Source organism: Phyllobates terribilis, unplaced genomic scaffold (assembly GCF_046119375.1).
Source record: "Phyllobates terribilis strain yellow unplaced genomic scaffold, ASM4611937v1 Scaffold_11__3_contigs__length_659146591, whole genome shotgun sequence".
Classification (NCBI taxonomy): Eukaryota; Metazoa; Chordata; class Amphibia; order Anura; family Dendrobatidae; genus Phyllobates; species Phyllobates terribilis.
In genome coordinates, this window is record NW_027362771.1 from 387,541,588 (window position 1) to 387,685,766 (window position 144,179).

Sequence of the window (144,179 nt, forward strand, 5' to 3'; positions counted from 1 at the left end):
TGCTTCACAGAAGTTTATAACGTTAAGCTGTGAAAATAAAAAAAATCACATTTTTCCCACGAAAATTTTATTTTGAGCCACAATTTTTTATTTACACAAGAGTATCAAGAGAAATTGCACCATACAATTTGTTGTGCAATTTCTCCTGAGTACGCCGATACTCAAAACGTGGGAGAAAACTACTGTTTAGGTGCATGGCAGGGCTGGAAAGGGAAGTTGCGACATTTTGGAGCGCAGACTTTGATGGAATGGTCTGCGGGTGTCATGTCACATTTGGAGAGCCCCTGATGTGCCTAAATAGTGAAAATCCCCACAAATGACCCCATTTCGGAAACTAGACCCCTCAAGGAATTTATCTAAATGTGTTGTGAGCACCTTGCAACCCCAGGTGCTTCACAGAATTTTACAACATTGGATCTGTGAAAATGAAAAAAAAAATTCCCACAAAAATGTTGTTTCAGCCCCAATTTTTTAATTTTCACAAGATTAGCATATGTGACCTCATTTTACAAACTACACCCCCCAATGAATTTAGGGGTGCAGTGATCATATTGACACCACATTTGCATCACAGAATTTTATACTATTGGGCGGTGAAGAAAGAATAATTAAATTTTTACCACTAAAATGTTGTTTTAGGTCCAAGTTTTTAATTTTTCTAAGGGCTAGTAGGAAAAAATGGACCTCAGTTTGTTGTAAAAATATCTCTTGAGTGCAGCAGTGCCCAACATGTAATCAGGAAATACTTTTCAGGCACAGTGCAAAGCTCAGAAGGGAAGGAGTTTCATATTATAGTGCAAATATTACTGTCATGGTGTGCGGGTGCGATGACCCACTGGGAGAATGCAGTGATCATATTGACACCACAGGTGTGTCACAGAATTTTACACCATTGGCAGTGAAGAAAAAATAATTACACTTTTACCACCAAAATTTTGTTTTAGCCTCAGATGTTACATTTTCACACAGGGAAATGGGTGAAAATGGCAAAATGTGTCCCACAATTTCAGCAGAATGTGCCAACACTCTGTATGTGGCTGTACAGATCTGCGGGAGAGACGGAGCGCTATTTGCCTCCTGGAGCACAGATTTTCCTAGAATAGTTTGCACACTCCATACACAGAGCCCCTAAGTTCTAGAAGAGTAGAATCCACCTCAAGCAACCCTATTTTGGAAATTATACCCCTTTGGGAATTTATCTACGATTTTGACTCCATGGGTGTTTTCCAGAAACAAACAGCAGTGGATGTTGCTGAATGAACATTTCAAACTGCTGTTGTAATCCCCAATACGTTGTAGTCCCCAGTATGTTGTAGTGTAGTGACCAGTATGTTGTAGTGCCCAACTCATGCTTCTGGAGACATGCACCAGTAAATTGGCAGGCTCTCATTGCTACAGAAATGGCAAACATGTAGATGCACACTGGGGCTCAGAAGGCAGGTGGGCATTTGGAAGTGCAGAATTTGTTGAGTTTCTTTTGGGGAGCGAGGAGCCATTTCGCTTTTCAGGAGCCTTTGTAGTACCAGTAATGTGCAAGATCCTATATTTATGTTGACAGATGACAGACCTGAGTGGGTTTTTTGTGTGGATTGATTTGAAGATTTTGTTAGGAACATTTCACATCACATTTTGAATCACATTTATCCAGCGCTCTTATGCTGAGCACTTATATCGGGGTTTCCATCTAAATCTCCAAGTGACATGATTCAGATGAAACACCTGAGGGATCCATTCATTATAATGAGGCAGCAGAGTTACTCTGGACTCCGTCTGGCCTCTGTTCAGTGTTGTCCTTTTTCAGAGGTACACAAAACTGTGGCTAATGGCACTTTAATGCACAAATAAAGAGATCACAGGCAGGACCCCATCCACAGTGACTTCATCTGCCTCATTATAGGGAATCTTCCACCAGGAATTCAGTCTGAATCATGTATTTCAGAGATTTACAAAGAAACCCCGATGTAAGAGATTAGCACAGAGGGTAGGATAACTGAGCCGAGCCATACTGCGATCTTTGGGAGGCAGAATGAATAAATCAACAGCACGTGAAGAATTGGTTTTATTTATTTTTACACATTTCCGTGTGCAGTATTAGTGGTTAGAGGACTTTATTCTTCAGGTCGGTGCGATTACAGCGATACCAGATTTCTATCGGGTTTTTATGTTTGGCAGCTGTCACACACTAAAAGACGCTTTTTTTTACAAAAACTAGTTTTTGCATTGCCATATTTGAGAGCTACAATTTTTCCATATTTTGGCCAACCGAGTCATGTGAGGGCTTGTTTTTTTGCAGGATGAGTTGACGTTTTTATTGGTACCATTTTCGTGCACATGACTTTTTTGATCGCTTTCTATTACGATTTTTGGAAGGCAGATTAAACAAAAAACAACAATTCAGAAACTGTTTGTTTTTTTATGCCATTCTGCATGTGGTAAAATTGATAATGCTGCTTTATTCTTTGGGTCAGTACAATTACATTTATATCGTTTTTTTATGTTTTGGCGCTTTTACACAATAAAAACTATTTTATAGAAAAAATAATTATTCTTGAATCGCTTTATTCTGAGAACTATAACTTTTTTTATTTTTCCATTGATTTAGCTGTATGGTGGCTTGATTTTTGGGGGACAAGATGAAATTTTCATTGATACTTACATTTGTTTTTTTTATCACGCTTTATTCCACTTTTTGTTTAGTGGCATGATTAAAAAGCAATTTTTTTAAGGTGTCCACTGAAGGGGTTAACTAGTATGACAGTTTTAGGAATTGGATGTTTCACCCCCAGCAGTTCGCCCCCAACAGTTCGCCCCCAGCAGTTCGCCCCCGGGTACATTTCGCCCACCGGGTACATTTCGCCCCCGCACATTTCGTCCCCAGAATCGAAATGATAGGGGCGAAATGTGCGGGGGCAAAATGTACCTGGGGGCGAACTGCTGGGGGCGAACTGCTGGGGGCAAATTGCTGAGGGCGAACTGCTGGTGGCGAAACATCCAATGCCCAAAACTGTCATACTAGTTAACATCTGTCAAGTCAGCAGTCTTCCCTATGTCTTCCCCATGATTGTGGAGCCTACTGAAACAGACTAAGGGGCCTTTTTTAAATGCTTAGGTAGCCTTTGCATGTGTTTTTTATTAATTGTTCAAATTTACTGAGATAATGACTTTTGTGTTTTCATTGGCTGTAAGCCATAATCATCATCATTAATAGAAATAAACACTTGAAATAGATCACTCTGTAATAACTCTATATAATATATGAGTTTCACTTTTTGTATTGAAGAACTGAAATAAATTAACTTTTTGATGATATTCTAAGTTTGTGAGAAGCACCTGTATGTATATATATACAATGGGTACGGAAAGTATTCAGACCCCTTTAAATTTTCACTCTTTGTTTCATTGCATCCATTTGGTAAATTCTAAAAAGTTCATTTTCTTTTCTCATTAAAGTACACTCTGCACCCGATCTTGACTGAAAAAATATTATTAAAAAAAGAAAAACTGAAATATCACATGGTCATAAGTATTCAGACCCTTTGCTCAGTATTGAGTAGAAGCACCCTTTTGAGCTAGTACAGCCATGAGTCTTAATGGGAATGATGCACAAGTTTTTCACACCTGGATTTGAGGATCATCTGCCATTCTTCCTTGCAGATCCTCTCCAGTTCCATCAGGTTGGATGGTGAACGTTGGTGGACAGCCATTTTCAGGTCTCTCCAGAGATGCTCAATTGGATTTAGGTCAGGGCCATTCATGAAGAGTCACTGAGTTGTTCTGAAGCCACTTCTTTGTTATTTTAGCTGTGTGCTTAGGGTCATTGTCTTGTTGGAAGGTGAACCTTCGGCCAAGTCTGAGGTCCAGAGCACTCCGGAAGAGATTTTCATCCAGGATATCTCTGTATTAGCCGCATTCATGTTTACTTCAATTGCAACCAGTCCTCCTGTCCCGTCAGCTAAAAAACACCCCCATAGAATGATGCTGCCACCACCATGTTTCACTGTTGGGATTGTATTTGGCAGGTGATGAGCAGTGCCTGGTTTTTGCCTCACATACCGCTTAGAATTATCACCAAAAAGTTCTATCTTCATCTCATCAGACCAGAGAATCTTATTTCTCATAGTCTGGGAGTCCTTCATTTGTTTTTGAGCAAACTCTATGCGGGCTTTCATATGTCTTGCACTGAGGAGAGGCTTCCGTCGGGTAACTCTGACATAAAGGCCCGACTGGTGGAGGGCTGCAGTGATAGTTGACTTTGTGGAACTTTCTCCCATCTCCCTACTGCATCTCTGGAGCTCAGCCACAGTGATCTTGGGGTTCTTCTTTACCTCTCTCACCAAGGCTCTTCTCCCACGATTGCTCAGTTTGGCTGGACGACCAGGTCTAGGAAGACTTCTGGTGGTCCAAAACTTCTTCCATTTAAGAACTATGGAGGCCACTGTGCTCTTAGGAACCTTGAGTAATGCAGAAATTCTTTTGTAACCTTGGCCAGATCTGTGCCTTGCCACAATTCTGTCTCTGAGCTCCTTGGACAGTTCCTCCAGTTTGCTTATGATTCTCATTTGGTCTGACATGCACTGTGAGCTGTGAGGTCTTATATAGACAGGTGTGTGCCTTTCCAAATCAAGTCCTATCAGTTTAATTAAACACAGCTGGACTCCAATGAAGGAATAGAACCATCTCAAGAAGGATCACAAGGAAATGGACAGCATGTGACTTAAATATGAGTGTGTGAGCAAAGAGTCTGAATACTTATGACCATGTAATATTTCAGTTTTTCTTTTTTAATAAATTTGCAAAAATTTCTACATTTCTGTTTTTTTTTCAGTCAAGATGGGGTGCAGAGTGTACTTTAATGAGAAAAAAAATAACTTTTTAGAATTTACTAAATGGCTGCAATGAAACAAAGAGTGAAAAACTTAAAGGGGTCTGAATACTTTCCGTACCCACTGTATATATATTTATATATATGTATATATATATATATATATATATATATATATATATATATATATATATATAAACCAGAGAAACCTGACCAGCACCTCCTAGTGTAAACTGGTGCCAGCTGCTGTAACTAACTCCATATGGCCAAGATATGTCTTAACAATGAAAATGTTAGATCTGAACTGTTTTGCTCAGCAACAAGTACTTACAAAAAACAAAGGTTTTTAGCGCACAAATTGGCCAATTCATGTGTGCCCATCAAGCACAGCAAGGTAACCTCCCCCTGATGGGTAACTACTCTGCCTTCCATGCCACTTTTGGGCTACAAGCCTACAACTAAACGGACAAACATGTCTTCTTCGGTGTTAAAAACACCTACATTTAAAGGGCAAGCAGAGCTGTTTATACATATATATATATTTATTTTTCATATTTTTAAATTTTTTTTTACTTTTTTAAACTTTTTTACTTAGTTCGTCCATGGGACTTTGACATTTAGCAGCCTGATCGTTGTTATAAACAATTTCAATGCAGGAGCATTGGAATAGTTTATAACTCAGTTATGCATTGACACAAGTTAGTTAGATCATGCACTGGGCATGATCTATCTAACTTGCTAGAGCCTGGTGACCCGGATGTTTTCATGATGATATCGGGTGACCATGGCACCGATCGGGCCCCGCGATGGCGTCGGGAGCCAATCGGAGGGCAGAGGGGGTCCCCTCCCTCTGCCTGCCTTCTAAATGCTGTGATTGATATTGATCGCAGCATTTAGGGGGTTAAACTGCCGGGAGCGATGTGTGCACCGCTCCTGGCAGTGAGTGATAGGTGTCAGGTGTGATATTAGCTGAACAACCGGCCGCGATCGCTCGCTCACATCTCCTGTGCGCACAAAATCGCTAGGACGTACCCAGTACGTCTAAGGTCGAGAAGGGGTTATATGTGAGCACAAAAAATTTAGCTATAATTATTAAAAGTTATAGTTTATTAACATACTATTTCTAGCTTTTCTTCCCCTAAATTACTGTTATAATTAAGCACACCATATCTGGAGACTGTAGCTCCTAATTCAGCTCTGCTGTCTCATTTTCATATAAAGGTGTTGTTCTCTGCCATATCTTAGAGATTTGTACCACAATGAGTAGAAACATTTGATTCCCAGGCTTTCGTCGTGGCTCACCAAGTGTAGCTGTATGTACTGTTGTGCGTTCTTGAAGGCAAGGATTTTATAACGTTACAGAAACTTGGCACTAAGGCAAGAACCACATAATTGGCAGTTTTCATCATTCTACACTGTAGTGTACCACGTATAGTTGTCTCCTGCAAAAAGGGATTTTTCAGGTTTACAATATTGATGATTTATTCTTTGATAACTTATTCATCAGCTTCAAGACACAGTAGTTTCTGGGGTGCGGCCATTCATGTGGTTGTGCTTGATACAGCAGTATGGCCTCATTCTCTTGAATAAACATTCTAGAGAAGGGACTTCAATATTCCCCTGAGGTCCGTTGTTCTGATGACGTCTCTCAGGGAGTTGGACAGTAACAAATTTTTGCTTTAGTAGGTATGATATCATCACATAATAAGTAAAAGGCACCAGGAACATGTCAACCAGATTTTGCGCAAACCACTGCTACATTTGACTGTTGATGATTGAGCTGTAAACTGCTCGGGTGCTCGGTACTTGAAACGAGCACGTTGGACTACTCGGGTGCTCGACTCGAGTACCGAGCATAGTGTAAGTCAATGAAGGAGTTGAGCATTTTTCCGGGAGACCTGTACTGGATGGTTGGGTAGTAGAGAGAGAGAGAGATGCCAGATGAGCTCATTTGAATCTGAGCAGCATAGCACTGAAGCTGGGTATTCCCCTGCTGGGAGCTCAGGGACTCTGTCAGCCGGACTCTCTGTGAGCTTGCTCTGTCTCATCTACATCATCTACATCAACCAATCATATGCACACAGCCCTCTTCAGAGAACCAGCCACAGCAGCACAAAGTAACTCAGGAGAGCCTGCCACAGAAGCACAGAGGATGTCAGGACAGCCTGCCACATCAGCACAGAGGTTGTCAGGAGAGCCTGCCACATCAGAACAGAGGATATCAGGAGAGCCTGCCACATCAGAACAGAGGATATCAGGAGAGCCTGCCCCATCAGAACAGAGGATATCAGGAGAGCCTGCCCCATCAGAACAGAGGATGTCAGGAGAGCCTGCCACAGCAGCACAGAGGAACTCTGGAGGGCCTGCTACAGCAGCACAGAGGAACTCTTAAGAGCTTGCCACAGCAGCACAGAGGAACTCTGAAGAGCTTGCTACAGCAGCACAGAGGAACTTAACCGCATATAAACTATGCTCCAGTGATAAAGCTACTGGCATGCGTGTATTTTCTGCTTCTTAAAAAAACTAAGTACACTTTTTAAGGTAGCACTGTTTCTTCCTTAAAGATCCAGATGATCTATTCACTTAAACTTTATGTTTTGATTCAATGATAATGATTATTTCCTAAGAATTACATTTTAGAATATCTTTTATACTGGTGTCTGTTAGTCTGATGTCCATTTGTCCATATTTATTCTTGTCCATTTATAGTAATTACATAAATTTGCCATTTTGTTCAGGTCATTAATAAATGAGAAGCAGATAGAGATGATCTCCCTTCTGGAACATTTGTGCATTATTCTCAGTTAATGAAAGGTAATGCGCATTTGTAAGACTATCAAAAAATAAGTTGTGTTTTTGAACTGTATCCCTTATGTTAGCCTATAATTATTCTCCAGATAAAGCTAAATGATCCAAATGATGTCTGTTCTGCTTCTTCAGGGACAATGAGAGAACTAGTCTGACCTTCACACAACAAAACATTTTGGCCTCCTTAATGCCGTTTCTCTTCTAATTTGCTTCTCTGGCAATAAATAACCTTCTTGCTTAAAAGAAAATCACTATAAAGATTTAAAATTATATGAGACACCCTAAATATGTGTTAGAGAAGACCACAAGATGTAGAAATCTACATTTCAGAAGGTGTTACCTATGACATGTTGTCATGGCCAAAACTACTATACTTATTGCTTCTGCTTTATATACCATATGTGTTCTCGCCTCTGACTGCATAGAAGTGAGCCTGAAAGGATGTGACCTGTAGCTTTTGCCTTAGGCAGAAGTATGAAAAGGATTTTTTGATACAATTCCTAAATTAATGATATATAACTTGTTGGCAGACCTTCCTGTTATTAAAATGTACTATTTTCCCAAACTCATGTAAAGAATAAAAAATTGTTACCTCTGGCATCTCATGGGTTATGTATCAATGTTTATTTGAAGCATGACATGAAAAATTTCTACTAACATTAAAAAATGACACAAGATTGGTTAGGTACAGGTATTCATCATATACACTAAAATGCCAGAGCAAATGAGCAAAAAAAAACAGTAGAATGACAATATTCAAGTGTATGTTCCCTACCTGCCAGAAGATGTATATACAAACTTAGCTGACAACACTTATCTGTTGGAATAATGATTGATGAATTCCAAAACTGCCTCTCGAGCCATCATTAGCACAAGAACTTTTCACTGACAGTTATAGGGATAGGATTTTCTACAGCCAAAAAAACAAACATGAACCATAGATTACCAAGTTAAAGAGATGGTTCACTACAATCTATATTGTGCATATTGATTTAAACCACTGAAACAAGTATTTTTTCAAATAAATTCTTTTTTCATACTTGCCTGTGAGCGGCGCTATCTTTGCTCTCTCAGTGCCGATCACGTGACAACCGGCTGCTGCAGCCGCCGCTGATATCCGGTGATGTCACATCAAATTCTGGACTCTAGAAGTTGAGATTGCATCACCGAGGCGTGACCCAGTCTCACGCAGACTGCCGCCACTTCCCCTGAATGACATTGGCAGAGCCCTACAAGCATGTGCCAATGAATGCAGAGAAGGAGAGATGAAAATCTTCTACAGCATGTGCTCGATACTGGGCTGTGACAAGCGGTGAAACACCGCCCACAGCCCAGTCAATTCTTTTCAAAAGAATGTATTTGAAAATATACTTATTTCAGTGGTTTAAATCGATGTGCATAATAAAGATTGTAGTGGATCACTTCTGTAAGCATTGATCGGAGTGGTGTAATCCATGTAACCTTTAGACTCTGCAAAACTATCGGCAGTTAAGAATGTGTACAGGCAACTGCAAAGGTTTTTGATTTTCTTGGTTTGTTTCATGCCTCTTAGCTCACGAAAACCTTAATAATTTAATGTTATTATTATATTATGTTTGACTTTTTATAGAATTTTTTTACATTCAATTTTGTGGTAACAATTAGAAAAAGCATTTTTCTATTTTGGCATGAGAATATTCTAAGTTCAAAGGTCCATAAGAGATATTCTTAGAGAGTAAGAACTTGACTGGCCTGTGCTGAGTGCTAACCACACCACACACCCAAGGGATGGATAAGAATAAGAAACTGTGAGCCAGCCTTATTTTCCAGTATTACTGCTTAATCCAACAATACTGATGTGGTTTAGTAGATTGTAATCCCATGACTAATGTTTTCAAAGTAATATAAAGTCTTTTCAGATAGTCATTTTTTTTTGGAGCAGGAGGGACCAATTCTATATTAATGCCGCTTTTTTTCTAAAGTGGTGTTCAATATGGAAACATAAGGAAACCATTAAAAACTCCCCAAAAAAATAAAGGAGTACACATTTTTGAAACAGGCAAACTTTAAAGGGATTGTCGCCTTTTAGGAAATCTTCATCTCCAGAAACAGTTTCGTATAGAAAAAAATCAGCATTGTACTCACTGGTTCCTGGCTCCACTGTTGAGTCTCCACCGATACTCCCAGTGTCTGGTATTGGCTGAGGCTATGATGTCATATCAACAGTGCAGGATCTTCTATCTACAATGACAGAACCATTGAGCTTAATGATTAGGTGCAGCGCTTTCGATGTAATGTCAGTGACGCTGCCAATGCCAGATACTGCGAGCAACAGACTCAGGATCCAGGGACAGTGAGTTTTTTTATTATCAAATTACACCCTACGTTTAAGATTTTCTGAAAGGGGAAAAACCCCTTTAGCCTTGGTTTATGCTCTCGCCTTGTTCTCATATTCACATGGGCACATCTGCCCACAGGAAGGCATGTAGATGCAATTAGGGACAGTAACCTTATGCCAGAATGCACTTTTGAAGCGACCTCTTGCCACTCATCATAGGGAAATCTAGTAGACTTTGTTACTGTCATATTCACTACCTAAGGACCTATTGTATACCAATAGTTTTAGTAGTCATTTCAGTGAATAGTCTAATAGAATTGCTTCAGATGCTCCTTCAGATAACCTAGCTGCCTATCCTCCCTTTAGTGATCATTTATAGAAAACATATAATTAATTACTTTACAACAAGAATTGTAGAAGTACCTTGTTTTCATTATTTTATGTCATTATCTAAATCTTTCTTTTTTATCCTGGGTAGAATTTAGATATTGATATAGAAGAGTTAATAATTTCTTCTATATTTTTTAGTATTAATTAGTCTTATAGTCTCATATTTTTATATTTTGTTTAATAATTTTCTTAATGTTTCTATTTGGTGCAATATTTTCCAATATTTTCCTATCCCATATGCAATGTTTTGAGAAAACTGTGTGTTAAGGGCAGTACGCCGGAAAAGACATAATAGCTCATAAAATCACATAACATGAGCCGCCGCCAGCTGACTCAGTAAGCTGATAACCACCACCAATGCCCCTGGTGGGAAAGTGTGTCCCACAGCCTGTAAGGGTGGTGGGAAAGTTGTATCCCCAGTCTGTCAGGATGGTGGGAAAGTGGGTCCCACACCCTGTCAGGGTGGTAGGAAAGTGGCATCTCCAGTCTGTCAAAATGATGGAAAAGCAGTACCCATAACCTGCAGGATGGTGGGAAAGTTATATCCCCAGTCTGTCAGGATGGTGGGAAATTAGTGTCCATAGACTGTCAGGGTGGTGGGAAAGTGGTATTTCTAGTCAGTCTGGATGATGGGAAAGTAGTGTCCCCAGTCTGTCAGGATGCAAAAACTCTGAAACCAGAGCTCGGAAAAATTTATGCTATCACCTCCTGGCCTACCCTAAAGACCAAGAAGCAGTTGATGTCCTTCTTAGGTACAGCAAGTTACTATAGGAATTTCAATTCCAACTATAGTGCCCTTGCTAAGCCTCTGATGGAACTCACCAAAAAAAAGCTACAATAAACAGTCAACTGGACGGCTGACTTTGAGTGGTTCTTCGCAGCGCTGAAAGCTGCCCTCGCCAGTTCAACAGTCTTACAAGCCCTAGACTTCCCCCGGTGATTTGTAGTTCAAACAGATGCCAGTTCGTTTGGCCTAGGTGCAATGCTCAGCCAGGTAAATGGGGAGGGGGAAGAGCATCTGGTGATGTTCCTCAGCTGCAAGCTCTTACCCCGGGAAGTGGCCTACGACACTATAGAGAAGGAGTGTTTTGCCCTGTAAAAGCTGCATCCCTACCTATAAGGGCGCAACTTCACCATAATGACTGACCACAACCCTCTCAGTCGGCTGCACCGGGTTGCCGGCGACAATGGTAAACTACTGCGGTGGAGCTTGGGTCCACAGCAGTATGATTTTATCATTCAGCACAAAAATGGCAGCAAACATAGCAACACTGATGGGTTGTCCCGCCAGGGGAATGCTGAGGAGATAGGCTTGGGAGATGATTTGTAAATTGGTCTCCCATGTAATCTCTAAAAGGAGGAGTTGTTATAGATATGATTTCAAATCTATAAGTCTCATAATTAGCCATCCACTGGCAGTCTAACAAGTTACCTTTACATGACCCCTTTTGCAGTTTACCCTCTTCTTTGGAAACAGGTAATTAAGGAAAATTAAGGAAAATCCTAATGGCTAGCAGATGTGAAGCCACTCTTAGCTTGACACACAAGTTTGCAGAGAAGGACAAATTTATGATTGGTAGAGATAAGAGCCTGAGCTAAAAAAGAAAGCATAAAATTCCTTTGTCTACTTTATAAAAATTATAATGTGAGGTTTTATAAACTGCGTCGATATAATAGATAGGAAAGTCATATTTTCGGAAAGCATGGTTTTGCGCTGCTGTGCGATGGCCAGGGTCCGCCAAATGGATATCAGCAGATAGATGACAATATCTATGCCATGTCTCTTATCTAGGATAAGATAAACTCATGATAGGAAAGATAACACGAATATCTCCCACCGAGGAACTTCAGGATTGAAGATATCATAAAAGTTGGGAATCTCATAATTTTATAAGACTAAGACACATTCTATAGTTCTCTGAAGACCAACCCTGTTATGAGTCACCAGAGGGGAGGTTTGTGGGTGTAACTTGTGTTAATAAAAGGCACATACCAAATTATGATCTTTGTTCAATTTTAGGAAGATACATTGCTATGCAGGCTTGATCCATGTTTCACTAGAGTTCTTCCCTCCATAAATCTGAGCCTTTTCTGTGACCCAGATTTAGTAAGTTACTTTCGTTATTCCCTTTTATTTTATGTAATTGTATACGCTGTATTGTTTTGTCCACTTGGTACAATCTTTTGTATATTTTTATAAATGCTGCTCATTTTTTAGATTAAATATATAAAAATTTAATAGCTTTGTTCCTCTTGCTCTATAAACCCCATCCTCGAATACATGTCCTATCTGTAACGGGGGGTGTCCAATCGGCCTGTAAAGCAATTGGTGGTGGCAGCTAGTAGTTTTTCATGGGTTGTTGTGGTGCTGGCAGTGACGAACTGAGGCATATATATTCCATACGTTGGAATGGGTGGTGTATTTGCTATACGGTCATTGTGACTTTCCCAATCATCCAAGTAGTGAAAGCAGCCTTCGCCTTGTCCATCAATCGTTGGTCAGTTGCATATTGTCCTGACGATTAGAGGCTGCACAGTGCTGTTCCCTTGACAAATTGGTGGCAGCAGTGGGATCTGAGTAATATATCCGGTGTCATCTGTGACAAACTGGTATCAGTGGTGGGATATGCATGACCTCCCCGGCTGTTACCTTGACAACATATTTGTGAAAAGGGTCGACTGATGGAAATTTCCCATGTAAACTATATTTGTCTGTAAATGGTATAAGAATCCTGCTCACAAGGTAATAAACAGAATTGTTTTGCTCACAACTGTTGTGCATTTCTTTTCTCCTAGCGCTCGTAACTGAGAGGGCCGAGTCCCACAATTTGGCCTCACTGGTGATTCTGTAATCTGACTTTGAGCCAGAACACACAGCTACAACAATATATCATACTAGATGGTGGCCCGATTCTAGCGCATCGGGTAATCTAGAATATGTATGCGGCCGACCGGGCGCAATCAGCAGAGCGGTGTTTTAATTTGGCGTCAAAATCGCTGATTGGTCGCGGCCGCACAATCAGGATTCTCTAATGTTGGGAATGAGAGTGGGCCTTCATTTGACCACAAGTATGCAATTTGCCTTCATGCAGTCATGAGACAATTAGATGTGCTCGGCCTCTTTCAATATGAGTGAATTGAGCAGGTCGCACATATCCAGTTGGAATGTGGCTGAGATATACAAATCGCATACTTGCGGCAACGTAACTGCACGTTCTCCCCCGCAACACCAGAGATTCCTGACAGTATGCAGTGCATACTTTGTAAGGATTCAGAAGTCTGTAGTCACAAAGTGACTGCAGACTTTCACTGTAAGACCGGACAACCCTTTTAAGACCTGCGTATAATAATGCATTTTTTCTATTCCATAGAAAAGTTTTTAGGAAAATGTCAAGCCTCATCTAAATCATGCTAAAGTTCGAAAAAAATATTAAGGACACCCAAAAAATTAGAATAAAACACAAAAACACTAAAAGTACTCAAACAAAAATAAAACAAAAACAACAACAACTGCGCTGTCTGAAACCTTCTTCAATGATAGAGTCTAATACAAGTTTACTGGTGTGAAAATTATGTAATACATGGAAAACTGCTAAAATGCAGGAACTGTACTGAATGCACAAGTGAGCATACTCTAGTGAACAGAAAACCCATATCCATCTTTATTTTATGGCTCTTTTTATGTTTGATTTTAGTTCCTTAATGTTCATATATTGAAGTACAATTTATATTTCTCAAACTGTAAAAGAATCTGCAATGTACCATTTATCACATGCACTCTTATTCTGTGCACCATATATAAGGGCAACTCATACAAAAAATATTGGAATGTTGTATCTTTATTTATGCAACCCCACAGTTATATTACATTATATCATACTTTGCCTCATACACAAAAATAAAAAACAATCTTGTCCTTGTAAGTTATCGTGCAGGCCATTATGACAAACTGAGGCATATGTCTACAGTATATAAAAACTCACATTAATATACTCACTACAAATTTGAAACATAAATACATCCAGAAGTTGCCCCGGGGTACTGTTATTATTAAAGAAGCAAAAAGAACATTTCACATAATATTTATAAGTTGCAAAATAAAATCACTTTTAACCACATCCATTATTCATTATCTTACAGCTTTCCTGCATGGTGTGCAAAAGACTGACAGCCGGACTGTGTTTGCTGGAATATGTCTGCATTCCAGGATATCATTGGAATTAAGTATAATTCACAGTGTGCCGAGTCTATTAGAAATGGACAGTTCTGATTTCTTACTTGTGATCACCTTCATTTAGTATTTTTTTGTGACAAGTGAAAAATAAGCAACTCGTTTCCATTTCTCCAAATTGTATAGTTTAATTTGGAGAAAATTTCCATAGAAAAAAAAGGGAGAGGGAAGAAGACAGCGCTAAGTGTAGTAATAGACGTTTAGATATCTAAAGGTGGAATGCAAAACTCTCACCTATTGGGATTGTACAGCATCAGGTTACAACCATAGCATGCATTAGATCAGGGATGTCAAACTCAAATACACAGAGGGTCAAAATTAAAAGCTTGGTCACGGACCAACCTTTGATATTTATTAAAGAAATGTGTACAATTGAGAACGTTTTTTCTTATCAAACATAATGATGGACTTTTTTATATGGAAAAAAAACTTAATGGGGTTGTCCCACGAACAAAGTACATTTTAATTAATATTATAATAAAATATTGGAATAATGTAATATGTTATGTAAGAGCAGCAAAAAGCATATTGCCCAATGGCCTAATTTAAATATGTAATAAGAAAGGATAAAAAACCTTAAATAATACAAATAATCAAGTATGATGCCAATAAAAGCACCCCCTCAAACATAGTAAGATACCCCCATTGTGAATTCTTCCACAGTACCCTCCACATGAACGGTATGATGACCCTACTGTACTCTCCCCTCAAACCCACTGGCAAAGTATGGTGAGCCAAACACAGTATGATCTCGCAACTGTAATCCCAACACAGCCCTCCATACAGTGTAACGGCCACAAAAAGTTCTCCATACAGTATAATGGGCCCCACATAGTGCTCCATACAGTATAATGGCTCCACATAGTGCTCCATACAATATAATGGCCCCACATAGTCCTCCATACCGTATAATGACCCCACATAGTGCTACATACAATATAATGTGACCCACATAGTCCTCCATACAGTATAATGGGCCCCACATAGTCCTCAATACAGAATAATGGCCCCACATATTCCTCCATACAGTATAATGGGCCCCATATAGTGATCCATGCAGTATAATGGCCACAAAAAGTGCTCCATATAATATAATAGCCCCACATTAAAAAAATAAAGAAATACTCACCTCTCCCCATTCCCCACTGTTTCGGCCGCTTCACAATGTCTTCTGATCCTCTGCACACCTCGGCACAGCGTTGTAATGACGTCATCGTGCCCGCAGTGATGATATGTCAAACGTAGAGGGGGAATGATGGGCGAGAGTCAGCTGATGCTACTTCCTCCATCATTGCTTTCATCGCGGGCCAAATAAATTCACCCTGCGGGCCATATTTGGCTTGCTGGTCAGAGTTTGACATATATGCATTAGAGGATTAGTATTCCAAATGGGTGCAGCCCACCTAGTCAGTTTCTGCCATCTGCTCCAAGTAGGATCCCAGGGGTAGAAATGTATCAATGGTTTCAAGGGTCACTAGGTGTTAGTGGTGCTCCCAATTTTGTATAATACACAGTAAAAGGTATAAAACCACAAATTTTCAAGAGGGGCTATATTAAAAAATGGTAAAATACATGTTTGGCTGTATCCAGCCTTCATCAGGTATCAGGAATAAAACTGAATAGATACCCTAATTACATTAAGGGGTAGAACATGCTTCATATACTAATATTATTTTAAAATGATTTTCAAAATTAGTTGCTTCTTATGTATAATTGCTTTTTTCCAAATTTAAAACTATATAATATAAAAAATATAATATAAAAACAGATATTAATTAAATATATTTTATTCTCATGTTCATTTATAAATGTTTTTCCTGGCTTGCTATACTTCTATCTCACTTAATAGACAGAAAGAACCTATAGCTTTATACCAAATCTATTCCTTTATCTCTTTGAAGGGGTTTTCCACCAACAAAATTAATTTTAATCAATACATCTTGGATTAATAATAATAATTTCCAAAATTAGATGTGCTTCAATTTTTTTCCTGTGCTGAGATAATCATATAAATGTGCCCCTTCTGTGTACTGTGTAATGTCAGTGTCTGACCATTGTGGTAAAGCGACTTGCTCGGCTCTCACAGAGGAAGACTCAGGACACACGTCTCGGGTTAACTTCCTGCTAGTTTATTAGATGGCATAAACTCCAGCAGGGATCCACAAAAATAAAAAAGTCCTCTCTGGGATAACGGGAAACAAAAGATAAATGGGTTATGAAAGGTTATGATCTTCAACATGAACTAAGGAAAGATAGGGGAAAGCTGTCCCTACAGTAAGACTAAGCTAAATCTCTACGATGTAGCGGCTTCCTGTTCCTAGCAAACAAACCGGCCTTAGTTCTCGGCTAGTCTGAACGGAGACCTATAGCATAAAGGGAGGGGTCCCTAAAAGAACTAAGGACTGGGACAAAAATGGGACACTTCCTAAACAGAAAGTTGTTGCAGAACACAAAAAGACAAACTGACAAAAAGGTACTAGAGGTCCCAGAATGACCAAGCGAACTGACAGAGAAAGGCACAGAAGCACCTGGCTAGAGAAACAGTCAAACACTGAAGTCCAGCACAGCCAAAAGGGTAGAGCTGAAATATAAAGGCAGATGGTCACGTGACCGCAAAACACAAGATGGAAAAAACAAACAGGAGGGTTCTAACAGTACCCCATCTTTTATGAGGATCCTCTGGATCCTCCAGACCCAGGCCTATCCAGAAACCTCTTGTGGAAAGCTTTAACAAGCCTAGGAGCAGAGACTTCATCCGTCCTTACCCAGGAGTTTTCTTCGGGACCGAAACCCTTCCAGGAGACAAGATACTGTAATCTCCCTCTATGCCATCTAGAATTCAAGATACGAGAAATTTCATATTTGCCGTCTTCCACCACAGGAGGAACTGTGGCAGTGGCGTCTCTATCAGATACATCAGTCTTTTTCAACAAGGAAACATGAAACACAGGATTAATCTTCCAGGAAGTAGGGTGTTAGGCCAGTATGCAGGAGAAGGGCTTTCTTGCGGCGTCCAGCAAGGTCCTTTCCTGGCGGTCAGTAATTGTCAGCATTTAGGTTCCGTTGTAGGGATTCTAAGTGTGGTTTCTGCGTTTCTGCTCATGTGCCGCTAAGCCACGCCCCATTGCGGTCATGTGCAGCCAAGCCACGCCCCTTACAACAATGTCATGCTAAGCCACACCCCCTTGTGGTCATGTGCCGCTAAGCCACGCGCCCTGCTGTCTGGTACAGCATGGTTGGTGGTCCTGGGGGGGCTGGGGCTGTCTCTAGTGTATTTAAGGGCTCCGTGGGCTCCGCCGCGGTGCCTAGTCTATCTCTTTCTAACCTGGGGTGAGGTCTCTGGCAGTAAATGCAGTGTGTGAGTCATTGTCAAGGGTTCCTGCTGAAAGCTCCCTAGTCATCCTAGCCATCAATTAGGGCTAGGGGAATGCTGTGAGCAGCACATTCTACCATGTCGGATCACCGGTTGGTGTCCACGTCACGGAGGCGTCCTTGCTATCGATTCAGTATTCCAGGATCCGCCATTGTATGTGTGGTCACACTGCCGCTTTTACACCCATGTGTTGGGTGCTGCAGAGATTCTCCACCTTTTTAGGAACTTAGGTTCCAGGCCTTTCCTGGCCTGCAGCTATCTGCAGCTCTATACGCCACCATCTAGTGCTCAGGCGTTTCATGCTGCCAAATCCTTCCTGCTCTGCACAGCGGTGTCTTGCAGTGCAGAAGTTTATTAGTTTTGTTTCTGGAGTGTTGTTAACTCCCAGCATTGTACCTTGTTTAGTTACTACTAGTGTGTGCACTTAATACACTAGTTCATCTCTTTCTCTGTGCTTAGCTGAAGATTCCTCTGGGACTCAGCTGCTGCAGCTCCTCTGCAGTCCGGTGGATCCCGACGTGTCCTTTAAGTTTTATTTTATTTTATTATAGGACACGCCAGCATAACATCGGGACATCCAACCTAACAGCAGATGGGTTAGCAACCTGAAGCACTTTAAGTGGACCCACAAACTTAGGACCCAGCTTTTTAGAGGGAATCCTCAACCACAGGTTCTTCGAGGACAACCAAACCATGTCACCCACAGTAAACAAAACCTCCTTATGTTTCCTGTCAAAATACTTCTTGGACTTCTTGTTAGCCTCTTGAAGGTTGCAACGTACATTAGTCTAAATTCTCTCCAAATCACCTGAAAGATTCTCCTCCTCCGGCACCGCCGACCCCAATTTGGAGAACGAACAAAAAGACGGATGTCTTCTGGTACAACAAAAAAAGGAGAACGCCCAGCAGAGGAGGATGTATGATTGTTAAGAGCAAATTCTGCGAGAGGCAGAAACTCAGACCACACCTCTTGATTGTCCGCCACAAAACAAAGCAAAAACTGTTCAACATCCTGGTTCTTTCTTTCAGTCTGTCCATTAGACTTAGGATCATAACCAGACGAAAATGACAAATGGACTCCCAACCTGTCACAAAAAGCACGCCAAAAGCGAGCCACAAACTGAGGTCCTCTATCAGAAACAAGCCTTTGACCTAGCACACACAGTACACTGACGCTCCCACTTGATGACCTCCCTGTGCCATCCCGGCCACCAAAAGCTGCGACTGATAAGTCTCCGAAATTCCTGGATGACCTGCCAACCGAGACTCATGACACTCCACAAACAAATCTTTCCTAAAGACTCTAGGCACGAACAACCTCCCATTGGGAGTGTTAGATGGAGCATCATCTTGAGCTTTCAGAATCCCATTCTCCAAAACGGAGTCCAATGCCGCCACCACAACTCCTTTCTGTAAAATGCTCTCATCCTCCTCGGCACCGACCGTAGGAGAGAAGCTACGAGATAAAGCATCGGCTTTAACATTCTTAGTACCATGGATATAGGTAACAGAAAAATGAAACCGAGAAAAAAAAGTGCCCACCTAGCTTGACGGGCATTCAAGTGCTTGGCAGCATCCAGATAGATCAAATTCTTATGATCTGTGAAAACCTGAATAGGAAATCTAGCGCCTTCCAAAAAATGACGCCAATGTTCAAACGCGAGTCTAATAGCCAGCAACTCCCGATTTCCAACATCATAATTCAGTTCGGTTTCCGAATTTTTTTTCGAAAAGAAGGCACAAGGATGCACTCCACTCTTGTTCTCCTGAGACAAAACTGCTTCGACCCCCACCGATGAAGCATCGACCTCGACCAAAAAAGGCTTTGTCTCATCAGACTGCATAAGGATAGGGGCAGAACTGAACCTCTCTTTGAGATACTCAATCGCTTCAATGGCCTCAGTAGTCCATTGGGCCTTATTCGCACCTTTCCTGGTGAGATAGGTTAGAGGTTTAACAATTACAGAAAAATTCTTAATGAATTTACTGTAATAATTGACAAAACCCAAAAATCTCTGTATAGATTTCAAACCTATAGGCCTAGGCCATTCCTACACAGCCTGAACCTTCACAGGGTCCATCTCAAAGCCCTCGCTGGAGACAATGTAGCCCAAAAAAACTAATTTTCTGCACAGCGAACTCACATTTCTCCAGCTTAGCAAAAAGTGAATTATCACTCAATAACTGCAAAACTTCATGTACACTCTGCCAATGGGACTCTACTGTAGATCTGGTGAATAAATCAAAATGTCATCCAAATAAACAACCACATTCTTACCAATCAAAGGTCTCAGGATGTCATTAATAAGGTTCTGAAAAAATGCAGGTGCATTGGTAAGACCAAAAGGCATCACCAGATTCTCAAAATGACCTACCGGAGTGTTAAAAGCAGTTTTCCATTCATCACCCTCCTTCACTCGTAACAAATTGTATGCCCCCCGGAGATCAATTTTAGAGAACCACTTGGCCCCCACCAACTGGTTAAACAAGTCAGGAATTAACGGCAATGGGTAGGAATTGCGTACGGTAATCTTTTTAATTTCACGAAAATCCAGACATGGACGTAAACCCCCGTCCTTTTTTTTAACAAAGAAAACTCCAGCTGCCACAGGCAACTTAGAAGGTCTAATGTGACGAGCAGCCAGGCTAGTCTGTATGTATTCCTCCAAGGCCTTTCTTTCAGGGATAGTCAGATTAAACAAGCGACTCTAGGGAAGAGTAGCTCCCGGAATAAACTCAATGGCGCAATCATAATCCCTATGAGGAGGTAAAACTTGCAACTCCTTTTACAAAAAAACACTCCAGAAATCTTGAATAGGTACAGGTAATTCCCCTTTTTCCACAGCCGTAATGCGACCATTACAACATTTATCATAGCACTTCGGACTCCATGACTTAATCACATTAGTAGACCTGTCCAGTAAAGGATTGTGCAGTTTTAACCAAGGCAATACTAGAACAACTGGAGAGGGTAAATTATCTAAAACAACCAAGTCCAAAATTTCTTGGTGTACTCCATTGATATTGAAGGGAAATGCAGCAACCTTGTGTGTAATACATTTCAAGGGAGTGTTATCAATTGCAATCACAGAAATAGGAGATGACAAAGGTTTGGATTTCAATTTAAAGTTTTCCAAAAACCCTTTATCAATCACATTAAGTGTTGAACCACAATCCACAAATACCTGAAATTCAATCAAATCTCCCTGCAAAGTAGTACTCCCAGAAAGAAATACTCCTGAAGAGCGTAAACAAGTTATACGGGCGTAACTGACCTTTTTTTTTTCTTTACTTAAATGAAGCTCACAATACTTAATCAAATGGTCAGCTTTACCACAATAAAGACCCAATTCCTCGGTGAACCTCCGGTCTCTTTCCTGAGAGCGGAGTGATATCGCCCCAACCTCCATCGGTTCTCCACCATCTGAGCAGATTTTCTGGGGACTAGGAACTGACATTACAGAAGTCTTTACCTCATTCAGCCTGCACCTCAGCCTCCTGTCCACATGAACAGCTAATTGCATGGCATCCTGCAGAGTCTCACGTGCAGGGAATGCAAATAGCAGATCCTTAAACCTTTCACTCAGACCAGCAAGAAATAAACATTTCAGCGCAGGATCATTCCATTTAACTTCTGAGGCCCATCTAATGAAGTGTGTGTAATATTTTTCAACATCACCTGACCCCTAATTCAAAAGCCTGAGTTCTGCCTCAGCAGATGAGATTCGATCAGGATCGTCATATAATAGCCCCATAGCAGAAAAAAATTCTTCTACAGACCTTAAACACGGATCATTAGGTTGGAGAGAAAAGGCCCACCCCTGTGGTTCATTGCGCAAAAGGGACATAATAAAACCAATGCGTTGTGATTCATTCCCAGTGGACCTTGGTCTCAATCGAAAATATAGAAAACAAGCATTTTTAAAGGAAAAAAAATCTTGCTGTTTAACATAAAAAACATTAGGCAGTCCTACCTTGGGTTCCACAAAATGCGCTCCAGAACAGCTACTCACGTGTTGCTGGAGCTCGGCCACCTCCAGAGACAATCCCTGCAGGCGTTGAGCCAAATCCTGGATGGAAACCATGCTGATCCCCGAATTTCTTTCCTTTTAGTTTTTTAGGCTGAACTTACTGTTATGATCTGCAACATGAACTAAGGAAAGTTAGGGGAAAGCTGTCCCTACAGTAAGACTAAGCTGAATCCCTACGATGTAGTGGGCTGCCTGTTCCTAGCGAACAGACCCACCTTAGTCCTCGGCTAGTCTGAATGAAGATCTATAGCATAAAGGGAGGGGTCCTTAAAAGAACTGAGGACTGGGACAAAAATGGAACACCTCCTAAACAGAGAAGTACTTGCAGAACACAAAAAGACAAACTGACAAAAAGGTACTAGAGGTCCCAGAATGACCAAGCAAACTGATAGAGAAAAGCACAGAAGCACCTGGCTAGAGAAACAGTCAAACACTGAAGTCCAGCACAGCCAAAAGGGCGGAGCTGGAATATAAAGGCAGATGGTCACGTGACCGCAAAACACAAGATGGAAAAAACAAACAGGAGGGTTCTAATACATAAACAAGCAAGGCTTCTCCCACTCCCGGTAGCACAGTGAAGTCACACCAAACACCAGTCCTTCGGTATTTGCTCTCTGGCTTCACCACACACAGCCTGGAGACTTCACTCTCCAGACCAGACCAGAGGAAAAAAAATAGTGACTGAGTATTTAAGCTTGCTCAGCCACACCCTGAGGGGAGGTAGGGTGAATGACCTCCCACCCTCTTTGCCATTCACATAAAACCACACCCTTTAAGTAAATTAACCTCCAACATATAACATGCTGGAAGAAAGTTTGTAGGTTTCAGTTCACACAGGCTAGCAGCTGGAGAGACACATACCTCCCCTCACACACAATACCAGTGACTCTGTCACACCATGCAGGAACATAGTCTGATCATACCACAGCTCCTGGGAGGGGAGGAAGTAAATGAGAATATACAAACATTGCAGAATGGGATAACAGCTGTTTCTTTTTTTGAGGTAAAACATTGCGTAAAACAGGCAGTGAAATGTTTTACCTCATAGAAAGAATCAGCTGTGAACCCCTGCTATATTGTTTGTATATTCTTTTGAGTCCTCCCCTTGGCAGGAGTTGTGGTATGATCAAACCATGTTCCAGCACCGTCAGACACAGCCATTACACAGTACACAGTAGGGGGACATTTATAAGATTATCTCACCACAGGAACATTTTTTAAAACAAATCAAATTGTGGAACTTATTATTATTCAAAGATTTATTGATTAAAATGTTGATTAAACTTAACTTTGTGGGAAAACCCCTTTAATTGACCTACAGTATTATATTTAGGAGTAAATGCTAACCCATTTAATAAAAATTGTCTTTGTTCTAATGTGTTTGGTTCTGCTTTTAGATATTTCTCCAAATTTAAATAATTTCCTTCTAGTTAATACATCCACGTGCTATATTAGATGTTTCTAAAATCAGGGCTTATGGCTTGTATACGTTTTTCCAGTCTATTTAATACACTGCGTGTTTTGTTTGTGCTTGTTTTTATATTTGTAGTCTGAAAATGAGTACAATCCAGAGTAGAAAATGTGTGTGCCCTTACATGTTTTACATTTACAGACTAGCTGCTTTGTTAAAAAGTTTCATTATTAATAGGAAGAGAGTATTTATACCATATTTATAATGCTATTTAAAGGATTATATTAAAAGTGTAAATTGCAAGAACTCAACACCACCAAGTAACAGACTATAAAGACTTTTGAAAAGCTCATGGCTGCCTGCAGACAGCAAAAAAGAAAGAGCTACACTGCACTAAACCCTTAGGAAAAATGTGTGCTAGCCTGATAAGATTATGGACTGGGAATAAGTCCTGACAAATACATTTCACAGTATTTGACATATCTTCTTCAGAAACAAAGAATCGGTCAGCTTCATCTGATTTTGAAATCAATCTTCCCTTCCAAAGCCTGACACAAATGTCATATCTATGAACATCATGCCTACTGTGTGCTTTGAGATGGAAGCAGAGAAGATCCACCATCATTGGCGTAGTGAATGATAGTGATTGTTGTGTAATATGCATCTTGAAAAATACCTATTATATTAAGAATATTAAGTGACCAAAAGCTTACGATACACACTCTAGCTTTACCCAATACTTGGATGCCTATAAGAAAAGTGTGACATTTTCCTATAATACCTATTTTATCTGGTATTTTGCATAACCAGCAAAACCTTGCAGAATCTAAAGGATCACATTTCTATTTGCTAGCACAGAATGGGATTTTTAGTTACCAAAATATTTTTTTATGTTAAGATCCTTATCTCAACAACAGATAAAAAAGAGCAAATAAGAAAGCAAAAAAGTGGAAGGACATTCCTGATTAATTACTTTTAAATACATTAGGAACTGTTAGTATTCTTCTATCTGCTCACCTGTGAGTAAGAACTGTCTTATAACATAAAACGTAGAGAATTCCAAACTAATCAGTGAATATTGGTTAGTGTGATGTTAAGCCAGGCAAGAGGCAAGTGTAAGGCTATGTGCCCACGATGCAGAAATGCTCCGGATTTTTTCCTGAGCGTTTCTGCATCTTCCTGGCAGAAAAAACGCATGTGGATTGTACATGCGGATTGTACATGCGTTTTTCCTGCCAGGGACATGCGGATGTGAAGCGTTCTTCACATGCATTTCCGCATGCGGGTTGTCAAGCGCTTTCCAAGCGATTTTAGCATCACTTGGAAAGTGCTTGACAACTTGGTCACACTATATAAATCCATGCAAACAGCATGGATTTATATAGTGTGACCCGAGAGAATGTCAAAAAATAAAAAATAAATCTATACTTACCTTCTGATGGCTCCCGGAGTCTTTACTCGATGCGTCTCGGCTTGCCGGCAGCTCGCGGTACACTGAAGGACCTGCCGACGTCAGCGGTCGCGTGACCCGTCACATGACTAAATGACCTCAGCGCAGGTCCTTGAGTCCACCGCGACTGCTGGCAAGCCAAGACAAGGACACCGCGGGCCATCAGAAGGTAAGTATAATATTTATTTTTTATTTTATTCTTTTTTTTACAGGTTCTATGGTACCCGGGTCCGGAGGAGAGTCTCCTCTTCTCCAGACCCGGGTACCATCCACACATTGAAACGCATGGAATCCACATGTACAGATCGAATGATGCGGATTCCATGCGTTCCAATGCAAGTCAATGGCGGCGAAAACGCAGCGCTTCCGCAAAATAATAGGTAGTGCTGCGTTTTTTTCCGCAATGATAATCCGCAGCGGAAATCTCCGCAGCATGTGCACAGCACATACGGATTATCATTGGGGAACATGGCAGGCCTTCTACCAAGTGTTTTTTAAGCGTTTCTGCAGCGAAATTGCCCCTGATGAAACGCTTAAAAAACGCATCATGGACACACAGCCTAATACAATTTTTTTTAACTACAGGTTGCAAATTTTAGGAGACAATGCAATCCTTTCATCAGACCATATGTCATAGCTTTCCTGCCAGGATGTATGCCTGAAAAATAATCTCAACTTTGCCTAACTGTACTGATCTTTATAATACAAAAAGAAGGGAACCTTGATCAAGCCTTGACTGTATAAAAAAGTATACACTTTTGTAAAAGAAGGATGTTAGTGAGAACACTATTTCATCATCTTAAAAATCTCGATAGGATGGCCTTTGGTGGAATAGAGAGTCACTTACCTTCCTGCTCTACCACCACTTACTCCATCAGGCCACAAGCTACTTCCAGCCAACGGCTTTTAAGAGGTACCACCCAGCGGACGACCAACTGTTAAATAAGATAGAAGAGGAGACGGGGGCTGCAGTGGATGGGTAGTCAGGATTAGGTATTCATTTATTTAACATTTTTCTTATATTATTAGGCCTGGGAATAGGTGGTGAAAACTATATGGACCATCATACTGTGCAGAGTGAGTTGAGAGGGCATTATTCTCTATAAAGGGAGCTGTGGAGTACATCATAGTGACCATAATACTGTGTATATGAAGCTGTGTGGGCCATTAAACTGTATATAGGAAGCTGTGGGTCCATCATATTGTATGTAGGGCTGTGGGGGCTATTATACTGCATTGGGGTCTATGGGGGAAAATCATACTATGTATTAGGGGGCTGTGTGGACATCATACTGTGTGCAGAGTTGTGGTGGGCATTAGTGATGAGCAAACGTGCTCGCCACTGCTCGGTACTCGCCCGAGCATCACTGTGCTCGACAAGCTCGGCGCTCGGAGAGTATTTCCGGGTTGCTCGGGCGGGAACTCGGGTCCCCTCCCTGCGTGTCTGGCACTCTTTAGACAGTCAATAAACATGCAGGGATTGCCTGCCATGCACTGTAATGCCGTAGCCATGTTGGTTGTGGGCATTACAGTGATTGGCTGGCCGCACAGCATCATCAGGGCTATATAAGACCAGGTGCCGCTATGCTCGTCACAGTCTACCTTGGAAACAGGAAGAGTAGGGAGAGATGCTGCTGAGTCAAGGAGAGATTTGCTTGTTTAGAATTATAGGTATTCCACAACGTGCTTCTCCGTCAGACATATCACCTACAAGACTGTTCCAAAATCAGACATTTCTTCCATTTCCATTCTGTTGCAGTGTGTCGGTGAAGCTATTCACACTAGGTCTCTGTGTAAAATAATATTAGTAAATTACAGGTCTGCTATTTAAAACCGTGGTTTTCTGTCAGACGTATCACATATAACTGGGGTTCAAATGCAGCCATTTGTAGTGAAAGTGGAAAATATTGTCCTCCATTTATAGATTGTAGCAGTGTGCACCATTTTACAGCTCCATTTGCTTGTTTGCAGAATACAGCCAGATTTTTATAGTTTTATTCATATTACTGTATTGTGTAAGCAGAGGAACTTTTTATAATAATCAGACGCACGTGATCCATATAATAATACAGAAATTATGTGGAGCTTACCAAATATTCCACTCCTTTTAACCCCTTAATGACCGGATCATTTTCCGTTTTTGCATTTTCATTTTTTGCTCTCCTTCTTCCCAGAGCCAGAACTTTTTTTTAATTTTCATTCAATATGGCCATGTAAGGGCTTATTTTTTGTGAGACGAGTTGTACTTACCATATCCTGTACTGGAAAACGGGAAAAAAATTCCAAGTGCGGTGAAATTGCAAAAAAAAATGCAATTCCACAGTTGTTTTTTGTTTGTTTTTTTTTACCACGTTCACTGAATGCTAAAACTGACCAGCCATTATTATTCTCCAGGTTATTACGAGTTAACAGCCGCGGGTTGGTCGCGATTCCACCCGCTGCTGCTGCGGGCACATGTCAGCTGTATAAATCAGCTGACATGTGCCTAGTTCAGTGCGTTCTCAGCGCCGGAGCCCCCACTGAACTGGCCTTTCCGACGTGGTGCGTACTATTACTGGCCACGTCGGAAAGGGTTAAAGTCTGCCACCTGTGTTTTGTTGAAGCAATTGACACTTGGTCGCTGACAAATACCATACTATTAGGCGACTGTCTGAAACAGTGGCCATCAGACGTTATCCCTCCCGTATGACTGCCCTAATAATCCAGCAATTATTGTGAGCATGTCAAATATTACACTCCATTTAAAGTATTGCAGTTGAGGGTTCAAACCTATTCTCAGTTGGCCGCTGACAAATAGCATACCTGTAAACAATGATGTCAGAGTATTACGCCACTTTTGCGACTGACAAAAAAAAAACATAAAAAAAACATACAAAAAACAAGCTAAAATGGAAAAAAAAGGTTAAGAAATATTCTTTCCAGGGTAATGGCTTGTATATAAGGCCAAAGAAATAAAAAAAATAAAGTTATAGTACCATAGTTTTTAAGGTTGAAGGAAGACTAAGTCCATCTAGTTCAAGAGGAGACAGAGAGACTAATTGCCAAGGAAAGTAAAACGAATCCCAAACTGTTCTTTAACTATATAAACAGTAAAAGGATTAAAACTGATGGAGTTGGCCCATTGAAAAATAACCTGGGTAAAATCATAGAGGGCGATGAGGGTAAAGCAAACCTACTCAATAGCTTCTTCTCCACTGTTTTCACGAAAGAAAACAATTTATCGGAGGAAATGCAGAGTGATAAAGTAAACCCTCCGCTAAATATCACCCACCTAACCCAGGAGGAAGTTCAGAAACGCCTAAATAATATCAAAATAGACAAGTCACCAGGCCCAGATGGCATACACCCCCGGGTACTAAAAGAATTAAGTAATGTGATAGACAGACCGCTGTATCTTATATTCAAGCACTCTTTATGGACAGGGACTGTCCCACTAGACTGGCGCCAAGCAAATGTGGTACCAATATTCAAAAAGGGGTCTAAAAGTGACCCTGGGAACTATAGACCAGTCAGCTTAACGTCTGTTGTGGGTAAATTGTTTGAAGGATTTCTTAGAGATGCTATTGTAGAATATCTTAATGATAATAACTGTCTAACTCCATATCAACATGGATTCATGAGGGATCGCTCCTGCCAAACAAACCTGATCGCCTTCTACGAGGAGGTGAGCTCACAGCTGGACCGGGGAGAGTCAGTGGATGTTGTATACCTTGACTTCTCCAAAGCGTTTGATACCGTGCCACACAAAAGGTTGGTTTATAAAATGAGAATGCTTGGTCTGGGGGATAATGTGTGCAAGTGGTAAATAGCTGGCTGAGTGATAGAAAGCAGAGGGTGGTTATCAATGGAGTAAGCTCAGGGTGTGTCAGGGTTACTAGCGGGGTGCCTCAAGGGTCTGTCTTGGGCCCTATATTATTTAATATATTTATTAATGATCTAGTGGAAGGGTTGCATAGTAAAATAGCAATATTTGCAGATGATACTAAACTTTGTAAAGTAGTTAATACAGATGAGGATAGGGCACAGCTACAGGAGGATTTAGATAAATTGGGGAGTTGGGCCAAAAAATGGCAAATGGGGTTCAATGCCGATAAATGTAAGGTCATGCACATGGGAAAGACAAACAGCAGTCACCCATACATATTAAATGGGAAACCGTTGGGGAAATCTGACATGGAGAAGGACCTGGGCGTCTTGGTTAATAGCAAATTAAATTGGAGTGCCCAGTGTCAGGCAGCAGCTGCGAAGGCAAATAGAGTCATGGCATGCATCAGAAGAGGAATAGGGGCATATGATGAGAACATTGTTCTTCCTCTGTATAAAGCGCTGGTAAAGCTGCACTTAGAATATTGTGCACAGTTCTGGGCTCCGGTGCTCAGGAAAGACATATTGGAGCTAGAGGGGGTACAAAGGAGGGCGACTAAGGTAATAAAGGGAATGGAGGGCCTAAAATACCCAGAGAGGTTGTCAAAATTAGACCTATTTACGTTGGAAAAGAGAAGGCTTAGGGGAGACCTCATAAACATGTATAAATACATCAGGGGGCAGTACAGAGATCTCTCCCATGACCTGTTTATACCAAGGATGGTGACAAAGACGAGGGGGCACACTATGCGTCTGGAGGAAAGGAGGTTCCTGCACCAGCATAGAAGGGGATTTTTTACGGTCAGAGCCGTGAAACTCTGGAACTCTCTGGGAGAGGAAGTGGTGATGTCCAACTCACTTAATGAGTTCAAGAGAGGCCTGGACGCCTTTCTTGAGAACAATAAAATTACATCTTATGCTTAGTTAATTAATCCAGGGATTTAATCTGACTGCCAGATTGGTGTCGAGAAGTGAATTTTTCCTCAATGATGTAAATTGGCCTATACCGCATGGTTTTTTGTTGCCTTCCCCTGGATCAACGCTGCGGAATAGCTGCAGTGCACAAGAAATAGGTTGAACTGGATGGACGCTTGTCTTTTTTCGGCCTTATAAACTATGTAACTATGTAACTATGTAACCCATAGCCTAACATGTTGATCCAGAGGAAGGCAAAAAAAAACCATGTGGCAAACACTAAGCTCCAAGTTGGGGAAAAAAATTCCTTCCTAACTCCACATATGGCAATTAGGCTAATTCCCTGGATCAACACCCTATCAAGGAATCTATTATAAATAACATGTAGTATTATACTTTTCAAGAAAGGCATCCATGCCCTTCTTAAATATTAGTAGTGAATCACTCATTACAACATCATGCGGCAGAGAGTTCCATAGTCTCACTGCTCTTACAGTAAAGAATCTGTGTCTGTGATTATGATTAAACCTTCTTTCCTCCAGACGTAGAAGATGCCCCCTTGTCCCCGTCTCTGGCCTCACAGTAAAAAGATCAGTAGAAAGGTCTTTGTACTGTTCCCTCATATACTTGTACATAGTAATAAGATCACCCCTAAGCCTTTGTTTTTCCAAAGTAAATAGCCCCAAGTGTAATAACCTGTCTTGGTATTGCAGACCCACCCAGTCCTCTAATAACCTTGGTCGCTCTTCTCTGCACCCACTCTAGTTCAGCTATGTCTTTCTTATACACCGGAGACAAGAACTGTACACATTATTCTAAGTGTGGTCGCACTAATAACTTGTATAGAGGTAAAATTATGTTCTCCTCATGAGCATCTATGCCTCTTTTAATGCATCCCATTATTTTATTTGCATTTGCAGCAGCTGCCTGACACTTGCCACTAAACGTGAGCTTGTCGTCCACCAATACACCCAGGTCTTTTTCAGTGACAGTTTTGCTCAGTGTTTTACAATTAAGCATATAATTACACATTTTATTTCCTCTGCCCACGTGCATTACCTTACATTTATCCCCATTAAAGCTCATTTGCCATTTATTAGCCCAAGCTTCTAGTTTACATAGATCCTCCTGTAATATAAAATTGTCCTCCTGTGTATTGATTACCCTGCAAAGTTTAATGTCGTCTGGAAATATTGAAATACTACTCTGTATGCCCCCTACAAGGTCATTAATAAATATTAAAAAGAAGCGGGCCCAATACTGACCCCTGTGGTACCCCACTGTTCACTGTGACCCAGTCTGAGTGTGTTCCATTAATTACCACCCTTTGTTTCCTATCACTGAGCCAGTTCTTAACCCACTTACATTTATTTTCCCTATCCCCATTGTTCTCATTTTATATATCAACCTTTTGTGTGGAACCGTATCAAAAGCTTTTGAAAAGTCCATATACACAACATCCACTGCTTTTCATCGGTCCAGTCTGGAACTTACCTCTTCATAAAAGCTGATCAGATTAGTTTGACAGGAATGGTCCCTGGTAAACCCATGTTGATATTGGTTCATGAGGTCATTCTTCCTCAGATACTCTAGTATAGCATCCCTTAGAAAACCCTCCATGATTTTACCCACAGTAGAGGTTAAGCTTACTGGCCTATGATTTCCAAGTTCAGTTTTTGTCCCCTTTTTGAATATTGGCACCACATTTGCTATACGCCAGTCCTGTGGCACAGACCTGTTATTATGGAATCTTTAAAGATTAAAAATAATGGTCTATCTATGACTTTACTTAATTCCTGCAGTACTCCCGGGTGTATCCCATCCGGGCACGGGGATTTGTCAACTTTAGTGATTTTTAGACGCCACATTACTTCCTGCTGTGTTACACAAGTGACATTTAATGGAGAATTTTTGTTATCACTGATCATGTTTTCTGTCATTCGATTTTCTTGTGTAAATACTGTTGAAAAAAAATAATTTAGCATATTGGCTTTTTCCTCATCCTCATCCACCATTTCACCCAGACTATTTTTAAGGGGGCCAACGCTATCATTTTTTAGTTTCTTACTATTTATGTAGTTAAAGAATATTTTGGGATTATTTTTACTTTCTCTGGCAATGAGTCTCTCTGTCTCAATCTTTTCTGCCTTGATTTGGTTTTTACAGAATTTATTTAATTTTCTGTATTTATTTAATGCCTCATTACTACCTACTTGCTTTAGTTCTCTAAATGCTTTCTTTTTGTCACTTGTTGCGCCCCTTACAGCTCTATTTAGCCATAGTGGTTTCCTCCTATTTCTAGCATGTTTATTCCCATAGGGTATATATTGTGCACAAGTCCTATTCACGTTGCTAATAAATGTCTCCCATTTGCTTTGTGTAGTTTTATGTCTCAGGATATCGTTCCAGTTTATTGCACTAAGATCATCTCTCAACCGTTGGAAATTTGCCTTCCTGAAATTTAGTGTCCCTGTAACCCCTCTGCTACACATCTTATTAAAGGATACATGACATCTTATTATTTTGTGATTACTATTACCCAAGTAACCTTCAACTCGTATATTTTATATGCAGTCTGGCCTGTTGGTTAATATTAGATCTAGCAGTGCCCCCCTTCATGTTGGGTCCTGAACCAGTTGTGAAAGGTAATTGTCTAGCATAGTTGTCAAAAACCTATTACTTTTGCTGGAACTACAGGTTTCTGTTCCCAAATGTATTTCAGGGTAGTTGAAGTCCCCCATAACAATGACTTCTCCTTGAGTCCCTGCTTCATCTATTTGCTTTATGAGGATATTCTCCGCTGCTTCCATTATTTTTGGAGATTTATAACAAACCCCTATCAGTAATTTATCATTTTTCCCCCTCCCCTTTTTTCCACTTACAGGGACTCTACATTTTCATTAAGTTCACATATATTCTCATGCAAGATGGGTTTTAAGGATGACTTTACATATGAACACACCTCCCCTCCTCGCTTGTTTGTACAGTCATTTTTGAACAGACTATAGCCCTGTAAATTAACTGCTCAGTCATGGCTCTCGTCCAGCCATGTCTCAGATATCCCCACCATGTCATAATTTTTTTCCAACAAAATTAATTCTAATTCCTCCATTTTGTTGGTGAGGCTTCTTGCATTAGTGTACATGCATCTTATGTATCTCTCTGTATCTCTATTCCTTCTTACTATATTGACTGTTCTATCCCCACCCCCAATTTCTTTATTTGTACCCAGGTCACTATCTGCACTATCTTCCCCACCTATAAAATGAATATCCTCCCCCACAATCCCTAGTTTAAACACTCCTCCAACCTACTAGACATTTTCTCCCCCAGCACAGCTGCACCCTCCCCATTGAGGTGAAGCCCGTCCCTAGTGTAGAACTTGTAGCCAACTGAGAAGTCGGCCCAGTTCTCCAGGAACCCAAAACCCCTCCTTCCTACACCAATTCTTGAGCCACTTATTTATCTCCCTAATCTCCCATTGCCTCTTTGACGTGGCACATGGTACAGGCAGCATTTCAGAGAATACCCCCTTGGAGGTCCTTGCTTTAAGCTTGCAGCCTAATTCCCTGAAATCATCTTTAAGGACCTTCCACCTACCTCTAACTTTGCCATTTGTGCCAATGTGCACCATGACCGCTGGGTCCTCGCCAGCCCCTCCGAGTAATCTGTCAACCCGATCAGCAATGTGCCGGACTCGAGTGTCAGGTAGGCAGCACACTGTTCGACGATCCCTGTCTTTGTGACAGATTTCCCTATCTGTTCCCCTAATAATTGAGTCCCCAATTACCAGCACCTGCCTGGCCAGTCCTGCTCTCCTATTTCCCCCCTTACTGTATCTGACACTCCTCCGGCTTTCAGAGGACATGCCTTGCTGCAGCAGTGGTACCCCTGTACTGACACCCCCCTCATCTGCCAACTTTGCAAACTTATTGGGGTGCACCAGATCAGGACTAGCTTCCCTGGCACTCTTCCCTCTACCTCCCTTTCTAACTGTCACCCAGCTAGCAGCCTCACTGTCCTGCAGCTCCATACAACCACCCTCCCCCACATCTACCCCAGTGAGCAGCTGCTCAGTGAGCAGCAGACTCCTTTCCATATTGTCTATGGACCTCAGTGTTGCCAGCTGCTCATTTAGATCCAGTACCTGGGCCTCCATACACACAACGTGCACACATCTCGCACAGCAGTATGCACCTACTGCCGTCTGTTCAAGGATTGCATACATGTGGCAAGATGTAAACTCGATAGCATTGTCAATAATGGAGTTCATTTCCTAATGGGGATTGCACTAGACAGAAATGTTAAGTAAAAATAAATGTAAAAAAATAATAAAACACAGACTCAATTCAGTCCAAATTCCTCCCTTCTAAACTCCCTGAATCAAAAGTCACTGAATCAGAAGTCACACACTTACTTCCATTTGCACTTACGCTCAGGTTACACTCACTAAGGAAGAAGATTTAAAGAGTTTTTTTTTTTCTCTTTAGCAGCATTCGAACCTACAGCTCAATGCACTTCCAAAGGACTGGAAGACCCAACCAGCTGCCACTTATAAACCCTTAATTATGACCCCTCACCCTTAATTATCCCCTTGTGAGTATAGCTACACCTCAGGATTTAAGTGCAATGTAGCTAACCCTTAAACACACAGGTAGTAAAATAAGAAACTGTAAAACTGTAGAGAGAAAATAGGTTTTAAAAAGCCCAATAAAATTAAACAGGTAGAAAGGCACTCAGCAGTTCACAATTCAGCAACTCACAGCAATTCACACAGGTATTTGATGCAGGATTCCCAAAAACCTCTTCACTGAATCACAAGTCACACACTTCCATTTTCACTTATGCTCCGGTCACACTCAGCTCGTTCACAGTCGGTAAGGAAGAAGATTTAAAGAGGTTTTTTTTCCTTTTAGCAGTTATGGACTGTGGAAGACATTTATGCGACCAGAATGAACACTCATCTGTAGCTGCTGCTGATACCACCTAGCAGCAGCACCTGTTCCTATTGTAAATGCATCTAACAGAGTTATCGATAGGGAATAGAATAGATTTAAAAAATTTTGGGGCAGCACGCAGTATAAGGCAATAATACCTGTCTGGATCAGTGTAATACACTATCCATACTGAGATATCTCACTGCGTAAATGAATTCTCAAATAAGACAGTTAATATTCTAGAATATAAAATCTATTTGAATTGTTCCTCCCATTATTAAGGAGTGTGTCTCCTATACTGTTATTGCATATGCAACAATTTCAAGGGCTGCCAAAAATTAGGATGAACTCCAATACACATTTGAAGAGATGTAAAAAAAAATGAATAAATAAAAACACAGTAGGATATTTCTTTAGTATAAAAACCGAACTCACCAATGAAACCTCAATGTAATCACATTGTTCAGCTCCTGCACCTCCTCCTCCAGTTCGGCCTTTATCTCCGAAATGACCACATCAGTCACAAGCTGAAAGCATTGCAGCACTGCCTTGGCTAAGTGGCAACAGGCTGAGCTGAAGATAACATGCTTAATGCTTAGGTGACAAACCGCCCACCGCTGTAGAGTTGTTGAAAGCTGTAACACAGAAGCCTGATCTGTGGCTCTCATCGCTGAACATGCAGCCAGGCATGGTCGTGTGTGACAATGGGTGGAACCTGGTGGCGGAGAAATGACATCGGGAGTAGATACGGTTTCCCTCTATGCCAGTCCTTTCACCAAGCTAAAGAATATGGCTGTGTTGAAATACAACTCTCACTGAGAAGCAGTGTGAAACTGAAAAACATTGGGCACACCAGGGATTTGATTTTGAGGGCCCACCTTTCTCCCCCACTCAAAAACCCCATAGCAGCTGCAAAGTTTGCGCTATCATGAACTCACCTAATGTAGAAGCCAGGGCCCACCTGAGAATAATCTGGTGGGACCGTCCAACCCTGAAGAGAAGCAACCCTGACTAAGAAAAGTGTGTGGGAAGGTTCCCAGACACTCTATGATATCTAACAGGCTGGAGAAACTTGCATATACTGCCACTCTGTATCTTCAGCTCCTTTGTGAGAAACTAATGTATTTGGGCAGCCACTCAGTCTATCAAATAAAATTCCTGAGAAGTAAATTGGGGATGGATTCGCTACTGGTACTGGGGCCAGTGCTAATACCATGGTATTGTACCATAGTTCACTGGAAATATTTCAGGTTCGTAGGAGGCAAGCAGATTCCCACAGAAAAGTACCAGCAGTAATGTTCTGAGTAGTGTTGAGCCACCCCCGTAGTGTTCGAGTTCGGTTCGGTTCGTCAAACACCCGTGTGTTCGCCGAACTGTTCGTCGAACTGTTCGTCGAACACCTTCGAACACCGTTAATACCAATGGCAGGCAAACAAAAACACATAGAAACACATAGAAAACACCTTCAAAGGTGTCCAAAAGCTGACAAACTGCTCAGAAGACATAACTAACACATGGAAAAGTGACAAGTACATATAGTCATGCGAAAAGAAAAGAGGTGGAGGAGTAAAAGGAGGGGGAGACACAGATATAGGCATGTCATGCCCTTCTAAAATCCAAAAAGTGAGAAGCCGACACAGCCAGTCCGCTCCTGCCCGTGCCACCTCCGTGTCGCCGGGTTTGTGCCAGAGCCGCGGTGAACCCTGATGGCCAGCCCCCCTCTCCCAATACTGGTGCCTGTCCGCTGGTGGGTCGAGCGAGTCCCCCTGTGGTGGAGGCAGCTCTAAGCTTTTTAATTTAAATTGTCTCTCTAATTTGAATGAATACACTTTAAATCCATTTACAAGGATCTATTGAAGGGCAAGTCTCATGCCAGCAGCCGCGTAATTCCAGCTCCAGTAGCGTCCACTAAAGCTGCTGCAGTTAAAAAGCTTTTATAAGGATCGAGCTCGGCTGTCCACCGCAAGGCATCCTACTGCCAGTCCCAGCCCCTATGCCTTGGGGTGCCTCCTGATGCTCTTCACTGAGTATCCCGTAGTCCCAAAGCATTTCCTTTGAAAAAATTAAGTGTCCAAACTACAGGTGGTGTAGCTTGCTTAACAGCCGGGATAATCCGCTGACTAGCAGACACTGCTACTAGGCACAAAGTATTTCCTGGGCTAGATGCAGTTAAAAATTTGTAATTAGATACTCTCGTTGGATGCTGAGAAAGAATTCCATAGAGTCTCCTGGCACGCCATATATTATTCTCTTAAAATGTTTGGGGTAGGGATCTAGGGGACCCTTTTATAGCCAAAATCACGGCCCTGTATCGCAATTCGTCACCTAGGCTGAAGATAAATGGAACTGTAGCACCCTGAGGGCTCGGTTGCTACAGAGGTATTGCACCTTACCCAGAAGTGTGATATCTCACTCTCAGGTAAGGATGGAGTGTGGATCAGGACCCGACACCTGCATGCATTACACCACATTGCCGTGAGGCAGGGCGACCAATATGCCCCTGAGATGGGCACGACAGTCCCTGTCCCTGGCTGGAGTGGGGGGAGGGAACACTGAGGAAGGGGAACCCTGTAGTGCAGGAGCAGGGAGGAAGCAGTTCCTGGGTGCATTGAGAAGGGAGTATAAAAGGTGGGCACCATCTTAGTTCAGTGAAGAGAAGTCTGAGCAGAAGTGACAGGGAGCAGGGGCTCTGCATGAGCTCTGCTCCGGAGGCGGGCCTAGTAACAGAGGCCCAGGCCTGGAAGAGGGAGAAGGAAGGAAGAGGAGCGGAGAAGGCTCCAGGAACGAGGAACGAAGGGATCCCAGGGGTGTGGACGGGCGAGTCGCCACCGCATGCCCGAATCCACCTGCGTGGAGGGGTCAGGCCAAAGGGGGAGACTGGTCTCCGAAACTAGTGGAGGCGGGAAACGACCCTCAGCTAGAAACCGGAGGCTGTGACATTTTATGTGGCGCAGCCCCTCGCTACACCCGCTAGGAAGACACCACATAGGGTCAGGGAAACTGGCGCCAAGTTTGCCAAGAGGAGGCCCGAGGCAGCCGGACAGAAGGGTTGGTAAGAAAGGCCAGACAAAGGACACACAAAGGGGGTCCTGTGAAGCGCTCCAAAGTTATCTGGGAGTTGTCTGAGCCCCTCACCTGGTGAGCACAGTACGACGTGGGCAGCCGCTAACTGCAGACGTGGTCTGGATAAGAACTGTGAGTAAAGGCCATGGACTGCATCACTGACTCCGTGTCGTTACTGCTGCTGCCCTGCACCATCACCCCCATCCTCCGCATACACTGCCCTGAGGCTATACTCCTCCCGTGGGGAGTTATGCTACGCTCTGCTGCACCCACAACACCAGCCTCAGCGGTCTGCCCTGCAGCGGCGGTTCACTCTGACCGCAATCCACGGGTGGCGTAGTCGGACATTTAAACATCAAAATCACATAAATAGTTCCGCCACTGATTTGACCGCCCTGAGCCACGGAACCGGGTCGCCGCCACGGAGACTACAACCACCAGCATCCACCAAAGAGGGTCCGGCTCCGGGTGTCCCAAGGCCCAGGGGGCGCGTCAGAACATTTTCATCACCTTTCATAATCACCAATGGGACAAGGCAGGGATGTCCTCTGTCCCCTCTCTTATACATCCTAGTGACGGAGCACCTGCTCTCATCAATTCGCCATAACCCCAATATTAGGTGGATTGAGGTGGGAGGCACCGAGTACAAGTGCTCTCTATTTGCTGATGATGTCCTAGTATATATCACTCAATCACATATATCCATCCCTGCTGTTATGGCTGAAATAGATCACTTTGTTACATGGTCAAATTTTAAAATCAATGCAGCGAAGTCTGAGGCCCTCGATGTCTCCCTCCCCAAATCCATACAGGATTCCATCCAGTCCAACTTTCCCTTTGCCTGGCCCTCACAGGGTATCAAATACTAAGGAATTCCTATTCATAGAGACCTCTCCCATCTATGTTATCTTAATTTTGGGCCCTTTATTGAACAACTCCATACAGACGACGGTTGGCAAGTTAGAACTGTAAGATTCACTACGTGAACCACTGGTGTTTTGTGGAAAAGCACATGTACACTGTGTTCCAAATAATTATGCAAAAAGTGTTTAGGAGTGATAAGGGAAGAATTTGTTTGTTTCTCAGTTAAACTCATTGATGGTGATGTGTGTCAGGGCTCTTTATATCACTGTAAGCAATTGCAGACACCTGTGCTAATTAGTTTGGCAGGTGTGTCCAATGAAAGGCAAGACTACTTAAGAAGGCTGTCCCACATTATTAAGCAGCCTACATTTTCTGGCAAAATGGGAAAGAAAAAGGATGTGTCGGCTGGTGAGAAGCAACAAATTGTGGAGTGTTTGGGTCAAGGCATGACTACAATCAACATTGTGCGATGATCAGGATGAAGTGTCTTGGCAATCAAGAAGTATGTAGCTGATTCACAGTACACACATGTGCGTGCTGATAAGGGCAAATTGAGGACTCTTTCCTACAGGCAATTACGTCAGGTTAAAAGAGCAGCTGCAAAAAAACCTTGTCATAGCAGCAGACAAGTTTTTGAATCTGCTGTTGCCTACAACGTCCCCCGAACAACAAGATGCAGGGTCCTTCAGAGGTTTGCAGCTGTGCATACGCCATCCTGTCGACCTCCTCTATCCACTTCACACAAGCAGAAACAGCTCCAGTGGGCCAAACATTACATGAAGACTGATTTCAAAACTGTTTTGTTCACGGATGAGTGCCGTGCAACGCTCGATGGTCCAGATGGATGGAGTGGAGGATGGCTGGTTGATGGACACCCCACGCAAACACGACTACGGTGCCAACAAGGAGGAGGTGGAGTAATGTTTTGGGCTGGAATCATGGGGAGAGAGATTGTCGGCCCCTTTAGGATCCCTGAAGGGGTAAAGATGAACTCCATAATGTATGTGGAGTTTCTCAAACAGCACTTCCTGCCATGGTTCAAGAAGAAGAACCGTGTATTCCACAGCAAGATCATTTTTATGCATGATAATGCACAGTCTCATGCTGCACATAACACATCTGCATCTCTGGCTGATATGGGCATAAAAGGGGACAAACTTATGATGTGACCCCCATGCTCCCCTGACCTCTACCCCATTCAGAACCTCTGGAGCATCATCAAAAGGAGTGTCTATGATGGCGGGAGGCAGTTCACATCTAAGCAACAGATCTGGGAGGGTATTCTGTCCTCATGCAAAACAATTGAAGCAGAAACCATCCAAAACCTGACAAATTCAATGGACGAGAGAGTTCAGAAGCTCCTTTCGAACAAGGGGTCCTATGTGCAAATGTAACATCACCTAGAATAAAGTTTTGAGTTGAAAACAGTTTGATTTCAGTTTCTAATAACCTGCTAATGCTTATAATTTCAAAAATGAACATTGTTTTGGTCTTTATTAAAATGAAAAGGTTGATCGAAGAGTGTGGGGGATCTAAGAGTGTGGCAACCCAGTAGTCAGGATTACTTCGAATTCTGACAATCTGAGGGTCATGTTGCAGGTAGTGCAGCAAGAAGGCACTTATGTGTCTTGCGCATCTCGGAGCCCCAAAATTATTTTCCGTGCTAGATGCAGCTAAAAATTATTATTAATTTTAAATCTGGTGGAGCTTAGTATAGATGGCCTAATAGAATCAGTACTGCACACTGCTACAAAGCCCAAATAATTTTCCAGCCAAGATACAGATAAACATGATTAGTAATTTGAAAGCTTAAAATGGTTGGTGAGGTGATTTTAACCAATCATCAAGCTTTTACTCTCCCCAGGATGACACAGGGGTAGAAAAGTCGTTTCGGATCCATGATTTGTTCATCTTTATAAACGTGAGTCTGTCTACATTATCAGTGGAGAGCCGCGTGCGCTTATCTGTCAGCACACCACCAGCAGCGCTGAACACACATTCAGACAGAACGCTGGCTGCGGGGCATGACAAGATCTCCAAGGCGTAAGTGGCTAGCTCCGGCCATTTATCCAGATTGGAAGCCCTAAAAGAGCAAGGGTCCAGTGACACAGTCATGGCTTCAATGTTTACTTGGAGATACTCCTGTACCATCGTCTCTAGGCGTTGACTATGTGTCAGACTTCTTGTCTCCTGTGGCCTTGCAAAGGATGGGCTAAAAAAGTGGTGAAATGATTCCGCAAAATTGATGTTACCAGCAGATACTGTGATTCTGTTACGGTTTGAGTGCTGAACACTCGACGGTCTCACGGTTGGCAAGTTGGAACTGTGAGATTCAGTACGTGCATCACTGGTGTTTTGTGGAAAAGCACATGTAAGATTCTGCAACAGTCTCTGCTGATACTCCTGCATGCGTGCATCCCTTTCTATGGCAGGAATAATTTCTGCAAATTTACTTTTGTACCGGGGATCTAATAGTGTGGCAACCCAGTAGTCAGGATTATTTCTAATTCTCACAATTCGAGGGTCATGTTGCAGGTAGTGCAGCAAGAAGGCACATCATGTGTGTTGCGCATCCAGGAGCACCAAGTCCCTGTTGTGTTGGTGGTGAGGTAACAATCATGCTTCCTTCCTCTGTCCTCTCCCCCCAACCTCGCACAACAGAAATGTGATCAAGGTCTCCCTCATCTGATGAGTCTTCCATCAGTTCGTCCTCCACTTCTTCCTGGGCTCCTGTACCTTCCTCACTAGTTTGGCTGCTACCATGCGCCCTGGTAAAACCATCTCCCCCACCCTCACATGCCTGCCGCCTTGGTGCTGCCGACCGTCTGGACCTTGCAGATGTTAGCCCTTCTGCATACAACTCCTCCTCCTCTACTTCCTCCACCTCCTCTTGTGCCACCACCTGACTCCGAATTCTGTTTAACATGTGCTCCAGCATGTAAATCACCGGAATAGTCATGCTGATAATGGCATCGTCAGCACTAAACATCTTCGTCGCCATTTCAAAACTGTGCAGAAGGGTGCATAGGTCCCTGATCTGAGACTACTCCTCCAGCGTGATTTGCCCCACCTCTGGATCTCGTTGGCCCAGGCTATACGTCAGAACATATTGCACCAGGGCTTGTCGGTGCTGCCACAGTCGCTGCAACATGTGCAGAGTTGAATTCCACCGGGTAGGCACATCGCATTTTAGCCGGTGAAGTGGCAGGCCCAACGACTTCTGTAGAGATGTAAGTCGCTGAGCTGCGGGATGCGAACGGCGGAAGTGAGCACACAGCGACCGTGCCCTCTGCAGAAGGCCATCTAGTCCGGGATAGTGGGCTAAAAATTGCTGGACAACCAGGTTCAACACGTGAGCCATACAAGGCACATGTGTGACATTGCCCCGGCGAAGGGCCGCACCCAGGTTTGCAGCATTGTCGCACACGGCCTTCCCTGGTTTCAGGTCCAGTGGAGACAACCATTCATGAAATTGGTTCTCCAGAGCTGACCACAACTCCTCAGCTGTGTGACTCACATTTCCCAGACATTTCAAAGTAAAAACCGCCTGATGACGTTGAGCCCTACTGCCAGCATAGTAAGGAGGTGTGCAGGATCCCTTCTGCGCAGTTAGAAAGCTTGTGGCATGACCAGACAGGCTTTGGGTGGAGGTGGAGGACCGAGAGGAGGCTGAGGAGGCAGAAGCAGTGGAGGAACTTTGAGATAAAGAGGATTGACGCACAACTCATGGGGACGGCAAGACTTGGACAGCAGCCCCTTGTCCTGCTGTCACCATAGTTACCCAGTGCCCAGTCAGCGACATGTAACGCCCCTGTCCATGCCTACTCGTCCAAGTGTCTGTGGTGAAATGCACCCTATCACACACAGAGTTTCTCAAAGAAGCGGTGATGTTGTGTGCGACATGCTGGTGGAGCGCAGGCACACCTTTCTTTGAGAAGTAGTGCCGACTGGGCATCTGGTACTGGGGCACTGCGACGGACATAAGGTCTCGAAAATCCTCTGTGTCCACCAGGCGGAAAGGCAGCATTTCTGTAGCCAAGAGCTTGCAGATGGTGAAATTCAACCTCTTAGCTTTCTCATGGCTAGGAGGAAATGGTCTTTTACTTGTCCACATCTTAGGGACCGAGGGCTGGCTATTGTGCTTAGACGGGGTTGATAAGGGTGTCCCCGGCAAACTGCCGGTCTGTGAGGAAGATGCAGGTGGACATGTTAGGTTGCCTTGATCCAAAGGTGGTGCTATCGATGTCGGACAGCGCTCAACACCAGCTGGTGTTACCACCTCCAAAGAATATTGATGACCTGCCAATCACGCTGGCTGTTGCAGGTAAAGAGGTGGCAGGTCTGCGCCCCAAAACAGGTGTGACTGCTGTCCCCCCAGTCACAGAGGATGAAGAGGCCGCGGATGCACAAGATATGGCAGACGGTGGTTGGCCCGGCCGGCTAGGCCGCATTGTAGCACAGTGAGCTTCCCACCGCAACTTATGCTTCATGTCCATGTGCCGGTTCATGCATGAAGTACTCAAACTATGTATTTTTTGGCCTCTACTTAGCGTTTGCTGACAAATGTTACAGATAACACGAGTTGGGTCATCTTTATCGATCTGAAAAAATGCCCAGGCTATGCAAGGCTTAGCACCCATGCGACCTGAAGAGCCACCACGACTTGTGGTGAGAGGCAGAGTTGTGTTTGAGGATGCAGTTGTTGACGTGCTTCCAGTACTACGTCTCTGTCCAGGAAGGCTCAACCTGACCTCGTCGTCACTAGCATTCTCCTCCACCTCCTCTGCTGACCTCATCTCTTGGCTGACTGTGGGTTGACAGTAAGTGTGATCTCCAACCTCATCATCATCACCCTGTGCGTTATCACACCCGTCGTCCTCAGAGCCATCCTGTTCCTGCCCTGACAAAAAACTAAAGTTGTCGCTCCAATCAGGTATTTGAGTCTCATCATCGTCTTCCTCATTGTCTCCACCAACAGGAGTTACAGTTTGGGAATGAGGGTCTACATTATGGTCAGAACCTTCAGCGTCAGGTCCTGGATCCGACTCATAAAGATTCTGGGCATCAGTGCAGATCATTTCCTCGTCTGGATTCACAGAAGCGCTGGAGCCGACCTCTGATTCCCAGGCTATAGTATGAGTAAACAGCTCTGCAGACTCAACCATCTGTTCTACCTCATACTCAGACGGGCAGGTGGAGATTTGGGAGCTGTGAGGAAGCAAGTGCGATTGGGGTGACACCTTTGAGGACTGGAGTATTTGTGATGTTGAAGTTGATGTGGAGGAGAGCCCACTTAAAGGAACACTTGATATCCGTTGAAGCACCTACTGTTTTTGTGCCTCATCTGGAATTTGTAGCGATTGGCGTGGCCGTAAGAAAGGGATCTTATCACTGTTATGTTCTGCTACCAGAGCTAAGGAAAGAGAGGAGATCTGTCCCTACGATAGAACTCAGCTTTATCCCTACGATGTAACAGGGGACCTGATCCTGCGATCAGACCTGCTAAAGTCCTAAGCTAGTCTGTACGGAGACCTATAGATGTGGGAAGGAATCCCTACAAGTACTAAGGACTGGGAGGAAAATGGGACACCTCCTAACAGAAATAGTAGCAGACAGACAAACAAACAAAATATATAGAACACTGAGGTCCGTAGACCAAGCAAACTAACAGAGTTAGATACAGAGCACAGGCTAGCTAGAAAGTAGTTATACAATGAAGTCCAGCAAAGCCAGAAGGGCGGAGCAGGATTAAATAGGCCAACAAGGTCATGTGACCAGCAAAGGAAAAAACCTAAGAGCAAGGTTCTAACAGTACCCCCCCTTCTAAGAGGATCCTCTGGATCCCCTAGGACCAGGCTTATCAGGAAATCTCCTGTGAAACGCTCTGATAAGTCTGGACGCGGAAACATCATCTGACCTCACCCAAGAGTTATCCTCGGGTCCGAAACCTTTCCAGGCCACAAGATACTGCAAACTACCTCTATACCGTCTAGAGTTAAGGATGCGAGAAATTTCATATTCCCCGTCCTCCACCACCGGAGGAACAGAGGCAGAGGCGTCACCATCCGACACAACAGCTTTTTTTAACAGAGAGACATGAAATACCGGATTAATTCTCCAGGAGGTAGGAACCTCCAACCTAACAGCAGATTGGTTGACAACCTGAAGCACCTTAAAGGGCCCTACAAACTTGGGACCCAATTTCTTAGAAGGAATCCTCAACCGCAGATTCCTAGAGGACAACCAAACCATGTCACCAACAGCGAACAAAACCTCCTGTCGTTTCCTATCAAAGTAGTCTTTAGATTTTCTGTTGGCCTCCTGAAGATTACCACGCACATCCGTCCAAACTCTCTCCAAATCACCGGAAAAATTCTCCTCCTCAGGCACGGCAGATCCCAACTTGGAGAACGACCCAAACGACGGATGTCTCCCAGAACAACAAAAAAAAGGCGAACAACCAGCAGAAGAAGATGTATGATTGTTCAGAGCAAATTCAGCAAGTGGCAGAAACTCAGACCACCCCTCTTGATTGTCTGCCACAAAACAACGCAAGAACTGCTCAACATCCTGGTTTTTCCTTTCTGTCTGGCCATTAGATTCAGGATGATATCCGGACGAGAACGACAAATGAACTCCCAACCTGTCACAAAAGGCACGCCAAAAACGAGCCACGAACTGAGGACCCCTATCAGAAACAATGTCAGTAGGAACGCCATGAAGTCTGACAATTTCCTTGACAAAGGCCTTAGCGAGAGTTTTAGCGCAGGGCAGTTTGACGAAGGGAACCAAGTGACACATCTTGCTAAAACGGTCCACGACCACCCAGATGACAGTAAAACCCTCAGAGGGGGGAAGGTCAGTTATAAAGTCCATAGCCAAATGTGTCCAAGGAGCACTGGGAACCTCCAAAGGACAAAGCAACCCCGCAGCAGGAGTATGTGAGGACTTAGATCTAGCACATATAGTACATTGACGCACCCACTTAATGACTTCCTTCTGCCATCCAGGCCACCAAAAACTGCGACCCACCAGTCTCTTGGTCTCAGAGATTCCGGGATGACCTGCCAACCGAGATTCGTGACACTCAACAAACAAATCTCTCCTAAAGGTCCCAGGCACAAACAACCTCCCATGAGGAGTGTTAGATGGGGCATTCTCCTGTGCTTTAAGAATCTCATCTTCCAAAACGGAGTCCAAAGCAGCTATCACAACACCTTCTTGTAAAATGTTCTCCTCTTTCTCAGCACCAACTATGGGAGAAAAACTGCGAGACAAGGCATCCACCTTAACATTCTTAGTACCAGGGATGTAAGTAACGGAGAAATTAAACCGCGAGAAAAACAGTGCCCACCTAGCCTGACGGGCATTCAGGCGCTTGGCAGCATCAAGATATATCAGATTTTTATGATCCGTAAGAACCTGAACGGGAAATTCCGCACCTTCCAAGAAGTGGCGCCAGTGTTCAAATGCGAGTTTAATAGCCAATAATTCCCGATTACCAATATCGTAATTCAGTTCAGTCTCCGAAAATTTTTTTGAAAAAAAGGCACAGGGATGTAATCCATCCCCGTTATCCTGAGACAATACTGCGCCAACCCCCACAGAGGAAGCATCAACCTCAACCAAAAACGGCTTAGTCACATCAGGCTGCATAAGGATGGGAGCAGAGGTGAACCTCTCCTTTAGAAACACAAAAGCTTCAATAGCCTCAGAAGACCACTGAACCGCATCAGCACCTTTCCTGGTGAGATCGGTCAGAGGTTTGACAATACTAGAAAAATTTTTTATGAATTTTCTGTAATAATTGGCGAAACCTAAAAACCTCTGTATCGATTTCAAACCAATAGGCCTAGGCCATTCCTGTACAGCTTGAACTTTAACCGGGTCCATCTCAAAACCTTCGCTGGAGATAATGTAACCCAAAAAACTAATTCTCTGTACAGCGAACTCACATTTCTCCAGCTTAGCAAAAAGCGAATTGTCCATTAACAACTGTAATACCTCACGTACGCTCCGCCAATGAGACTCCAGATCCGGCGAATAAATCAAAATGTCATCCAAATACACAACCACATTTTTGCCGATCAAAGGTCTAAGGATGTCATTAATAAGATTCTGAAAAAATGCAGGAGCATTAGTAAGACCAAAAGGCATAACCAGATTCTCAAAATGACCCACAGGAGTGTTAAAAGCAGTCTTCCATTCGTCACCCTCCTTCATGCGCAACAGATTGTATGCCCCCTTAAGGTCAATTTTAGAGAACCACTTGGCCCCCATTAACTGGTTAAACAGATCAGGAATCAATGGCAGTGGGTAAGGATTGCGTACAGTAATTTTGTTAATCTCACGAAAATCCAGACAAGGACGTAAACCGCCGTCCTTTTTTTTTACAAAAAAAAAATCCAACCGCCACAGGAGACTTAGAGGGCCTAATGTGACCGGCGGCCAAACTTGTCTGTATGTATTCCTCCAAAGCCTTCCTCTCAGGAATAGTAAGGTTAAATAAACGACTTTTAGGAAGAGTCGCTCCAGGGACAAATTCAATAGAACAATCATAGTCTCTATGGGGAGGCAAAACCTGCGATTCCTTCTCAGAAAAAACTCTCCAAAAATCCTGAATAGGAACAGGCAATTCTCCCCTATCCAAAGCTGCAATACGCCCATTACAACACTTGTCATAACATTTATGGCTCCAGGATTTAATTTCACTGGTAGACCAATCCAGTACAGGATTGTGAAATTTTAACCAGGGCAATCCCAATATTACTGGAGAAGGCAAGTTATTCAAAACTACCAAATCCAATTTCTCATGGTGAACACCATTAATAGTGAGAGGAAATTCACAGACCTTGAGAGTAATATTCTTCAAAGGGGAACCATCCACAGAAACCACAGCAATGGGGGATGATAAAGGTTCGGGTTTTAAATTGAGTCTTTCCAAGAATCCCCCATCAATTACATTCAGAGTAGACCCACAGTCAACAAACACCCGAAATTCCATTAATTTTTCCTGAGCAATCGTGGAAGCAGCTAAAAATACACCCTTGGAATTTAAACAGGCAATACGGGCATGACTGACCATTTTTTTTTCTTTCTTCATATGAAGCTCACAGCCTTTAATCAAATGACCAGATTTTCCGCAATAGAAACACAAGCCTTCAAAAAATCTACGGTCTTTTTCTTGAGAGCGAGGTGCCACCGATCCAATCTCCATCGGTTCACCACTGTTAGTACACACATTCTCATAACCAGAAACTGACATAGCAGAGGATTTGCTCTCATTAACCCTTGCACGCAGTCTCCTATCCACCCATATAGCTAATTGCATAGCCTGTTGCACATCTTCAGGTGTAGGATAAGCAATTAGCAGGTATTTTACCCTTTCATTGAGCCCAGCAAGAAATAGACTTTTCAGAGCAGAATCGTTCCACCCTGTTTGAGTAGACCAACGACGGAAATGAGTACAATATTTTTCCACATTACCTGATCCCTGTTTCAAACGTCTCAACTCAGTCTCAGCTGATGCGACACGGTCAGGATCATCATAGAATAGTCCCAAAGCAGAAAAAAAACTATCCACTGATCTGAAGCATGTATCACTAGGTTGCAAAGAAAAGGCCCACTCCTGAGGCTCTTTGCGCAAAAGTGACATTATGAACCCTATGCGCTGGGATTCATCCCCAGAGGACTTGGGTCTCAAACGAAAATACAATAAGCAAGCATTTTTAAATGAAAAAAATTCTCGGTGTTCACCAAAAAATAAATCCGGCAAACATACCTTAGGCTCCAAGAAATGTGCTCCAGGACAGTTACTCACGTGCTGACGGAGCTCGGCCACCTCCAGAGAGAGTCCCTGCAGGCGATGAGCCAAATCCTGAACCGACACCATGATGGAACAGAAAAATCTTTCCTTAGAGAATTTGCAGGCTGGACTTACTGTTATGTTCTGCTACCAGAGCTAAGGAAAGAGAGGAGATCTGTCCCTACGATAGAACTCAGCTTTATCCCTACAATGTAACAGGGGACCTGATCCTGCGATCAGACCTGCTAAAGTCCTAAGCTAGTCTGTACGGAGACCTATAGATGTGGGGAAGGAATCCCTACAAGTACTAAGGACTGGGAGGAAAATGGGACACCTCCTAACAGAAATAGTAGCAGACAGACAAACAAACAAAATATATAGAACACTGAGGTCCGTAGACCAAGCAAACTAACAGAGTTAGATACAGAGCACAGGCTAGCTAGAAAGTAGTTATACAATGAAGTCCAGCAAAGCCAGAAGGGCGGAGCAGGATTAAATAGGCCAACAAGGTCATGTGACCAGCAAAGGAAAAAACCTAAGAGCAAGGTTCTAACAATCACATTGTCCGCTAAAAGAAGTAGACATTTTAGTTTGGCTGGAAGATGGTCTTTCTTCTGCCGATGTTACTGTTGCTTTAACACCAACCCCACGGACACAACCTTTTTTCCCCTTCCCAACACGCCTATTCCCCTTTCCACCAGCAGCAGGCCTTTTTCCACTCATTTTGGTGGTTAACTAATTCACAACTCTGGAGTTGTTTGCACAAAAAAACAATGGATGGGAACCGAGCAGAGCTGAGTGGCCAAACTGTGGTATTAGGCCAAACTATTGGCTGGGTTAGAGGCAGAAAAAAATTATATTCAATTTGCAACCTGATGGAGGTCAGTATAGATGGACTAATAGAACAAGTCCCACACACTGCTAGAAGACCAATTATTTTTTCAGAGCTAGATGCAGATAAAAATTATTTTTAATTTGCAACCTGATGGAGGTCAGTATAGATGGACTAATAGAACAAGTCCCACACACTGCTAGAAGGCCAAATATTTTTTCAGAGCTAGATGCAGATAAAAATTATTTTTAATTTGCAACCTGATGGAGGTCAGTATAGATGGACTAATAGAACAAGTCCCACACACTGCTAGAAGGCCAAATATTTTTTCAGAGCTAGGTGCAGATAAAAATTATTTTTAAGTTGCAACCTGATGGAGGTCAGTATAGATGGACTAATAGAACAAGTCCCACACACTGCTAGAAGCCCAAATATTTTTTCAGAGCTAGATGCAGACAAAAAATTATTTTTAATTTGCAACCTGATGGAGGTCAGTATAGATGGACTAATAGAACAAGTCCCACACACTGCTAGAAGGCCAAATATTTTTTCAGAGCTAGATGCAGACAAAAAAATATTTTTAATTTGCAACCTGATGGAGGTCAGTATAGATGGACTAATAGAACAAGTCCCACACACTGCTAGAAGCCCAAATATTTTTTCAGAGCTAGATGCAGATAAAAATTATTTTTAATTTGCAACCTGATGGAGGTCAGTATAGATGGACTAATAGAACAAGTCCCACACACTGCTAGAAGGCCAAATATTTTTTCAGAGCTAGATGCAGATAAAAATTATTTTTAATTTGCAACCTGATGGAGGTCAGTATAGATGGACTAATAGAACAAGTCCCACACACTGCTATAAGCCCAAATATTTTTTCAGAGCTAGATGCAGATAAAAATTATTTTTAATTTGCAACCTAATGGAGGTCAGTATAGATGGACTAATAGAACAAGTCCCACACACTGCTAGAAGGCCAAATATTTTTTCAGAGCTAGGTGCAGATAAAAATTATTTTTAATTTGCAACCTGATGGAGGTCAGTATAGATGGACTAATAGAACAAGTCCCACACACTGCTAGAAGCCCAAATATTTTTTCAGAGCTAGATGCAGATAAAAATTATTTTTAATTTGCAACCTGATGGAGGTCAGTATAGATGGACTAATAGAACAAGTCCCACACACTGCTAGAAGGCCAAATATTTTTTCAGAGCTAGATGCAGACAAAAAAATATTTTTAATTTGCAACCTGATGGAGGTCAGTATAGATGGACTAATAGAACAAGTCCCACACACTGCTAGAAGCCCAAATATTTTTTCAGAGCTAGATGCAGACAAAAAATTATTTTGAATTGGCAACCTGATGGAGGTCAGTATAGATGGACTAATAGAGCAAGTCCCACACACTGCTAGAAGGCCAAATATTTTTTCAGAGCTAGATGCAGAAAAATATTATATTCAATTTGCAACCTTATGGAGGTCAGTATAGATGGACTAATAGAATGATGCTATGCCCAAAAGGTTTTACTTCACTAGGTGCAGTAAAAAAATTGGTATTCTATACACAGGTGGTGTAGTTTGCAACACAGATAGGCTACTCCACTGACTAACACACTCTGCAATAGGCCAAAAAGGATTAGCTTTGCTAGATTCAGCCAAATGCTGTGAAAAAAACTTGCACAGCACTGGCACAGACCTGCCTGGCAAAAACTGATAGGAACTGATGTAACTTAGTCCTGAAAAGGACTGCAATTACAATTATTCTTTACTCCCACAACCTATCTATTTAAGAGCACAGACCAGCCTGATAAAAGTAGTAGGAAATGCTGTAACTTAGTCCTTAAAAGGACTGCAATCACAACTATTCTCTACTCCCAAGCTATCTGTAGATTTGTGCGAAAACTGGCTTGAAATTAACAAGGTATAGCGCACACAGCAATAGCGGTGCCATCTAACACGCAGCTGCAGCAGTGAGAAAATGGTGGCAACGGGGAAAATGGCTTGGTCTTATAGGGCAAGGACATGTGACATACACTGCCAATGACACATGACCTTGCTTGTGTGAAAAAAAGCACTTCGCTCCGTGTGTGCGCTGCTGATAGGCTGACAGATTGCACCTCACCACTGTAAATGCGGGAAAGAGAAAAAAAAATGGAGATCTTCATTATTCCTGCAGAGATCTACCCCCTGCCCCTCCCCCCGCCCCGCTGTACACTCAAACTGCGTATTAACATTAATTTTCATCATTACTGAGAAAAAATCCAGTTATGATTTTGGTGCACGAACAGTTATCGAACATAACCTCGAACAGCCGACTTTTTCTCAAATCGTTCGTGTTCGCCGAACGGCTCGAACACCGCCCAAAACAGCTCGAATTTGAGATTGGCGAACAGTTTGAGTCGAACAACGCTCATCTCTAGTTCTGAGACCCATGCTTGTGAAAGGCGGGGACGACACCGGGAGAAATAGTGGCGGCTGGGGGCCGAATATGGACACCCGGCCGCCGCCATGAGGTTGTGGACGGCTTCCACCTCTACTAGCCTAAAAGGCCACATTTCAAGTGCAAGCAATCCAGAAATGTGGCAGTTTAGTATTATGGGTGGGTGGATGGCCGGCTGCATACTTAATAATAATAATAACAATAATAATTTTTATTTTTATAGCGCCAACATATTCCGCAGCACTTTACAATTTTTAGGGGGGACTTATACAGACAATACAGAATAAGCATATCTCATATCGAAAGGAGTGAGGGCCCCGCTCGCAAGCTTACAGTCTATGTGGAAATGGGGGAGACACAAAAGGTAGAATGTACATATTTTGTAAAAAGCAGCCTTGATATACTAAATAGGATAAATAATACATGGACTGGTCGCCTGCCAGTATGTGTGCAGTCCTGACCGAGGCTATTATGTGCATGGTTGGTATGAACCTGAAATTGAAGAAGATTTTAATATGGGGGAAAACTGGGACGGACAACTGGGATGGACAGATAGTGTGTGGGTAGTGCATTCCAAAGAATTGGCGCAGCACGCGAGAAATCTTGGAGACGGGAGTGGGAAGTTCGGATTATGGAGGATTTTAGTTTTAAGTCACTTGCAGAATGGAGGGCACGTGTAGGGTGGTATACTGAGACAAGGGAGGAGATGTAGGGGGGTACTGAAGCATGGAGCGCTTTGTGGGTAAGTGAGAAGTTTAAATTGAACTCTATATTGGATGGGTAACCAATGCAATGACTGGCACGGGGAAGAGGCATCGGTGTAGCGGTTGGCGATGAATATGATCCTGGCTGCTGCGTTAAGGATGGATTGGAGAGGGGAGAGTTTAGTAAGAGGGAGCCCGATAAGTATAGAGTTGCAGTAGTCCAGACGAGAATGAATGAGCGCTACAATAAGAGTTTTTGCCGAGTCAAAGGTGAGAAAAGTCTTGATTCTTGAGATGTTTTTGAGGTGTAGATGACATGAACGAGCGAGTGATTTGATTTGAGGAGTGAAGGAAAAATCTGAGTCAAAAACGACCCCAAGACAGCGGGCTTGTTGCTGGGGAGTAATGGTTGAGCCACAAACGGAAATGGCAATATCGGGCACAGGTGGGTTAGTGGAGGGAGGAAATACGAGTAGTTCAGTTTTTGACAGATTCAGTTTTAGACAGAGGGAGGACATAATGTTAGACACAGCAGAAAGACAATCACTGGTCTTTTGTAGTAATGCAGGGGTGATGTCCGGAGAAGAGGTGTATAATTGGGTGTCATCAGCATAGAGATGGTACTGAAAACCGAATCTGCTGATTGTTTGTCCAATGGGAGCTGTGTATAAGGAGAAAAGAAGGGGGCCTAGGACTGATCCTTGAGGAACCCCGACAGTAACGGGAAGGAGAGAGGAGGAGGAGCCGGTGAAAGACACAGAGAAGGAGCTGTGAGAGAGATAGGAGGAGAACCAGGAGAGAACAGTGTCCTTGAGGCCAATAGTGCAGAGCATAGTGAGAAGGAGCTGGTGATCCACAGTGTCAAATACTGCAGAGAGATCCAGGAGAATCAGCAGGGAGTAGTGACCATTAGATTTAGCTGTTAGTAGATCATTAGAGACTTTAGTGAGGGCAATTTCAGCAGAATATAAAGAGCGGAAGCCAGATTGTAAAGGGTCAAGAAGAGAGTTGTCTGAGAGATAGCGGATTAGACGGGAATGGACCAGGCGTTCCAGGAGCTTAGAGATAAAGGGAAGATTGGAAACAGGTCTGTAGTTGGCCGTGCAGTTCTGGTCAAGGGATGTTTTTTTAAGTAATGGATGTATGCTGGCATGTTTAAAAGAAGAGGGAGAGATACCAGATGAGAGGGAGAGGTTGAAAATTTTAGTTAGGTGAGTGGTGACAGCTGGAGCAAGGGACTGAAGGAGATGTGAGGGAATAGGGTCACTGGTGCAGGTGGTAGGGCGAGAAGATGCAAGGAGCCTGATCACTTCATCTTCCGTGACTGGTTCGAAGTCAGAAATTGAGCAAGATACAATGTGGCGGGGGAGAGCATGCATAACGTTTGGGGATTGGGAGAAAATTTCCTGTTGGATATGGTCAATTTTTTCTTTGAATTAATTGGCCAGATCGTCAGAGCTGAAGTCGGTGATCGGGGCCTGTGCTGTTTGATTGAAGAGAGAATGAAATGTGTCAAAGAGTCGTTTAGGATTATTGGAAAGTGAGATTATTAGGTTGTTAAAGTAGGTTTGTTTGGAGAGGTGAAGCGCAGAGTTATATGTTTTCAGCATAAATTTATAATGGAGGAAATCTTCGGGCAGATTAGATTTTCTCCACAGCCTTTCAGCGCACCTGGAACACCACTGGAGAAGACGTGTCTGAGGTGTGTGCCAGGGTTGTCGCCGTCTATGCCAAATTGTTCTTTGTGTAGGAGGTGCGGCTTCATCCAGGGTGCATAGCATTATTTCGTTATAATGCTTCCATGCAGAGTCGGGACATGAGAGGGAGGAGATTGATGCCAATGATGATTGCAACTTTTTCATAAATTTCTGGGTGTTAATGGCGCATATATTTCTATAAGTGTGGAAAGTGGGGGGGTCTTGAGTAGAGTCACAGTTCTTGACAGAGAATGAAAGAAGATTATGGTCAGACAGTGGAAGGGGAGAGTTAGTAAAGTCATGTACTGAGCAAAGACGGGAGAAGATCAGGTCCAATGTGTTCCCGTCCTCATGTGTAGGAGAATTAGCAAGCTGTGAAAGGCCGAAGGAGGAGGTTAGTGATAAAAGGTGAGCGGTAGATGGGGAAAGAGGATCGCCAATTGGGATGTTAAAATCTCCCATGATTATCGTGGGGATGTTGCAGGATAGAAAATTTGGAAGCCAGGCAGCAAAGTGATCCAGGAACTGACGGGAGGGACCTGGAGGGCGATAGACAACGGCCACTCGCAGGGAGAAGGGCCGGTAGAGTCTGACTGTGTGGGCCTCAAAAGAATGGAAGATAAGGGAGGGTACTGGGGGGATAACCTGAAAAGTACATTTTGTTGAAAGAAGCAGACCAACACCTCCACCTGATCTGTTGTCAGGTCTCGGAGTATGAGTGAAGTGTAGGCCACCATAGGAGAGAGTTGCAGCGGCGGTGGTGTCCGACTGCTGGATCCAGGTTTCAGTGAGAGCCAGAAGGTGGAGGGAATAAGAGAGGAAAAAGGCATGGATGTAAGAGAATTTATTACATGCTGAGCGCGCATACCAAAGGGTACATTTGAATGAAACAGAAGATATGCAGGGAATGTTAATGAGATTAGCAGGGTTACTGAATGTAACAGGGAAAGAGTAAATGTTATTACTGGAGGGTCCTGGATTAGGGGAAATATCACCTGCGACTAAGAGAAGGAAGATACAGAGAGTGAGCAGATGGTTGAGAGATTTTGTGAGAGCGTTTCCTGTGTTGTATGGTGGGAATGAATGGATCTGTGTGGTATAACATTGTGAAGAGAGCATGACAGCTGTACATAGGAGAAGAGAGGAGATAGGGGTTAATATGGATGAAGTGTACAGAATTTATGGGAGAACGGTGAATGTGGATGATTGTAGCAGCCAGAACGTAAATGGCACAAATACAAATGGTGAATACTGTTTGCAAAACAGATGACCTGGAAGCAAGTTTGTTTAATTGTCTTGCATGTCTTACCCGTCTCCTGCCCAACTGCCATATCTAACTGCCAAGACACTTTGATAAATTATGGCACTTCGATAAAGTATGCATAAATGCTATATGCATAAATGCCCCCACATAAATGCTGCCCCTTGACTATGTCTCAATATATAGGGACGTATCTGCTTAGATCTACACAGATTTAACTCATTAGCAATCAATCAACTAGCTTAAGACAACAGGAGACCATAAAACTGCAGAAAAAAAATACAGACTGGCAACTCAACATGGATCATAAACTGTTAAAGTAAGTGTGATGACCTTAACGTATCATGGATTAAACAATGTAGATGAGTGAGATAAATATACCAGTGATTAGCTGCAGAGCATTGCAAGTAACATGGAGATACAATGAAGATTTCAGAAGAGATTACACGGAGCAGAGGAGTGAGATATATATACCAGTGATTAGCTGCAGAGCATTGCAAGTAACATGGAGATACAATGTAGATTTCAGAACTTACTTGCGCTTGCATTCCAAGTAACAGAAAACTAAGCAGATGGTGGCCTCTATCATCATCATGACCTCACCTCGGCACTTTGAACTCTCCTGAAGGAGAAGCCAGGGCCCACTGGAGGATTCTCTGGTTCTCTGGTGGGCCCTTGCAACCCTGGCTAAGAAAAGTGTGTGGGAAGGTTCCCGGAAACACTCTATGGCTGTTTGTGTGGGCCACTCAGTATCTTCAGCTCCTTTTTGAGAAACTAATGTATTTGGGCAGAAGAAAAAGAAATTGTGGATGTCTTCGCTACTGGTACTGAGCGCACTGCTAATACAATGGCTTCGTGCCATAATTCATTGAAAATATTCCAGGCTGGTTGGAGCCAAGTTGGTTCCCTTAGAAAAGTACCAGCAGCAAGCTAAGGAGATGGTGGCCTCTATCATCATCACGACCTCACCTCGGCACTATGAACTCTCCTGAGGGAGAAGCCAGGGCCCACTGGAGGATTCTTCGGTACTCTGATGGGCCAGTCCAACCCTGCAGAGAAGCTGCCCGGGCTAAGAAAAGTTTGTGGGAAGGTTCCCGGACACTTTATGACTGCTTTTTTACTGTGGACTTGATTCTAGTGAGATGTACCATCCCTGGCCACATTCACATGTCCTCGTGTTTGTGGTTAGACGGTCCTTCCCACTTAAATCCACTGGAGAGGGCACGGGTAATGTTGTGGGACCCGTGCTTGTGGAAGGCGGAGACGACACCGGGAGAAATAGTGGCGGCTGCGGACCGAGTATGGACACCTGGCCACTGCTACCATGAGGTTGTGGACAGCTTCTGCCTCCACGAGCCTAAAAGACCACATTTCAAGTGCAAGCAGCTGCCCAGAAATCTGACAGTTTACAATTGTGGCCTGTGGGTGGGTGGCTGGCTGCATATTTGCGCTTGCATTCCAAGAAATTGGGTAGGGACAACTGAACGCTGTGCTGGGAGAAGGACATGGACGGTGATTGTTGCAAGTCTGCAATGACAGGTGTATGGGGGGAGGCATCTTCGCATGCGCTAAGGATCACTTCTGATGGGCACACTTTTAGGCAGTGACCAGGGAGTCAAAGATGCTTTTAGGGGTCTTCCCCATGCTGTTCCCATGTCTTTTCAGCACTGTATGCATGTGTTTGATCATGTCTCACACACCACGTGGCCAGATAAGGTTGTAAAATGTTAAAATGACATTTCCAGGTGAATGCATTTGTCTTGGTTGAAAGCAATGCAAAAGTGCAAAAACGCATGAAAAACGCTACGTGTAAACATAGCCCAAAGTGTGGAGGAGCATTTTTGTTTTTAGTTATTTATTTTGCCTTATAAACAAGTCATTATCCTGGAAAGGATGTTCCTTAACATATTTCCCAGGAAAATCTATTTTGTTTTTGTTTTTGCATGTTTTATTGTGAGTCCGTAAAAGTGGCGTAATACCTCTGACAACATTGTTGACAGCAGTGACATGGGAGTCAGAAATGCTTCCAGGGGTCTTCCCCATGCTGTTCCCATGCCATTTGAGCACTGTTCCCATCGATTTGGGAAATTTTTAGGCCCTCTGCAAACTGCCGAGGGGGGGGGGGGTGCCAGAAAAATGGTTGAGTTTCCCATAGACTTACATTGGGCTCGTTGGCATGATACTGTGTGAGGGGCTGTGGTGGACATCAAACTGTGTGAAAGTCTGAGGTGAACATCATAATGTGTGGTGGGATATGATGGCCATCATACTGTGTGTGGGGATTGTGGTGACCATACTGTGTGGTGGGCTGTGGTGACTATCATACCTCATGTGGGCTGTGGGTGCCATCATAATGTGGGGGGATGTGTGTGAGGCATCATACTTTGTGTGGAGGTTGTGGCACCATCAAACTATGTGGGTAGATGAAAGTGGGGACATCATAGGAAGGGAGGCACTATGGATCATAATACAGTGGGGGGTGCAGCATACTCTGTGGGGGCATGGAATGGGTATCATTTTGGGTGAGAACATTCAAGAGCTTCAGTTGGGGCAAAATAACTGTATGTGCTGCATTACATGTCCCTCTTCCTGTTTTTAAAAGTTGGAACACATGCCCTTCTGTGACTATGCCTATGTAGCCCTTTGATTTATATGTACACCTCTGGTAAGGGGAAGTATTATGATAAACAGGCATAGGGGGTCATTATTATAATGAGGCTCAAAGGTGGGGGGCATTATTATAAGGAGGCACAGTGGGGAACTGTTATCATTATCAAGCACAGGACACATTATTATAAGAAAGCATTGAGGGTTTGTTATAAAGAGGTATAGTGTCATTATTATAACCGGTCTCAGAGGATATTATTTCTATGTGGTGCTGTGTAACTGTAGAGAGGCACAGGGGAGCATTATTACTAGAAGGAAGTACAGAGAGAACATCATTACTCTGTAGTGGCACAGAGGCGGCACTGTTATTGTGTGGGGGCACAAAAGGACGATACTATTGCTGTGCAGGCAACAGTGGGGGCATTATTACTGTCTAAAGTACAAGATATAGCACTATATGGTTTGTGTGGAGATGGGAGAATGCGAGGAGGCAGCTGGAAAGTAAGCCAAATATATCTCTGTGTTAAATTTTGAAGGGGCGAGTTACAGATAGAGGAAGTGGCCATGGCGGTCTGGACCAAACAGAAAAAAAAGGGAAAATTAATAAATGCGATCAGAGAGAACATCACTGGGGAATAGCTGTACAGTATACATACAGCGTGATATAATCTGCGGAGCAATGGTGTAAAAGTGATATTACTATTATATAGTCACTATATGGTGATAGTATCAGTCTTAGTACAGTAGTTTTTTTATTATTATTATTATTATTATTATTTAATCTTATCAGGGGTTATTATTGGCAATGTAGGTCTTGAAGTAAATTTTGATTTCCTCCTGGCAGGGAAATATTAGTACTAGAGGCAACCATCTAGGAAAGGGGAAAGGACAGCAGTGGCCTGTGTGTAGAATTGAGCAAATAAATGTAAGAGGAATTTAACTGGAATTGAATTCTACTTGAATTTTACAAAAATTTGGTGGGTTGTACTTCATTTTGAACCACACTCCTCCGAACACGACTCCCATTCTGAGCTGAACCCTGGCTTCAGCACACCCCCTCTTCTGGACCGAACCTCTGGCGGTTGGAGCACCTTTTTGCGCCCTCTGGCACTGTCCACTCTCATGAAGGGCCAGACTTCTCCACCTCAGAACACAGCTCACTGCGATCTTGGGATCCATGATATTGGCCGCCATCTTGGTTAGTTCAATCTCAGGTGCTGTCATATATGCATCATCATTCACCATTTTGGAATTTGTATGCTGTACCATTTCACGTTGTTTGTGTTCAGGCGCTTCTTCAATCACGCCATGGGCATTCTTCACCCCACTTTCTCCATGCGAGGAATCCTTATCCTGCTGACTACGCCAGATGTAACCGGTCACAAGGTGGTAGTCATGAGCGAGGGTAGTATGTTCAGCACCCCGGCCTGCTACAGAAATCAAAGAACCTTTGGGATCCTGGGTGTGGGTAGAGTGCAGTGTTATGGTGAGGTAGATTTTCAAACTCACTTCTGATTTGTCTACCGCAGCGCCATTTCTTTTGGTCTTCAGAATAAGACAGCACACAAGCTTGAAAAATACAGTCCTCTTTACTTACTAACACGGTCAAATACAAGGATAGCACGTGACAAGTTCTCCTTGATGTTATTTCACAGGCAATGGCACTTATCCAGTGATGATGGACACAGATAGAGTTCTACACTACAGATCACTGCAAAGTGGTTCAGCTCTAAAGGTAACTCGGTCTCTTTGGAACCTTAACACAAGGGAGCTCCTGCTCAATCTTACTGTTCCTGCTACCTGACTATCCTGGATCCACCCCTCAGACAAATCTGTCCAAAGTCCCAACATATTACTACTGCTTTGCATGCTGTAAAAGGAATGAGTTCCCAGATTGGCCTGGTAATGTAACTGTTCTGGAATGTTCCCGTTGCTCCTTGTCCCTCGTGTTTGCCACACACATCCATCTTCTTCTTCTCACTAACACATCTCCTGCTCCTTTGTTCTTCGGATGCTCAACAACTCCTGGATCCCCCATTCCCCAGAGATCCTTCAAAAACTACTTCTTCCCCCTAAGGGTCAACCATAACAGTTAACCCTGTGCCAAACTAACAGGAAGCCATGAAGGGATCAACATTACATTATACATTACAATAAAACACAATGGTCTAGAGAAATGCAAGAACTTTCAACCACCCCTTCACACCTGCACAGAAACCTCCCGCTGTCATGACAACCGGAACTCCGGCACAATACGAGTCTTCATCAAAATACCTTGTGTCTGTCTTCGATATGACTTGAGGCTTAAAATATGGTGCAAGATTTTTCTCATATATATCTTGCCATACAATTCCAGCAAAAATTTGTGTTGCATGATTTCTTTTGCATCGTCTGGTCCATCGCCTAACCTTTGTTTTGGGTTTATTTTGTATAAACCTTGGAGCAGCGATTTTGTTTCAGGTAATAAAGTGCTCAGGAATCTAATTTCCTCCATTAGGATGAGTTCAAAGAGTTTTTCATGGTCCTGGTTGGGGAATGAGAAGATACAGTGAGGAATGGATGGTGGCTGTGAGCAGCATAGGGCTGGAGAAGTGAGCGGAGGGTGAGTATAATGATTTTTTTATTTTTTACACACTATGTTTATTAAGCTTTTGGCTTATCTCTACCTTTGTGCTTTCAAATGCCAAGGCTGAATTTCAGTCCCAGAATGGTGCTGATTTTAAAAGGATGCTTGACTTTGTCTCTACATTCCACATTTCTATATGTTTCTTTTTTAGAATGATTATGATGTTTTATTCTCACCTTTTACATGTGATTTGCACTTGATGTGATCTGAGTCTGCATTAAAAGCAGCTTTTAATAGACTTTTATTGCGCAGATAGAATATATTCCTTGTCACCACACTGATTAACTCAGAGAATGTGATAGCTACAATGTAACACTTGGCAATGCAGAAAATCTTTACGGTCAGTGATGACAGAGGCAGATTGTTAAATTTAGCTTGCCATTGTCACAATAAACTGGCAGAATATTGCTAGAGACATGATTAACTGCAGACAAGATTGTTTTTTCAATGAGGACTGATAAATTAAACAGAAATATTACCTGTAATGTACTTTCTGGGAGATAATTCTCACATCATTTTAAGTTTTTTTGCAAGGCTGGCATCAATACTTTACAGCTGGGCAGATGGCAGGCCCACAGTGCTTGGGGTTCAACTGCACCCCTGGGCAAACTCATATCAGTGTGTATTAGATAGAATCCAATGTGTAGCACCTGACCCCTGTCACGCAGAAATGCAACGTAGCAGATCTTGTGCCACTTCTATGTGTTAAATCTCTTACCTGCTGTTATCTGTGAGCTCCCCACCAAGCAGTGTACATAGTGCCAATATACTACCTGATTACACAGTATAAATTATAGCACAACTTTGGCAATAAATAAGTAGATGAAAGTTTGTTTTTCAGGGACCACAGTGACAAACTCTTAACCTAGAGCTAGTCCTGTTTCCATGCTTCATTATGTGAATAGTCAGAAGTTCTGCATTAACAAAAAGCTATAAATCATTGTGACTACTACTCAGTTATATTGATTTAATAGGACATCTTGCGATTCTTAAAAAAGGCCTCCGTGTATTGGTTCATCAACTATACTAGTGTAAGAAATTGGAAAAACAAATCATATACTCTTCTCAGTAATGGGTTAATGAAAAGAAAATAGGAAATTTCCTGTTTAGGGTGATGGACTTGGACTTACCTAAAACATTGGCACATCTTTTTTTTTATACATTTATAATTTTTTTTGCATTCCGGTCAAACACCAAGTTTGTAAAATGTTTGTGCAAAATAGCATCTCTACAAAATTGTCCGTACCTTAGAAAAGTGGTGGAAGACAATGATACGTTTGACCCACTATTGTCTTTACTGTACACCAGTTTCATTAACAGGACATGGAATCTGTTGATTACTGTGTTGCTTGCTGCACTGGGGGAGAAAATTATGTATTGTTTGTCTCCATTATTTTTTTTTACTTTATTAATTTTAGCTGGATCCTACCTGGCCTTAATATTTTTAGGCCTTAGTCCAGTTAAGGTAAGTCTGATAGAGTAGGCTCCTATCAATAATGGGGTCATCATGTCATGGCTTGTGGGAATGCATGAATGAGACAATTTGGAGCGCAAAATACCTCAATTTTATAAATGTATGGCAATAATGCAGTTTAAAATTCGTATATTCAATGATTACATATATGTTGCTGCACACTGTGTGCTGCTGAATTATTTTCTATGTATATATTTTAGAGGTGTGAAAATTGAAATCTTGAATTAAAAAAAAAAATCTATCCCCCAAAATGTTTTTTTTTCCACATTTTAGCAAAATGGTGGTCATCTGCATTTTGCTGAACAGCATTTTGCAAACGGTTAAGCACCTGTCCTGTCTCCCCTTTGCGCCTCTTCTTTTTTACTTTCCCATCACATGCATCCTTTTAACACCATGTTGTGGAATCCTTCAGTGACTGGGCCGTTAACATTACTGTGTCCCTTGCCCTTACTGTTGTGGTGCACATTATGACATTAGTACATTGTGACGTGCATCGCCCAAGACCTAGAACGTGCGGTGACATCAGAGGTCTAATTAGCAATTGAAATATGGAGTTAAGTTGTTGAAGGCTGTTATGCACACGCCCGGGCTAAGCGGCGTGTGCGTGTGATTGATAGTGATTCCACTGGACCGTGCCGGAGAGTGTATGCCTGGAGGGGCGTGACTAAGTATTCACCCGATCCGACCAGGGTCGCACGACGGCATACGACGCCAGTGCACCAAGGAGGAACCGAGCAGAGGGACCAGGTGCTACTCCAGGACAGACCCCGGACACGGCTGTTGACCCACACAGGGGAATACAGGAACAGGCTGGTAGGCTGGCACACAGACTGGTATGCAGGCAGGCGGGTATGCAGGCAGGGGGGTAAAGGCAAGCACAGCTAGAGTGCAGACGGGGAGGCACTAGCAGGTAGGAACACAGGCGGGATAGAACCCAGTACACACCGGGACTCAGGAACAATACAGGCAGGATAGGGCCCAGTACACACTGGGACTCAGGAACAATACAGGCAGGATAGGACCCAGTACACACTGGGACTCAGGAACAATACAGGCAGGATAGGGTACAGGCAGGGCAGGACAGGACTGCCGGAGCAGCGGGCAGAAGCAGGGCAGGACAGGACTGCAGGAGCAGCGGGCAGAAGCAGGGCAGGACAGGACTCTGTTCACACGGAACAGACAGGAAGGGAAAGAGAGCCAGACACCCACAGGGTACTTGCAGTGAAGTAGCGAGTGGACCACAAACTCACAAACGGGAGTACAGAGACAACAGGCAGGAGTTAGGTACGAGTTCAGACTCTGCAGAAAAAGGAAGGGAATGGACATAGACAAAACAGGTAAAGGATAGGAGAGAGTTCAGACTGGAACTGAGTGTACGGAGGAGACCGACACTGCAGCGGGATACAGGAGCGGGTCTGGGAATACTGCCCCCAGAGAGGCGGGACGAACAGGCAAGGAGCATGTTCAGACAGGACAGACAAGATACACAGAAAGGACTTAGTTCAGACACGGGAACTAATACCGCAAAGCAGGAGACATACAGGACTTAGTTCAGACACGGGAACTAATACCGTAAAGCAGGAGACATACAGGACACAGTTCAGACACGGGAGCTGACACCGCAAGGCAGGAGACATACAGGACTTAGTTCAGACACGGGAACTAATACCGTAAAGCAGGAGACATACAGGACACAGTTCAGACACGGGAGCTGACACCGCCAGGCAGGAGACATACAGGACTTAGTTCAGACACGGGAACTAATACCGTAAAGCAGGAGACATACAGGACACAGTTCAGACACGGGAGCTGACACCGCAAGGCAGGAGACATACAGGACTTAGTTCAGACACGGGAACTAATACCATAAAGCAGGAGACATACAGGACACAGTTCAGACACGGGAGCTGACACCGCCAGGCAGGAGACATACAGGACTTAGTTCAGACACGGGAACTAATACCGTAAAGCAGGAGACATACAGGACACAGTTCAGACACGGGAGCTGACACCGCAAGGCAGGAAACATACAGGACTTAGTTCAGACAGGCCTGGAAACAAGCCTCCAGGAAAGGCGGACAGGGAAACAAAGACGGGACCTGGCACCTTCAGAGTGCAAGCACACACTGAAAGAAACACATATGCTCAGGCAGGGATAGAAGGGAGCTGCTGAGCTATATACCAAGAGACAGACAGCGATAGGCTGAGGACGCACAAGGGGTGTGGCCCACAGCAGGTACAAAAGGCAGGAAGTGATCGGGCGCCGCCCTTAAGCAGCAGAAACAGACACAGACACAAACAAGACAGCATGGAGGGAAGCCAGAGAGACATTCTGGACAGGAGATCAAGTGCGCGCTCCTGCACAGTGGGAGATGGACCACTATGCAAGGACGCCGCCAGGTATGTTACAGTACCTCCCCCCTTACGCCCCCTCTTCTTCAGGCCTGCCAGAATCTTCCGCAGGGAATTCGAGGACCAGTCGTTCACTGGGTTGGAGGGGGACAGAGACTTGAGGGTAATCTCTGCTTCGAGGTACATAATGAGGAAAAGTCACTGTCTCTTTGTTATCTGGTGGTACCCCGGAGGATTCAGGAAACAACTGGAGGTCCTCCGCCGGGTCAGAAGAGTACTGAGGCTCAGAGAAAACATCTGCTTCAGAGTACACTAGGTCGGACTCACTGGAGGAAGCAGGCGAGGTATCAGGTACAGGAAATAGGAAAGTCTCTGTCCATTCACCACCAGGTGGCACCCCGAAGGGTTCTAAACACAACTGGAGGTCCTCCGCCTGGTCGGAGGGGTGTAGAGACTCGGGAGTAACTTCTGCTTCGGAGAACACTAGGTCGGACTCACTGGAGGAAGCAGGCGAGGTATCAGGTACAGGAAATAGGAAAGTCTCTGTCCATTCACCACCAGGTGGCACCCCGAAGGGTTCTAAACACAACTGGAGGTCCTCCGCCTGGTCGGAGGGGTGTAGAGACTCGGGAGTAACTTCTGCTTCGGAGAACACTAGGTCGGACTCACTGGAGGAAGCAGGCGAGGTATCGGGTACCGAGTATAGGAAAGTCTCTGTCCATTCACCACCAGGTGGCACCCCGAAGGGTTCTGAACACAACTGGAGGTCCTCCGCCTGGTCGGAGGGGTGTAGAGACTCGGGAGTAACCTCTGCTTCGGAGTACACTAGGTTGGACTCACTGGACGAAGCGAGTGAGGTATCAGATCCAGGATATAGGAAAGTCTCTGTCCATTCACCACCAGGTGGCACCCCGAAGGGTTCAGAACACAACTGGAGGTCCTCCGCCTGGTCGGAGGGGTGTAGAGACTCGGGAGTAACCTCTGCTTCGGAGTACACTAGGTTGGACTCACTGGACGAAGCGAGCGAGGTATCAGGTACAGAGTATAGGAGAGTCTCTGTCCTTTCGCTACCAGGTAGCACCCCGAAGGGTTCAGGAGGTCTCAGGGAGGACAGACCCTGGCGTGACTGCTTGCCTCTAAGTCTAGCACGTCTGGACTGCCTCTTGAGGTTGGGAGAAGTATTCCGGAAAGCGTAGTCACCCTGTGAGGATTCTGGGTGGGCAGTAGTCTCATTGGGCTGGAGAACTATTGCGCTACCCACACACATTACCTGACGGGGCTGCTCCGGGATATTGGGAAGTGAAGCTTCAGCAGGGGCTTCAGAGTTAGGGTCCTCGAAGACCATACGAAAGGCCACCAGGAAGGCCTGCAGGTCAAGGATGACAGGATCCCATGCTTCCCATAGGGGGGTGACCCATTTCAAGGCATCACCCGCTAGGTAGTCAATCATAAAGGCCACTTTAGCCCAATCGGAAGGAAAATAGAGAGGGTAGGCCTTAAAGTGTAGCATGCATTGCTCCACAAATGCACGACACTGTCTTGGATCCCCATAGTAACGTGGCGGATCCGCAGGAACGAGAGCTGATAGATCCATCTGGACGGGTGCGTAATTCGCCTGGAACTCAGCTAAAGGGAAAAAAAATTTATTTATTTATTTTAATGCATGTATTTGCTGGAAAAACTTCTCAGAGAGCGAAGGCCGTGGGGCTCAACGGGAACCATGGCCTGAGCATGCTGTTATGCACACGCCCGGGCTAAGCGGCGTGTGCGTGTGATTGATAGTGATTCCACTGGACCGTGCCGGAGAGTGTATGCCTGGAGGGGCGTGACTAAGTATTCACCCGATCCGACCAGGGTCGCACGACGGCATACGACGCCAGTGCACCAAGGAGGAACCGAGCAGAGGGACCAGGTGCTACTCCAGGACAGACCCCGGACACGGCTGTTGACCCACACAGGGGAATACAGGAACAGGCTGGTAGGCTGGCACACAGACTGGTATGCAGGCAGGCGGGTATGCAGGCAGGGGGGTAAAGGCAAGCACAGCTAGAGTGCAGACGGGGAGGCACTAGCAGGTAGGAACACAGGCGGGATAGAACCCAGTACACACCGGGACTCAGGAACAATACAGGCAGGATAGGGCCCAGTACACACTGGGACTCAGGAACAATACAGGCAGGATAGGACCCAGTACACACTGGGACTCAGGAACAATACAGGCAGGATAGGGTACAGGCAGGGCAGGACAGGACTGCCGGAGCAGCGGGCAGAAGCAGGGCAGGACAGGACTGCAGGAGCAGCGGGCAGAAGCAGGGCAGGACAGGACTCTGTTCACACGGAACAGACAGGAAGGGAAAGAGAGCCAGACACCCACAGGGTACTTGCAGTGAAGTAGCGAGTGGACCACAAACTCACAAACGGGAGTACAGAGACAACAGGCAGGAGTTAGGTACGAGTTCAGACTCTGCAGAAAAAGGAAGGGAATGGACATAGACAAAACAGGTAAAGGATAGGAGAGAGTTCAGACTGGAACTGAGTGTACGGAGGAGACCGACACTGCAGCGGGATACAGGAGCGGGTCTGGGAATACTGCCCCCAGAGAGGCGGGACGAACAGGCAAGGAGCATGTTCAGACAGGACAGACAAGATACACAGAAAGGACTTAGTTCAGACACGGGAACTAATACCGCAAAGCAGGAGACATACAGGACTTAGTTCAGACACGGGAACTAATACCGTAAAGCAGGAGACATACAGGACACAGTTCAGACACGGGAGCTGACACCGCAAGGCAGGAGACATACAGGACTTAGTTCAGACACGGGAACTAATACCGTAAAGCAGGAGACATACAGGACACAGTTCAGACACGGGAGCTGACACCGCCAGGCAGGAGACATACAGGACTTAGTTCAGACACGGGAACTAATACCGTAAAGCAGGAGACATACAGGACACAGTTCAGACACGGGAGCTGACACCGCAAGGCAGGAGACATACAGGACTTAGTTCAGACACGGGAACTAATACCATAAAGCAGGAGACATACAGGACACAGTTCAGACACGGGAGCTGACACCGCCAGGCAGGAGACATACAGGACTTAGTTCAGACACGGGAACTAATACCGTAAAGCAGGAGACATACAGGACACAGTTCAGACACGGGAGCTGACACCGCAAGGCAGGAAACATACAGGACTTAGTTCAGACAGGCCTGGAAACAAGCCTCCAGGAAAGGCGGACAGGGAAACAAAGACGGGACCTGGCACCTTCAGAGTGCAAGCACACACTGAAAGAAACACATATGCTCAGGCAGGGATAGAAGGGAGCTGCTGAGCTATATACCAAGAGACAGACAGCGATAGGCTGAGGACGCACAAGGGGTGTGGCCCACAGCAGGTACAAAAGGCAGGAAGTGATCGGGCGCCGCCCTTAAGCAGCAGAAACAGACACAGACACAAACAAGACAGCATGGAGGGAAGCCAGAGAGACATTCTGGACAGGAGATCAAGTGCGCGCTCCTGCACAGTGGGAGATGGACCACTATGCAAGGACGCCGCCAGGTATGTTACAAAGATGATGTATGAGATGGGAGAAGAGGAAAAGAAGAGGCTCAAAGGACTGGATGGTGGGCTGTAAGGGCAGCAAAATAGGGAGCAGTGAGGGTTGTTTTTCCTTTCAATCCTATGTTTATTATGCTGTCAGGTCTGAAGAGACCCAAGAGAATAATAAGAAACATTCAATTTACATCAAATTACTTTGCTGCGAATCGATACTCCTTGTAAAATCCTCTTTTATTTTCAATTGCAAATCTTTGAAGATAAAATAATTTCCAATAAATTCCAATCAATGCAACCAGCTTGCATTGTTCACATTTGCTTCGTTCTGTTAGGAGGAGCTGGTCAGTTTATATTTCTATATAACATGTGTGAGACACAAGTTTATAGGATTGCGATTATTTTGCACTTAAACTAGAAAATATAATTTGTAGCTTTGGCTAAGCTGTAGTGTGGATCACTTTGCAATAATGTACTTTATGCTGCAAGGATTCACGGTGAATGACCTTTGTGTCTTCTTGTTGGGCTTAGCATTGAAAAATTAAAAGATACTTCAAAGTAGGCAGATAGAAACTGAAGAAGAATGACCATATTGTTCATGAAATAGTAATATTAGTGTACATTTTCTAGCAAAGTAACTATTACATTGCACAATATTGTAAAATAAACCAGAATATACAATACCTGTATTGTGCAGTTTGAAAATGTTAATAATAGGCATTAATGATTAAGTCGGTGAAAATACCATGTGGAATCTGGTAAGTGCATAGTAATACAGTAGCTTGAGAAATTATTCACCCCCTTGGCATTTTTTGTGTTTTGCTACCACACAATTTGGAATTTCAGTTTTTTTTAGGGCTTGCATCAGTTCATGTAAAGAACATGCCTACAACTGTGAACATTTGGTTTTCTTTTTATTGTGAAGCAAACTGAACACGGACCATAGTTAGGACCAGGGGGCACTCATTACGGGTGAAAGAAAGCGATTCTGGGAGGTAAATAGTAATGTGTTTTTTACTGTTAAAACAGTCAGACTATATAATGCCCCACCACAAGAGGTAGTAATGGCAGACACTATAACAGCTTTTAAAATAGGGCTGGATGATTTCTTCAGTCCAAATAATATTGTGGGTTATAGTTAATTTAGTGAGAAACGTATATAATTGGTGGAGAAAGGTTGAACTTGATGGACTTAGGTCTCTTTTCAACCTATGTGACTATGTAACAAAATAACCTAAAATGTCAGTGTGCATAACTATGCACCCCCCTAAAGTCAGTACTTTGCAGAGCCTTGCTTTGAATGAGTCTCTATGAGATTTCCACATCTGGCCACAGGGATTTTTGCCATTCCTCAAGGCAAAACTGCTTCATCTCCTTCAAGTGAAATGGTTTCCTCTGGTGAACAGCAATTTTCAAGTCTGACCACAGATTCTCAATTGGATTAAGGTCTGGGCTTTGACTTGGCCACTCCAAAACATTTACACATTTACCCTGAAACCACTCGAGTGTTGCTTTAGCAGTATGCTTTGAGTTATTGTCTTGTTGGAAGGTGAACCTCCATCACAGTCTCAAATCACTGACAGACTGAAACAGTTTTTGGTCGTCAATAGGGATGAGCGAGTAGTGAAGTAATCGGACTCGCTATACTCGTAACGAATAGGTTCCAATACTCGGGTACTCATTACGAGTAGCAAGTCCAATGTAAGTCAATGGGAAAAGCGAGTAAGCTCCGCAGTGTCTCTGAAGGATGGCAAGCTGGATGGCAGCGTTCTGCTACCATTCAGCCTGCCATCTCAATGCCATCCCAGCGTGGGAGAATTCTCCTGCTCAAGCGTTGACGTCATTTGCCGGCACCGCATGCGCAGGAGAATTCTCCCATGCTGTCAGTGATGTGCATGAAGTGAACTGAGTTCATTGGACATGAACTCGGCTCATCTGGATGCCGTCACAGCATGACACCGAGAAGCTTCTCAGTGTCTGTGGCATGGCAAGCTGGATGGCAGCGTTCTGTTGCGATCCAGCCTGTCATGTCAATGTAGCAGAGCTGAAGCCGTCCTGGGAGTCATGGAAAGGTAAGGATGAGGTTGGTTTATTATTTTAATTTTATTGCAGAAGACATTGGCTTCAGCTGGAATGGGCGATACGATAAGTAGAGTTTAATTTAGAACATTAAAGGAATGTGTGTTTATTTCAATTAAAGGATTTTATTCAGGGTGTTGGTGTTTTTATTTTACATTTGCCTTACACTATGGGGTTAGTAATGGAGGTGGCTTATAGACGCCTCTCCATTACTAGCCTGGGCTTGATGTCAGCTGGCATTATAAGCTGACATCAACCGCAGCCCTTTTACACCACTGCCACCTGAACAGGGCAGTGGGAAGAGCGAGGCTAAGTGCCAGAATTGGCACATCCTATGGATGCGCCATTTCTGGGGCGGCTGAGGGCTGGTGTTTCTAGCCTGGGAGGGGGCAAATATTCATGGCACCCTTCCTGGGCTATTAATATCAGCCCCCGGCTGTCTGCCTAGCCTTTGCTAGCTATTAAACTAGGGGGACCCCACGTCATTTTTTTTGGGGTCCCCCATTTTAATAGCTAGTAAAGGCTAGGTATTCAGCTGGGTGCTGATATTAGTAGCCTGGGAAGCTCCGTGGGTATTAAGTGTGATGCTCTATTCTTTCTGTTCTATATTGTTGGGTACCGTTGTATACCGCTGATGAATTGCCAGACGGCTTTTTTAAAGAGACGGGTGCATGAAAATCGGAGGGCACTAGTGTGTTCCAAGTGCCCTGCTATGTTTTTCATGCACCCTCCTATATACCCTGCCTGCCTGTCTGCCTATATATTCTGCCTGACTGACGTTTAATTGAGCACTGTTCCCATCGATTTGGGCAATTTTATACACTCCCCCGCCGCCTCCCATCTCAATCCTAAGTTAGGACCGGGCGGGGAGCAAAGCACCAGGGAGCGGAAAGCGTACATTGGGGAGCGCAGCACCGAACGGGAAAGCCGGCGGTGAAGTCTTTTCACTGCCGGCTTCCCCGCCCGGGTCCTTCGCTCCTCGCTCCCTAGTGCTGCGCTCCCCGTCCAGTCCTAATTTAGGATCGGGATGGGAGGCGGCAGGGGAGTGGAGGATCGGGATGGGAGGCTGCGGGGAAGCGAGTATGGAGCTGAGTAATTGTTTAAAAGCCGGCGGCTTTTTACCGCCAGCTTTTAAACAATCATGCACCCATTTCAGCCTTTTCCTCAGCCCCCAGACTGCTTTATAGGCTCCAGCAGACACTTACTCGGCTTACTCGCATTTCCCTTTGACTTACATTGTACTCGTTACTCCTACCTAGTAATCACAAGGAAACTCGGGGAGTAACGAGTAGCCCGAGTACCGTACTATTCGTCGAGTACCTAATAGTAATGAGTATACTCGCTCATCCCTAGTCGTCAAGAATATTCTCACAGCATGATGCTGCCTCAACCATGTTTCACTGTAGCATTCTTGGGGTGAGTTGTATTGGTTTATCGCCAGACATAGCGTTTACCTTGGTGGACAAAAAGTTTAATTTTGGTCTCATCTGACCACAGCACCTTCCTCCATACATTTGGGTAGTCTTCCACATGTTTATTGGCAAAGTCGAAATGAGCCTTACAATTGTCATGTGTAAGCAATGGCATTTTTCTCTCCAGTCTTCCATAAAGGCCATCTCTATGGAGTGTACGACTTATTGTGGTCGTATGGACAGATATTCCAGTCTCTACTTGGGAACTCTGCAGCTCCTTCAGGGTTACCGTTGGTCTCTGTGTTGCCTCTCTGATTATTGCCCTCTTTGCCCGGGCTGAGAGTTTTTGTGGGTTCTTTCAGCAGAGATTGGGATATTTTTTTTATAACCCAACCCTGACTTGTACTCCTCAACAACTTTGTTCCTGACTTGTTTGGAGACCTCCTTGGTCTTCATGGTGTTGTTTGGTTAGTGGTGCCTCTTGCTTAATGGTGTTGCAGCCTCTATGGCCTTTCAGAAAAGGTGTGTATATACTGACAGATCATGTGACACTTACATTGCACATAGGTGGACTTCCTTTCACTAAGCATTTGACTTATGGAGGTAATTGCTTGCTACAGAAATTTTTAGGGGCTTCACAGCAAAAGGGGGAATACATATGCACCTGTCAATTTTTAGTTATTTGATCCCATAAATTTAATTTATGCCTATATTTTTCTCTCTTCACTTTACCAACTTGGACTATTTAGTGCTGATGAATCACACAAATTGTATTACAAACATATTTAAACACAGGTTGTAATGTAACAAAATAGGTAAAAGCCAAAGGGGGTGAATACTTTTGCAAGCCACTGTATCTAGCAGCGGTGCGATATAACTTTAATGATGTACATGACTTTAAGGGAATCTGTCACCAGGTCTTTGCTACCCGATCTGAGAAAAACCAAAAACAAGCAAAATACCCAAATAACTGGAAGTAAATGGGTAAATCGCACAGTGCAAAAATAATGCTAAATAATAAAGGGTATTTAGTTAACATAATTTAGGACTGTCCCATAAGGGTTACCGTGAAGTGGGGGGATGGCTTTTACATTATTTTGATCAAAATTCTGTTAACTAAATACCCTTTATTATTTATCATTATTTTTGCACTGTGCGATTTACCCATTTACTTCCAGTTATTTTGGTATTTTGCTTGTTTTTGTTTTTTTTCTGTCTAGTGGCCTTACGTGAACATGCATTTACATTTTGCATGCACATCAATTTACATTTCAGTTCAGACTCCCGGGTTTTTTCTTTGCAGTTTAGTGTGCTTTAGTGCATTTAAGGGTGTGGCCGCCCTTTGTCTGAGCTGAAAGGTTCATTCTGCCTCTCAGGTCTATGTCTCTACTACGGGTTCAGTCTCTCTGCCCTTGTCCATATGTATGTCACTTGACAAATGGTAAGGTTTTAATATTAGAGTTAGGACTGTCCCATAAGTGTTACCGTGAAGTGATGGGATGGCTTTTACATTATTTTGATCAAAATTATGTTAACTAAATACCCTTTTTTATTTATCATTATTTTTGCACTGTGAAATTTACCCATTTACTTCCAGTTATTTGGGTATTTTGCTTGTTTTTGGTTTGTCTCTGTCTAGTGGCCTTATGTGAACATGCATTTACATTTTGCATGCACATCAATTTACGTTTCAGTTCAGACTCCCAGGTTTTTTGTTTCCAATCTGAGAGCAGCATAATGTAGGGGCAGAGACCCTGATTCCAGCAATGTATCAATTATTGGGCTTCTTGCTGTGGTTTTGATAAAATCACTGTTTTATCTACTGTAGATCAACCAGTTTTTTGAATGCTGAGCTCTGTATAACCCCACCCACACCAGTTATTGGCGTTCTTCTGTTTACTGAACTTAGGCATAGACTGCAAATCAGTAGTGAAGGGGAGGATGAGGTTACAAAGAGCAGGAAGACTACATGGTACAAGAAATCTAGTCCTCTTGTGATAATTTACTGATAAAACAATGAATTTATTGAAACTACAGCAAAGATCAGTATGTGATACATTGCTGGAATCAGGGTCTCTGTTCCTTCATCGTGATGCTCTCACATTAAATAACAAAAATAACCTGCTGTCAGATCACCTTTAAAAGGGATGTCAGACTTTAAAATACAAAATTCAGTAGGAATGGATGTTTAAAAAAATGAAACATATTCGCCTGCTCTAACCCTCGTAAGGAAGCAATGATGTGCTGTTCTTGGTGAGCTGACCGCGGAGATCTATGTTTGGATGTGGCACTTAGGAGACTGGAACGGGACATTATTATCAGATGTGCCTCTGATGGTGTCCCATTCTACAGTCATGGCCAAAAGTATTGAGAATGAGACAAATAGTAATTTTTCCAAAGTTTACTGCTTCATTTTTTGTAATGTCAATTTGCATATACTCCTGAATGTCAAAGAGTGATCAGCTTAACAGCAATTACTGTACTTGCAAAGTCAATATTTGCCCAGAAAATGAACTTTAACCCCCAAAACATATTTCAACATCATTGCAGTCCTGCCTTAAAAGGAGCAGCTAACATCGTTTTAGTGATTGATCCATTAACACAGGTGTGGGTATTGATGAGGACAGGGCTGGCGATCAATCAGTCATGATTAAGTAAGAATGACATCACTGGACACTTTAAAAGGAGGCTGGTTCTTGGTATCATTGTTTCTCTTCAGTTAACCATGGTTATCTCTAAAGAAACACGTGCAGCCATCATTGCACTGCACAAAAATGGCCTAACAGGGAAGAGTATCGCAGCTACAAAGATTGCACCTCAGTCAACAATCTATCGCATCATCAAGAACTTCAAGGAGAGAGCTTCCATTGTTGTCAAAAAGGCTCCAGGGCGCCCAAGAAAGACCAGCAAGCGCCAGGACCGTATCTTAAAACTGTTTCAGCTGCGGGATCGGACTACCAGCAGTGCCGAGCTTGCTCAGGAATGGCAGCAGGCTGGTGTGAGTGCTTCTGCACGCACTGTGAGGCGGGGACTCTTTGAGCAAGGGCTGGTTTCAAGGAGGGCAGCAAAGAAGCAACTTCTCGCCAGAAAAAACATCAGGGACCGACTGATATTCTGCAAAAGGTACAGGGAGTGGACTGCTGAGGACTGGGGCAAAGTCATTTTCTCTGATGAATCCCCTTTTCGATTGTTTGGGACATCTGGAAAACAGCTTATTCGGAGAAGAAGAGGTGAGCGCTACCACCAGTCTTGTCTCATGCCAACTGTAAAGCATCCTGAAACCATTCATGTGTGGGGTTGCTTCTCAGCCAAGGGAATCGGCTCACTCACAGTCTTGCCTAAAAACACAGCCATGAATAAAGAATAGTACCAGAATTTCCTCCAAGAGCAACTTCTCCCAGCCGTCCAAGAGCAGTTTGGCGCCCAACAATGCCTTTTCCAGCATGATGGAGCACCTTGCCATAAAGCAAAGGTGATAACTAAATGGCTCATGGAACAAAACATAGAGATTTGGGGTCCATGGCCTGGAAACTCCCCAGATCTTAATCCCATTGAGAACTTGTGGTCAATCATCAAGAGACGGGTGGACAAACAAAAACCAACAAATTCTGGCAAAATGCAAGCATTGATTATGCAAGAATGGACTGCTATCAGTCAGGATTTGGTCCAAAAGTTGATTGAGAGCATGCCAGGGAGAATTACAGAAGTCTTGAAGAAGAAGGGGCAACACTGCAAATATTGACTTGCTGCATTAACTCATTCTAACTGTCAATATAACCTATTGGTACTCATAATATGATTGCAATTATATTTCTGTATGTGATATAAACATCAGACAAACACTAATAAAAACCAGAGGCCAGCAGATCATGTGAAAATATAATTTTGGTGTCATTCTCAAAACTTTTGGCCATGACTGTAGTCAACTCACTGCTGCAGGCAATCACTGGTATCAGCGGTGAGGTAATTGAAGAATTTAACATAATTGCTCATGTATCATTGGAGCGGTATGTCCTGGGTCCATGAATTTTAGAGAAAGTGAGTATGCCTTATATTATTCTTTTTTTTTTAACCATCCATTCCGACTGAAGTTTTTAATGTAAAGTTTTATAATTCTATATTTCCCCAAAGATTTAATTAATGAACAAATGTAATTGTATATTTACATATTGTAAGACTGACATAATATACAATGTGTTCCAAATTATTATGCAAATAATATTTTCTCAGATTTTCCCAAATTACCTATATGAATTGCAGTCATTGTAATTTTCTAGTCAAATAACTATTAGAGTACAATTGAAAGGTTTTTGTACAAACTGCCTATGATAACAGTATATTTTTAAAAAAATAAAAAACTCAAACTACACTCAAAATGCATGTTCCAAATTATTATGCACAGCAGAGTTTTCAACCTTTTCATTTTAATAAAGAACAAAAAAATGGTCATTTTTGAAATTATAAGCATTAGCAGGTTATTACAAACTGAAATCAAACAGTTTTCAACTCAAAACTTTATTCTAGGTGATGTTACATTTGCACATAGGACCGCTTGTTCAAAAGGAGCTTCTGAAATCTCTCGTCCATTGAATTTGTCAGGTTTTGGAATGGTTTCTGCTTCAATTGTTTTGCATGAGGACAGAATACCCTCCCAGAGCTGTTGCTTTGATGTGAACTGCCTCCCGCCATCATAGACACTCCTTTTGATGATGCTCCAGAGGTTCTCAATGGGGTTGAGGTCAGGGGAGCATGGGTCCCACACCATAAGTTTGTCCCCTTTTATGCCCATAGCAGCCAGAGATGCAGATGTGTTATGTGCAGCATGAGACGGGGCATTATCATGCATGAAAATGATCTTGCTGCGGAATGCACGGTTCTTCTTCTTGAACCATGGAAGGAAGTGCTGTTTGAGAAACTCAACATACACTATGGTGTTCATCATTACCCCTTCAGGGATCCTAAAAGGGCCGACAATCTCTCTCCCCATGATTCCAGCCCAAAACATTACTCCACCTCCTCCTTGTTAGCGCCGTAGCCGTGTTTGCATGGGGTGTCCATCAACCAGCCATCCTCCACTCCATCCATCTGGACCATCGAGATCATTTCATGCATGATAATGCCCCGTCTCATGCTGCACATAACACATCTGCATCTCTGGCAGCTATGGGCATAAAAGGGGACAAACTTATAGTGTGGCACCCATGCTCTCCTGACCTCAACCCCATTGAGAACCTCTGGAGCATCATCAAAAGGAGTGTCTATGATGGCGGGAGGCAGTTCACATCTAAGCAACAGCTCTGGGAGGGTATTCTGTCCTCATGCAAAACAATTAAAGCAGAAACCATCCAAAACCTGACAAATTCAATGGACGAGAGAGTTCAGAAGCTCCTTTCGAACAAGGGGTCTTATGTGCAAATGTAACATCACCTAGAATAAAGTTTTGAGTTGAAAACTGTTTGATTTCAGTTTGTAATAACCTGCTAATGCTTATAATTTCAAAAATGACCATTTTTTTGTTCTTTATTAAAATGAAAAGGTTGAAAACTCTGCTGTGCATAATAATTTGGAACATGCATTTTGAGTCCAGTTTGAGTTTTTTATTTTTTTAAAAATATACTGTTATCATAGGCAGTTTGTACAAAAACCTTTCAATTGTACTCTAATAGTTATTTGACTGGAAAATTACAATGACTGCAATTCATATAGGTAATTTGGGAAAATCTGAGAAAATATTATTTGCATAATAATTTGGAACACAGTGTACAACAGGTGAATTAATATTGACAATGGTGATCATACAAGGGAAATCATGTTCTTTATATTTGGAGCAGAATCTAGAGAATAAGCCATGAAGAACAAGTTTTCCATACACAGCAGACAACCAATATGATCATGAAATAGAATTGATGGCACATTAGGTCCCTGCAGAAAAACATGTAAAAATGTAACAGCTGTGCTCCATTTGAAGCACATGAATAGATTGCAGTCCACTGCATGACATCTACTGAAGCTTCATTTACTTGTTGTGTTTTGCATCTCCTATACAGCATGAGTCTTTTGCATCTAACATATTATGAATTGCACAGTATATTGAATTGCGCTTTTCCCCACGTGGTCTTGAAATCTTGGAACTTGATTTTACATCAGGAAGCATATTGTAAAATACCTACAGCTGTGACTGGCATTTCTGGTTGTTACGATGTATTATGATAGACTGCTTCGGAATAACTTGAGAAATGCTAGATGATGAGAAAATCACTGTCAATATTGGTTATTAAATGGCATTAAATGGGTACTCTGGGACAACATACTGCAAATATAGCTAAAATAGCAGAATATAATAGTTTCCTTATACACTTAAGTCACAATTTAATCCTTCAGCGTAGTAGTCACTGCATGCTCACCACATGGCCATCGCCTCCAGTCCTGCTAGCCCTGTCGTGAAGCTGATTTAGAGTCAGAGGCTGCTGAGACCCTACATTGAGCACTGCTATTGGGATTGTAAGCTGCATTCTAATTGTACAAAATCTTTGAGCTTATATTTCGCTGTGGATGTACTTACTGTATTTTTAGGATTATAGCACTTTTTCCCCCCCAAATTTAGGAGGAAATGTGGGGTGTGTCTTGTAGTCCAAACTAAGGCTTACCGGGGGGTTGCTGCAGTTGTGGAGCGGGATCACAGGAGGCAGGGTCCCTTCCTCAGGAAGCCAGCGGTGGTGGCAGAAATGTGGCGAAGCTGTGGGCCCGGTGTCAGCAGTGAGCAGAGCGAAGTGCATTGCGTTCCTGGTGGCCATTTTGCCTAAAGCCATTGGTCCGCCAGAGGCGGTGCATCCTCAAATTGGGATCTCGGCTCAACCAAGATCTCAATCTGTGCATGCGCCTCCGTAGGTGGCCATTTCCCTGAAGCCCATGGCTTCAGGAAAATGGCCGCCAGAGGTGGCGCATGAGCAGATCGAGATCTCAGCTGAACCGAGATCGCAATCTGTGCATGCATTGCCAGAGGCGGCCATCTTCCTCATGCCCACCTCCGGGAAAGCAATGCACTCCGTGCTGCTCACCGCCGACACTGGGCCCTCAGCATTGCCACATTTCTACCGCTGCCGGGAAAGCAATGCATTTTTCTCTGACTCATCGCCGGTAAAGCAATGCACTCCTCTCTGCTCACTGCCGACACTGGGCCCTCAGCATCGCCACACTTCTGCCACTGCCGGGAAAGCAATGTATTCTGCTCTGCCTCACCGCCAGGAAAGCAATGCACTCCGCTCTGCCTCACCTCCAAGATCGGGCCTGCAGCATCTCACCGCTGGGACACTCCCTCCTCCCATTCAGGGCAAGCAGCATTGCCCCACTTCTGCCTCCGCTGGCTTCCTAAGGAAGGGACCATGCCTCCTGTGACCCTGCTTCACCGCCACCACCACCTCCCAGGTAAGATACTTTAAATTCGGACTATAAGACGGACCCCATCTTAGAAAAATCTTTTTTATTCCTATTTTCCACCCCAAAATTTGGGATACGTCTTATGGTCCAGCGTGTTTTATAGTCCGAAAATATGGTACTTTTGTCCATGGGTGTAGTAGATCTTTCTTCGATCAATCTCAATGAACATACATATTCATCAAGGTAACTTAAAACATCAGCACTTGGGAAGCAAGTTGTAACAGAAGCTATAATACACGATATGAGTGCATCTTGGATTCCTTTATTTCAACCTTATTAATGGTGTCACATAAAACCCCTTTATTAGTAGTTTCCAGCAGTTTTAATTACTGATTTTTATCCTTCAATTTTATTTACTAGGATCACCTGCTGCCTTTGGGTTTCAGTTAAACGTTGCTGCTTTTGTAGGTTTTTAGGATAATGCACCAGCTGCTCTTTTATTCCTAGAACAGTCTCTCAATGTCATCTTATATATGCCATTCATAAAAACAGCTACAATACAAATTATTCTAAGACATTGTCTATTCTAAGCGGCCACTGAAAATCCCAATATCTCCTTGACTTTTTTATTGGAATAGGAAAAAAACCCTTTTATTAAAAAAAAGGGTTAAAAATGAGCCTGCAACTGTCTTACAAACATTGAGGAATGGTGCTGCCTGAACCCTATCGTTAATTTCTGACCTGTTAGGTTATTGTTGATTCTTTGGCTCTGATGATATCACCTAGATACACAAGTTGCTTTATTACTGTAAAGAAGGATATAGCTGACGTAGATCGGGTGCATAGAAGAGCATATTACAGGTTATGGGCACTAGATTCTGTCATGGGATGTTGATCCAAAGAACTAGTCTGATTGCTGTATGTGGCATCAGGAAGGGATATTTCCCCTAATATGGGGCAGTTAGAATCTGCCTCATGAAGTGTTTACCTTTCTCTGGATCAACATGTTGAGCTATATGATGAATATGATGGATTTGTGTTGTCTTTCAACCTTACAACTTTGAAACGGTGCAAGTATTGAAAACCATATTCATGCATGACATTAACCATTACCTAGCATATTATTTACCATACTATGGTAAGTAGTGTTGAGCGAGCACTAAAATGCTCGGGTGCTCGAAGCTCGGGCCGAGCTCGCCGTGATACTCGGGTGCTCGACCCGAGCAACGAGCCCAATGTTAGTCTATGGGAGACTCGAGCATTTTTGCGGCGGCTCCTCTGGCAGTCTTTTAAAAGCCTAACAAGTGCCCAAAACGATAGTGACAGTGCTCAAATGACATGGTGACAGCATGGGGATCGCTCCAGGAAGCATTTCTGACCCCCAGGTCACTGCTGTCAACAACGTGGTCAGAGGTATTAATACACTTTTACAGGCTCAAAATAAAACGTTCAAAAACGAAAGTGAAAGTGCTTTCCTGTGAAATATGTTAAGGATAGTGTTGAGCGATACCTTCCGATATCAGGAAATATCGTATCGGATTGGATCGGACTGATACCCAAAAAGTATCGGATATCGCCGATTCCGATACAGGAAACCAATGCAAGTCAATGGGACACAAATATCGGAATGAAAATAAACCCTTTCTTTCCTTGTAGGTTAATTCTACATGAAGTAAAACAACTAAGAATAATGTAGAATGTATTACGCGAAAAGCCGGCAATTCATCAGCGGCATACACCGGTACCCGACAATTTACAACAGAAAGACTAGAGCTTCACACATAGATTAGATAGATAGAAACAAGTCAGTCACATATATATGAAGTACAGTGACAGTGTTGCTTACTGTACTTGTCATTTAGTGTAAAGGATTTATTTAAAAAAATATTAGTGTTTTCATGCACCGTCTCTTTAAAAAAGCCGGCCGGCAATTCAGCATCTGTACCCGACAATTTATATCAGACAGAATAGAGCTTCACACATAGATTAGATAGATAGAAACATGTCAGTCACATATATATGAAGTACAGTGACAGTGTTGCTTACTGTACTTGTCATTTAGTGTAAAGGATTTCTTTAAAAATATAATAGTGTTTTCATGCACCGTCTCTTTAAAAAAGTCGGCCGGCAATTCAGCATCTGTACCCGACAATTTATATCAGACAGAATAGAGCTTCACACATAGATTAGATAGATAGAAACATGTCAGTCACATATATATGAAGTACAGTGACAGTGTTGCTTACTGTACTTGTCATTTAGTGTAAAGGATTTCTTTAAAAATATAATGGTGTTTTCATGCACTGTCTCTTTAAAAAAGCCGGCCGGCAATTCAGCATCTGTACCCGACAATTTAGAATAGAAGGAATAGAGAATCACACATAGATTATATAGATAGAAACATGTCAGTCACATATATATGAAGTACAGTGATAGTGTTGATTACTGTACTTGTCATTTAGTGTTAAAATAAAGGATTTATTTAAAAAAAAATTGGCGTGGGGTTCCCCATAATTTTAGTCTCTAGCGGAGGTTAAGCAGACGGCTGGGGCAGATGTTTGAAGCCTGGGAAGGGGGTAATACCCACGGAGCTTCCCAGGCTACTAGTATCAGCCCCCAGCTGAATACCTAGCCTTTACTAGCTATTAAAATGGGGGACCCCCTCAAAAAAATGACGTGGGGTCCCCCCTAATTTAATAGCTAGCAAAGGCTAGGCAGACAGCTGGGGGCTGATATTAATAGCCCAGGAAGGGTGCCATGAATATTGGCCCCCTCCCAGGCTAGAAACACCAGCCGTCAGCCGCCCCAGAAATGGCGCATCCATAGGATGCGCCAATTCTGGCACTTAGCCTCGCTCTTCCCACTGCCCTGTAGGGGTGGCAGTGGGGTAATAGGGTTGGGGTTGATGTCAGCTTATAATGCCAGCTGACATCAAGCCCAGGTTAGTAATGGAGAGGCGTCTATAAGACACCCCCATTACTAACCCCATAGTCAAAGTTAAAAAAAAAAACACAAACACCCAGAATAAAGTCCTTTAATTGAAATAAACACACAATTCTTTATTGTTCTAAATTAAACTCTACTTACCATCACGCCCATTCCAGCTGAAGCCAACGATCTCCTGCAATAAAAGAAAAATAATAAAGCAACCTCATCCTTACCTTTCCATGGTTCCCAGGACAGCTCCAGCTCTGCTACATCGAGATGACAGGCTGGACCGCAGCAGAACGCTGCCATCCAGCCTGTCATCCCGCAGACACTGAGAAGCGCAGGCATGCTTGCGCTCCTCAGTGTCTCTCTGTGACGGCATCCAGATGAGCCTAGTTCATGTCCAATGAACTCGGCTCACCTCATGCACGTCACTGACAGCGTGGGAAAATTCTCCTGCACTCAGCGCTTCAGCGTGAGAATTTTCCCACGCTGTCAGTGACGTGCATGACGTGAGCTGAGTTCATTGGACATGACCTCACCTCATTCACGTCACTGACAGCGTGGGAAAATTCTCACGCTGAAGCGCTGAGTGCAGGAGAATTTTCCCACGCTGTCAGTGATGTGCATGAGGTGAGCCGAGTTCATTGGACATGACCTCGGCACATCTTTATGCCGTCACAGAGAGACACTGAGGAGCGCAAGCAAGCCTGCGCTTCTCAGTGTCTGCGGGATGACAGGCTGGATGGCAGCATTGTACTGCGGTCCAGCCTGTCATCTCGATGTAGCAGAGCTGAAGCTGTCGTGGGAACCATGGAAAGGTAAGGATGAGGTTGCTTTATTATTTTTCTTTTATTGCAGGAGATCGTTGGCTTCAGCTGGAATGGACGTGATGGTAAGTATGGTTTAATTTAGAACAATAAAGAATTGTGTGTTTATTTCAATTAAAGGACTTTTTTCTGGGTGCTGTGTTTTTTTTAAATACTTTACTAGAAATTCATGGTGGTCATGTCTAATATTGGCGTGACCCCATGAATTTCGGGCTTAGGGCCAGCTGATAATGCCAAGCTGGCCTTAACCCCTTTGTTACCCAGTGAGCCACCGCACCAGGGCCCTGGATGAGTTGGGTACAGCGCCAGAAGATGGCGCTTCTATGAACGCGCCATTTTTCGGGGTGGCTGCGGACTGCAATTTGCAGCGGGTGGGGCCCAGAAAGCTTGGGTCTCCCTGCGCTGCGGATTCCAGCCCCCAGCTGCCTAGTTGTACCTGGCTGGACACAAAAATAGGGCGAAGCCCCACGTATTTTTTTTTTTAATTATTTCATAAAATTCATGAAATAATTAAGAAAAAAAGGCCTTCCCTATATTGTTTTGTCCGGCCAGGTACAAATAGGCAGCTGGTGGTTGGGGGCAGCCCGTTCCTGCCTGCTGTACCTGGCTGGACACAAATATAGTGCGAAGCCCCACGTCAATTTTTTTTAAATTATTTCATGAAATAATTTTTTAAAAAAAGGGCTTCCCTATATTGTTGTGTCCGGCCAGGTACAAATAGGCAGCTGGTGGTTGGGGGCAGCCCGTTCCTGCCTGCTGTACCTGGCTGGACACAAACATAGTGCGAAGCCCCACGTCAATTTTTTTTTAATTATTTCATGAAATAATTTTTTAAAAAAAGGGCTTCCCTATATTGTTGTGTCCGGCCAGGTACAAATAGGCAGCTGGTGGTTGGGCGCAGCCCGTTCCTGCCTGCTGTACCTAGCTGGACACAAATATAGGGCGAAACCCCACATCAATTTTTTTTTAATTATTTCATGAATTTCCTGAAATAATTAAAAAAAAATTGACTTGGGGCTTCACACTATATTTGTGTCCAGCCAGGTACAGCAGGCAGGAACGGGCTGCGCCCAACCACCAGCTGCCTATTTGTACCTGGCCGGACACAACAATATAGGGAAGCCCTTTTTTTCTTTATTATTTCATGAATTTCATGAAATAATTAAAAAAAAAAAATACGTGGGGCTTCTCCCTATTTGTGTGTCCAGCCAGGTACAACTAGGCAGCTGGGGGATGGAATCTGCAGCGCAGGGAGGCCCAAGCTTTCTGCCCCCCCCCCGGTGCAAATTGCTGTCCGCAGCCACCCCAGAAAATGGCACGTTCATAGAAGCTGGATGCTGCACCTGGCTGGCATACAAAAATATGGCGAAGCCCACGTTAAAATTTTTTGGGAAAAATTAATTAAAAAATAAATAATAATTTAGGGACTGCATCTTTATTAACTCCTCAAATGTCATTTAGTGTTAAAATAAAGGATTTATTTAAAAAAAAATTGGCGTGGGGATCCCCCATAATTTTAGGCTCTAGCGGAGGTTAAGCAGACGGCTGGGGCAGATGTTTGAAGCCTGGGAAGTGGGTAATACCCACGGAGCTTCCCAGACTACTAATATGAGCCCCCAGCTGAATACCTAGCCTTTACTAGCTATTAAAATGCGGGACCCACCCAAAAAAATGACGTGGGGTGCCCCCTATTTAATAGCTAGCAAAGGCTAGGCAGACAGCTGGGGGCTGATATTAATAGCCCAGGAAGGGTGCCATGAATATTGGCCCCCTCCCAGGCTAGAAACACCAGCCGTCAGCCGCCCCAGAAATGGCGCATCCATAGGATGCGCCAACTCTGGCGCTTAGCCTCGCTCTTCCATGCTGCCCTGGTGCGGTGACAGGGGGTAATAGGGTTGGGGTTCATGTCAGCGCCAGCTGCTATGAAGCCCAGGTTAGTAATGATGGGCGTCTATAAGACACCCCCATTACTAACCTACAAAGTGTTAAAAAGAAAAAACACACACTACACCCAGAAAAAAATAATTTATTTGAAATAAAACACACAATTTTATTTAATTCTTAGTTTACTAAAAAAAAATAGTTACCTGTCCACGTTCCTGCGCTTTTCTCCCATGCACAGCTGTCACATCTGGAGATGGTGACAGCTGTGCATGGCTGCTGTAAGCTCACACTGCCGGGAACACGTCCGCTCCCGGCAGCGGGAGCCACTGACTGAGGTCACCGGAGTGCATTCAGGCAGCGCAGCTCCGGAGACCTCCTTTACGGCACTGCTGTACCGTGGGAATTTCTCACGATACAGCAGGGCCGTAAAGGAGCTAACCGGAGCAGCACTGCCTGAACTCCGGCGAACCCTTACGGCCCCATCATTCTAGCGGCGGCGGCGGTTCAGAGCGGTCACATTCTATGTGGCTGCTCTAAACTGGAGATCATCGTGGGACACTCGTGGACTACTACGGAGGGGTAAGGATAAGGTTGTGGTTTATTATTTTATATTTTATTACAGGAGATCGATGGCTTCGGGGAATTAGGTGTCTAGGTGAGCATAGGTGTAGTGTTTTATTTTTTACTTTATTTTAGGTGGCGATCGGCGGGGACAGGTAATGTATGAACTAATTTATTGTAGGCAACCACTGGCCACCAATGACATGTATTTAACATTTATTGGGGACACAGTAGGGCAATTTATATAGCAGGATCAGGCTGATGGGAACTACTGCTCCCATCGAGCTGATCCTGCTGGCACGAGTGGACCGGGGACAGACATAGGCCGATGGGAGTAGTAGTGTCACATCGGCCTATGTCTGCCTGCACGCACACACCCGCAGACATCGCACAGACACCGCACACACTCACAGACATCGCACAGACACCGCACACACCCGCAGACATCGCACAGACACCGCACACACTCGCAGACATCGCACAGACACCGCGCACACCCGCAGACACACGCACAGACACCCACACACACCAATCATGACGGGCTGATCGTCTGGGAGGTGACGCTGTGCGGCCAGCCAATCACTGTAATGCCCACAAACAACATGGCTGCGGCATTACAGTGACTGGCTGGCAATCCCTGCATGTTCATTGGCTCTGTAAATGGCACCAAACATGCAGGGCGGAGACCCGAGCTCCTGCCCGAGTAACCCGGAAATGCTCGGTGCTCGCCGAACATACCGAGTAGCGTGATGCTCGGGCGAGTACCGAGCAGTGTCGAGCATGTTCGCTCAACACTAATGGTAAGTCATCCAGTGGTTTCCATGAGGTGTATCTGACGCGCCCCCTGGGGCCGTGGGGTACTCGGTGCCGGGCCGGTCCGGTCGGTGCTAAGGATGTCATGGTGGCAGTGACCCGGTCCGTGACCCTGGGCGGTCAATTAAAGGGAAAGTAAAAGGGGAATAAAGTTTTAGAGATAATGTTCGTGACGCCACCTGTGGTATGCGGCTATATGGGGCCGCTGCTGCGATGCATATCCACTGTAGCTGATGGTGACGCAGCAGAGTTGGTTCAGCTCTCCACAGGCAGAGCTAAGCTCCAGGGCAGTATATGATGAATTGTGCAGGTAGCTGTTGTTGGTGCAGTGTAATGCAGGGCTGAGGGCGCAGGTAATCACCAGACAACAAATTAATGGCGGTTTCCTCTATCTTTACTTGCGGTTTGTTAGAGCAGACCGGGTCACGGGTACTAGCTGGTAGTGGAGGTCCGGGCTGTCTGGAAGCAAGTTGGGGAGCCACCTCGCCAGGTAGAGTTGTAGGCCTTCCCTCTGCGCTATTCTCTTTGGCTGCGGCCCTCGTCCCTGAGTAAAACGTCTCTTCCTCACCCGTATGACAGGCAGCTCGGGCCATCCTCAAGTGTCGCTCCCTCGTGGCAGCGCTGGGCCCTATGATGCTGCTGAGCCGCTGGGCGTCTGGTGGGGCCAGTAGACATGCAGTCTCCTGCCCTCCGGATTTAGCTGCTGGGCCTTCAGTGCCCCACAACCACGGACTCCGGTGTCCGGTTCTTCTGCGCTTCCCTCTGGGGTGAGCTTGTCCACAGCTCCCTTCCCCAGGTCCTTCCTCGTCGTTCTCCTGTCTCCAACCCTTCTCTCAACTCACTCTTACTAACCCCGCCTCCAGGTTCCAGTTTTCCTTTGTGGTCTGGAGCCAGGAAAGTGTTGTATACTGGTAAACCTGATTAGGGGACCCCTCCTTGCTTCCAGGCATGGCATCACCCCTTGAGAGGGAGGCAATGCCACTGTGGCAACCGGACCCCTGGGGTGCCACATATCGCCAATGCTTACTATTCCTAAGTAGCATCATATCTTTTCTGTCAAAGTTACCGTGTATATGAGAGGCATGCCAAGTAACACATAAGCAGATTGTCACCAAGTAGTTACAATTGGATCCGAGGTGCCGCTCAATGGGAACTATGGTTTTATCCTTTGGTAACTGCGCTAAGTTGCAAGTGACATGATTGTGTCAGAGAGCAATGTGGGACTCCATAAACACTAATGGTAGAATTGCTGAAACCATAAACATTACTATTTCCCACCATCATAGACCAGACAAACACAGATAAAATAGGCAGTAAAAAGTTGGAGGAAACATTCAGCCCAGTCAAAAACACCTACCTCATAGACATAGGATAGGCACATAAGTAGAGATGAGCGTTGTTCTACTCGAACTGTTCGCCAATCTCAAATTCGAGCTGTGTTGGGCGGTGTTCGAGCCGTTCGGCGAACACGAACAATTTGAGAAAAATTCGGCTGTTCGAGGTTATGTTCGATAACTGTTCGTGCACCAAAATCATAACTGGATTTTTTCTCAGTAATGATGAAAATTAATGTTAATACGCAGTTTGAGTGTACAGCGGGGTGGGGGGAGGGGCAGGGGATGGATCTCTGCAGGAACAATGAAGATCTCCATTTTTTTTTCTCTTTCCCGCATTTGCAGTGGGGAGGTGCAATCTGTCAGCCTATCAGCAGCGCACACACGGAGCGAAGTGCTTTTTTTCACACAAGCAAGGGCATGTGTCATTGGCAGTGTATGTCACATGTCCTTGCCCTATAAGACCAAGCCATTTTCCCCGTCGCCACCATTTTCTCACTGCTGCAGCTGCGTGTTAGACGGCATCGCTGTTGCTGTGTGCGCTATACCTTGTTAATTTCAAGCCAATTTTCGCACAAATATACAGATAGCTTGGGAGTAGGGAATAGTTGTGATTGCAGTCCTTTTAAGGACTAGGTTACAGCATTTCCTACGACTTTTATCAGGGAGGTCTGTGCTCTTAAATAGATAGGTTGTGGGAGTAAAGACTAATTGTAATTGGAGTCCTTTTCAGGACTAGGTTACATGAGTTTCTATCAGTTTTTGCCAGGCAGGTCTGTGCCAGTGCTGTGCAAGTTTTTTTCACAGCATTTGGCTGAATCTAGCAAAGCTAATCCTTTTTGGCCTATTGCAGAGTGTGTTAGTCAGTGGAGTAGCCTATCTGTGTTGCAAGATATAACACCTGTGTATAGAATACCAATTTTTTTACTGCACCTAGTGAAGTAAAATCTTTTGGGCATAGCATCATTCTATTAGTCCATCTATACTGACCTCCATCAGGTTGCAAATTAAAAATAATTTTTTTCTTCATTTAGCTCTGAAAAAATATTTGGGCTTCTAGCAGTGTGTGGGACTTGTTCTATTAGTCCATCTATACTGACCTCCATCAGGTTGCAAATTAAAAATAATTTTTTTCTTCATTTAGCTCTGAAAAAATATTTGGGCTTCTAGCAGTGTGTGGGACTTGTTCTATTAGTCCTTCTATACTGACCTCCAGCAGGTTGCAAATTGAATATAATTTTTTTCTGCATCTAGCTCTGAAAAAATAGTTGGGCTTCTAGCGGTGTGCGGGACTTGGTCTATTAGTCCATCTATACTGACCTCCATCAGGTTGCAAATTAAAAATAATTTTTTTCTGCATCTAGCTCTGAAAAAATATTTGGGCTTCTAGCAGTGTGTGGGACTTGGTCTATTAGTCCATCTATACTGACCTCCATCAGGTTGCAAATTAAAAATAATTTTTTTCTTCATTTAGCTCTGAAAAAATATTTGGGCTTCTAGCAGTGTGTGGGACTTGTTCTATTAGTCCTTCTATACTGACCTCCAGCAGGTTGCAAATTGAATATAATTTTTTTCTGCATCTAGCTCTGAAAAAATAGTTGGGCTTCTAGCGGTGTGTGGGACTTGGTCTATTAGTCCATCTATACTGACCTCCATCAGGTTGCAAATTAAAAATAATTTTTTTCTGCATCTAGCTCTGAAAAAATATTTGGGCTTCTAGCAGTGTGTGGGACTTGGTCTATTAGTCCATCTATACTGACCTCCATCAGGTTGCAAATTAAAAATAATTTTTTTCTGCATCTAGCTCTGAAAAAATATTTGGGCTTCTAGCGGTGTGTGGGACTTGGTCTATTAGTCCATCTATACTGACCTCCATCAGGTTGCAAATTAAAAATAATTTTTTTCTGCATCTAGCTCTGAAAAAATATTTGGGCTTCTAGCAGTGTGTGGGACTTGGTCTATTAGTCCATCTATACTGACTTCCATCAGGTTGCAAATTAAAAATATTTTTTTTCTGCATCTAGCTCTGAAAAAATATTTGGGCTTCTAGCGGTGTGTGGGACTTGGTCTATTAGTCCATCTATATTGACCTCCATCAGGTTGCAAATTAAAAATAATTTTTTTCTGCATCTAGCTCTGAAAAAATATTTGGGCTTCTAGCAGTGTGTGGGACTTGGTCTATTAGTCCATCTATACTGACCTCCATCAGGTTGCAAATTAAAAATAATTTTTTTCTTCATTTAGCTCTGAAAAAATATTTGGGCTTCTAGCAGTGTGTGGGACTTGTTCTATTAGTCCTTCTATACTGACCTCCAGCAGGTTGCAAATTGAATATAATTTTTTTCTGCATCTAGCTCTGAAAAAATAGTTGGGCTTCTAGCGGTGTGTGGGACTTGGTCTATTAGTCCATCTATACTGACCTCCATCAGGTTGCAAATTAAAAATAATTTTTTTCTGCATCTAGCTCTGAAAAAATATTTGGGCCTCTAGCAGTGTGTGGGACTTGGTCTATTAGTCCATCTATACTGACCTCCATCAGGTTGCAAATTAAAAATAATTTTTATCTGCATCTACAGTACCTCTGAAAAAATATTTGGGCTTCTAGCAGTGTGTGGGACTATTTGTATTAGTCCATCTATACTGACCTCCATCAGGTTGCAAATTCAAAATAATTTTTTTCTGCATCTAACCCAGCCAATAGTTTTGGCCTAATACCACAGTTTGGCCACTCAGCTCTGCTCGGTTACCATCCATTGTTTTTTTGTGCAAACAACTCCAGAGTTGTGAATTAGTTAACCACCAAAATGAGTGGAAAAAGGCCTGCTGCTGGTGGAAAGGGGAATAGGCGTGTTGGGAAGGGGAAAAAAGGTTGTGTCCGTGGGGTAGGTGTTAAAGCAACAGTAACATCTGCAGAAGAAAGACCATCTTCCAGCCAAACTAAAATGTCTACTTCTTTTAGCGGACAATGTGATAAGATCCCTTTCTTACGGCCACGCCAATCGCTACAAATTCCAGATGAGGCACAAAAACAGCAGGTGCTTCAACGGATATCAAGTGCTCCTTTAAGTGGGCTCTCCTCCACATCAACTTCAACATCACAAATACTCCAGTCCTCAAAGGTGTCACCCAAATCGCACTTGCTTCCTCACAGCTCCCAAATCTCCAGCTGCCCGTCTGAGTATGAGGTAGAACAGATGGTTGAGTCTGCAGAGCTGTTTACTCATACTATAGCCTGGGAATCAGAGGTCGACTCCAGCGCTTCTGTGAATCCAGACGAGGAAATGATCTGCACTGATGCCCAGAATCTTTATGAGTCGGATCCAGGACCAGACGCAGAAGGTTCTGACCATAATGTAGACCCTCATTCCCAAACTGTAACTCCTGTTGGTGGAGACAATGAGGAAGACGATGATAAGACTCAAATACCTGATTGGAGCGACAACTTTAGTTTTTTGTCAGGGCAGGAACAGGTTGGCTCTGAGGACGACGGGTGTGATAACGCACAGGGTGATGATGATGAGGTCGGAGATCCCACTTACTGTCAACCCACAGTCAGCCAAGAGATGAGGTCAGCAGAGGAGGTGGAGGAAAATGCTAGTGACGACGAGGTCAGGTTGCGCCTTCCTGGACAGAGACGTAGTACTGGAAGCACGTCAACAACTGCATCCTCAAACACAACTCTGCCTCTCACCACAAGTCGTGGTGGCTCTTCAGGTCGCATGGGTGCTAAGCCTTGCATAGCCTGGGCATTTTTTCAGATCGATAAAGATGACCCAACTCGTGTTATCTGTAACATTTGTCAGCAAAAGCTAAGTAGAGGCCAAAAAATACATAGTTTGAGTACTTCATGCATGAACCGGCACATGGACATGAAGCATAAATTGCAGTGGGAAGCTCAGTGTGCTACAATGCGGCCTAGCCGGCCGGGCCAATCACCGTCTGCCATATCTTGTGCATCCGCGGCCTCTTCATCCTCTGTGACTGGGGGGACAGCAGTCACACCTGTTTTGGGGCGCAGACCTGCCACCTCTTTACCCGCAACAGCCAGCGTGATTGGCAGGTCATCATTTTCTTTGGAGGTGGTAACACCAGCTGGTGTTGAGCGCTGTCCGACATCGATAGCACCACCTTTGGATGAAGGCAACCTAACATGTCCGCCTGCATCTTCCTCACAGACCGGCAGTTTGCCGGGGACACCCTTATCAACCCCGTCTAAGCACAATAGCCAGCCCTCGGTCCCTCAGATGTGGACAAGTAAAAGACCATTTCCTCCTAGCCATGAGAAAGCTAAGAGGTTGAATTTCACCATCTGCAAGCTCTTGGCTACAGAAATGCTGCCTTTCCGCCTGGTGGACACAGAGGATTTTCGAGACCTTATGTCCGTCGCAGTGCCCCAGTACCAGATGCCCAGTCGGCACTACTTCTCAAAGAAAGGTGTGCCTGCGCTCCACCAGCATGTCGCACACAACATCACCGCTTCTTTGAGAAACTCTGTGTGTGACAGGGTGCATTTCACCACAGACACTTGGACGAGTAGGCATGGACAGGGGCGTTACATGTCGCTGACTGGGCACTGGGTAACTATGGTGACAGCAGGACAAGGGGCTGCTGTCCAAGTCTTGCCGTCCCCACGAGTTGTGCGTCAATCCTCTTTATGTCAAAGTTCCTCCACTGCTTCTGCCTCCTCAACCTCCTCTCGGTCTTCCACCTGCACCCAAAGCCTGTCTGGTCATGCCACAAGCTTTCTAACTGCGCAGAAGGGATCCTGCACACCTCCTTACTATGCTGGCAGTAGGGCTCAACGTCATCAGGCGGTTTTTACATTGAAATGTCTGGGAAATGTGAGTCACACAGCTGAGGAGTTGTGGTCAGCTCTGGAGAACCAATTTCATGAATGGTTGTCTCCACTGGACCTGAAACCAGGGAAGGCCGTGTGCGACAATGCTGCAAACCTGGGTGCGGCCCTTCGCCGGGGCAATGTCACACACGTGCCTTGTATGGCTCATGTGTTGAACCTGGTTGTCCATCAATTTTTAGCCCACTATCCCAGACTAGATGGCCTTCTGCAGAGGGCACGGTCGCTGTGTGCTCACTTCCGCCGTTCGCATCCCGCAGCTCAGCGACTTACATCTCTACAGAAGTCGTTGGGCCTGCCACTTCACCGGCTAAAATGCGATGTGCCTACCCGGTGGAATTCAACTCTGCACATGTTGCAGCGACTGTGGCAGCACCGACAAGCCCTGGTGCAATACGTTCTGACGTATAGCCTGGGCCAACGAGATTCAGAGGTGGGGCAAATCACGCTGGAGGAGTGGTCTCAGATCAGGGACCTATGCACCCTTCTGCACAGTTTTGAAATGGCGACGAAGATGTTTAGTGCTGACGATGCCATTATCAGCATGACTATTCCGGTGATTTACATGCTGGAGCACATGTTAAACAGAATTCGGAGTCAGGTGGTGGCACAAGAGGAGTTGGAGGAAGTAGAGGAGGAGGAGTTGTATGCGGAAGGGCTAACATCTGCAAGGTCCAGACGGTCGGCAGCACCAAGGCGGCAGGCATGTGAGGGTGGGGGAGATGGTTTTACCAGGGCGCATGGTAGCAGCCAAACTAGTGAGGAAGGTGCAGGAGCCCAGGAAGAAGTGGAGGACGAACTGATGGAAGACTCATCAGATGAGGGAGACCTTGATCACATTTCTGTTGTGCGAGGTTGGGGGGAGAGGACAGAGGAAGGAAGCATGATTGTTACCTCGCCACCAACACAACAGGGACTTGGTGCTCCTGGATGCGCAACACACATGAGTGCCTTCTTGCTGCACTACCTGCAACATGACCCTCGAATTGTGAGAATTAGAAATAATCCTGACTACTGGGTTGCCACACTGTTAGATCCCCGGTACAAAAGTAAATTTGCCGAAATTATTCCTGCCATAGAAAGGGATGCACGCATGCAGGAGTATCAGCAGAGACTGTTGCAGAATCTTACATGTGCTTTTCCACAAAATACCAGTGGTGCACGTAGTGAATCTCACAGTTCCAACTTGCCAACCGTGGGACCGTCAAGTGTTCAGCACTCAAACCGTAACAGAACCACAGTATCTGCTGGTAACATCAATTTTGCGGAATCATTTCACCACTTTTTTAGCCCATCCTTTGCAAGGCCACAGGAGACAAGAAGTCTGACACATAGTCAACGCCTAGAGACGATGGTACAGGAGTATCTCCAAGTAAACATTGAAGCCACGACTGTGTCACTGGACCCTTGCTCTTTTTGGGCTTCCAATCTGGATAAATGGCCAGAGCTAGCCACTTACGCCTTGGAGATCTTGTCATGCCCCGCAGCCAGCGTTCTGTCTGAACGTGTGTTCAGCGCTGCTGGTGGTGTGCTGACAGATAAGCGCACGCGGCTCTCCACTGATAATGTAGACAGACTCACGTTCATAAAGATGAACAAATCATGGATCCGAAACGACTTTTCTACCCCTGTGTCATCCTGGGGAGAGAAAAAGCTTGATTATTGGTTAAAATCACCCTACCAACCGTTTTAAGCTTTCAAATTACTAATCATGTTTATCTGTATCTTGACTGGAAAATAATTTGGGCTTTGTAGCAGTGTGCAGCACTGATCCTATTAGGCCATCTATACTAAAGCTTCACCAGATTTAAAATTAAAAATAATTTTTAGCTGCATCTAGCCCGGAAAATAATTTTGGGGCTCCGAGATGCGCAAGGCACATAAGTGCCTTCTTGCTGCACTACCTGCAGCATGACCCTCATATTGTCAGAATTCGAAGTAATCATGACTACTGGGTTGCCACACTCTTAGATCCCCCAAACTTTTCGATCAACCTTTTCATTTTAATAAAGACCAAAAAAATGGTCATTTTTGAAATTATAAGCATTAGCAGGTTGTTAGAAACTGAAATCAAACAGTTTTCAACTCAAAACTTTATTCTAGGTGATGCTACATTTTCACATAGGACCCCTTGTTCGAAAGGAGCTTCTGAACTCTCTCGTCCATTGAATTTGTCAGGTTTTGGATGGTTTCTGCTTCAATTGTTTTGCATGAGGACAGAATACCCTCCCAGAGCTGTTGCTTAGATGTGAACTGCCTCCCGCCATCATAGACACTCCTTTTAATGATGCTCCAAAGGTTCTGAATGGGGTAGAGGTCAGGGGAGCATGGGGGTCACACCATAAGTTTGTCCCCTTTTATGCCCATATCAGCCAGAGATGCAGATGTTTTATGTGCAGCATGAGATGGTGCATTATCATGCAGAAAAATGATCTTGCTGTGAAATACACGGTTCTTCTTCTTGAACCATGGCAGGAAGTGCTGTTTGAGAAAATCCACATACATTATGGAGTTCATCTTTAGCGCCTTCAGGGATCCTAAAGGGGCCGACAATCTCTCTCCCCATGATTCCAGCCCAAAACATTACTCCACCTCCTCCTTGTTGGCGCTGTAGCCGTGTTTGCGTGGGGTGTCCATCAACCAGCCATCCTCCACTCCATCCATCTGGACCATCGAGCGCTGCACGGCACTCATCCGTGAACAAAACAGTTTTGAAATCAGTCTTCATGTAATGTTTGGCCCACTGGAGCCGTTTCTGCTTGTGTGAAGTGGATAGAGGAGGTCGACAGGATGGCGCATGCACAGCTGCAAACCTCTGAAGGACCCTGCATCTTGTTGTTCGGGGGACGTTGGAGGCACAAGCAGCTTCAAAAACTTGTCTGCTGCTATGACAAGGCTTTTTTGCCGCTGCTCTTTCAACCTGACGTAATTGCCTGTAGGAAAGAGTCCTCAATTTGCCCTTATCAGCACGCACACGTGTGTACTGTGAATCAGCTACATACTTCTTGATTGCCAAGACACTTCATCCTGATCATCGCACAATGTTGATTGTAGTCATGCCTTGACCTAAACAATCCACAATTTGTTGCTTCTCAGCAGCCGACACATCCTTTTTCTTTCCCATTTTGGCAGAAAATGTAGGCTGCTTAATAATGTGAGAGAGCCTTCTTAAGTAGTCTTGCCTTTCATTGGACACACCTGCCAAACTAATTAGCACAGGTGTCTGCAATTGCTTACAGTGATATAAAGAGCCCTGACACACATCACCATCAATGAGTTTAACTGACAAACAAACAAATTCTTCCCTTATCACTCCTAAACACTTTTTGTATAATAATTTGGAACGCAGTGTACATGTGCTTTTCCACAAAACACCAGTGGTTCACGTAGTGAATCTTACAGTTCTAACTTGCCAACCGTGGTCTGTATGGAGTTGTTCAATAAAGGGCCCAAAATTAAGATAACATAGATGGGAGAGGTGTCTATGAATAGGAATTCCTAAGTATTTGATACCCTGTGAGGGCCAGGCAAAGGGAAAGTTGGACTGGATGGAATCCTATATGGATTTGGGGAGGGAGACATCGAGGGCCTCAGACTTCGCTGCATTGATTTTAAAATTTTACCATGTAACAAAGTGATCTATTTCAGCCATAACAGCATGGATGGATATATGTGATTGAGTGATATATACTAGGACATCATCAGCAAATAGAGAGCACTTGTACTCGGTGCCTCCCACCTCAATCCACCTAATATTGGGGTTATGGCGAATTGATGAGAGCAGGTGCTCCGTCACTAGGATGTATAAGAGAGGGGACAGAGGACATCACTGCCTTGTCCCATTGGTGATTGTGAAAGGTGATGAAAATGTTCTGACCCTTTTTGGTGGATGCTGGTGGTTGTAGTCTTCGTGGCGGCGACCCAGTTCCGTGGCTCAGGGCGGTCAAACCAGTGGCGGAACTATTTATGTGGTTTTCATGTTTAAATGTCCGACTACGCCACCCGTGGATTGCGGTCAGAGTGAACCGCCGCTACAGGGCAGACCACTGAGGCTGGTATTGTGGGTGCAGCAGAGCGTAGCATAACTCCCCACGGGAGGAGTATAGCCTCAGGGCAGTGTAGGCGGAGGATGGGGGTGATGGTGCAGGGCAGCAGCAGTAACGACACGGAGTCAGTGATGCAGTTCAGGGCCTTTACTCACAGTTCTTATTATCCAGACCACGTCTGCAGGTAACGGCTGCCCACGTCGTACTGTGCTCACCAGGTGAGGGGCTCAGACAACTCCCAGATAACTTTGGAGCACTTCACAGGACCCCCTTTGTGTGTCCTTTGTCTGGCCTTTCTTACCTACACTTCTGTCCGGCTGCCTCGGGCCTCCTCTTGGTAAACTTGGCGCCAGTTTCCCTGACCCTATGTGGTGCCTTCCTAGCGGGTGTAGCGAGGGGCTGCGCCACATAAAATGTCAGAGCCTCCGGTTTCTAGCTGAGGGTCGTTTCCTGCCTCCACTAGTTCGGGGACCGGTCTCCCCCTTTGGCCTGACCCCTCCACGCAGGTGGATTCGGGCGTGCGGTGGCGACTCGCCCGTCCGCACCCCTGGGATCCCTTCATTCCTCGTTCCTGGAGCCTTCTCCGCTCCTCTTCCTTCCTTCTCCCTCTTCCAGGCCTGGGCCTCTGTTACTAGGCCCGCCTCCGGAGCAGAGCTCATGCAGAGCCCCTGCTCCCTGCCACTTCTGCTCAGACTTCTCTGCACTGAACTAAGATGGTGCCCACCTTTTATACTCCCTTCTCAATGCACCCAGGAACTGCTTCCTCCCTGCTCCTGCACTACAGGGTTCCCCTTCCTCAGTGTTCCCTCCCCCCACTCCAGCCAGGGACAGGGACTGTCGTGCCCATCTCAGGGGCATATTGGTCGCCCTGCCCCACGGCAATGTGGTGTAATGCATGCAGGTGTCGGGTCCTGATCCACACTCCATCCTTACCTGAGAGTGAGATATCACACCTCTGGGTGAGGTGCAATACGTCTGTAGCAACCGAGCCCTCAGGGTGCTACAGTTCCATTTATCTTCAGCCTAGGTGACGTATTGCGATACAGGGCCGTGATTTTGGCTATAAAAGGGTCCCCTAGACCCCTACCCCAAGCTTTTTAAGAGAATCATATATGGCGTGCCAGGAGACTCTATGGAATGCTTTCTCAGCATCCAACGAGAGTATCTAATTACAAATTTTTAACTGCATCTAGCCCAGGAAATACTTTGTGCCTAGTAGCAGTGTCTGCTAGTGAGCGGATTATCCTGGCTGTTAAGCAAGCTGCACCACCTGTAGTTTAGACACTTAATTTTTTCAAAGGAAATGCTTCGGGACCATGGGATACTTAGTGAAGAGCATCAGGAGGCACCCCAAGGCATAGGGGCTGGGACTGGCAGTAGGATGCCTTGCGGTGGACAGCCGAGCTCGATCCTTATAAAAGCTTTTTAACTGCAGCAGCTTTAGTGGACGCTACTGGAGCTGGAATTACCGCGGCTGCTGGCATGAGACTTGCCCTCCAATAGATCCTTGTAAATGGATTTAAAGTGTATTCATTCAAATTAGAGAGACAATTTAAATTAAAAAGCTTAGAGCTGCCTCCACCACAGGGGGGCTCGCTCGACCCACCAGCGGACAGGCACCAGTATTGGGAGAGGGGGGCTGGCCGTCAGGGTTCACCGCGGCTCTGGCACAAACCCGGCGACACGGAGGTGGCACGGGCAGGAGCGGACTGGCCGTGTCGGCTTCTCACTTTTTGGATTTTAGAAGGGCATGACATGCCTATATCTGTGGCTCCCCCTCCTTTTACTCCTCCACCTCTTTTATTTTCGCATGACTATATGTACTTGTCACTTTTCCATGTGTTAGTTATGTCTTCTGAGCAGTTTGTCAGCTTTTGGACACCTTTGAAGGTGTTTTCTATGTGTTTCTATGTGTTTTTGTTTGCCTGCCATTGGTTTTAACGGTGTTCGAAGGTGTTCGACGAACCGAACCGAACTCGAACACTACGGGGGTGGCTCAACACTAATTTTGAGGTAACTATTCTTCAAAATGGTTTTGGACTTACAGTTTGTAATCATAATCCAGCTCCAGGACACTAAACAGTATGAATCCCAGTCAAAAAAAAAATTGTAAAAGAGTGACCTTTGCGTAATAGCTGTTTTTTTTTTGGCATATGTCTAGTCAGTTCTTTTTACTATGATATAACGATGTTGTATATACTTAGAATATTTAAAAATAATTTATTAATATACAGTACTGTGCAAAACTTTCAGAAATGGAAGCGTTAATAGTTTATTTTTATTAATTATCAAAATGCAAAGTGAATGAAGAAAAGAGAAATCTAAATCTAATCATTATTCGGTGTGACCACTAGAGAGAATCATTTCAAATTCACCAGCTCCGATGAATTTTACCCATAAATTTGATTTGTGTCGAACAAATTTGCCACTAATCACAATACTGCAAGGAATATGCAAAAATAATCTATATATTTTACAACACGGACACTTTGTGAGATAGATAGTTGTTAGTGATGAGCGAGCACTAAAATGCTCGGGTACTCGTTGTTTGAGTCGAGCAAATTGGAATACTCGGGTGCTCGGTCCGAGCAACGAGCCCAATGTAAGTCTATGGGAAATTTGAGCATTTTTCCGGCGGCCCCCCACGGTCGTCTGCAGAGGGCCTAAAAATTGCCCAAATCGATGGGAACAGTGCTCAAATTACATGGGAACAGCATGGGGAAGACCCCTGGAAGCATCTCTGACTCCCAGGTCACTGCTGTCAACTATGTTGTCAGATATATTAGGCCACTTTTACAGACTCACAATAAAACATACAAAAACTAAGCCAAAATGGATTTTCCTGGGAAAAATGTTAAGGAACATCCTTTCCAGGGTAATGACTTGAATATAAGGCAAAATAAATATGCAAAAACATAAAAGCTCCTCCACACCTTGGAGTTCACATGTAGCGTTTTTGATGCATAATTGCATTGCTTTCAACGGTGAAAAATACATTCACCAGTAAATGTCATTTTAACATTTTACTACCTTATCTGGCGATGTGGTGTCTGAGACATGATCAGACACATCCTGTTTCATTTATGAAGGAAGGACTCTGAGGACTCTGAAAGTCACAAAGACAGTTTTTTTATGGCCATCAGGCAGCGCTTACTATTCTTAAAGGTCCAGCAGTCGGTCCTCACTATTGTTAGAAGGCCATCAGTCGGCTATGCTTTGTTGTTCCCATTATTAAAGAGTGGGTCTCCTATACTGTTAATGCGTATGCAGTGACTGCAAGGGCTGCCAAAAATTTGGACGCACCCCAATACCCCTTTGAAGAGACATAGAGGAAGGCCTCAGCAAAAAAAATGTTTCCATTATAAAGGAGTGGGTTTACTAAAGTGGTAATGCCCTTGCAGTGACTGAGCCGCCACCAGGTTCCGGCCATTGTTACACACAACTATGCCTGGCTGTAGGTTCAGCGGTGTCAGCCACAGATCTGCCTGCTCTTTCAGAGCTGTCCACAACTCTTTAGCGTTGTGCGGTTTGTCACCTAAGCATATTAGCTTCAGCATAGTCTGTTGCCGCATGGCCGAGGCAGTGCTGCAGTGCTTCCAGCTTTTGACTGATGTGATCATTTCGGAGATGGAGGCTGAAGAGGAGGCTGAGGTGCAGGAGCTGTTGAATGTGGGGGCAACCCTGATTGACCCAGGGCGCGCAATCCTTGGAGTCGGGAGGACGTGTAAATGGAGGCCAGAAAAGGCTGAACTTGGACCGCAGTTAAATGTGATACGTCTGAGGGACAACCACGGTTTTAAATTGCGGGCCTGTAGGTTACTATTCTTCACAGCGACCATGTGTGAATAGCTTCACTGACACACTGCAACAAACTGTAAATGGAGCCAATATTTTCCACGTTCACTACAAATTTCTGGATTTTTATCGCTGTAATATAGAAAAGATCTGGCTGCATTCTGCAGTGCTAACAAGCAAATGGAGCAGAAAAATGGTGTACTCTGGATTGCTTTTTAAGCAAATAACCAGGATTAAGATAAAAAAAGATGTTTCCCTTGCCGCTGATCTCTTGGGCTGTCTACAAATATCAGGATTGGTCAGAACAAGCAATGGACCCTCTTGTGCTTTATAAGCAATCCAGAGTACACCATTTTTCTGCTCCATTTGCTTGTTGGCACTGCAGAATACAGCCAGATCCTTTCCATATTACAGCGATAAAAATCCATAAATTTGTAGTGAACGTGGAAAATATTGGCCTCCATTTAAATTTTGTTGCAGTGTGTCAGTGAAGTTATTGACACGAGGTCGCTGTGAAAAATAGTAATCTACAGGCCAGCTATTTAAAACTGTGGTTTTCCATCACGCGTATCACATATAAATGACCTCCAAATTCAGCCATTTCTGGCCTCCATTTAAATTTTGTTGCAGTGTGTCAGTGAAGTTATTGACACAAGGTCGCTGTGAAAAATAGTAACCTACAGGCCTGCTATTTAAAACTGTGGTTTTCCGTCACACATTTCACATATCACTGCGGTTCAAATACAGCCATTTGTAGTGAACGTGAAAAATATTGTTCTCCATTTAAAGTGGGCAAGGAGCGTGGCAAGGGATGGGGAAGTGGACATTATGGTGATGGTGCATGCAGAGGCCAAGGCCGTGGGCAAGCTGAAATTGTGCCACAACAAACACCCATATCTTGTCGCTCGACCTTCCTGTCCAAATTAATAGGGGATGGCAGAAAACCACTATTGAACACAGAGCAGTGTCAAAAGGTTATTGGTTGGATAGCAGATAATGCTTCCAGTTACTTAGCCACCAACAACACCGGGTAATGGAAAAGGAGAGCTTCACCAGCTCACCTGAGCAAGATCGTCTTGAAGCACGGATGTGAGGAACTGCTCACAGTGATTCCATAACATGAGAGAAAGGAAGATTTCCAGCTTCTTAAATAGTCCAAAAATCCTTTTATTGTAGAAAAAAACTTTATAAAATTAGGTTCCATAGTCATGTTATATAGCCAAGACTATGGAATCTGATTTTATAAAGTTTTTTTCTACAATAAAAAGATTTTTGGACTATTTAAGAAGCTGGAAATCTTCCTTTTTCTCACATTATGGAACCACCAACACCAGCCTGACTTCCACATGGTCAAGTCTCAGTACCTGTGGGTCTGGACTGCATATTCCTCACCCTGATCCTCTTTCCTCCCACCATGCCGAATGCCCGGAGACAACTGATCCCACACTTCGACACTCTGAAGATCTGTTCACATTTCTATTCACAGATTCGGGTCTCTCACCCGATGCACTAAAAGCGGGTCAACAGGAGATAGCATGTAGCGATGCCCACATATTTGAGCATCCACGGTCACATGAAGACGACGGTAGGAAACTGTCACAAGAGGTGGATGATGATGAGACATAATTGCCAGAAAGTCAGGAGGAGGACCAGGGTGAGGAAGTGGAAGATGAGGTGGTGGACAATGAAGTCACTGACCCAACCTCGCAAGGTGACATGCAGAGTGAGGACAGCAGCACACAGGGGGAGGGAGGCGTAGCACCAAAACAGGCAAGAACAAGCAGTGTAGTGGCCACAGACAGAAGGCGGGCAACTTTTGCCCTTAACATCAACATGACGAAAGTTGCCAGCACAACTGTTAGGTCTCCCCGAGTCTGGTTGTTTTTTAAAGACTCTGCCGATAACCCCAAAAATGCCATTTGCCCAACCTGCCAGGCCACCATCAGCAGGGGTAGCAAATCTAGCAGCCTGACCACAACCAGCATGACCAGTAGTGTTGAGCCACCCCCGTAGTGTTCGAGTTCGGTTCGGTTCGTCGAACACCCGTGTGTTCGCCGAACTGTTCGTCGAACTGTTCGTCGAACACCTTCGAACACCGTTAAAACCAATGGCAGGCAAACAAAAACACATAGAAACACATAGAAAACACCTTCAAAGGTGTCCAAAAGCTGACAAACTGCTCAGAAGACACAACTAACACATGGAAAAGTGACAAGTACATATAGTCATGCGAAAATAAAAGAGGTGGAGGAGTAAAAGGAGGGGGAGACACAGATATAGGCATGTCATGCCCTTCTAAAATCCAAAAAGTGAGAAGCCGACACGGCCAGTCCGCTCCTGCCCGTGCCACCTCCGTGTCGCCGGGTTTGTGCCAGAGCCGCGGTGAACCCTGATGGCCAGCCCCCCTCTCCCAATACTGGTGCCTGTCCGCTGGTGGGTCGAGCGAGCCCCCCTGTGGTGGAGGCAGCTCTAAGCTTTTTAATTTAAATTGTCTCTCTAATTTGAATGAATACACTTTAAATCCATTTACAAGGATCTATTGGAGGGCAAGTCTCATGCCAGCAGCCGCGTAATTCCAGCTCCAGTAGCGTCCACTAAAGCTGCTGCAGTTAAAAAGCTTTTATAAGGATCGAGCTCGGCTGTCCACCGCAAGGCATCCTACTGCCAGTCCCAGCCCCGATGCCTTGGGGTGCCTCCTGATGCTCTTCACTGAGTATCCCATGGTCCCGAAGCATTTCCTTTGAAAAAATTAAGTGTCTAAACTACAGGTGGTGTAGCTTGCTTAACAGCCGGGATAATCCGCTCACTAGCAGACACTGCTACTAGGCACAAAGTATTTCCTGGGCTAGATGCAGTTAAAAATTTGTAATTAGATACTCTCGTTGGATGCTGAGAAAGCATTCCATAGAGTCTCCTGGCACGCCATATATGATTCTCTTAAAAAGCTTGGGGTAGGGGTCTAGGGGACCCTTTTATAGCCAACATCATGGCCCTGTATCGCAATACGTCACCTAGGCTGAAGATAAATGGAACTGTAGCACCCTGAGGGCTCGGTTGCTACAGACGTATTGCACCTCACCCAGAGGTGTGATATCTCACTCTCAGGTAAGGATGGAGTGTGGATCAGGACCCGACACCTGCATGCATTACACCACATTGCCGTGGGGCAGGGCGACCAATATGCCCCTGAGATGGGCACGACAGTCCCTGTCCCTGGCTGGAGTGGGGGGAGGGAACACTGAGGAAGGGGAACCCTGTAGTGCAGGAGCAGGGAGGAAGCAGTTCCTGGGTGCATTGAGAAGGGAGTATAAAAGGTGGGCACCATCTTAGTTCAGTGCAGAGAAGTCTGAGCAGAAGTGGCAGGGAGCAGGGGCTCTGCATGAGCTCTGCTCCGGAGGCGGGCCTAGTAACAGAGGCCCAGGCCTGGAAGAGGGAGAAGGAAGGAAGAGGAGCGGAGAAGGCTCCAGGAACGAGGAATGAAGGGATCCCAGGGGTGCGGACGGGCGAGTCGCCACCGCACGCCCGAATCCACCTGCGTGGAGGGGTCAGGCCAAAGGGGGAGACCGGTCCCCGAACTAGTGGAGGCAGGAAACGACCCTCAGCTAGAAACCGGAGGCTCTGACATTTTATGTGGCGCAGCCCCTCGCTACACCCGCTAGGAAGGCACCACATAGGGTCAGGGAAACTGGCGCCAAGTTTACCAAGAGGAGGCCCGAGGCAGCCGGACAGAAGTGTTGGTAAGAAAGGCCAGACAAAGGACACACAAAGGGGGTCCTGTGAAGTGCTCCAAAGTTATCTGGGAGTTGTCTGAGCCCCTCACCTGGTGAGCACAGTACGACGTGGGCAGCCGTTACCTGCAGACGTGGTCTGGATAATAAGAACTGTGAGTAAAGGCCCTGGACTGCATCACTGACTCCGTGTCGTTACTGCTGCTGCCCTGCACCATCACCCCCATCCTCCGCATACACTGCCCTGAGGCTATACTCCTCCCGTGGGGAGTTATGCTACGCTCTGCTGCACCCACAACACCAGCCTCAGCGGTCTGCCCTGTAGCGGCGGTTCACTCTGACCGCAATCCACGGGTGGCGTAGTCGGACATTTAAACATCAAAACCACATAAATAGTTCCGCCACTGGTTTGACCGCCCTGAGCCACGGAACCGGGTCGCCGCCATGAAGACTACAACCACCAGCATCCACCAAAAAGGGTCCGGCTCCGGGTGTCCCAAGGCCCAGGGGGTGCGTCAGAACATTTTCATCACCTTTCACAATCACCAATGGGACAAGGCAGGGATGGCCTCTGTCCCCTCTCTTATACATCCTAGTGACGGAGCACCTGCTCTCATCAATTCGCCATAACCCCAATATTAGGTGGATTGAGGTGGGAGGCACCGAGTACAAGTGCTCTCTATTTGCTGATGATGTCCTAGTATATATCACTCAATCACATATATCCATCCATGCTGTTATGGCTGAAATAGATCACTTTGTTACATGGTCAAATTTTAAAATCAATGCAGCGAAGTCTGAGGCCCTCGATGTCTCCCTCCCCAAATCCATATAGGATTCCATCCAGTCCAACTTTCCCTTTGCCTGGCCCTCACAGGGTATCAAATACTTAGGAATTCCTATTCATAGAGACCTCTCCCATCTATGTTATCTTAATTTTGGGCCCTTTATTGAACAATTCCATACAGACCACGGTTGGCAAGTTAGAACTGTAAGATTCACTACGTGAACCGCTGGTGTTTTGTGGAAAAGCACATGTACACCGCGTTCCAAATTATTATGCAAAAAGTGTTTAGGAGTGATAAGGGAAGAATTTGTTTGTTTGTCAGTTAAACTCATTGATGGTGATGTGTGTCAGGGCTCTTTATATCACTGTAAGCAATTGCAGACACCTGTGCTAATTAGTTTGGCAGGTGTGTCCAATGAAAGGCAAGACTACTTAAGAAGGCTCTCTCACATTATTAAGCAGCCTACATTTTCTGCCAAAATGGGAAAGAAAAAGGATGTGTCGGCTGCTGAGAAGCAACAAATTGTGGAGTGTTTAGGTCAAGGCATGACTACAATCAACATTGTGCGATGATCAGGATGAAGTGTCTTGGCAATCAAGAAGTATGTAGCTGATTCACAGTACACACGTGTGCGTGCTGATAAGGGCAAATTGAGGACTCTTTCCTACAGGCAATTACGTCAGGTTGAAAGAGCAGCGGCAAAAAAGCCTTGTCATAGCAGCAGACAAGTTTTTGAAGCTGCTTGTGCCTCCAACGTCCCCCGAACAACAAGATGCAGGGTCCTTCAGAGGTTTGCAGCTGTGCATACGACATCCTGTCGACCTCCTCTATCCACTTCACACAAGCAGAAACGGCTCCAGTGGGCCAAACATTACATGAAGACTGATTTCAAAACTGTTTTGTTCACGGATGAGTGCCGTGCAGCGCTCGATGGTCCAGATGGATGGAGTGGAGGATGGCTGGTTGATGGACACCCAACGCAAACACGGCTACAGCGCCAACAAGGAGGAGGTGGAGTAATGTTTTGGGCTGGAATCATGGGGAGAGAGATTGTCGGCCCCTTTAGGATCCCTGAAGGCGCTAAAGATGAACTCCATAATGTATGTGGATTTTCTCAAACAGCACTTCCTGCCATGGTTCAAGAAGAAGAACCGTGTATTTCACAGCAAGATCATTTTTCTGCATGATAATGCACCATCTCATGCTGCACATAAAACATCTGCATCTCTGGCTGATATGGGCATAAAAGGGGACAAACTTATGGTGTGACCCCCATGCTCCCCTGACCTCTACCCCATTCAGAACCTTTGGAGCATCATTAAAAGGAGTGTCTATGATGGCGGGAGGCAGTTCACATCTAAGCAACAGCTCTGGGAGGGTATTCTGTCCTCATGCAAAACAATTGAAGCAGAAACCATCCAAAACCTGACAAATTCAATGGACGAGAGAGTTCAGAAGCTCCTTTCGAACAAGGGGTCCTATGTGAAAATGTAACATCACCTAGAATAAAGTTTTGAGTTGAAAACTGTTTGATTTCAGTTTCTAACAACCTGCTAATGCTTATAATTTCAAAAATGACCATTTTTTTGGTCTTTATTAAAATGAAAAGGTTGATCGAAAAGTTTGGGGGATCTAAGAGTGTGGCAACCCAGTAGTCATGATTACTTCGAATTCGGACAATATGAGGGTCATGCTGCAGGTAGTGCAGCAAGAAGGCACTTATGTGTCTTGCGCATCTCGGAGCCCCAAAATTATTTTCCGGGCTAGATGCAGCTAAAAATTATTTTTAATTTTAAATCTGGTGGAGCTTATTATAGATGGCCTAATAGGATCAGTGCTGCACACTGCTACAAAGCCCAAATTATTTTCCAGTCAAGATACAGATAAACATGATTAGTAATTTGAAAGCTTAAAACGTTTGGTAGGGTGATTTTAACCAATCATCAAGCTTTTACTCTCCCCAGGATGACACAGGGGTAGAAAAGTCGTTTCGGATCCATGATTTGTTCATCTTTATGAACGTGAGTCTGTCTACATTATCAGTGGAGAGCCGCGTGCGCTTATCTGTCAGCACACCACCAGCAGCGCTGAACACACGTTCAGACAGAACGCTGGCTGCGGGGCATGACAAGATCTCCAAGGCGTAAGTGGCTAGTTCCGGCCATTTATCCAGATTGGAAGCCCAAAAAGAGCAAGGGTCCAGTGACACAGTCGTGGCTTCAATGTTTACTTGGAGATACTCCTGTACCATCGTCTCTAGGCGTTGACTATGTGTCAGACTTCTTGTCTCCTGTGGCCTTGCAAAGGATGGGCTAAAAAAGTGGTGAAATGATTCCGCAAAATTGATGTTACCAGCAGATACTGTGGTTCTGTTACGGTTTGAGTGCTGAACACTTGACGGTCCCACGGTTGGCAAGTTGGAACTGTGAGATTCACTACGTGCACCACTGGTATTTTGTGGAAAAGCACATGTAAGATTCTGCAACAGTCTCTGCTGATACTCCTGCATGCGTGCATCCCTTTCTATGGCAGGAATAATTTCGGCAAATTTACTTTTGTACCGGGGATCTAACAGTGTGGCAACCCAGTAGTCAGGATTATTTCTAATTCTCACAATTCGAGGGTCATGTTGCAGGTAGTGAAGCAAGAAGGCACTCATGTGTGTTGCGCATCCAGGAGCACCAAGTCCCTGTTGTGTTGGTGGCGAGGTAACAATCATGCTTCCTTCCTCTGTCCTCTCCCCCCAACCTCGCACAACAGAAATGTGATCAAGGTCTCCCTCATCTGATGAGTCTTCCATCAGTTCGTCCTCCACTTCTTCCTGGGCTCCTGCACCTTCCTCACTAGTTTGGCTGCTACCATGCGCCCTGGTAAAACCATCTCCCCCACCCTCACATGCCTGCCGCCTTGGTGCTGCCGACCTTCTGGACCTTGCAGATGTTAGCCCTTCCGCATACAACTCCTCCTCCTCTACTTCCTCCACCTCCTCTTGTGCCACCACCTGACTCCGAATTCTGTTTAACATGTGCTCCAGCATGTAAATCACCGGAATAGTCATGCTGATAATGGCATCGTCAGCACTAAACATCTTCGTCGCCATTTCAAAACTGTGCAGAAGGGTGCATAGGTCCCTGATCTGAGACCACTCCTCCAGCGTGATTTGCCCCACCTCTGAATCTCGTTGGCCCAGGCTATACGTCAGGGCTTGTCGGTGCTGCCACAGTCGCTGCAACATGTGCAGAGTTGAATTCCACCGGGTAGGCACATCGCATTTTAGCCGGTGAAGTGGCAGGCCCAACGACTTCTGTAGAGATGTAAGTCGCTGAGCTGCGGGATGCGAACGGCGGAAGTGAGCACACAGCGACCGTGCCCTCTGCAGAAGGCCATCTAGTCTGGGATAGTGGGCTAAAAATTGCTGGACAACCAGGTTCAACACGTGAGCCATACAAGGCACGTGTGTGACATTGCCCCGGCGAAGGGCCGCACCCAGGTTTGCAGCATTGTCGCACACGGCCTTCCCTGGTTTCAGGTCCAGTGGAGACAACCATTCATGAAATTGGTTCTCCAGAGCTGACCACAACTCCTCAGCTGTGTGACTCACATTTCCCAGACATTTCAATGTAAAAACCGCCTGATGACGTTGAGCCCTACTGCCAGCATAGTAAGGAGGTGTGCAGGATCCCTTCTGCGCAGTTAGAAAGCTTGTGGCATGACCAGACAGGCTTTGGGTGCAGGTGGAAGACCGAGAGGAGGTTGAGGAGGCAGAAGCAGTGGAGGAACTTTGACATAAAGAGGATTGACGCACAACTCGTGGGGACGGCAAGACTTAGACAGCAGCCCCTTGTCCTGCTGTCACCATAGTTACCCAGTGCCCAGTTAGCGACATGTAACGCCCCTGTCCATGCCTACTCGTCCAAGTGTCTGTGGTGAAATGCACCCTGTCACACACAGAGTTTCTCAAAGAAGCGGTGATGTTGTGTGCAACATGCTGGTGGAGCGCAGGCACACCTTTCTTTGAGAAGTAGTGCCGACTGGGCATCTGGTACTGGGGCACTGCGACGGACATAAGGTCTCGAAAATCCTCTGTGTCCACCAGGCGGAAAGGCAGCATTTCTGTAGCCAAGAGCTTGCAGATGGTGAAATTCAACCTCTTAGCTTTCTCATGGCTAGGAGGAAATGGTCTTTTACTTGTCCACATCTGAGGGACCGAGGGCTGGCTATTGTGCTTAGACGGGGTTGATAAGGGTGTCCCCGGCAAACTGCCGGTCTGTGAGGAAGATGCAGGCGGACATGTTAGGTTGCCTTCATCCAAAGGTGGTGCTATCGATGTCGGACAGCGCTCAACACCAGCTGGTGTTACCACCTCCAAAGAAAATGATGACCTGCCAATCACGCTGGCTGTTGCGGGTAAAGAGGTGGCAGGTCTGTGCCCCAAAACAGGTGTGACTGCTGTCCCCCCAGTCACAGAGGATGAAGAGGCCGCGGATGCACAAGATATGGCAGACGGTGGTTGGCCCGGCCGGCTAGGCCGCATTGTAGCACACTGAGCTTCCCACTGCAACTTATGCTTCATGTCCATGTGCCGGTTCATGCATGAAGTACTCAAACTATGTATTTTTTGGCCTCTACTTAGCTTTTGCTGACAAATGTTACAGATAACACGAGTTGGGTCATCTTTATCGATCTGAAAAAATGCCCAGGCTATGCAAGGCTTAGCACCCATGCGACCTGAAGAGCCACCACGACTTGTGGTGAGAGGCAGAGTTGTGTTTGAGGATGCAGTTGTTGACGTGCTTCCAGTACTACGTCTCTGTCCAGGAAGGCGCAACCTGACCTCGTCGTCACTAGCATCTTCCTCCACCTCCTCTGCTGACCTCATCTCTTGGCTGACTGTGGGTTGACAGTAAGTGGGATCTCCGACCTCATCATCATCACCCTGTGCGTTATCACACCCGTCGTCCTCAGAGCCAACCTGTTCCTGCCCTGACAAAAAACTAAAGTTGTCGCTCCAATCCGGTATTTGAGTCTTATCATCGTCTTCCTCATTGTCTCCACCAACAGGAGTTACAGTTTGGGAATGAGGGTCTACATTATGGTCAGAACCTTCTGCGTCTGGTCCTGGATCCGACTCATAAAGATTCTGGGCATCAGTGCAGATCATTTCCTCGTCTGGATTCACAGAAGCGCTGGAGTCGACCTCTGATTCCCAGGCTATAGTATGAGTAAACAGCTCTGCAGACTCAACCATCTGTTCTACCTCATACTCAGACGGGCAGCTGGAGATTTGGGAGCTGTGAGGAAGCAAGTGCGATTTGGGTGACACCTTTGAGGACTGGAGTATTTGTGATGTTGAAGTTGATGTGGAGGAGAGCCCACTTAAAGGAGCACTTGATATCCGTTGAAGCACCTGCTGTTTTTGTGCCTCATCTGGAATTTGTAGCGATTGGCGTGGCCGTAAGAAAGGGATCTTATCACATTGTCCGCTAAAAGAAGTAGACATTTTAGTTTGGCTGGAAGATGGTCTTTCTTCTGCAGATGTTACTGTTGCTTTAACACCTACCCCACGGACACAACCTTTTTTCCCCTTCCCAACACACCTATTCCCCTTTCCACCAGCAGCAGGCCTTTTTCCACTCATTTTGGTGGTTAACTAATTGACAACTCTGGAGTTGTTTGCACAAAAAAACAATGGATGGTAACCGAGCAGAGCTGAGTGCCCAAACTGTGGTATTAGGCCAAAACTATTGGCTGGATTAGATGCAGAAAAAAATTATTTTGAATTTGCAACCTAATGGAGGTAAGTATAGATGGGCTAATAGAGAAAGTCCGACACACTACTAGAAGGCCAAATATTTTTTCAGAGGTAGATGCAGAAAAAAATATATTCAGTTTGCAACCTGATGGAGGTCAGTATAGATGGACTAATACAACAAGTCCCGCACACAGCTAGAAGCCCAAATATTTTTTCAGAGGTAGATGCAGAAAAAACTATATTCAGTTTGCAACCTGATGGAGGTCAGTATAGATGGACTAATAGAACAAGTCCCACACACTGCTAGAAGCCCAAATATTTTTTCAGAGGTACTGTAGATGCAGATAAAAATTAGTTTTAATTTGCAACCTGATGGAGGTCAGTATAGATGGACTAATAGAGAAAGTCCGACACACTACTAGAAGGCCAAATATTTTTTCAGAGGTAGATGCAGAAAAAAATATATTCAGTTTGCAACCTGATGGAGGTCAGTATAGATGGATTAATAGAACAAGACCCACACACAGCTAGAAGCTCAATATTTTTTCAGAGGTAGATGCAGAAAAAAATATATTCAGTTTGCAACCTGATGGAGGTCAGTATAGATGGACTAATAGAACAAGTCCCACACACTGCTAGAAGCCCAAATATTTTTTCAGAGGTACTGTAGATGCAGATAAAAATTTGTTTTAATTTGCAACCTGATGGAGGTCAGTATAGATGGACTAATAGAGAAAGTCCGACACACTACTAGAAGGCCAAATATTTTTTCAGAGGTAGATGCAGAAAAAAATATATTCAGTTTGCAACCTGATGGAGGTCAGTATAGATGGATTAATAGAACAAGACCCACACACAGCTAGAAGCCCAATATTTTTTCAGAGGTAGATGCAGAAAAAAATATATTCAGTTTGCAACCTGATGGAGGTCAGCATAGATGGACTAATAGAACAAGTCCCACACACTGCTAGAAGCCCAAATATTTTTTCAGAGGTACTGTAGATGCAGATAAAAATTTGTTTTAATTTGCAACCTGATGGAGGTCAGTATAGATGGACTAATAGAGAAAGTCCGACACACTACTAGAAGGCCAAATATTTTTTCAGAGCTAGATGCAGAAAAAAATTATATTCAGTTTGCAACCTGATGGAGGTCAGTATAGATGGACTAATAGAGAAAGTCCGACACACTACTAGAAGCCCAAATATTTTTTCAGAGGTACTGTAGATGCAGATAAAAATTAGTTTTAATTTGCAACCTGATGGAGGTCAGTATAGATGGACTAATAGAGAAAGTCCGACACACTACTAGAAGGCCAAATATTTTTTCAGAGGTAGATGCAGAAAAAAATATATTCAGTTTGCAACCTGATGGAGGTCAGTATAGATGGACTAATAGAACAAGTCCCACACACTGCTAGAAGCCCAAATATTTTTTCAGAGGTACTGTAGATGCAGATAAAAATTAGTTTTAATTTGCAACCTGATGGAGGTCAGTATAGATGGACTAATAGAGAAAGTCCGACACACTACTAGAAGGCCAAATATTTTTTCAGAGGTAGATGCAGAAAAAAATATATTCAGTTTGCAACCTGATGGAGGTCAGTATAGATGGACTAATACAACAAGTCCCACACACAGCTAGAAGCCCAAATATTTTTTCAGAGGTACTGTAGATGCAGATAAAAATTAGTTTTAATTTACAACCTGATGGAGGTCAGTATAGATGGACTAATAGAGAAAGTCCGACACACTACTAGAAGGCCAAATATTTTTTCAGAGCTAGATGCAAAAAAAAATTATATTCAGTTTGCAACCTGATGGAGGTCAGTGTAGATGGATTAATAGAACAAGACCCACACACAGCTAGAAGCCCAATATTTTTTCAGAGGTAGATGCAGAAAAAAATATATTCAGTTTGCAACCTGATGGAGGTCAGTATAGATGGACTAATAGAACAAGTCCCACACACTGCTAGAAGCCCAAATATTTTTTCAGAGGTACTGTAGATGCAGATAAAAATTAGTTTTAATTTGCAACCTGATGGAGGTCAGTATAGTTGGACTAATAGAATGATGCTATGCCCAAAAGATTTTACTTCACTAGGTGCAGTAAAAAAATTGGTATTCTATACACAGGTGGTATATCTTGCAACACAGAGAGGCTACTCCACTGACTAACACACTCTGCAATAGGCCAAAAAGGATTAGCTTTGCTAGATTCAGCCAAATGCTGTGAAAAAAACTTGCACAGCACTGGCACAGACCTGCCTGGCAAAAACTGATAGGAACTCATGTAACCTAGTCCTGAAAAGGACTCCAATTACAATTAGTCTTTACTCCCACAACCTATCTATTTAAGAGCACAGACCTCCCTGATAAAAGTCGTAGGAAATGCTGTAACCTAGTCCTTAAAAGGACTGCAATCACAACTATTCCCTACTCCCAAGCTATCTGTATATTTGTGCGAAAATTGGCTTGAAATTAACAAGGTATAGCGCACACAGCAACAGCGGTGCCGTCTAACACGCAGCTGCAGCAGTGAGAAAATGGTGGCGACGGGGAAAATGGCTTGGTCTTATAGGGCAAGGACATGTGACATACACTGCCAATGACACATGCCCTTGCTTGTGTGAAAAAAAGCACTTCGCTCCGTGTGTGCGCTGCTGATAGGCTGACAGATTGCACCTCCCCACTGTAAATGCGGGAAAGAGAAAAAAAAAATGGAGATCTTCATTGTTCCTGCAGAGATCCATCCCCTGCCCCTCCCCCCACCCCGCTGTACACTCAAACTGTGTATTAACATTAATTTTCATCATTACTGAGAAAAAATCCAGTTATGATTTTGGTGCACGAACAGTTATCGAACATAACCTCGAACAGCCGAATTTTTCTCAAATTGTTCGTGTTCGCCGAACGGCTCGAACACCGCCCAAAACAGCTCGAATTTGAGATTGGCGAACAGTTCGAGTAGAACAACGCTCATCTCTAATGACCAGCACATGGCTGCAAAGCACCCGACTAAGTGGGCTGAACTCCAGGGTCCAGCAACAGTGTCTGCGGGTGACACCACTGCTTGTTCAGCTGTTGTGCGTGCACTCCAATCCCCTGTCCATGGCGCATGCCAAGATGCCTCCCGCCCTGCACTCTCAACTAGCACCATCAGCAAGCACGTCCACTTCATTGTCCTAGCGCAGCGTTCAGTTGTCCCTTCCCCAGTCCTTGGACGCTAGCGCAAATATGCAGGTAACGTCCCACAGGCCACACTACTAAATTCACACATTTTGCGAATGCTTGCACTCGAAATGTTGCCTTTTAGGCTCATGGAGACGGAAGCTTTCCACAACCTGATGGTGGCGGCCGTCCCTCAGTACTCGGTCCCCATCCGCCACTATTTTTCCTGGTGTGCTGTCCCCGCATTACACGAGCATGTGTCCCACAACATTAGCCGTGCCCTCAATAATGCAGCTACTGGGAAAGTCCACCTAACCACGGAGACGTGGACAAGTGCTTGTGGGCAGGGACGGTGCATCTCCATGATGACACACTGGGTTAACATAGTGGAAGCCGGGACCCAGTTAGACCTTGAGACTGAATACATCCTCCTGACTGCCTGGCCCATGTGCTTAACCTTGTGGTTCAGCGGTTTCTCAAAACCTACCCGGAGCTGCTGGATCTGCTTGTCAAAGTACGCCGCCTGTGTGCCCATTTTAGAAAGTCACCTACAGCTTCTGCTGCCCTTGCCATGTTTCAGCAGCGTTTGCAGCTTCCGGCTAACCGACTGGTGTGTGATGTCGCCACGCATTGGAACTCTACATTGCAGATGTTCGGAAGGATTTGTGAGCAGAAGAGGGTAGTTGTTGATTATCATCATCAACAAGGCCGTCGGTATTCAGTTCAGACTCCACACATAAGACTTCAGGAGTGGACATAGATGTCAGACATATGTACCATCCTCCAAAACTTTGAGGACTCCACCAAGATGGTGAGCGGCAATGACATCATAATTAGCCTCACCATCCCCCTTCACTGTCTTCTGAAATGCTTTCTGCTCACAATCAAACAGGATGCATTGCAGGCGGAGCTTAATGAGATGGAGCAAGGAACCATACAGAGTGATTACACACAGCACAGCTTCATCTCATCCCAACATGGATTGGGTGACAATGAGAAAGAGGAGGAGGAGCTAGTTTCATGCGCTAAAGATGGGACTGTCTGTTCAGCGTGGATGGTCTGAGGACAGGGGAGCATGATCCGTTGTCCTCTTGGTGAGGACACTGAAGTCTTGCCTGTTAGCAGTCTGGCACGCATGGCTGAGTTTATGTTATGCTGCCTTTCCCATGACCCTCGTGTTCTCCAAATTTTGGGTAACAGTCATTACTGGTTGGTGACAAGTCTAGACCCACACTACAAGGAGAACTTTCTATCTCTTATTCCCGAGGTGAACAGGCCTTCTAAAATGGGGCAGTACCAGAAGGCCCTTGTAGCGGAATTATTAAAAAAATTCCCATCTGAAAACGCTGGTGGCAGAGGTCACAGTTCGTTGGACAACCAAAGAGTTCAGGCGAGAGAGACACAACTCCAATCCAGCAGCGGCAGGGGAACACTGTCAAAGTTCTTGGACAGTTATCTCAGACCCTCCCATCTTACAGGTCCTGAGGCGTGGAGTACTCTAACAAGGAGTGCAAAGTTTGGGAAGATGGTGAGGGAGTACCTTGCCGACCGTACCAATGTCCTCCGTGATTCCTCTGTGCCTTATAATTACTGGGTATCTAAGCTGGACACGTGCCATGAACTGGCTCTCTACGCCTTGGAGGTCCTGCCCTGCCGCTAGCGTTTTGTCAGAGCGGGTTTTTAGTGCCGCCGGTGGAATTATAACCGATAGGCGCATCTGCCTGTCAACTGAAAATGCTGACAGGCTGACTCATAAAAATGAACAAGGGCTGGATTGGGCCAGACTTCTCAACGCCACCGAAAGATAGCAGCGTAACATAAACTCAAAAACAGTGTCTTTTTTTGGGAGTTCTAATTCTGTTCTCATGCACCTCTGTCTTCACACCCAGACATGGGTATACGCTTCCTGATTTTGTTTATTTGCCCCTGTCCTCCTCCTTCTCCTCATCCTCCATCACCATATCATTCACCGCCATATCTACCATATTCCCTCCTCTACGTGTCTTGCAAGGGGCATTGGAGTTCCTCCAAATTTTTGGAAGCTTTTGCATTTACTGCATAGGCAAAAACTAGGGGAGACCCACTTCCTAATAATGGGAACATTGTTTTTAGGAGGCTCTCCGATCTCTACGTCTCTTCCAAGCGGCATTAGAGTGCCTCCATATTTTTGGCAGCGTTTGCATTCACTGCATAGGCAAACACTATGGGAGACCCACTTCCTAATAATGGGAACATTGTTTTTAGGAGGCTCTCCGACCACTACGTCTCTTCCACGGGACATTGGAGTGCCTCTAAATTTTTGGCAGCTTTTGCATATACTGCATAGTCAAACACTATGGGGGACTCACTTCCTAATAATGGGAACATTGTTTTCTGGAGGCTCTCCGATCTCTACATCTCTTCCAAGGGACATTGGAGTGCCTCCAAATTTTTGGCAGCCCTTGCAGTCACTTCATATGTAATAACAGTATAGGAGACCCACTCGTTAATAATGGAAACAACAAAGCATAGCCGGCTGATAGCTCTCTAACAATAGTGAGGGCCGACTGCTGGCCCTTTAAGAATAGAAAGGGCCGCCTGATGGCCCTATAAAAATTGGCTTTGTGACTTTCAGAATCCCTTCATCATAAATGAAACAGGATGTGTCTGATGATGTGTTACACACCACATGGCCAGGTAAGGTTATAAAATGTTAAAATGACATTTACCAATGAATGTGTAGCACCCTGAGGATTCGGCTGCTACAGGGGTATTGCACCTCAACCCAGAGGTGTGATATTCCACTCCCGGGTAAGGATGGAGTGTGGAACTGAGCTAGTAGGCTGCATGCACTACACACATCCCATTTCCGGGGAACAGACCGATGGTACTCCCACTAGAGAAATGTGCAGGTACGACAGTGTCTGTTCCTGGCTGGAGTGGGAGGGGGGTGGAACATCCCAGTAGTGTAGGGGCAGATAGGGGGAGCAGCCTGGTTAAAGCTAGGAGCTCATTGGGTGCTGGTCACCTGAGCTCACACATAGAGGGAGTATATAAGGTGGGCACCATCTTAGATCAGGGTCAGTCAGTCAGTTGTCAGTCTGTGAGACGTCAGTCTGTCAGAGTGTAACCTGAGAAGCAGAGCAGAGGAGAAGAGAGAGAGACCCAGAGGCGCAGAGGGGACCCCAAGAGCCCATAAGAGAGCTAATAGGGTGAAGGGTCGGCAACAGGGTACCGGATCCCAAGCTGGCAGAGGCTACAGCACACCTTAGCCAGGAACCGGAGGTCGTGGGCAGGATCTGCCACGATCACCCACTAAATCCACCCGGAAGGCAGACCAAGAATAGGGTCAGGGAGCCCAGAGGAGGCTTGACCAACAAGAGGCCCGAGGGAGCCGGACGTAGGTGGATCCCTGGTGGGAACGGCCAGAAGAAGGGAGAGACAGAAAGGAGCTCAGGACCACACTCCGGAGTTGCCTGGGAGTTGACCGAGTCCAGGACCTGGTGGACGCAGCACGGCTTGGGTGGTCACTGCTGTACACAGTGACCCGAGCAACACCAGTAAGTAAAACCCTGGAACTGCATTTTATGCCTCTGAGTCTCCTTGCTGCACCTTCACAACCACCATCCTCCACGGCTGACCCCCTGAGGCTATACCCCTCCCGTTGGGGGTTATACTACCTAAGCTGCACACACATCATCAGCCTCAGTGGACCCTGCTGCAGCGGCGGCCGTATTGACCGCAATTCAACGGGTGGCGTAGTCGACACAAAAGAACATCTAGTAACATCTATAAGGACTGCCACACACTGAGTTTGACACCCTGGGCACGGACCGGGTCACCGCCACCCGGAGACTACAACCCCCATCTGATCCGGCTCCGGGTATCCCTAACAGCACTGGCCCAGGGGGCGCGTCAACTTTGGCGTAGTCGGCAGGATTACGTGCCCGCAACAACCGGGTACTGCGTGCCTGAAGAAAAGTTCACCGTTACCTTAAAAAGAAGTCTCCCGCCGGTTCCGGAGGGTCCCCGCCAACGGACCCCATCACAGGTCGTTTCCCGCCGGTTGTCCGCCATTTGCAGCTTTTTCCCGCCATCCATGGAGTTTCCCGCCACTGGGAGACGATTCCCGCCATTTCCAAAGATTTCCCGCCTTGGAAGAGCGGACGCCATTATGGGCGTGCCAGAGGGTGGCAAAAGGCCACCTCCCATCGTGGGCCAGGTCGAAGAATGGCGCCAAAAGCGGAAACCACGCCCACCAACAGAGACTGTGATGCTGGAAGTGTCCATCAGCGTGAGAGAACTGCCCCTGGAACTGACAATCACTAAGTTGCCCCGGGACCACCCTCGATGTGGGCGGAGACAGAAGAAGAGAACAAAGATGGGTGTCGCCTGGAGCAGTCTGGAGAGAGCGCACCCGGAGACAAGACGTCTGGAAGAGAGTCCAGAGAGAGCCTACTCGGAGATGGAGGGAGAGTCAGGCAGCACCGACCCAGTGGTCAGGAGCCTGCTACAAGCCACAACTCCACTAGGCCTAGTGGAGGTCCTGGCACAGCTCCCCCGAGACCGGGAGTGTGCACAGACCGCGCTGGAGGGCCTCGCACGGAGGATGGCCCGGGTGCAGCGGGAGACGTTGGCGGAGTGGAGCCGAGAGATGGCCCAGCAGAACGGAACCCGTCAGCGGAGCACGCCACCTGAGACGAGGAGACAGACCGCCTCTGAGGATGGCGCAGGAGGAATGAAGGCAGGAGACGGCGCCGAGAAGGGAGCTGGACGGACGGAGGCAGGTAAAGGGGACGTCTCTACCCCGAGCCTGGAAACCGCGTGCCTGCCCCAGCTCCCCGTCGCAGAGCCCGAAATTCCCCCTGCCGTGCCCGTCGCTGCATCGTCACCGCCGCAGACTAGGCCTCAACCGGAAACCGCGGCCGCGACCCCTGTGACGTCACATGCCTCGACCTCGAGCGTGGCCAAGCAGGAAATACCACCGGCCTGGTCGCAAGGCCTAGTACCTCCGGGCGCCGCAATACCAACAGCGCCCCCTACCTCCGCGGAGCCACCGGCCTGGTCGCAGGGCCGAGTAACCACGGGCGCCGCCGTTCTTACGGTGCCCTTTGCCTTTAGGGTGCCCCAAGCCTGGTCGCAAGGCCTGGTCGACCCGGGCGCCACTACCATCAACGCGCCCTCAACATCTAGCGTGCCGCACCTGGGTGAAAATCTATTTGCCCAGCATACGTGCCCGGATGGGCAGCCCTTTATATGGCCACCGGAGTTTCACTATCCCCGACTCCGGAAAGAGAGACCCCTAGATGAACCCCTGATTCCGGTTCCGAAGCCCGCAAGGAGGACCTCGCCCCCGCTGGAGGAGGCACAGTTTGAGTGGGACCCCACTGGAGAAGACCTCATGGGGTTCACTCAGGAGACTCGGGCGGCCGCAGCGGAGCGTGCAGAGTGCTGCCGGCAGCAGCTCGAGGTCTTCGAGAGGGAGCGGAGAGAGAGGCGGGTCCGGGAACAGCAAGCGCAGATAAGGAGCGCGGAGCAGAAGAGCCGGACCAGGAGGAATCCCCGTGCAGCTCATGGTCCCCCTTCCACCGGGACTGTGATAAAATTCAACATGCAGCATGGGTGGGGCTTCATTAGAGACCATCATACCCCCGGCGACGTCTTTGTGACCCGCAGAGACGTAGAAAGCCATCTGCCAGAGGGACACAGAGGTCGTGACCTGTACGTAGGGGACGAGGTCACCTTCACCCGGCACAAGTGTGCCAAAGGACCCTACGCCCTCCATGTGCATCACCTGACGGAGGACCAGCTGCGGTGTGAGGAGGAGCAAGAGGACCCGGACGGGTCTGAACAATCTAAAGAAGGAGCAGGAGGACGCCGTCGTTGAAGTACGGTAGAGAGAGACTGTACATAGTTACCCGTCAGGGTATAAGAACTGTTCTAGTTAAAATATAGTCCCCGTTGGGACCAGCCGATTGAACTGAAACCCGTGTGTCCCTATTCCCACTGACCGAGGACTGAGAGCGGTCATTCCTCCCTAATACCTGGCCGAGGACTGAGAGCGGCCATATTTCCTTTGTATATAGTTGCGCTTCCTAAAGCGCCCCCTACCGGTTTTATAGGGAACTGTTTTATTCCAAGAGAGACTGTCGCACTTTACCCGGTCACAAGTTGCACCGTGACCGGAGGAACCAGAAACAAGAATGTTATATATGAAAAGTTTATTGCTGATATATATATATGATGTTTTCTATGTTTATGTTTATGAAAAAAATTGTATGTTTTGGATGTTTATATTTTACAGCCCGAGGACGTGCTGTGATTTACCAGGGGGGAATGTAGCACCCTGAGGATTCGGCTGCTACAGGGGTATTGCACCTCAACCCAGAGGTGTGATATTCCACTCCCGGGTAAGGATGGAGTGTGGAACTGAGCTAGTAGGCTGCATGCACTACACACATCCCATTTCCGGGGAACAGACCGATGGTACTCCCACTAGAGAAATGTGCAGGTACGACAGTGTCTGTTCCTGGCTGGAGTGGGAGGGGGGTGGAACATCCCAGTAGTGTAGGGGCAGATAGGGGGAGCAGCCTGGGTAAAGCTAGGAGCTCATTGGGTGCTGGTCACCTGAGCTCACACATAGAGGGAGTATATAAGGTGGGCACCATCTTAGATCAGGGTCAGTCAGTTAGTTGTCAGTCTGTGAGACGTCAGTCTGTCAGAGTGTAACCTGAGAAGCAGAGCAGAGGAGAAGAGAGAGAGACCCAGAGGCGCAGAGGGGACCCCAAGAGCCCATAAGAGAGCTAATAGGGTGAAGGGTCGGCAACAGGGTACCGGATCCCAAGCTGGCAGAGGCTACAGCACACCTTAGCCAGGAACCGGAGGTCGTGGGCAGGATCTGCCACGATCACCCACTAAATCCACCCGGAAGGCAGACCAAGAATAGGGTCAGGGAGCCCAGAGGAGGCTTGACCAACAAGAGGCCCGAGGGAGCCGGACTTAGGTGGATCCCTGGTGGGAACGGCCAGAAGAAGGGAGAGACAGAAAGGAGCTCAGGACCACACTCCGGAGTTGCCTGGGAGTTGACCGAGTCCAGGACCTGGTGGACGCAGCACGGCTTGGGTGGTCACTGCTGTACACAGTGACCCGAGCAACACCAGTAAGTAAAACCCTGGAACTGCATTTTATGCCTCTGAGTCTCCTTGCTGCACCTTCACAACCACCATCCTCCACGGCTGACCCCCTGAGGCTATACCCCTCCCGTTGGGGGTTATACTACCTAAGCTGCACACACATCATCAGCCTCAGTGGACCCTGCTGCAGCGGCGGCCGTATTGACCGCAATTCAATGGGTGGCGTAGTCGACACAAAAGAACATCTAGTAACATCTATAAGGACTGCCACACACTGAGTTTGACACCCTGGGCACGGACCGGGTCACCGCCACTCGGAGACTACAACCCCCATCTGATCCGGCTCCGGGTATCCCTAACAGCACTGGCCCAGGGGGCGCGTCAAATGCATTTGTCTTCATTGAAAGCAATGCAAAAGTGCAAAAATGCATCAAAAACGCTATGTGTGTCCATAGCCCAAGGTGTAGAGGAGCATTTTTGTTTTTGTATATTTATTTTGCCTTATATACAACTCATTACCCTGGAAAGGATGTTCCTTAACATATTTCCCAGGAAAATCCATTTTGGTTTAGTTTTTGTATGTTTTATTGTGAGTCCGTAAAAGTAGCTTAATACCTCTGACAACGTTGTAGACAGCTGTGACCTGGGAGTCAGAAATGCTTCCAGGGGTCTTCCCCATTCTGTTCCCATGTCATTTGAGCACTGTTCCCATCGATTTGGGCAATTTTTCGGACCTCTACAGACCGCCGGGGGAGCCACCTGAAAAATGCTTGAGTTTGCCATAGACTTACATTGAGCTCAAGCACCGGAGCATTCCAATTTGCTCAACCTGAGCATCGAGCACCCAAGCATTTTAATGCTCGACCATCACTATTCCTAATAATGGGAGCATTTTTTGCAGGAGGCAGGAGGCTCCAAATTTTTGACAGCCATTGCAGTCACTGCATAGGCAAACAGTATGGGAGACCCGCTCATTTCTAATGGGAATATGTCGCTACTGTGGCTCTGCTCTATGTGTCTTTAAATTGTTAGTAAGGTTTTTACTAAATTTTGGCAGCCGTTGGACTCACTGCATACCCTATAACTGTATAGCATACCCGCTCCTTTCTAATGGGAACATGTCATTACTGTGACCCATATCTTTGAGTTTTTAAATTGTTAGTGGGGTTTTTCCCAAATTTTGGCAGCCCTTGCACTCACAGCATGGGCATTACCACTATAGGAGACCCGCTCCATTATACTGGGAACATTTTTTGTACTGAGACCCTCCACTATGTGTCTTCAAAGGGGTATTGGGTTGCGTCCAAATTTTTGGCAGCCATTGCAGTGACTGCATACACAATAACAGTATCGGAGACCCACTCGTTAATAATGGGAACAACAAAGCATAGCCGGCTGATGGCTCTCTAACAACAGCGAGGGCCGACTGCTGGCCCTTTAAAAATACTAAGGGCCTCCTGATGACCCTATAAAAATAGGCTTTGTGACTTTCAGAGTCCCTCCATTATAAATAAAACAGGATGTGTCTGATGATGTGTCACACACCACATGACCAGATGAGGTTGTAAAATGTTAAAATGACATTTCCCGGTGAATGCATTTGTCTTAAAAAATAACGTAAAATAAATAAAAAATTAAAAAAAAAAAATCACAGTAGGATATTTGTTTAGTATAAAAACCAGACTCACCAATGTAACCTTGTAACCTCAATGTAATCACATTGTTCAGCTCCTGCACCTCCTCCTCCAGTTCGGCCTTCATCTCCGAAATGACAACATCAGTCACAAGCTGGAAGCACTGCAGCACTGCATTGGCCAAGCGGCAACAGGCTGTGCTGAAGATAACATGCTTAATGCTTAGGTGACAAACCGCCCACTGCTGCAGAGTTGTTGAAAGCTGTAACACAGCAGTCTGATCTGTGGCTCTCACCGCTGAACATACAGCCAGGCATGGTCGTGTTTGAAAATGGGCAGAACCTGGTGACGGAGAAATCACAGCAGGAGTAGATACGGTTTCCCTCTATGCCAGTCCTTTCAATGAACTAAAGAATATGGCTGTTGTGAAATACAACTCCCACTGAGAAACAGTTTCAGACTGAAAAACATTGGGCCCACCAGAGGATTTGATTCTGAGGGCTCACCTTTCTCCCCCGCTCAAGAGCCTCAGAGCTGCTGCAAAGTTTGCGCTATCATGAACTCTCCTGATGGAAAAGCCTGAAGCAGTCCTAGCTAAGAAAAGTGTGTGGGAAGGTTCCCAGACACTCTAAAGCTGTTTTTTTTTAATGTGGATTGGACGTGCTTAAATGCATGTTATTTCTGAAACTGTACTGCAGATCAGGCCATTGCCCAACTCTGTAGTCCTGAAATTAAATGCGCAAAGAAAGATGTGTGTGTGTCGAAGCACCACCGACAAGTGCAAGCTGATGTTGGACAGGCTGCCATTGCTTATGCGACAACCTGCATTAGAGGACTTCCTGGGAGAAATGACAGCTGGAGTAGATACAGTTTCCCAAGTCAGTCCTTTCACCGAGCTAAAAAATATGGCTGTGGTAAAATACAACTCTCACACAAAGCTGTGGACTGGCTCCATACCATCCCTGGCCACATTCACTTGTCCACGTGTTTGTGGTTAAGCGGTCCTTCCCAATAAGTGCACTGGGGAAGGCACGGGTAATGTTGTAGGACCCATGCTTGTGGAAGGCGGAGACGACACCGGGACAAATAGTGGCGGCTGGGGACGGAGTATTGGCACCTGGACGCCGCCACCATAAGGTTGTGGACAGCTTCTGCCTTCACAAGCCTATAAAAGGCCACATTTCAAGTGCAAGCAGCTGTTAAAAATTTGGCAGTATAGTATTGCAGCCTGTAAGTGGGTGGCTGGCTGGCTGCATATTTGCGCTTGCATTACAAGGAATGGTGTAGGGACAACTGAACACTGCACGGGGACAAGGACATGGACGGTGATTGTTGCAAGTCTGCATGGCGGGAGGCATCTTCACATGCGCCAAGAATCACTTATGATGGGCACACTTTTAGGCAGTGACCTGGGAGTCAGAGATGCTTCCAGGGATCTTCCCCATGCTACTCCATGTCTTTTCAGCACTGTATGCATGTGTCTGATTATGTGTCACACAACACATGGCCAGATAAGGTTGTAAAATGTTAAAATGACATTTCCGAGTGAATGCATTTATTTTGGTTGAAAGCAATGCAAAAGTGCAAAAATGCAACAAAAATGCTACGTGTGAACATAGCCTAAAGTGTGGAGGCACGTTTTTGTTTTTGGTTATTTATTTTGCCTTATATACAACTCATTACCCTGGAAAGGATGTTCCTTAACATATTTCCCAGGAAAATCCATTTGGGTTTCCTTTTTGTATGCTTTCTTGTGAGTCCGTAAAAGTGGCGTAATACTTCTGACAACGTTGTTGACAGCAGTGACCTGGGACAGAAATGCTTCCAGGGGTCTTGCCCATGCTGTTCCCATGTCATTTGAGCACTGTTCCCATTGATTTGGGCAATTTTTAGGCCCTCTGCAGACCGCTGCCGGAAAAATGCTCGAGTTTCCCATAGACTTACATTGGGCTCGTTACTCAGACCGAGCACTCGAACATTCCAATTTGCTTGACTCAAACAACAAGTACCAGAGCATTTTAGTGCTCGCTCATCACTAGTGGCCAGCTGGCCAAAATTACCCCAAGAGTGAAGCGACAACTCATCCAAGAGGACACAAAAGACCTTAGAGCAGCATCCAAAGAACTGATGCCTCACTTGCCTCAGTTAAGGTCAGTGTTCATGACTCCACCATAAAAAAGAAACTGGGCAAAAATAGCATGCATGACAGAGTTCCAAAACAAAAACCACTGCTGAGCAAAAAGAACATAAAGCCTCTTCTTAGTTTTGCCAGAAAACATCTTGATGATCGCCACGACCTTTTGGAGAATACTCTGTGGACTGACGAGATAAGAGTTGAACTTTTTGGAAGGTTTATGTCCCATTACCTCTGGAGTAGAAGTAGCACAGCATTTCAGAAAAGTAACATCATACCAACAGTAAAATATAGTGGTGATAGTGTGATGGTCTTGAGCTTTTTTGCTACTTCAGGACCTGGAAGACTTGCTGTGGTAAATGGAACCATGAATTCTGTTGTCTACAAAAAAATCTTGAAACCTTGGAAACCCTTCAATGTGGCTGAATTACAACAATTTTGCAAAGATGAGTGGGACAAAATTACTCCAGAGCGTTGTAAAAGACTTATTGCCAGTTATTGCAAATGCTTGATTGCAGTTGTTGATGCTAAAGGTGGCCTAACCAATTATTCAGTTTAGGGGGCAAACACTTTTTCACACAGGGTCTTGTAGGTTTGGATTTCTTTTTCCCTTAATAATAAATACCTTCATTTAAATACTGCATTTTATGTTTACTTGTGTTATCTTTGTCTAATATTTAAATCTGTAATGTGATCTGAAACATTTAAGTGTGACAAACATGCAAAAGAATAAGAAATCAAGAAAGAGGCAAAACTTTTTCACACCACTGTATATTTCCTGTACCAGTTGAATTCATGCTGCACCAGCAAAGGAAATCCCCATCCAGAGAAAAGGGAAGCATTCATCATTCTTGCACCTATCCATCACTGTAAACATGATGCAGGTTGATATATTTTGTGAACACTGATGGATATATTTTGTGTACACTGCATGCAATATGATTGCCTTGTCATTAATATGAAATGACTAATAAATGTTTGTCAACATTTTCAGTGTTTGCAAATGAACCTTAGTGCAAAATTGGGGCAGATAGATACAGTAGATAAATATTTCTGTCTTATTTCACCAAACATATCAGTCAATTCAGTACGCTGTAATTAATGATTGTAGGTTAGTTAGTTCTGCACCATAATTAATGTAAAACCTGAAATAAAAAGGTCTTAATAGACATTTAATTAGTAAGAGAGAATTTCATTGTTATGGTTAATTAGAAGGTGTGAGCTGTCAATAGTATTCTCTGATATGTTCAAATGTAATTAAAGCCAATAAATAATGCGTCACCATCCAATCCAATGAAAAATGAGGTAAGGTGATTTTTTGAAAATCAGGTTTAAATATTAATATGTTCTCTAAAATTGTAGAACTTGAAAATGGAGTCATTCAAAATAATGATTGAATGATTTATGCCATCATTAACGAAATAAACATTTTGACCACAATCTGAGATTCATGACTTTATTAGCCAATAAAAAAACAATTCAGAATTTACTAAATAGTTTCCAATTGATAATTTGCATATTATCCATGTTGCTATATATGTTATTTTGAGGGTGCTATATAATGGTAGTTTGTTAGCAGATTACTCTCTATTAAAATAATAACAACACCAAGTTGTATACTTGCAAACAAGTGAAAATATACCTTTCTTGGTGCTGTTAGCTCAAAAACAACCATTTAAACTGGGCATTTCAAAGCCATCAAGGTTTTCATCATCAAACCCGGCTCCAATATGTCCCTGTCTGACGTGCCAGAGCAGTGATGTTATCATGCCTCTTTCTGAAATCTTGATCATATGCCATTTGCATCAAGGGTGATGCATATGTAGCAAGCTCTCGGCTGTGAGTATCAGCCTCTTTGAATTACTTTGTATGTGCAGCAGTTAGTTTAATGACACTGAAGTCCCAACATGGGAAATTATTGCTCATTTGCTGCCCAAGGAATGAAAAATGCAAGTGCTGGATTGCCGAAAATTGTGGACTTGACACTGAACAACTGGCAAGTTTTATAAAGAAAATCTGCTGACAGACTTTTCTTTGAATGAAACAGTCACATGGTAGTTTTTAACTTATTATTACATCTCTACTAGAACCTGCTCCAGTGGTGTCTACCTCTGTTGCCAGCCACCAATATATTTATCCTACGGGTGGCACTGGTGATTGAGGGGAAGTCATGGCCTATATTGCTGGGTGGAGCAGGCTCTTTCCAGCCAGGAATGCTGATGTGGCTGGGACCAGTGATGCTGCCCAGTCAGACAGAATGGGTGTGTGCTGTCCAGCATCTTAGCAGATGTAATCAGCTCCATGATGTGGTCAATGGGGCAGTACCACACCCTACATAAACTCCCAGAATATTCCTGAGAGTTGTCAGTTATTTCTAGGTAAACTACTTGAGCTCTTATGCTACTCTTGTTGCTCTGTTCCTTAGCCTTATCCGGCTTGTGACCCTGACTATAATTATTTCATAGTGCTTCCTGACTCTGACCATGGCTAGTCTAACTAAGATAGTCTAAGTAAGCTTTAATTGACCACCTGGGGTCTGACCCTGTCTATTTCACTGACTACTATTATTCTGTCCCTGGTTTGTCCTTCCTTTTATTGACACAGCTAGTTTTATCATCCTTGCATCAGGTTTGCTTCTCTGGCCAGCAACTAGTTTGTGAATCCACCCCAAAGGCTGTACTTGTGAGTCCAGATCACTGTATTAAAGGGTTAAAGGGTGATGGCTGGGCTTCCTCTGGGACCTGCTAGATGGATTGGTTATTGTCAAGACTGTCCAAGGTAGTCTTTTTGAGCTGACGGACGTTGACATACAAAACAATCGTGTTAGACATAAAAAGAGTCAGTAAAGCATTGTATCATTATTGTGAATTTTTCTGTTAAAATTTTATAAAAATATTTTACTATTTGCCACTTACACAAATCAAAGGGAGCCTGTCACTGTGAAAATGTAGTCCAATCTCCACATATCATGTCATAGAGCTGGGGGAGCTGAGTAGATTGTTACATAATTTTGAGAGAAAAAAAATCAGTATAACTTGCGACTTAATCGTTTAATCCTCTGCACTTTCTGGGATTTTCAGTCCAGTGGAAGGCCCTATCAGTGACTGACAGCTTAGTTTGTATAAGAGTGCCCACTGGACCAAATATCTTAGAAAAAGCAAATTAAAACCCAGGTTATACTGAATCGTCTCTCGCAAGATTATATATCAATTTGCACAGCATCCCTCTCTCTATAACATGATTCCTGCAGACTGGACAGCATTTTCATGTTGACAGGTTCCCTTTAAATACTATAAAGTTGTATTCATTTTGTGGAATTTTCTGCTTAGATCATCGTAATAATGATTCACTTTATGTGACTAGTAAGCTATTCTTGAGGCTAAAAACTAATAAAAAAGGCATTATAATTCATGATATCTTTGCTGAAAACACCAACGAAAGTTTAAGGAATACCAGTTGGTTGGCCAAGTCAGGCTGAGGCCAAAACAAAAGAAAATCAATGATTGCAATTCAGAATATCAACCCGATAGGCATGGATCTGTGAATGATAAAAGCTCTGATACTTAGCCTCTGGTCCAAGGCATCATTTCATGACTTACTGTGTTCTTTACATTTAGCAGTCCCACTTCCTTCCAAGCTAGATTTTATAACTGGAGCTAAGTTGCCTCAGGTCTTCACAGCGCATATAAAGCTGCTCTTTAAGAGAAATAATTAAGAAAGGGAAAACATAAGACTTTGAATTGAACACAGAGTGCTAAATAAGGTATATTTCCCCAGGCTTCAAAGGTCATGACAAAGGAGACTCAACCGTATCCAGCCCTTCAGATCTCCTGACTTTCAAAAACTAACGGAAGTAAGTGGTGCTCACAATTATTACCAAGACAGAGGCAGATTTACTGCAATAGTTATTTGAAATAGAAATTACCACAAGGCCTAAATGATATAAAATAGTACACAGGACCATTACCCATTATAGCAACTTGCAGCCATAGCTTCTTCTATTCTCTATAGATTTTTTTAATCAAATGAATTATAAAATTATATGGTGTATGATGATATTGTAAAGTTATAGCAATGATCACATCACTTTGAAAATATTGCATTCAGTTTTATGTATCTGTAAATGTAGAGGTAAATGAAGGCGTAAAAACACAATCCAGATATTGGAAAGCAGAACATATAGTTGATAGTCATTCATCATTATCTGTTAGCTTATCTCTCCTCAAGGAACAACTATCAGACCAGTGCAGCAGAGGGCCGAAATAATTAACATATCTTGGGAGATCGTGCTAAGCATTGCAGTAATTTGGCTGATGAAGCTAAATCTGAGGTTGCATATTGTTACAACATACATTCAAATTGAGGTTGGGATTTGGAACAAAGTTAATTGTGACATGTAATGAAAGCAAAGGGGGAACAGATTGAATGGAAATTGTAACTTTTTATTTCCCCATTAATCATAGCTGCCACCAACAATTCTGTCTAGAGGGCTGTTGTGACACTTAAGAAATATTAAAGGCAAATTTTTTTTAGTTTGTAAAATTATATTGTACTCCTTTAGGGGATTATCAATACTTTTTACTATGCCCTTGTGTGTGGTATTAACATAAACCTATTCATGAAGAAATCACAATCTGAAAAGCGGAACACGTTTTTACACCACCCACCATAATTGAGAATAAATGTGCAATTACAGCACTTGTTTTGAAAGGTATACTTTTTTTGTCGGTGAAACTATTCATGATATATTCCTTATCTAATGTGGCATACATTGGTATTTATTTGGTCTAGTAATATGACATTTTTGGAAAGAAAACCATGCCCAAATCACTCCAAAAATAAGGTGGGAGAAGGAATCCTCTATATGTTGTTCGTCCTCCGTAGTTTAAAATGACCATGACTTCTGGGTTTAGAGGAGAATCAGAGGCTGTGGGTCCGGAGGTGACTGATGAGGCCAATCCGGGCGTTGAAGGCTTGCCCACATACCTGACATGAGTAAATACATGTAATCAGGACAGTAGATACTGCTTGTGCCTTGCGCAGAGCTCACTGTCGTTTGGCCTCAAAGATTCTTCTGTCTTCAGCTGCATGAGCTATTGAGGTGATCCTGCCAAATTGGATGGTCCATGGTAAGCTTCTGCCATTCATTAATATTGATTCCCAGGATTTTAAAGGACACTTTAAGGCAGTCTTTATAATGTTTCTTCTGCCCATTGACTGTTTGATTTCCCTGACACAGGTCTCTGTACAGCAGTTGTTTAGGCTATTGTCTGTCTGCCATTCTGACCACAAGTTCAGCCCACCTGGCTTGGCCTTTCAGTGTTGTAGTGTAGACACTGCAGATTGTTTCAGGATTGCCATGTCGAGGACATTGTCTTGTCACCTGATGTGGACAAGTCTGCGGAGACAACTCAGGTGAAAGTGATTGAACTGTTTGGAATACCGGGTGTAGACAGTCCAGGTCTCGCTGGCTTAGAGAAGTGTGGTAAGGACAACCACACAGTAGACCTTCAGCTTGGTGATAATGCTGAGTTCCCTCTGCTCCCAAACATTCTTATGTAGTCTCCTGAAGGTGGCGCTGTCTTTGGCAATTCTGATGTTGACCTCAGTGTCTATGGTCACTACGCAGGAGAGTATGCTACCCAAGTAGGTGAAGTTATCGAATGCTTTGAGGTTGTGCTCCTTCACCGTAATGCGTGGCTCCTTGTATGGTTTCCTGGAGCAGGTTGGTACATAACTTCGGTGTTTCTAGTATTGATAACAACACCAAAGTTATTGCAAGCTTGTGAAAAACAGTCTATTTCATGCTGCATCTGCTGCTCTGTGCTGGCATTGAGTGCGCAGTCATCAGCAAACAAAAAGGCATGGATGACAGTCTCATGCACCTTTGTAACAGCCTTCAGGCATCTGGGGTTGAATAGGTTGCATTCAGTCCTGTACCTGTCACGGAATCCATCTTTGCAAATCCTAAAGGCATCTGTCAATATGGCAAGGAATAGCATACTGAAAAGGGTCGGGGTGAGTGCGCAGCCTTGTTTTATGCCATTTACAAATGGAAAGGCCTCCGATTCATCTCCATTGTACAGGACCTTCACCATCATGCCATCATGGAGGTAACGAATGATTGTGATGAATTTGCTCATGCAGCCAACTTTCCCATGATATTCCACGGGCTGTCTCTGCTGACTGTGTTAAAAGTCTTAGTCAAGTCAATAAAAGTCATAAAAAGGTCACTGCATTGTTCCCGGCACTTTTCCTGGAATTGACGTGCTGCGAACACCATATCTGCTGTCCCATGTTCAGCACAGAAGCTGCACTGGCTTTCAGTTAATAGACATTGCTCAAGGTGCTGAAGGAGGTGGTTGAGCAAGAGTTGAGCCAGAATCTTCCCAGCAGTGGACAGAAGGGAAATGCCTCGATGGTTGTTCCAAGATTGGCGGTTGCCTTTTCTCATGAAGATGTGGATTATGCTGGCATCCTTCAGCTATTGAGGAGCCTGTTCCTTTTTCCACATGGACTGAAATAGTTCAGTCATCATTTTTTCATCAGGATAGGGAAGCCTGCTTTGTATACCTCGGCAGTAATAGCATCCTTTCTTGACGCTTTGCCACAGGAAAGTTGTTATACTGCCTTCCTGACTTCGTCTTCAGGGCAAATACATTGAGTTCCTTGTTGATCTCTACTTGGGGCAGGTGAATATTGGCCTCATTGTTGATAACAGCAGGGAGATTAAGCATGCCATTGAAATAAAATAATCAACCCATTGTTCTTTTTTGTCAGCAGTGTCCACGTTGAGGAGAGATGAGGAGTTAGATGATTGGGGTCCATATACAGCCTTTAGAACATCACAGAAGGGCTTCAGGTCATGGCTGTCTGCATAGCCCCAGATTTCATCAGCCTTCTTGCTAAACCAGCTGTCCTGCATCTTGCATAAATTTATCTGTGCCTTTCTTTTTGTGCTTATAAACTCATCGTTCTTGCTTTAATGTGCCTTGTACTGCTGATGCTTCTTTTCTAGGAGTCCCTTATTTCTTTATCATTTTCATGGAACAAGTCTTGTTTTTTTTGAACTGCTGGTCTGAGATGCTACAGGGTAGTACTGTAAATAGCATCTTTAAGAATCGTCTAATGTTCATCGACACCGGTCTTGTCTGCCTGTGGTGTGTTTGACAGTCTGCCATCAAGGTCACTGGCCTATTCCCCTGAAACTCTTCTGCTTTGCAGCTTGGAGAGATCCAGCCTGTTTGTAGTTTTCTGCCCTTGGGAATCTCCTCAACAGCAGAATGCGAAGCTTGCATTTAGACACACTGAGGTGTTAGTCGGTCCAGCAGTCGGCACCACACATGGCTCTTGTTACTCTAAAGTCCACCCTATCCCTCTTCCAGGTGATGACATTGTCAATGAGATCACAGTTCCTCAAGCGCGAGTGCATCCATAATGTCTTTTTGTGAGTGGATAGATGGAACAGGGTGTTGGTGATGACAACGTTATGTGTGGCACACATCTTGAGGAACAGAAGGCCATTACTGTTACACTTGCCAATGCCGTGTCTCCCAATGACTCTTTCCCAGTTTTGATAGTCTGTTCCCATTCTGGCATTAAAGCATGGTGGGAGCATTGGCACTAATCAGTATAGCATGCTTCTTGTTTATAAGTGGGAACTGAAGTGTTATAAGCCGGTCAGCTGGGAAAGTATACGGACGAGGTGAGATTTGACAGCAAATCCCACGCCTGCTCCTCATTGTTCAGTGCTTCACCACTCCCGACAAGTGTGTATCCACCATTACGCTCTTTTGGTTGTTGTTTATCTGCCAAGCGCATTTTGATGGCAGCTGCTATATCTACATTGTAGCGAGCTAGCTCCTTAGAAGCCATTGCTATTTTTCTCTCTGGTCTTTCTGCTTTGATATTGTCTAGCAGAGTTCTCAAGTTCCTTGTGTCAAGGTTGAGTACTATAATTTTCTTGTGTGTCAACCGCTATAAGGGATTCTCGACAGCTGCGGTAGGCTGACCAGGGTAAGGTGAAGTAGACTATGTTTGAGGCACTTTTTCTAGCCCTTTCCTCAATAGAGGTGAGCCGAGTGAGCCTTAAAAGGGCTGCTCAGATACCCAGGAGGCTGCCAAACTTCACTTCTGCTTCAGTCAAGTGAAGAGCGACCCTATTCCCTGGGCCGCCTGTGTGCAGGTTGGTGACTACAGCTTCCAGTGATTCCAAACCTGTTGCTTTGCCCCCCCCCCCATCACCACAGGACATTGAAGTGTGGTGATTGAAGTTATGACTTGCACTTGACATGGATTAAAGTGAGGAAGAGTTGACCAGGTCGTTAGCTTCATTCTTGTCCATACCTATCGAGACCCAGTGGTAAGAGCTAGTCAAGATGAATGGAGATAGGTCAAGATGCAATGGATGGCCAGCAGTATCCTATATGTGCCTCGCTGCGCCCTCTGAGTGCTCCATAACAATTTGCAGGGAAGCGTTTTTCTGTCCTTTGAATCTTAGGCTGTGTGCCCACGTAGCGTTTTTCAAGCGTTTTTGATGCAGAATTTCCGCAGCGGAAACGCTTGTAAAACGCTTGGTAACCCGCACCCCATGGTCCCCAAGGGGATTCCGCATGTTCTATGCACATGCTGCGGATTTTTCCGCAGCGTTTATGCTGCGTTCAAAAATCCGCAGCATGTCAATTAATTTTGCGTTTCCGCAAGCAGAATTGCCTTTGTCCAATGCATAAAAAACGCAAGGCAATTCCGCATGTGGAAAACGCGTGATAAATGCGCGAAAAATGCGCGATAAACGCGTGCGGAATTCCGCATGCGTTTTTCCGGGAGAGGACTTGCAGAAATGAAGCAGAAATTTTCTGCTTCATTTATGCAACGTGGGCACATAGCCTTAGATGGTTTCTCCCCCACAGTCTGCTAAATTCAGTCTTTACATGCACAGGTAGACAAACCCTTAAAGCTCCATGGGCCTCAAAACCAACGGCTACCCTCATCTTGTTTGCCCTGCCTGCAGAGGTGGTGTTCCAAGGTGTACACTTCTGCAGGCTAGTAGTTCCTTGGAGGTACAAGTGAGAGTTGAGTACCACATGAGCATCAAAGATGGATGAGCCGTCCTGAAAGGACACGGCAAGCCACCCACAAGAGGTGCTACCTCTATCTGGACACCCCATATACCTTATACAGTCTGGGGTAATGAAATGTGCTGATACTGACATCAGATGAGAAGACCACTAACCAGAATATAAGTTTGTTTGAAAGAGATGATTGTTTAAGAGGCATTTAAAGTGTTTAGGAGTGGTGGGCAATGCAAGAGGGGAATTCCAGAGAAGTGGGGATAGGAAGTCTAATATAAAATTTTGATAACTTTACGGTTGCAAATACCATCGGATTGTATATCAAAATTATCATCCTCTACATTTATTATCATTTTATTCCACTTTTCACTTATTTCAATATATAAAAGGGCATGAAAAAATCAGGGCTTACCAAGTTTGTAATCCTGTTGCCTGCTGATATTAATAGATAACGATCTCAGGATATGGGAGTGCCATCTATAGTTGCAGACCATCAACTCTATTCATGAAAAGGTAGAGAAAACTGCACATCCCATTCTTGGTATAAAAACATCTAAATGTTATTTCATCTTGATTAAAAAAAACAGAATATCGTAATATTGCATTTACTCTATAGAAAATGAAGAGAAAACTATTTTGTGACTGCTTCTTAAAGGGAATCTGTCAGTAGGATCAACCCTACTAGTAGGATCAAGCCATCTATAGGGCAAGCAAATCATAGATATCTGAATAAAATGATACCTTGATATGTGCAATCTAATGTCTTATTCCAGAGAAATCCACATTTTTCTTATATGTAAATGTTCAGGACTGTGGGCAGGACGCTCATCTGCATGAGAATCTGCCTCCAGAGCTTATCTTACATAAAGGGGATCCTTCCAGTTTGATATGTAATGGTTGCTCTCTGCTCCCCTGATCTCACTTCAGAGCTGTGTGAGATTATAACTGAAACATCTGCAAGTGTAATGTGATATTGGGCGGTAGCCGTGGGCGAGGTCCTCGTGTTTCACTCCCCAGCACATGACATGAAAATGGAGGTCCTGGCTGCAGACTGCATGGTGCCATTGTACCAGGGAGGCCGAGACCAGATGTTATGTAGATAAGTGAGGGAAAACAAAGTCCGTACATAAACTTCTTTTTATTGAATATGAACTTGATAAGAATTATGTACATTAGATAACAGGAACACTTCTTCACAAATGTTTTTCCTGCATTAAGCAGACATGGGCACTTCTTGGTTACATTTAATGGAATACAGGAATAAATTTGTAGATTTTCTGTGCTGCTGGTGAATAGCAATAAATTCCAGAATACACAGACTGTAATATATGCAGTTTTAATCGATGTGTTTCGATGTTTGCACATTTCTTCCTCAGAATATAGCCACATGTAGATACATGAAACACTCAAACAGGGTTTGAATTCAAATAATGGTGCCAAAGAGCACATTCTCTTTCCAGAAACTTCAATATCAGGACTTTTATTATTACGTCTGTAGCATTAAATAACCACAAAAAGAAAAAAGCCTGTTTCCAACTTGGAAACGAAGATGTAACACCTGAACGTCACAAGAATTAATTAGTTAACTGATTGGACTTCCTCTGTCAGTTTGCTGTTCTTTTGTATTTATACCCTGCTTGTATTCCAATGTATGTACCATGATTAAGGATTTTCTAAGCCGAAACACGTAGCGTTCTTTTTTACTCTGTTTGCCCATATGGTGTGAATTGGCTCTTTTTGTAAGTGCATTTTTTATGAAAATATGATCCTTCAAATAAATGGAAATTTTAATTTCACCACATCGCTGGAGTCTCCTCACTCGCTGGATTTTGGTCTGAAGTTGTGTTCAATGCAGCAGCCTGCTGCTATCCGAGAAGAAAGGAGGAAACACCGGGAAGCAGTATATAGGTGAGCGGACGTTATCATTTTCTTTGTAAAGAGGCACATGGTATGTCAAAGTTCACGCATTGCCATTTTGACAGTTCTATCTCATAACAAGAATTATATATTTATATTTATTTTGGCATTATTTCACAAGTGCTTCTAAATCTCCTTCAGTCACATTCATTTTATATGGCTGACTTAATAATTTATCTTTCTGACATCACTACACATGAAACATGAGTTCAAATCCAGTTTATTTTACAACAAAAATGTTAGATTAATATATATTTGTACACATATAGAATTAATTTACATTTTATTTTTTACACTATATAAATTGATTAACCTTAATACATATTTTTTCACAACATCTTTATTTCTTTTTACATAAATTTCTTCTATTAAAAAAAAAGTTTTTTTTTTTTTGAACAGTCAAAATGACAATGAGTGAACTTTGACATACCATGTGCCTCTTTGGCGCCATTATTTGAATTCAAACCCTATAAATCTGTTTGACTGTTTCATGTATCTACATGTGATCTGATGCATCTGATACAATTCCTTCTCTGCTTTCAATCTCTTTTAAGTGGGTACTATTTAAATGGTCTCCCTGGTGTGGGTTACAGTCCGTGAAATGTCTCTTTACGATTCCTTGGTCCTTAGGACATATTGTCTGATGACCTCTCTCTTTGCACACAGTACACTGTAGCATGTCAGTCTGCCAACTGTCAGGCATTAGGTCTTACACTACTGAACACTGGGCTATATCTGATCCACTATCAGGAAGTCGTTTTCTGTCTTCCCACATAGCCCCTCTCATTCTAGGCTAGTCCCAACTATTAACTCTATCTATTCCCCAACTATGTACATACAAATTGTCAACCAGCTAAAATCATATTTAAACAATGCAATACATTATAAAACAACATTGTATCTTCAAAGGGTGTGTGGGCAGCACCTCCACTTCCTTACACAGATGTCCTCTCAGTGCTTCAGCTTCCATCTTACAAGCAGTCAGTGTTGCAATAGTGTCGCAATACAGCAGAGCTTTGAAAGCTGCAGCTACTAACATGTTTGTTATGAAACAAAGTTCAGTCCTACTGTCTGGTGTTTTAGTTACATGTCTCACACTGATAATGGCCCCTTTAATTTAAAATAAGCTCTGGAGGCAGATTCTCATGAAGATCAGAAAAACATGGATATCTTTGGAATAAGACATCGGATCACAGATATCAAGGTATCATGTTATTCAGCTTCCTATGACCTACATGTCCATATAGACGGCTTAGGAGGGTTAATCCTACTGACAGTTTCCCTTTAAGAGAATCATTCACCAGATTCATAAAGTAGTGACAGACAGATGCTAGCGGCATATTACTTTTTTCTTCTAGTCATTTTCATAATATTCCTACTGCAGCTCTGGAGTCGTCTTGATGATTTGGATTGGCAGCCCTGTCCTTATGAGCTAGGGCTCCTCCTGTCAACCAACGGCTGACTAACTGCTATTTGCCTGTGCACAGTATAAGAAGAAATCTGTCAATCAGCACCAGAGGTGAGTATATATGTAAGTATACATGGGCTCCAGCATTGCAGCAGATAACCAGAGACTTTATGAAAACAACTACAAGAAATTAATAAAAAATAGAGCACTAGAATCCGGGTCTCTGTCACAACTTTATGCTGCCATCAGATAGGGAAGTATTAACTTTGTGACAGACTCCCTTTAATTTATATAAATATTATCTACATGTTCTTGGGAGTAGCCATGGCAACTATGATTAAACATCCCTTGTATACTTTGCTAGCTGTAAGAAATTGTATAATGGTACAAAATATAAAAGATGTTTTAATTATATAATAAATTACACACTGAATGTTTATATTTTAATACTGAGTGGCTTTGATTTTTTTTTACTTTAATAAAACAATAAAAGATAGCGATCGGTGTTCAAGGAAATAATACACAATCTCAATTGCTTTAGCTAATATCATGTTAAGGTCAGGTATGGGCTTTAGTAGGTCTTCCCACAATGGACATTTCTTATTTATCACCTAACCTGGACCACTACCAATCACTAGAAGAGATGTCAGGAGTCTTTTCTTCATGGGACTTTTCAGCAAAAAAAAAGAATAAAAGATCAGTACTGAATGATCTGCTGCAAATCAACTGGTAAAATGTACCATATTTTAAGGATTATAAGATGCACCAGACTGTAAGAAGCACCCCAAATCTTGGGGTGGAAAATAGGAATTTTTTTTGTTTTAAATAAAATGGCAGTGCTTCTTATAATCCATTTTAACGGTAGTTTACCTGGGGGGCGGTGGCGGTGGAGCGGGGCCACAGGAGGCAGGGTCGCTGTATCAGGAGGTCGGTGGCAGCGGAAGGAGTGCAGTGACTCTGCGGTGCCTGGGCGCTCATTAGATGTCAGCATCGGTGAACAGAGGTTCTCTTTCCCATTCAGTTTACTGTTTGGGCTTTGGGAAAATGGCCACCGGAGGCAGCGCATGCGCTGATTGAGACCTCAAGAGACGAGATCTCATTTCCTGAGATCTCAATCTGCACATGTGCCACCTCCGGCAGCCATTTTCCTGAAGCCCACTGCAGGGATATATACGGGAAAGGGGACCTCCACCCACTGGCACCGACATCTAATGAGGCACTACAACATCACCACATTCCTGCAGCCTGCCTCTTGTGACCCCGCCAGCCCCCTGTGGTAAGCTCACTTCGGATAAGACTCACTCCCATTTTTCTCCCAAATTGAGAGGAAAAGAAGTGCGCCTTATAAACTGAAAAATAAGGTAATCTCTGTATTTGGTAATCTCTTGTATTCATGTAGAACAACTATAGCTCATGCAGAAATACCACATATTAGCAGACAATTAGTAGATAATGAAGCAAAGGCTGAATTTATTGGTTTGATTTATTAGGTTCCATTTACATTAGGGTTACAACTCAGGTTTAAAATACAGTCATACACAAGAAGTAAAAACAGGGCCCGCACACCTTTAGTATTAAATCAATGCACAGGTGCACAAGTACGCTATGTGCCCAATATACTAACATATATATAAACGATAAGTCAGCACACTGCGACTAATGAAAACAAGAACTTCAATTTTGCTGCAAGCGTTAAAAACATAATGTACTTAATTCACATTTTTTGATCAAAGAATGCAAAATGCATCCAACCTAGTCAGGTGTACCTTTTAATATGCATGGTACCTAACCACTAAATGTCTTATCTTATGTGCTAAGCCAGCCTCATGTGAATGGGGAGTGAAAAGGATACCAGGCATACCTCGCAATAAAAACCTTATATAGGAAAGATAGGTGGATAAGGTTGCTGAGCGCTAGAGGAGGTTTACACACCCCGATATATTCTGCACAAAAAAGAAAAAATTGGGCCGCACACCTTTAGTATTAAATAAATGTACAAGTGCACAAATACGCTATGTGGCCAATATAGAAACACATACATACATGATGGGTCAATACACTACAGCAATATTGGAGTTCATGTATTCATTAGTCGCAAACATTTAAAACGTAAGGTATTTAGTTTGCGTTTTTTGATCAAAGAGTGCAAAAGCTACCCAACCACGTCAAGATTAGAGATGAGCGTTGTTCTACTCGAACAGTTCGCCAATCTCAAATTCGAGCTGTTTTGGGCGGTGTTCGAGCCGTTCGGCGAACACGAACGATTTGAGAAAAATTCGGCTGTTCAAGGTTATGTTCGATAACTGTTCGTGCACCAAAATCATAACTGGATTTTTTCTCAGTAATGATGAAAATTAATGTTAATACGCAGTTTGAGTGTACAGCGGGGTGGGGGGAGGGGCAGGGGATGGATCTCTGCAGGAATAATGAAGATCTCCATTTTTTTTTCTCTTTCCCGCATTTACAGTGGGGAGGTGCAATCTGTCAGCCTATCAGCAGCGCACACACGGAGCAAAGTGCTTTTTTTCACACAAGCAAGGGCATGTGTCATTGGCAGTGTATGTCACATGTCCTTGCCCTATAAGACCAAGCCATTTTCCCCGTCGCCACCATTTTCTCACTGCTGCAGCTGCATGTTAGACGGCACCGCTGTTGCTGTGTGCGCTATACCTTGTTAATTTCAAGCCAATTTTCGCACAAATCTACAGATAGCTTGGGAGTAGGGAATAGTTGTGATTGCAGTCCTTTTAAGGACTAGGTTACAGCATTTCCTACGACTTTTATCAGGCAGGTCTGTGCTCTTAAATAGATAGATTGTGGGAGTAAAGACTAGTTGTAATTGGAGTCCTTTTCAGGACTAGGTTACATCAGTTCCTATCAGTTTTTGCCAGGCAGGTCTGTGCCAGTGCTGTGCAAGTTTTTTTCACAGCATTTGGCTGAATCTAGCAAAGCTAATCCTTTATGGCCTATTGCAGAGTGTGTTAGTCAGTGGAGTAGCCTATCTGTGTTGCAAGATATACCACCTGTGTATAGAATACCAATTTTTTTACTGCACCTAGTGAAGTAAAATCTTTTGGGCATAGCATCATTCTATTAGTCCATCTATACTGACCTCCATCAGGTTGCAAATTGAATATAATTTTTTTCTGCATCTAGCTCTGAAAAAATATTTGGGCTTCTAGCAGTGTGTGGGACTTGTTCTATTAGTCCATCTATACTGACCTCCATCAGGTTGCAAACTGAATATAATTTTTTTCTGCATCTAGCTCTGAAACAATATTTGGCCTTCTAGCAGTGTGTGGGACTTTCTCTATTAGTCCATCTATACTGACCTCCATCAGGTTGCAAACTGAATATATTTTTTTTCTGCATCTACCTCTGAAAAAATATTGGGCTTCTAGCTGTGTGTGGGACTTGTTCTATTAATCCATCTATACAGACCTCCATCAGGTTGCAAACTGAATATAATTTTTTTCTGCATCTACCTCTGAAAAAATATTCGGGCTTCGAGCTGTGTGTGGGACTTGTTCTATTAGTCCATCTATACTGACCTCCATCAGGTTGCAAACTGAAAATAATTTTTTGTCTGCATCTAGCTCTGAAAAAATATTTGGCCTTCTAGCAGTGTGTGGGACTTTCTCTATTAGTCCATCTATACTGACCTCCATCAGGTTGCAAACTGAATATAATTTTTTTCTGCATCTACCTCTGAAAAAATATTTGGCCTTCTAGCAGTGTGTGGGACTTTCTCTATTAGTCCATCTATACTGACCTCCATCAGGTTGCAAACTGAATATATTTTTTTTCTGCATCTACCTCTGAAAAAATATTTGGGCTTCTAGCTGTGTGTGGGACTTTCTCTATTAGTCCATCTATACTGACCTCCATCAGGTTACAAATTGAATATATTTTTTTTCTGCATCTAACCCAGCCAACAGTTTTGGCCTAATACCACAGTTTGGCTACTCAGCTCTGCTCGGTTCCCATCCATTGTTTTTTTGTGCAAACAACTCCAGAGTTGTGAATTAGTTAACCACCAAAATGAGTGGAAAAAGGCCTGCTGCTGGTGGAAAGGGGAATAGGCGTGTTGGGAAGGGGAAAAAAGGTTGTGTCCGTGGGGTAGGTGTTAAAGCAACAGTAACATCTGCAGAAGAAAGACCATCTTCCAGCCAAACTAAAATGTCTATTTCTTTTAGCGGACAATGTGATAAGATCCCTTTCTTACGGCCATGTCAATCGCTACAAATTCCAGATGAGGCACAAAAACAGCAGGTGCTTCAACGGATATCAAGTGCTCCTTTAAGTGGGCTCTCCTCCACATCAACTTCAACATCACAAATACTCCAGTCCTCAAAGGTGTCACCCCAATCGCACTTGCTTCCTCACAGCTCCCAAATCTCCAGCTGCCCGTCTGAGTATGAGGTAGAACAGATGGTTGAGTCTGCAGAGCTGTTTACTCATACTATAGCCTGGGAATCAGAGGTCGACTGCAGCGCTTCTGTGAATCCAGACGAGGAAATTATTTGCACTGATGCCCAGAATCTTTATGAATCGGATCCAGGACCAGACGCAGAAGGTTCTGACCATAATGTAGACCCTCATTCCCAAATTGTAACTCCTGTTGGTGGAGACAATGAGGAAGACGATGATGAGACTCAAATACCTGATTGGAGCGACAACTTTAGTTTTTTGTCAGGGCAGGAACAGGTTGGCTCTGAGGACGACGGGTGTGATAACGCACAGGGTGATGATGATGAGGTTGGAGATCCCACTTACTGTCAACCCTCAGTCAGCCAAGAGATGAGGTCAGCAGAGGAGGTGGAGGAAGATGCTAGTGATGACGAGGTCAGGTTGCGCCTTCCTGGACAGAGACGTAGTACTGGAAGCACGTCAACAACTGCATCCTCAAACACAACTCTGCCTCTCACCACAAGTCGTGGTGGCTTTTCAGGTCGCATGGGTGCTAAGCCTTGCATAGCCTGGGCATTTTTTCAGATCGATAAAGATGACCCAACTCGTGTTATCTGTAACATTTGTCAGCAAAAGCTAAGTAGAGGCCAAAAAATACATAGTTTGAGTACTTCATGCATGAACCGGCACATGGACATGAAGCATAAGTTGCAGTGGGAAGCTCAGTGTGCTACAATGCGGCCTAGCCGGCCGGGCCAACCACCGTCTGCCATATCTTGTGCATCCGCGGCCTCTTCATCCTCTGTGACTGGGGGGACAGCAGTCACACCTGTTTTGGGGCGCAGACCTGCCACCTCTTTACCCGCAACAGCCAGCGTGATTGGCAGGTCATCATTTTCTTTGGAGGTGGTAACACCAGCTGGTGTTGAGCGCTGTCCGACATCGATAGCACCACCTTTGGATCAAGGCAACCTAACATGTCCGCCTGCATCTTCCTCACAGACCGGCAGTTTGCCGGGGACACCCTTATCAACCCCGTCTAAGCACAATAGCCAGCCCTCGGTCCCTCAGATGTGGACAAGTAAAAGACCATTTCCTCGAAGCCATGAGAAAGCTAAGAGGTTGAATTTCACCATCTGCAAGCTCTTGGCTACAGAAATGCTGCCTTTCCGCCTGGTGGACACAGAGGATTTTCGAGACCTTATGTCCGTCGCAGTGCCCCAGTACCAGATGCCCAGTCGGCACTACTTCTCAAAGAAAGGTGTGCCTGCGCTCCACCAGCATGTCGCACACAACATCACCGCTTCTTTGAAAAACTCTGTGTGTGACAGGGTGCATTTCACCACAGACACTTGGACGAGTAGGCATGGACAGGGGCGTTACATGTTGCTGACTGGGCACTGGGTAACTATGGTGACAGCAGGACAAGGGGCTGCTGTCCAAGTCTTGCCGTCCCCACGAGTTGTGCGTCAATCCTCTTTATGTCAAAGTTCCTCCACTGATTCTGCCTCCTCAACCTCCTCTCGGTCTTCCACCTGTACCCAAAGCCTGTCTTGTCATGCCACAAGCTTTCTAACTGCGCAGAAGGGATCCTGCACACCTCCTTACTATGCTGGCAGTAGGGCTCAACGTCATCAGGAGGTTTTTACTTTGAAATGTCTGGGAAATGTGAGTCACACAGCTGAGGAGTTGTGGTCAGCTCTGGAGACCCAATTTCATGAATGGTTGTCTCCACTAGACCTGAAACCAGGGAAGGCCGTGTGCGACAATGCTGCAAACCTGGGTGCGGCCCTTCGCCGGGGCAATGTCACACACGTGCCTTGTATGGCTCACGTGTTGAACCTGGTTGTCCAGCAATTTTTAGCCCACTATCCCAGACTAGATGGCCTTCTGCAGAGGGCACGGTCGCTGTGTGCTCACTTCCGCCGTTCGCATCCCGCAGCTCAGCGACTTACATCTCTACAGAAGTCGTTGGGCCTGCCACTTCACCGGCTAAAATGCGATGTGCCTACCCAGTGGAATTCAACTCTGCACATGTTGCAGCGACTGTGGCAGCACCGACAAGCCCTGGTGCAATACGTTCTGATGTATAGCCTGGGCCAACGAGATCCGGAGGTGGGGCAAATCACGCTGGAGGAGTGGTCTCAGATCAGGGACCTATGCACCCTTCTGCACAGTTTTGAAATGGCGACGAAGATGTTTAGTGCTGACGATGCCATTATCAGCATGACTATTCCGGTGATTTACATGCTGGAGCACATGTTAAACAGAATTCGGAGTCAGGTGGTGGCACAAGAGGAGGTGGAGGAAGTAGAGGAGGAGGAGTTGTATGCGGAAGGGCTAACATCTGCAAGGTCCAGACGGTCGGCAGCACCAGGGCGGCAGGCATGTGAGGGTGGGGGAGATGATTTTACCAGGGCGCATGGTAGCAGCCAAACTAGTGAGGAAGGTGCAGGAGCCCAGGAAGAAGTGGAGGACGAACTGATGGAAGACTCATCAGATGAGGGAGACCTTGATCACATTTCTGTTGTGCGAGGTTGGGGGGAGAGGACAGAGGAAGGAAGCACGATTGTTACCTCGCCACCAACACAACAGGGACTTGGTGCTCCTGGATGCGCAACACACATGAGTGCCTTCTTGCTGCACTACCTGCAACATGACCCTCGAATTGTGAGAATTAGAAATAATCCTGAAACTGGGTTGCCACACTGTTAGATCCCCGGTACAAAAGGAAATTTGCAGAAATTATTCCTGCCATAGAAAGGGATGCACGCATGCAGGAGTATCAGCAGAGACTGTTGCAGAATCTTACATGTGCTTTTCCACAAAACACCAGTGGTGCACGTAGTGAATCTCACAGTTCCAACTTGCCAACCGTGGGACCGTCAAGTGTTCAGCACTCAAACCGTAACAGAACCACAGTATCTGCTGGTAACATCAATTTTGCGGAATCATTTCACCACTTTTTTAGCCCATCCTTTGCAAGGCCACAGGAGACAAGAAGTCTGACACATAGTCAACGCCTAGAGACGATGGTACAGGAGTATCTCCAAGTAAACATTGAAGCCATGACTGTGTCACTGGACCCTTGCTCTTTTTGGGCTTCCAATCTGGATAAATGGCCGGAGCTAGCCACTTACGCCTTGGAGATCTTGTCATGCCCCGCAGCCAGCGTTCTGTCTGAACGTGTGTTCAGCGCTGCTGGTGGTGTGCTGACAGATAAGCGCACGCGGCTCTCCACTGATAATGTAGACAGACTCAAATTCATAAAGATGAACAAATCATGGATCCAAAATGACTTT